This window comes from Arvicanthis niloticus, chromosome 26 (assembly GCF_011762505.2).
Source record: "Arvicanthis niloticus isolate mArvNil1 chromosome 26, mArvNil1.pat.X, whole genome shotgun sequence".
Taxonomy (NCBI): domain Eukaryota; kingdom Metazoa; phylum Chordata; class Mammalia; order Rodentia; family Muridae; genus Arvicanthis; species Arvicanthis niloticus.
This window is the reverse complement of record NC_133434.1, coordinates 6,463,712-6,595,396: the sequence shown is the minus strand read 5'-3', so window position 1 is coordinate 6,595,396 and position 131,685 is coordinate 6,463,712. Positions and strand designations below refer to the sequence as shown.

Here is a 131,685-nt window from a genome sequence, read left to right as displayed (position 1 = left end):
CAAAAATGTTGAGAACCACTCTGCCCCACACTTGGAGGCCAAAATGTCTCGGACCACTCTATCAATATTGGAACCTGCACTGCCAAAAGTCTTGGGGGCTAAATTGTTAGAGCCCGCATTGCCCCAAGCTGCTCCAGTCCTCGGGTTGGGGTTCAACAAGAGAGAGAGTGAGGATGGACTGAAGAATGGAGACCAGACAGAGTGTGATTCAATCCTGTTTATTCTTCAGTCTCTCTTCCTAGTCCAAGTCCCAAGTCTTTCGTTCCTAGTCCCTAGTTCCTGGTCCCTAGTGCTCCAAGTTCCAAGTTACCTGCCTCAAGTCTCAAGTACTCTTCCAAGTACAAGTGTCTAATCTCAAGTGTCAAGTGTCTAATAAACTCTTCTGTCTGCCTCTCGCTTTTTATATGTCTCACTTCTAAGCCACACCTTTAAGTCACTCCTTTAAGTCACGCCTTTAAGTCTTATCTCTAAATTACATCTTTAAGTCACACCTTTAAGTCTCACACACCCAAGGGAAAATCCTGGGTATCTAAAACAAGATGTAGTATGCTCAGCTGTTGTAGACTATTGTAAACAACTCTCTTGTCAGGGTATACGGCTCAAGATGGCTGCAAGGATGATAGCCACCTTCTGTCGGCTCCCCACAAAGGTCTTCATAGATCTTATTATGCTGAACATATTCTTTTTAATTTAGTGTTATTAGAGAAAAAGAAACTCTCTCTGTGTGTGTGTGTGTGTGTGTGTGTGTGTGTGTGTGTGTTCAGACATCCATAAAGTCCAGAAGAGGGTCCCAGATACTCTGAAGCTAGAGTTACAGGTAGTTATGAGCCACCCAAGATGGGTGCTAGGCAACAAAATCTGGTCCTCTGGAAGAGTAGCAAGCTCTCCCAACATCTGAGCCATCTCTTCAGCCCCAGTATACTCTTGAGGTAAAAATTTTCTCATGAACAAACCCCCAAGTAAATAAGCACCTACAGAAAAACACTATTACAGGTCCACATTCAAATGCTTTCCCAGGTCATCAATTCTACAATCAGTCTACAAGTAGATAAGCAGGCGGGGGGGGGGGGGCGGAGGGGATTGACCATCTTCACAAGCTTACCATTCTTTTACTAAAAATACCCAATTTGTTTTAATAAAATCTTTGAGCTTGTTTTCTTAAAACGCTTTAAAGTAATTGTTTCAAAGCTAGCTGATGTTGCACATTCATCATGAATTAGTATTGATGTGCAATAAATCTCAAGGCAGTAAGCACAGGTGATGTAAGTAGTGACATAATGATATTGATGGTGATAATGGTGGTGATAATGACAGAAGTGAAGTAATTCTTGGTAACAAATTATTCCAATACTCACATTAACGTTCTAATTTACAATCAAGATACCTCAACCTCAGAGAGAGAAATTAACACATATGGTAGTGAGGAGTACATACAAGCCAAGACTAATTGTTCCTTTAGAGAGGACGCAGTCCCCATGTGACTCCTCCCAGGAGATGTTCTGTATATATCTATGTAAACAGAACCCTAGCTCCACAATCATAATGATCCCTTTTTCCTAATAGTGCTAAGCCCTTTCAATAAATTTAGCACTAGATATAAAGCCATTTATACTATCTGTTTTTAGCATCTACTAATTGTTGAGATCAAAGGCATCCCTTAAAGTTTCCAGGCAGCTGGTTGTCACTTCCCTTCCACAAAGGTATTTAATTTCACACTTGCATAACTTTTTTTAAAAAAAAATCTTTCTTCAATAATCTCTTTTTTTATACAGTGTGTTTCTAATCATATGTTTGATTTTCTTCTTCTCCAAGTGTCTCGTTCTGTGTGTGCCCTGTTCTTATCAACAAAAATTCGGAGGCTCTGCAAGTTTGATAAATATAGAGGTCATAGCAGTGATAACTTACAGGAAACATATGGTGTGTGATTGTATTTTGATATACTTAAAAGACTACAGAAGTGAGATTTTTAAGCCAGGCTCTGTAGACTTTCCTACTCAAGAGTTCTTTCCTTTTCACCACACTCAGTGAATGACGTCTACTCTATTCTTCAAAGATTAAAACAGTCTAATCCAGGAGAACGTTTGTTCATGGTAGATTTCCTGTATTTCATATTGCTTCTAGAAGCAGGGTTGATTCAAGGGGACTTTGTAGGATTTCCTTAACCATTTGTACCTAAAAAAAAAAAAAAATTGATCTTTAATGATCTTCAATAATAAGTAAAATATCTAAAAGCAGATGCTTCAAATACTTAATATAAAACTAAATTCACTACTAATAATAATTTAATATGAAAAACTTATTTATCTACATATATTTTCCTGTCTTCAGACCACAACCTAAAGACTTAAAAACTTGTTCTTACACCTGAAAATGCCAGATGAAAGGAATTAAATGATGTAACAGTTTTTAAATCCTAAACAAAGGTTTACAAATTGTTTTATTTTGGACACAGTTTGCATAAATTTGACACAATAAACTTGGAGTCAGTAATAATGCACTGGGTACTAATTAAGGAAAGAAAGAAATCAAAACACTTCCCCTTGGTGTCACTTAGACAAAGGTAGCAGACACGCGAATTCTCTACCTTGCTCTCCCTGTGACTCCTGCCAGTTTTGTCTATTGTATGTGTCTGAATTTATGCATGCCTGAAAACTGTCTTATGAAACTGTCCTTGTGTGTCTATGTATAAGTCTCTGTGCTTCTGTCCCGAGCAAAGGGCTTTGCTCTCTCTTTAATTGAACAGCAGAGAAAGTATCACACAGGGAAGGAATGAGCTATACTTTACAGAAATCTTTAACAGTTTTTTAAGGAATCACATCACTGACTCCAACTGAACACAAAGGACTCAGATAACAAACATCATTTTTTTTATCAAGTAATATCCAAGGGTTGTATTCAACATTTGTGGTAGATGTCCATTTTATAAAAGTGCTTTTTGAGAGACAGAACATGAAGTTGGGCAGGTAAGGAGGAAGAAAGGACCTATGAGGAGTTGGGGGAGAATAAAAACATGAGCATAACATTTTATGAAATAAAACTTTTAAATAAGAAACTACACCTATGCATTAGTTTAGATTGTAAAAGTTTATTACATGGAAACAAGTATGGTTGATTCCTACATTGTTTTCTTATAGTCAAGTTAAACAAACAGTCTTAGGTACACAGTAGAATAACAATCTTAAGTGACCTTGAGGTATATTATTAATTCTGGCTGTGTATCATTCAAAAGTTTCCACCTTTTAGAGTGTAAGAAATATTTTATCATAATGCATTGCCATGTAATGCCAATATACAAAAAAATCCAACTAGTATTATATTTTAAATAAGAAATTATATTTATATTTATTTCTTCTGGGGGCTTTTACTTTTTGATATTTTTTTGTTGTTTCATTGATGTTCATCTGAATCTATAATAAGTACAATGCATGTTGGCAACTTTGATTTTTAAAAGCTCAATAAATTTTTCAGTATGCTTCATATAGCTCCAAAATCTAATAAATTATTTTTGAACAAATGATGAAATGATTCACAAAGAAACGCTACAACGAAAAAGCATGGTTTAATAAGTATTGAACAGACCAAAAGTCATAGTTCTTTAATTGTCTCCTAATTGTGTCTCTGAAGACCTGGGTAGCTTCAGATAGCATGTAATCTTGGGCATTTCAATATTCTAAGAAATGGCAAATTGTTACCCAGCATCCCTCTTTTTCTATACACATCCCAAGATGTGGAGAACATATCCTGCCCAAGTCACTCATTTCTTAGAGGGCATGTGTGTGCTCCAAGAGCATCAAAGGAAGAACCAGAGAGAGCAGAAGTGAGTTTGATTCCAAGTCTCTCTGGCACATAAGTTTTCTCTGAAGTCCTTCTTCATACATATTTAACTCAGAACTTCTAGGATTTATAACACTGATCTACAGTAGAAATGTACAACCTATCCAACATTTTGAAACTTTTTAAGAAGGAAATGTATTGTCCAATACAAGAGGGTATTTGTAGAATAATATACACAGTAACAATGACAGATTCTCAGCATTTGCCTTTAAAAACATGAGGATGCCATGTTCTGATATTAATATCTGAAACTAGTAATTACCATAAGTTAGCTGTGGCACACTTACTGAAGATAATATTATGTGCTCCAAACATCTGGATAAAATCCAGTCATCAGTGCTACCTGAATGCTTCAGGTAGTCACACAAAGCATGTGACACTGGGAACTGAAGTGCCTCAGACCACACAGCCGTAGAACCTCAAAGCATTTGAATCACTGAGACACTTTTTCTCATAGAAAGATAGCATTTAAGTAAGATTTGGATTGTTTGTCTTATGACAATAGAGTATCACTCTATAATCCAGGATGTACGAACTTTTAGCAAACTCCTGCCTTCAACTCCTGGATGCCGGGATTCTATGTGATGAGCCACCTTGCTAAACTTTTGAATGAAGCTTTTTAAATGTGAGTTTTCCTATGATTTAATTCATATTTAATTAATAATTTAATGATTGATTTCACAATCAATGTTTAAATTGATGCTACTGTGTCTCAGATAAAGAACTTGACTTGCAACTCAATATGAGAGTTTTAACTACTGTGTCATCCGACAGGGCATGTATTTCAAACGTTAGTATGTTTATTAACTGAATATTTAGAAACTATATAGAGGGAGTTGAGAGATGATGTCTCAGCAGTTAAGTGCACTTAACTGTTCTTGTAAAAGACATGGATTCCATTCCCAATACCTATTCACACTACTGCTCACAAATGTAACCGGTTCCAGAAGACCTTATGCTTCTTGTGACTTCCACAGACTCCTGCTACACACAGTACACAGACATACACTTAGATAAACACACATATACATTTTTGGCAAAACAAATCACAAAAATGACTATTATGAACTATGAAAGTGTCACTAATTAGCTACAGAGTAGGAAAGCATCAGCATCCTTAGAGACACTCTTGAAAAAGACTCCTGACCTCAAACATAAACTTTCTAATTAATGTCTATGAAATGAAACCTGATAGATTGTGTAAGAAGGTAACTGTTGGTCCAGAAACACAGCTCTGGGACATTTGTGAGAAACATATAAGACATTCAGATCTCTCCCCTGTGACTCTCAGCTTCAAGATCTATGAAAAATCTATGAAACTGGTGAAGAAGATGCATCTATCATAATCAGGACAGCTCAGCAAGTTACAGATGCAGAAAACCAGCTGCTCCAAGCAGGTCAAGAACAGCCATTCACAAACTCCTTCTCTCCCACCCCACAGGATTCCCATCCAGACAACAATGGCTGCAGAAAATCACTCAGCAGTGACAGAGTTCATCCTAAGGGGTCTAACTAACAAGCCAGAGCTCCAGCTACCCCTCTTCCTCCTCTTCCTGGGGATCTACATGGTCACCATGGTGGGAAATCTGGGCATGATCACCTTGATTGGACTCAACACACAGCTTCACACCCCCATGTACTTCTTCCTCAGCAACCTGTCACTGGTGGATCTCTGCTACTCCTCTGTCATTACCCCTAAAATGCTCATCAACTTTGTGTCCCAAAGAAACCTCATCTCCTATGTGGGCTGCATGTCTCAGCTATACTTCTTCCTGGTCTTTGTCATTGCTGAGTGTTACATGCTCACTGTGATGGCCTATGACCGCTATGTGGCCATCTGCCACCCTTTGCTTTACAGCATCATCATGTCTCCTGCCCTCTGCTCTCTGCTGGTAGTTTTTGTCTATGCCATGGGACTTGTCGGTTCAACAATAGAGACTGGCCTCATGTTGAAACTAAACTATTGTGAGACCCTCATCAGCCACTACTTCTGTGACATCCTCCCCCTCATGAAGCTCTCCTGCTCTAGTACCTATGATATAGAGATGACTGTCTTCTTTTTAGCTGGGTTCAACATTGTAGTCACAAGTTTAACCGTACTCATCTCCTATGGGTTCATCCTGTCCAGCATCCTTCGCATCAGCTCCACTGAGGGCAGGTCCAAAGCCTTCAGCACCTGCAGCTCCCACTTTGCAGCTGTGGGCTTGTTCTATGGATCCACCGCATTCATGTACTTAAAGCCTTCCACAGCTAGTTCCCTGGCCCAGGAGAATGTAGCTTCTGTGTTCTACACCACGGTGATTCCCATGCTCAACCCCCTGATCTACAGCCTGAGGAACAAGGAAGTGAAGGCTGCACTAGACAAAACACTGAGGAGAAAACTCTTCTGATGTAAATGTTGATCTTTCTTCATGTAGGAGTAAGTGCTTATGAACACCTGGAAAATCCAATCTGCAAACTCATTCAACTGTAAACAGAAGAAAATTACTTCTCTCTTTGGTTGGATACATGTTTTTCCATTTGTCTATTTAGGATTCATTTCCCCTTTCTGAATCCTTTGTTTTAACAGTTACTGTTTTATTATAACTTAAACTAAATGTCAGCATTTCAACTTGAGAGTCGTTTGTGGTCTTACTACTGTCGATATGAAAATATTATTTCACTTCTGACATTTTCACATAAGATTACATACATTGGAGTGATCAGTTTTTAAAATAATGAAGAAGTTGTACATAGTCCCTTTCTCATCAGAATAGTTCCTTTTTCCCTTCTTCTCTCAAGTTATTCTTCCCCATAAACATCAACATGACATTTTATGTCTTTAGCAACTGTTAAGGTTGATATTTGAAATGTCTGCCGTAAACTACATGCTGAAAGCAGTTGGTGGGCTTTGATCAGTGCTCTAACTTCATAACCAAACTAATCTACTGATAGATGCTGGGGACAAATTGGTGACAGGGTGACTGCTAAAACTGAAAAACCCAAACTTCCTAACAAATACCCTATGCCAAATTCAACAGGCTGAGTGTAGGCGAGCAGCTACCACTAAAGGAGGTCTGCATGCTCTGATTGTTGTGAAAAGTACCAGAATCGTGATGAGAACTGCAGGGACCACAGCAGTGCTGGCACCGTAAAATGTCCAGAGCTGCAAGGATTCTCTGATAGGAATAAAAGCCAATAGCACAACTGCAACAGTAGGAAAAGGGGCAGAAAGGGACAAAGCCCCAAGAGTCCAGGTGCTGAAGCATCATCAACACTTCACAGAGATTAGGCAGAGAGTTCTATAGGTATGATTTAAAACTGGTAGTTTCATATAGAACTTGACAACAAAAAAATAATCAAGATGAAATTCCATTTAAAATACTTATAGGACAGCGGAATATTCTTCCTACAAAATATATAAAGCAAGACACAAGAATACACATAAATGACTCTCATACCATTATTCAGAATGACTCAATTTACAAATTAAAAAGACACATGCAGGGATGGAGAGATGGCTCAGTGGATAAGAGCACTGACTGCTTTTCCAGAGGTTCTGAATTCAAATCCCAGCAACCACATGTTAGCTTACAACCATCTGTAATGGGATCCAATGCCCTCTTCTTCTTCTTCTTCTTCTTCTTCTTCTTCTTCTTCTTCTTCTTCTTCTTCTTCTTCTTCTTCTTCTTCTTCTTCTCTTCTGGTGTGTCTGAAGACAGCTACAGTGTACTCATATACAATAAATAAATAAATAAATAAATAAATAAATAAATAAATAAATAAATTTATTGTTTTTTTAAAAAGACATATGCTAACTGAGTGGATATAAAAACAGAACCCATCATTCTGTGGCATACAAGAAACACACTTCAACAACAAAGATATACACTACCTCAGTGTAAAAAGCTATAAAGAAGTTTCCAAGCAAACAGACCCATGAAACAAGTTCTAGTAGCCATTCTAATATCTAATAAAATGCATGCTCAACCAAAAATAATCAAGAGATGGAAAAGAAGCCTTCATACTCATCGAAGGAAAAATCTACCCAGATGACATTTCAATTCTGAACATCAATGTCTCAAATGGAATGGCACCTACGTTCATAAAAGAAATTTTACTAAAGTTTACATCACACATCAAACCTTATGCATTAATATTGGAGGACTTCAGCACCCTACTCTCCAATGAACAGGTCATTAAAACAGGAACTAAACAGAGAAATAATGAAACTAACAGTTGTTATAAACTAAATGGACCTAAAAGATACCTACAGAACCTTTCACCCATACATAAAACCTTCTTCTCATAACCTCATGGATCCTTCTCCAAAACTGACTGTATAATCAAAACCAAGACTAAATAGATACAAGAAGATTGAAATAACCCCCTTGCATCCTATCAGATCACCATGGATTAAAACTGGACTTCGACACAACAGAAAGCCCACTGTTCCGCGCCCTTTTCGAGTCCCCTTCGCCCGCGAAAGAGACACGTGAGGCAGTGTTCGGGTGGTTACTACAGCGAGGCTTTATTCTTGTATCAGCAGAAGCAGAAAAGACCCAAAGCCCGGGAAAAGCACTGCTATAAGTACCCTAGAGTAGCGTGTTCACTTCTGATTGGCTGTTCACTCATCACCCCATATTACGCCCCGGGATGGGCAGTGACTTTGGTGCTTTTGCCTTTTGCATTTACTTGTGGGAGCACAGGATGCCCGTGCCATCTTGTAATGGCGAATGCTGTCATGCTCACTGCGGCTCCTAACAGCCCACAATCTGATAGAAAATGTACAACTCTTTACTATGTGATCACTTGTTCAAGGAAGACAAACAGATATTAAAGACTTTCTAGAATTCAATGTAAATGAAGGCACAACATACCCAAACTTAGGGGACACAATAAAAGCAGTGTTAAGAAGAAAGTTCATAGCATGAAGTCCCTTCATAAAGAAATTAGAGTAATCTCATACTAACAACTTAATAGCATACCTGAAAGCTCTATAACAAAAAGAGGCAAACACACAAGAGGAGTAGATGGCAGAAAACAGTCAAATTCAGGGCTGAGATAAATTCATTAAAAACAAAGAGAACGATAAAAAGAATCAACAAAATCAAAAGCTGGATCTTTGACAAAATGAACAAGATAGACAAAACCTTAGCCAAACTAACCAAAAGACACAGAGGCTTCTTGTTTCCACTGGAGCCCAGAGCTGACCCTGTGCCACAGGTCTCCATACCCAAATACCACCAGGAGAGAGCTGGTCTCCTAGGAGTGCTGACATACCTCTTTGCACAGGCAAGACCACCACTTCTGCTCCAAGGGACCTGCCCAAATGAAAAAGCATTTGACAAAATTCAACATACCTTCATATTAAGTCTTAGAAAGATCAAAAATTCAAGGCCCATACCTAAACATAATAAAAGCAATATATAGCAAACCAGTAGCCAACATCAAACTAAATGGAGACAAACTTGAAGCAATCCCACTAAAATCAGGGAGTAAACAAGGCTGCCCACTATTTCCCTATCTGTTCAATAGAGTCCTCAAAGTACTAGCTGGAGCAATTAGACAACAAAAAGAGTTCAAAGGAATACAAATTGGAAAGGAAGAAGTCAAAATATCGCTATCTGCAGATGATATGATTGTATACATAAGTGACCCCCAAAATTCTACCAAATAACTCCTAAACCTGATAAACAACTTCAGCAAGTGGCTGGATATAAAATTAACTCAAACAAATCAGTAGCCTTCCTCTACTCAAAGAATAAAAGGGATGAGAAAGAAATTGTGACTTCACAATAGTCACAAATAATATGAAATACCTTAGTGTGACTCTAACCAAGCAAGTGAAAGATCTGTATGACAATAACTTCAAGACTCTGAAGAAAGAAATCAGAGAAGATCTCAGAAGATGGAAAGATCTCCCATGCTCATGAATTGGCAAGATTAATATAGTAAACATGGCCATCTTACCAAAAGCAATCTACAAATTCAATGCAAATCCCATCAAAATTTCAGCTCAATTCTTCACAGAATTAGGAAGAGCAATTCTTAAATTCATTTAGAATAACAAAAAATCCAAGATAGGGAAAACTATTCTCAACAATAAAAGAACTAAATCCAAGATAGAGAAAACTATTCTCAACAATAAAAGAACTTCTCAGGGAATCACCATCCCTGACCTGAAGTTGTACTTCAGAGCAATAGTGATAATAAAAAGTATTTTTTAAATAAAAAAAAACTGCAGAGACAGGCAGGTAGATCAATGGAATAGAACTGAAGACCCAGAAATGAACCCACACACATATGGTCACTTGATCTTTGACAAAGGAGCTAAAACTATCCAGTGGAAAAAAGACAGCATTTTCAACAAATGGTGCTGGTTCAACTGGCTCTCAACATTTAGAAGAATGCAAATTGATCCATTCTTATCTCCTTGTACAAACTCAAGTCCAAGTGGATCAAGGACCTCCACACAAAACCATATAAAACTGAATCCAATAGAAGAGAAAGTGCAGAAGAGCCTCAAACACATGGGCACAGGGGAAATTTCTTGAACAGAACACCAATGGCTTATGCTCTAAGATCAAGAATTGACAAATGGGACCTTATAAAATTACAAAGCTTCTGTAAGACAAAAGACACTCTCGATGGGACAAAACATCAACCAACAGATTGGGAAAAGATCTTTACCAATCTTACATCCAATAGAGGGTTTATATCCAATATATGTAAAGAACTTAGGAAGTTAGACTCGAGAGAATCAAATAACTCTATTAAAAAATGGGGAATGGGGTAGGAGAGATGGCTCAGTGGTTAAGAGTACTGACTACTCTTCCAGAGGTTCTGAGTTCAATTCCCAGAAACCACATGGTGGCTCAAAAACATCTGTAGTGAGATGCCCTCTTGTGGTGTATCAGAAGATAACTACAGTGTACTCATACAATAAATAAATAAATCTCTTTTTTTTTTAAATGGGGAATAGAGCTAAACAGAATTCTCAACTGAGGAAACTCAAATGCCTGAGAAGCACCTAAAGAAATGTTCAACATCCTTAGTCATCAGGCAAGAGCAAATCAAAATGACCCTGACATTCCACTTCACACCAGTCAGAATGACTAAGTTCAAAAACTCAAGTGAGAGCAGATGCTGGGGAAGATGTGGAGAAAGAGGAACACTCATCCATTGTTGGTGGGATTGCAAGTTGGTACAACCACTCTGGAAATCAGTCTGGTGGTGCCTCAGAAAAATGGACATAGTATTACCTGAGGATCCAGCTATACCACTCCTGGGCATATACCCAGAAGATGCTCCAACATGTAGTAAGGACACATGCTCCACCATATTCATAGCAGCCATATTTATAATAGCCAGAAGCTGGAAAAAACCCCACATGTCCCTCAACGGAAGAATAGATACATAAAATATTGTATATTTACACAATAGAATACTACTCAGCTATTAAAAGCAATGACTTCATGAAACTCTCAGGCAAATGGAGGGAACTAGAAAATATCATCCTGAGTGAGGTAACCCAGTCACAAAAGAACACACATGGTATGCACTCACTGATAAGTGGATATTAGCCCCAAAAGTTCATAATACCCAAGATACAATTCACAGATCATATGAGGCTCAAGAAGAAGAAAGACCAAAGTATGGATGCTTCAGTGCTTCTTAGAAAGGGGAAAAAAATACTCACAGGAGGAAATATGGGGAAAAAGTGTGGAGCAGAGACTGAAGGAATGGCCATCCAGAGATTGTTCCACCTGGGGATCCAACCCATATACAGTCGCCAAACCCAGATGCTATTGCCTTGCTTGCTGAAGGGATCCTGATATGGCTGTCTCCTGAAAGGCTCTACCAGGTGTCTGACAAATACAGAGGTGGATGCTTGCAGCCAGTCATTGGACTGAGTGTGAAGTCCCTGATGGAGGAGTTGGAGCCAGGACTGAAGGAGCTGGTGAATTTGCAACCCAATGGGTGGAACAACAGTGTCAGTTGGCCAGACCCCCCAGAGCTCCCAGGGACTGAACCACCAACCAAAGAGTACACATAAAGGCAGCCATGGCTCTGGCCTCATATGTGGGAGAGGATGGCCTTGTTGGACGTCAATGGGAGGCCCTTGGGCCTGAGAGTGTTCGATGCCCCAGTGTAGGGGAATGCCAGGGAGGGAAGGAGAGAGTAGGTAGGTTGAGGAGCACCCTCATAGAGGCAGGGAGAAGGGAGATGGAATAGGGGGCTTCTGGAGGGGAGACCTGGAGAGGGGTTAACATTTGAAATGTAAATAAAGAAAATATCCAATAAAAGAAAAAAAGACAGAGAAAAGGTATTCAAATTAACAAATCAGAAATGGAAAGGGAGTCTTAACAACAGTAACTGAGAAAATAAAAAAATATTATTGTGTCTTACTTAGAAAGCCTGTACTCCACAAAACTGGAAAATCTAAATGACACTGATGGTATTCTAGACAGATACTACTTACCAAAGTTAAATCAAGATCAGATAAACTATCTAAACAGTGCTATAACTCTTAAGAAAATAGAAGTCATTAAAAATCTCCCAATCAAAAACAAACAAACCAACCCAGGGGCTCAAGGTTTTAGTGCAGAATTCTACCAAACTTTTGAAACAAAAGGGCTAATATCAATACTCCTCAAACTATTCCACAAAATAGAACCAGAAGAAACACTCCCAAACTCATTCTATGAGGGCACAGTCACCCTAATACCTAAACCACACAAATACTCACCAAAGAAAGAGATTTCAGGGTTGTTTCTCTTATGGATATCAACACAAAAATACTTAATAAAATTCTCTTAATAAAATTACTACAAGAACACAACAAAAACATTATTTACCATGATCAAGCTCCATGATGATTCCAGGGATGCAGGAATGATTCAATTTATGAAAATCCACCAATGTAATCCACCAAATAAATAAACTAAAAGAAAAAAAATCACATCATCATCTCATTAGTTGCTGAAAAAGACTGACAAATCCAACACCTCTTGATGTTAAATACCCCTTGTCAAGATCTGGTATACAAGGAGCATACCCAAACACAATAGAGGTGATATACAGCAAGTCAATAGGCAACATCAAATTAAAAGGAAAGAAACTTAAAGCAATTCCACTAAAATCAGGGAGAAGACAAGGCTTCCCACTCTCTCCCTATCTATTCAACATGATACTTAAAGTTCTAGCTTGAGAAGTAAGACAACAAAAGGAGAGCAAAGAGACACAAATTGGGAAGGAAGAAGGCAATAGATCACTATTTGCAATGACATGGTAGTATGCAAAAACAACCCCAAAAATTCTACCAGAGAATTCCTACAGATGATAAACACCTTCAGCAAAGTGGCTGGACACAAAACTAACTCAAAGTAATCAATAGCCCTCCTTTGTACAAATAATAAACGAGCTGAGAAAGAAATTAGCAAACAACACTTTTTATAATACCCACAAATAATATAAAAATATTTTGGTGTAACTCTAACCAAGCAAGTGAAAGACGTGTATGACAAGAACATCAAGTCCCTGAAGAAAGAAATTAAAGAAGATATCAGAAGATGGAAAGATCTCCCATGCTTATGGGTCAATAGAATTAATACAGTGAAAAGGGACATCTTACCAAAAGCAGTCTACAGGTTCAATGCAATTCTTATCAAAATTCCAAAACAATTCTTTACAGACCTTGAAAGAAAAGTTCTCAACTTCATATGGAAAAACAGAAAACCCAGGATAGCTAAAACAATCTGCAAAAAAAAAGAACTTCTGGGAGAAATGCCATCCCTGATCTCAAGCTGCACTACCGAGAAATAGTAATAAAAACTGAATGGCATTGGTATAGAAACAGACATGTTGATCAATCGAATAGAATCAAACAGAAATAAACCCATACACCTTTGGACACTTGAGTTTTGACAAAGAAGCCAAAACCATACAATGGCAAAAACAAAACATCTTCAACAAATGTTGCTTATCCAACATTTGATGTCTGTACAAACTCAAGTCCAAGGGGGTTAAACATCTCTACACAAAACCAGATACATTAATTCAACCAGAGCATAAAGTGAGAAACAGCCTTGAAAGCATTGGTACAAAAGACAATTTCCTGAACAGAACCCCCAGTGGCTCGGGCTCCAAAATCAACAGTTGATAAATAAGGACCTCATGAAGCTGAAGAGCTTCTGTAGGACAAAGCACGCGATCAATAGGACAAAACAGCAGCCTACAGATTGAAAAAAAAAAAGATCTTCCCTAACCCTACATCCAACAGAGGGATAATATCCAAAATATATAAAGAACTCAAGAAGTTAGACACCAATAACCCAATTTAAAGAGGGGTACAGAGCTAAAGAGAGAATTCTCAACAGAGGAATCTCAAATGACCAAGAAGCTCTTAGGAATACTGTTCAACATCCTTAGTCATTAGGGAACTGCAAATCAAAACAACCATGAGATTCCATCTCACACCCGTCAGAATGGCTAAGTTTAAACACTCAAGAGACGGCTCATGCTGGCAAGGACGTGGAGAAAGGAGAACACTCCTCCATTGCTGGTAGGAGTGCAAACTTGTACAACCACTATGGAAATCAATCTGGTGGCTTCTCAGAAAACTGGAAATCATTCTAACTGAAGACCCAGCTATATCACTCCTGGGCATATACTCAAAAGATGCTCCACCATACCACACAATCACATGCGTTACTATGGTCACAGCAGCTTTATTCGTAATAGCTGGAAACTAGAAACAACCCAAATGTCCCTCAACCAAATGGATACAGAAAATGTGGTTCATTTACACAATAGGATATTATTCAGCTATTAAAAACAAGGACACCACAAATTTTGCAGGCAAATGGATAGAACTAAAAAATGTCATCCTGATTGTGGTAACCCAGACCCAAAATGACATGTATGGTGGGTACTCACTTATAATTAAATATTAGCCATAAAGTATATGATATACTCCACAGAGCCCAAGAAGCTAAACAAGAAAGAAGGACCAAGTGAGGATGCTTAAATCTCACTTAGAAAAGGGAATGAAGTAGTCCTAGGAGGCAGATAAAGGGAGAGAGCTTGGTGGGAGAGGTGATAGGGAGGGGGAGGGGGAGCAGGTCAGGATCAGGTGTGGTTAGAGACAGGAAAGAGAGCCAGAGGGACAAGAGAATGAATGGAAATCTGAAGCTGGCACAGGTTGGAGTAGGGGTCATCTCTAGGATCAGGGAGGCTCCCAGGAGCCAATGTGGGTGATCTTAGCTGAGACCAGTAGCAATGGGAATATGGAACCTGAAAAAGCCACCTCCTATAGCCGGGCAGGAACCCCAGTGGAGGGATAAGGACACCAATGTACCACAAAACTTTTGACCCAAAATTTGTCCTGTCTACAAGAAATGCAGGAACAAAGATGGAGCAGATACTGATGGACTGGCCAACCAATAACTGGCCCAATTTGAGATCTATTCCACAGGCAAGCACCAATCCTTGACACTATTGACTCCATTGTGCTTATAGACAGAAGCCAAGCATAACTATCCTCTGAGAGGCTCCATCCTACAGCTGACTGGAACAGACGCAGAGACCCACAGCAGAACACTGAACTGAGTTTGGGAACTCTTCTGGAAGAGTAAGGGGAAAGATTGAAGGGGACAGTTACTCCATGGAAAGACCAACAGAGTCAACTACACTGCTCCCTTGGGGGACTCTCAGAGACTGAGCCACCAACCAAAGCATACACAGGCTGAACCACAGCCCCCAGCAGATGTGCAGTTTGGTCTCTATGTAAGACCCCCAACAACTGGAGTGGAGGCTGTCCCTATAGCTTTTGCCTGTCTATGGAATCTGTTCTCCAACTGTCTAGCCTCAGTGGGAGAGGATGAACCTTACCCTGCAGAGACTTGATGAGCCAAGGTTGAGGGATAACCAAGGGCACCCCCATCCTCTCAGAAGAGAAGGGGATGGGAGAGGGGCTCTCTCAAGGAGGTCCAGGAAGGGGAAGCAGCTAGAGGGATATAAAATGAATAAACAAATAAATTAATGGGGAAAATATCAAAAAATTGTGATAAGTATGCTGAAGTGTGTAACTCTCGACAATTGATGATTTTTGGTGGGGGTACAGATGGATTTTCTTTAAAGGGCTGGCCACTGGAAGTTTTGACAATGCTTCAGTGAGTATATGGGCAAAACAAATTAAACATTTTTCTTCTTCCTGTTCCTCCTTCTCTTCCTCCTCCTCCTCCTCCTTCTCCTCCTCTTCCTCTTCCTCCTCCTTCTCCTATTTTTCTTCTCCTTCTTCTTCTCTTTCTCCTTCTCCTCCTCATACTCTTCCTTCTCTCCCCTTCTTCCTCTATCTTCTCTTCTTTCTCCTCCTTCCCCTCCTCCTCCCCCTCCTCCTCCCTCTCCCCTACCCCCTTTCCTTTTTCCTCCTTTTCCTCCTCCTTCTTCTTCAAGGAGGCCACAAGTGTGGGGAGCAGACTTGGGAGGACTGGGAAGAGAATGTGATTGGGATGCATGATATGAAGTTCTCAAATAATTTATAAAAGGTATTTTGTTGGAAAAAAAAAGACTAACCAGCACAAATACCAAGTGGTCAATATATGTCCTAAAAACACATATATACTAAATGTATTCATCATGGGGTGTGTGTGTGTGTGTGTGTGTGTGTGTGTGTGTGTGTGTGTGTGTAACAATAATAACTAAGAAGAAAACAAGAAAGATAATACATGAGAGTAGAAGGAAGACTTGGAGACAGGAAGAGAAGTGGGTTCGGTATATGATGATAACGGATACTGAAGATGAGCAAAGTACAGTATATACACATATGCAATGTCATAATGAATCCCACTATTCTCTACAACTAATAAGTGCTATTGAAATGTTTTTAAGAAAAACATAAATAAGACTTCCTCCTCCTAAATCAGTTTGTCAGCACATATATGTCTCACGTCCTTGCTCTGTCTGTGTCCACTCCTGAAATCGGCTCTCCTAACCGTAAACATTCCTTTGGTCTAAAAATATGGTTTGCCCTCAGAACATGATCTTTATAAATAGTGTGGGTATTTAGACAGAGAACACCAGTGTCCCTAGTAGTATAAAGAGAGGCTTTGATTCAGATTGAGCACCTCAATTTTGATCCTGAGGGAGGTGCAAAGGCAGAGGAGGACTGGAGACATGGGTATCTCTCAACAATTCTAAGGTTCTATAGAGAAAGATGGGCTCTGTTTGATTGTCCCATTTATAACTGCTTCTCTTGTCCCCAGGTCTTTCACATCATAGCTTACAGACCCAGGGCTTTACAGATCATCTCCATTCATCTTACAAAGAGAAAAAGAAAGGACTAAGTAACAAAGGCCACCAAATGAGAGTAAGCAGAAGCTTATTTAAAGCTTGCAAAAGAGTCAACTGCTGTCTCTTGTCTTGGTAAAGACTTAAGCAGAAGAGTGTGAAAACTTTAAGATGAATGAAAGGTAGGCTTCAGGACTGTCTTCTTTTTGCTAACACCTCAGACAATGCTTGATTGGAGGTTGTTAATGTGAGCTAACCAGAAGCAGGACATACCATGTGACTGATTTAAGGTGCTCCTCTGGCTTTTCTTGATTGGCCCAAATAGAAAACAAAAGAGAAATTAATGAATGATAATAGTCACTGACCAAACCTTGACCAGTGGGCCAGTTGCTCAGTGGGTTGGTGGGTCGTTATTTGGCCTTCTGGGCTGGTTTCTGTGGAAACTGGAGGTAAGAGATCTATGGGGTGTGTGTGTGTGTGTGTGTGTGTGTGTGTGTGTGTAGTATATAGCATGTGTATTCTATGTGTATACTATGTGTACACTACTATGTAGTAGAATATACTATGAATATTATATAGAGTATATATATTATGTAGAATTGTGGGGCAGTGGACTGTGCCACCAGGCAAAAAAATTGATAAGGTCGAGCAGATTCAGAAACCCCGCTAACTCTCATAACTGAGAACAGTAGGTGTTTAAATCTAGTCCTGACCAGGTTCTTGTCCTGGAACACATGACCATGACACCCCATGAAGAGAACTGTGACAATCAGTCACAACGGGCAACACCTGAAGCCCCTCCACATGCAGATGAAGCATCCCTAATGTCTCAGACCAAGCCAATAGAAAGCATCTGCCTCTAGACTCCAGCCCACCCCAAAGTGTATATAAGACCCTAGCCACAAGGAGTAAAGTGCACTGAGAGTGTTTGTCATTTTTCCCCCTTCCCTTCTCCCTCTTGATCCTGCCCGCTCGCTCTGCTGCTCCTCGCTTCAGGCTCTGGCTTGCTCCAGGCTCTGCTCACTCTTGCCCAAAGTACCACTGTAGCCGTCTTCAGACACCCATATGGGGGCATCAGATCTCACTATGGATGATTGTGAGCCACCATGTGGTTGCTGAGATTTGAACTCATGACAGTCGGTGTTCTTAAACCACTGAGCCTTCTCGCCAGCCCGAGTGTTACAGAGCTGTAATACCTTGGGGAAGAGAATTCTCTCCTGAAGCTTTTGTTGCTGGAAGCTGCTCCAGCCTACCACAGTCACTTCCTGCTCCTAATCACCAGCTGCATCCTGCCCCGCCTGTCACCTGCCACTGACTCCAGGGTGCTGTGTGTGTGTGTGTGTGTGCGTGCGTGTTTAGTGGGGGTCAGCAACCCAGAGGAAGAGGCAGGGCAGCCTGTCTTGCTCTGGGTCCTCCTTCCCACTCAGAGCTCAGAGAGCTGCAACTCTTTGGCTGCTCAGGCCTGGCCAGGCCTTGCAGATCTCCATGGATAGCGTTTGATACACAGACATGCTATCATCTGTCCATCTGTCTGTCTGTCTATCTATCCATTTATCTATCTTCATCATAGATAGATAGATAGATAGATAGATAGATAGATAGATAGATAGATAGATAGATAGATATCTTCATCATATATATATGTATATACATACATACATACATACATACATATACACACATTATTACTTCACCATATAGTTTATGTAAGAAAGAAACAGTAGTAACATGAGGATTGGGAGATAAGCAAACCAAAATCTGAAACTGTAAATAAAGGTTACACCCAGGACTGACCTGGGAGTACATGTCAATCGATGAAAATCTAGAGCCTTGGTTTTCCCATAGGAACCCAGATAGGTGTCGTTGCCCTTGACACCTTGTGAGCCAATAGATAAAAAAAAAAGTAAATTCTGAACTCATTAAAGAAACAAACTTCTCCCCTCTTACCGAGGGTGAAGATACAGGCTGGCCTCCACTTTCGTTCTGGATAGGACAGGATAAGGGAGGAAAAGTCCTACTATCCCTAGAGAAGCCCTGAGCAAATGTAGCACTCACATGTGTACAAGCCTGAAATTTTCCAGGCCAAACATTTATTACAAAGAGGCAATAGAGTTATTTCTAACAATGAAGTATATGTGTGGGAACTACTCCAAAGAGAAGCACAAGTTTGTGTGAAAATACACTCTGGGGGCACCTGGCCTAGGTTTTTGAGGATCAGGAGTAACCTCCCTCAGAAGCAGAATTTAGAGATCTGAAGGATTGGGGGATATGGCTGCCTAGTCATTATACCAGATAATCAGTAGCTAGCAGAGCCTGAGAAAATGTCTCCATGGTCCCTCTGTGAGCAGCGAAGAGGACAATCAGCCTCCATCAATTACATGTTCCCACTTGGAAATGTACTTCTAGGCAAAGCAAAGATGATAATAATAATAGTAAGAATAATAATAATAATAATAATAATAATAATAATATAATCAAGGATAATTTTAAGTCTACAATGCAGAAAGACAAACTGATAGCTAGTGGCATGGACGTCTGTTGCCCAGTGATACCAGATGAATGGGGCAATGGTCATTTGTCGTCACACCTTAAGCTAATACAGCCCTTACGTCACTTATGGTCTCAGCTATGATTCTAGCTGCCTAGGCTCCCAGGACTTAGTCATTTTGCAAATCTGGTTTCTTAACTTTCTCTGCAGTTCTGTAAAATACCCTGTATCTTTCAAAAAGTCCCAACCAGCTGATTTTCCCCAGGGTTATATTCCATATTTTGAGACTAAAAGACTATTTAATAAGAGAATATCCAGATGGGAAACTGGGAGAAGCAGGAGATAATGGGGAAGAGATTGCAGGTGTGCCCAGCTCTCTCACACTCCACATCTGGTTATAATTCTCCACTCTTTTTGTTGTTGTTGTTGTTGTTGTTGTTGTTGTTGTTGTTGTTGTTCCTCTGAAGTACTTTTAAATCCCTTCTCATCATTTGCTGTTTTATTAAGAGCAAAAATGAACCTACTCAGATTCTGTAGTCAGCTGTTTTACAAGTGCTACATTTAAAGAAATAAAACCAAATATTAATCCCTTAATGTCAACAAGCAAAAAGACCAAATCAAATTCTGTGGGAAAACTTCTTAAAACAACTTATTACATCCCAAAATACTTCCCAAGCCCAATAAGTAAAAGGCATCCTTATTACAAGTGTTTAACAAGTGGGATGGTTATAATTTATATTTTAAACTACCACAAGTATGCCTGAGGTCAATCTTTTATGTGATACACAAACGCACACATCCCTTGTCAGTGGAGGTAATATAAAGACTAGTCTGTTGCCTGTTTTATAAAATTCTTTTTACAGTTTTATGCTTTTAAATGACTATAGCTTTGATGCATGGTTTGCCTTTGCTTTCATGACAGGTACGTGGCTGTATCCTTACTTTATGTTGTCTTTGCTTGGAACCCTTTTGTGTATTTTAACATTATTACCGTGGGAATTCATTATCATGATATTGTTAATAGTCTATTACTGACACCCTCAATTCACCATTGGTTGGCAGATAGAAACATTGATAGATAGATAGATAGATAGATAGATAGATAGATAGATAGATAGATAGACAAACAGACAGACAGACATACATACATACATCATATATACATGAATGGATGGATGGATGGATGGATGGATGGATGGATGGATGGATGGATGGAGAGACAGACAGACAGATGATAGCATGTCTGTGTATCAAGCACTATCCATGGGGATCTGCAAGGCCTGGCCAGGCCTGAGCAGCCAAAGAGTTGCAGCTCTCTGAGCTCTGAGTGGGAAGGAGGACCCAGAGCAAGACAGGCTGCCCTGCCTCTTCCTCTGGGTTGCTGACCCCCACTAAACACACACACACACACACACACACACACACACACACACATGCAGCACCCTGGAGTCAGTGGCAGGTGACAGGCGGGGCAGGATGCAGCTGGTGATTAGGAGCAGGAAGTGACTGTGGTAGGCTGGAGCAGCTTCCAGCAACAAAAGCTTCAGGAGAGAATTCTCTTCCCCAAGGTATTACAGCTCTGTAACACTCGGGCTGGCGAGAAGGCTCAGTGGTTTAAGAACACCGACTGTCATGAGTTCAAATCTCAGCAACCACATGGTGGCTCACAATCATCCATAGTGAGATCTGATGCCCCCATATGGGTGTCTGAAGACGGCTACAGTGGTACTTTGGGCAAGAGTGAGCAGAGCCTGGAGCAAGCCAGAGCCTGACTCGAGGGGCGGCAGAGAGAGCAGGCAGGATCAAGAGGAAGAAGGGAAGGGGGAAAAAGACAAACACTCTCAGTGCACTTTACTCCTTGTGGCTAGGGTCTTATATACACTTTGGGGTGGGCTGGAGTCTAGAGGCAGATGCTTTCTATTGGCTTGGCTGAGACATTAGGGATGCTTCATCTGCATGTGGAGGGGCTTCAAGTGCTGCCCTTTATGACTGATTGTCACAGTTCTCTTCATGGGGTGTCTTGGTCATGTGTTCCAGGACAAGAACCTGGTCAGGACTAGATTTAAACACCTGCTTTTCTCAGTTATGAGAGTTAGTGGGGTTTCTGAATCTGCTCGACCTTATCAATTTTTCTGTCTGGTGGCATGGTCCACTGCCCCACACTTCTACATAATATATATACTCTATATAATATTCATAGTATATTCTACTACATAGTAGTGTACACATAGTATACACATAGAATACACATGCTATATACTATATATACTAATCTACTACATATATAGTAGAATGAATGTATATACATACATATATATGTATGTGTGTATATATGTATATATATATATGTATGTGTATATATATACGTGTATATATACATATATATATATATATATATATATATATATATATATATATATATATGTCTTTACCTAACTGAACATGCACTCGGATGCTCTTTCATTATGCCAGGCAGAGCAGAGAGTCACTAGCTCCCAGTCAGCCATAGGATTACAGTTGATGCTCAGGGGTGTTCCAAAGGTTTGGGGATGTTGCATTTTGTGTTTTTTCCATCTCATTGCAACAAAATGGGCTTCTGTACTGGTCTTCCTTCCAAGCACTCTACCACTGAGCTAAATTTCCAACCCCAAATTCCTCCTTTGTTGTTGTTGTTGTTGTTGTTATCGTTGTTGTTGTTGTTGTTGTTGATGGTGGTGGTGGTGGTGGGCTGGGTTTTTTTTTTGTTGGTTTGTTTTGTTTTATTGTTTTTTGCTTTTTGGAGACTAGGTACCACACCAGCTATAACTACTATTGAGAGAAAACTCAAATAATTAACCAGCATGAAGGTAGAAGTCGGTAGTGATCATTACAGATGAGTAAAGGCCTTCACAACTGATATCAGACACAGACGTGTCAAACATGTACATGTCAGACATGCACAGGAAGGGAATCGGTAAGACAGAGAAACCATCAGCATCCATGAAATCCACCTTCATGAAAAAGAAAGCTGGACTCTAGATAACCGTAGAGTACTTTGGAAGGAAAACCAATACTGAAGCCCATACTGCCCGGTTTACTAACAATCCCTGATAGTTAAGAAGTCCTTAAGACATCTAAAAGTATGTTAATTATTTTGTGTGAATGCAAGTGCACACACACACATGCAGCAAGTTATGGGTAGTTTCAATGTTTCAGAGGCATCAGATGCATAATGTTAAAGCTTATGACAAGGCAACAGGGCTGATTCTGACCACGCTGGAGTTTTTTAAGAGAAGCTGCAGAAGATAATTGCAGCTAAGAAATATTTACCGGAACAGATATCTGCCAGGAGCCAAACCCATGAAATTACCTGCTGTTCTGAAAAACCTAGTCAGTTAAAGTACAAGGTTAAGAAAGGGCGTTCACAGGTCTCAGGTCCCAGGAACTTAAAGAACGTCTGGTATTTCCTGGGAGCTGGTTACGACCGTGGGATGGTCTTGGGCAATGAGGATACGATAGTGGGATAGCCTTAAGCAATGACCCTTGCCTAAACTTCCTGTTTTGCTGTGTCTTTATAACCTGCCGCCCGAAATTAAAGTTTGAGAGCTTGATCAAAACCCTCTATTGCTCTCATTCTTTGTGTCTCTTGTCCTATCTTTCGCCCCCTTCCCTAGGGTCTCGTCGAATCCCCTGAAGGCTGGGGCAGAAATCTAATATAAATGAAATATGTTTGTTTGGGAAGCAAAGGCCAGAGTACACATTCATCCAGCAAGAGCCCAAAGCAATGTCAGGCAAAGACTCAGGGCACTAATAAAGTGGCTAAAGTTGCTTTGGGATAAATGTTATGGAGTCAAACCATGGCATTTCCTAAGTAAAGTTTATAAGGTGAGCAATGAGCTCATTATTAATTAATTAATGCACACTAATTCCTTGCATTAATGTGTATATACACCTCACACACATAGGTGCATGTGGGTATCGAATGAGAAACTGACGCTGCCATAACAGTCACAGGTTAAAATCCAAACACTAGCTATATACCACGTGTTAAACATGTAAATTATGCTAATGAACTTAGCCTTACTATGTTTGAGGAATAATTTGAGGGTGCACTAAATTATTTTTTAAAAAACCAAATTGCGGTCTTCCCTAATTAATTGAACCCTAGAGCATACAGCAGTGTGTATGAGCATGTTTGGGTGGCTATCATAACAATTAGGCCTACAGAGCACCAGGATTGTTTGAAAATAGTTTTGAATTGTGTCATTCCTCAGACAAGAGAATACTATAAGTGAAGTGCTATCCCATTCTAGAGTCTCCCAGTACCTGGCAATGCTCTAACAAGACCCAGATGATCTTCTTGCAAATCTGCTGCTGAATCAACACTCAGTAGATAAATCCAGAGACAAGAGTTGCACCCAAAGCATCCTGTTCCTGACAAACATTTATGAAAGGCTGATAAAGGCCCTGAACCTAGCTACACACTCTAAGAGTCATGGAAGAGTTATAACATTCTAAATGCTACCTGGGTCATCACTCCATCTTGGAAAGAAGCCCCACAGTATTATGCGGTGTATACAAGAATCACAGAGGACATACATGAACACCTTCAGGGCTTTACTAAGGATTCTGCTGTGACAAGAGATGAGGGTGTAACTCTGTAGTAGACGGCTTGCCTACAGTGTACAAGGCCCTGAGTTTCAACCCCACCAACACACACATCAAAAAAAGCAAGAAACTAGCCAGTTGTGGTGGCTTCCATCTGTAATTCCAAAACTTGGGAGACTGAGGCAGAAGGAGTACTGAGAGTTCAAGGGTGTCCTAAGCCACATAGTTCTAGACTAGAGTGTACTACAGAGGAATGCAGCTGGAGAAGGACCCTGGTGAAGAGCATAGTGGGAATCAAAGCTTGTTAGCACTGTGCTGAGGGGCTATACAATGAGGAGATAACAGAACTAGAAGGAGGAGGAGGAAGAGAGAGAAGACAGACAGACAGACAGACAGACAGACAGACAGACAGAACACGAGACCAAGAGAACGTGAAAAAGAGAAAGAAAAGTCGTGACAGAGAAAGATCCTATACCCAAAGAACCAAGAAAATTCACTGCCAAAGATAAATTCAACAGTCTCAAGCAGATTCTAGAAGACATGGAAATTAATTATGAAAGATACCAGATGAACATTCGAGATGTTCTTGTTTACTGTACAGACCGTATAATGAAGAACAAACTTTGATATCTTCCTGAAGAACACTAGGCCTGCATGTCAATGCCCAGTGTCTTCTACAGGCTGCCCTGGAGCCTCTTCAAATGGCATCTCAGCAGTTAATTTTAGCCCAATGCTTCAAACACTTCTCAAGCCAAGTGCAGGTTGGAGCGTATGCGTTAACAATGAATATTCACACAGTTATTCTGGTTTTTAATATAAAATACATTTTATTATAATATACATATACTTTAATATAAAATACATCAGCAATTAATACTTTATTACAAAATAATTTTATATTTACTGATGCAATAGTCTATTTTCATTGTTACAACAAAGCACAGGAATCTGGATACTTCTAAAGAAAAGAGGTATAGTTTGCTTACAGGTTTGGAAGCTGGAAATCAGAGATCAGGTGGCTCTGTCTGTTTTGACTCTGGTGAGGGCCTCATGGCAGATGACATTCACAACAGGGGAAGCGTGTAGAAGAATTCACATAGCAAGACATGAAGTCGGAGAGACTCAGGGACACCTCGTTCACAAGAACTAACTACTCCACAAGACCATTGCTAATCCCTTCTAAGATGGAGGCCCTAACACATGATTAATTTCCAATTTTAAATACTCCACCGCCGTCTCAATACTACCAGACCAAGGGGAGGGGCAAGCCCCTATCCCATGAACCTCCAGGGAACATTCTCAAATATTAGGCAAACAGTAGACAACATTACCCAACCCAATTGTAGGATAAAGCAAATATTCTGAACAAGTTTAAGGTGTGCTGAGTTTGTGTTTAGTAGGTTAATATAGTAATATATTATTAATATATTATATAGTAATATATAGTAATATAATATAGTAATCATTTCTATCTAATGACATTTTCAATTTGTGTGTTTATTGTGAGATAGCTCCATCCTAAGTTAAGGTGGCATTTTTTCTATGATTCCTTAGTGGGTAAGGAGAATCCTAAATGACCAGAAGAGAATGAGAGTTTTCCAGGCAGCAAAAATAGCATAATTTCTAGGGAGCCACAGAAAATTCCACTATGTTTAGAAAAGGATGGGTGAAGTAATGAATAAATCATTGCACATCTAACAGAGTGAAATGGTAAATGTCCTCCAAAGCCCATGTACCGCAGGCTTGGCCAGCAGGAAGGTGTCTTTGTGTAGGCCTTGTTGTCATAGGCCAATTGGGGAGACCCTGGACTCTTCCTTTTCTGTTGTCCCCTCCTTGACTGTGAGATGAGAGACTTTGCTCCACCCTTCCCTCACCACAGATCCCAAACAGCAAGGCCGAAATCCATGGCCCGAAAACTCTCACGGTGGCCAGGATAAATATTTCTCTTCATAAATATTCCGCACAGATTTGTTCCAGTGACTGAAAGCAAACACTTCCCCTGGGTGTACTCAGCCCCGGTAATCGGAGTCATCGTTCCGAGCACTTCCAAGTTCCATGGGAGACAAAAAGGAGGTGTTCTCAAGTTAGTTGCCCTCCCAGGGCACAGAAGGAGCAAGCTACTCGATGACCAGGATGACCAGGACCCAGCCATTTTGGGCTGATTCACGGAGGGACAATCATCTGTCTGCAGCCTGTTTTCGTCTTGCCTCACGTTAGATTCTTGTTCAGTAAATGGAATTCAGAACTATGCTACCCTGAGATACATGGTTTCAAGAAATACCCCAGGAGTTAATTAGGAGACTTAACACACATTTTAAAAGGATGATTTTCCCTTTTAACTCAGACAGACATCCCTACTGATCTGTCCCTGGGATGTCACAGGCGGTTTGGGTGTAAATGTAACGTGGGTCTCATTTTGAGAGCAGCCAGAGAACTAAGAGTTGAAGTTGATTTTATAGATGAATACTACACAAGGGCCTATGTAGAAATCCAGAGATTTCTGTCTCTCCCAAAATTCTTGTAGAAGGTAAGAGGGCGTGGCCACAGTAGTAGTCCCTGCTCACTTTCGCTTCTACACAGAAACCAGTGGAAGAAAATACCTTCTAGCTCCCCTCCCCATTACGGATTGGGGCACTGGGTCGATGTCATGCCCTCTATAAAACAGTATGTAACACCCTTGCACCATTGGGGAGGGCTTCAACTTTCTCCACAAGGCAAAGCTATTGTTCCAAGCATCACATTCAGCTAAATTCCATAGAACTATTCACACCCACTGAGATGTTTGTTTCGTTAAACAGCTGCCGTCTTGAAGAAAATAAATAAATACATATTTACTCCGCGTTTGTTTCTGAAGAGCAGTGCTATGCCTGTTACAGCTGAGAGAAAAGACTTGTAACATAACCATGGTGATAATCTTTCTCCGCAGAGGCACACGCTGGAACGCGTGCTCCACTGCTTTCAGGGAGACACAAGTACACCAGCCACGCTTTCCCACTCAGCAATTGTAAACAGAATGAGAAATAAAGATGGAATAATATTGTTTTAATTTTTCTCTGGTTACCTTTTGAGCTTTCCCTCTAAATGTAATTGTCTTTAGTGCTTGCTAAAATTTATTTTTTTAAAATATGTGTGTGTTTCTGTATAAGTTTATGAACAATCTGTGCATTAAAAACAAGGGATTAAGTCAGGACAGATCTGAACACCATCTGCGGTCCGAGAACGATGACCCCCCCCCTCTCATACTGCCACCTGGTGGTGACATACCTAAAGTTCAAAGACAAGAATGAAATTCACTCAGAAACTCCCTTCAGTCCAGGAAAAAAAAAAAAACTAAAAATAGCAATTTCTAAAATGCATAGGAAAGCCAGAGTTTTCATATAAGATTATATTCAAGAGAGTCATACTGTGAGGTGAGATGCGAATACAAATAAGCAAATCTGGGACGAACTATTTAAAAGTTAGCGTCATCCCTTGAAGGTAGACAAGGGAAGGTTAACAAAAGCAAAGGACATATGCAAAAGCCATGTAGGAACCTACTACTTTAAAATCTAAATATGTGCAAGAGAGAGAGACAGAGAGAGAAAGAGAGAGGGGGAGAGAGAGAGAGAGAGAGAGAGAGAGAGAGAGAGAGAGAGATATCTTGGAATAAAGGTAGCCCATGTGGGTGCTGAGAAGTTATAGGTTTTTAGGTTTTTAATAAAAATCCCAGTGGCAGGTTCAGGATAGTTTCATATGAGATTTTTTTTTTCTAGTGGTGCATAAATTGGTGGGCGGGGAGAGCTGAGGCAGGGGACTTTCTGTGAGCTCAAAGGCAGCCTCAGACAACAAAGCAATGACCAAGCAGGACTACTGAGCAAGAATGATCTGTCTCAACAAACCAGCTAGAAACTGACGTTTTAGCCAAATCAAATAATCTCACCTTAAAGGAATTCAAAGCCCAGTCAGCAAATGAACTGGAGTTTGGGGACAGTTAAAAGCTGGAACTTCTTCTCTTGGAGAAGAAATGAGAATCACAACTCAAAAACCCAAGGTCCACATTCTTTCCAGGGAGACCTGTTTATATTCTGAAGTACACGGACACACTGATCATCACGCTTCTATTCCTCTGTCTTACAGACTCAGCCCAAGCTGCAGTAACTGCCTTATTTGCAGGGGTTTTTTTTTTTTTTTAAGGTCTCTGTCTGTCTCTGTCTCTTTGTCTGCCTCTCTCTCTTTCTCTCTCTCTTTCTCTCTTTCTCTCTCTCTTTCTCTCTCTCTGTCTCTCTTTCTCTCTCTCTGTCTCTCTCTCTCTGCTGTGTGTGTGTGTGTGTGTGTGTGTGTGTGTGTGTGTGTGTGTGTGTGTTGCCTGCATTTATATCTGTGCACCATGTGAATACAGTGCCTGCGGAGACCAGAAGAAGGCACTGGATCCGCTGATCGGAGATAGCCAGTAGTGAGGCACCATGTGCGTAGGAACGCAACCTTGATCCTCTGCAAGAACAGCAAGGGCTCTTAACCTCTGGGCCATCTTTCCAGTCCCATCATTTGCAGGTTGTTTTACATAGAATGTGGCTCGGCTTTTTTCCAGAGTCGTTAATAAATCCTAATCCCTGTTCTCCAGCTCACTGCGCAAAAGTTAACACATAGAGAAAAACAAATCATTACGACAAAGTTCAAACAAGCCCCACAAGGCTGACTGTCCTCGTAACTAAAGAGAAAACCCTCCGGGATTCATTAAAAGTTGATTTTTCTCTAACAACCTTGGAGGATTTGGTGCTGAATGATGCAACACCAGGGAAAGCTCCTGAGTTGATGTTACCACAGAGACTGTTGCTATGGAGACTTTACTTTCAAATGTGTTTCAAATTCATTAGAACATAAGTTAGTGTTGTTTTTCAATTATTTTATTCTTCTTCAGATAAAAGTCATATAACATAAAAGTCACTATTTTAAGCATTTTAGAGTTTTCATCCGTGGGCTTTTAGTACATCTATAATGCTGTATGATGGTAAACATTATTCACTTCCAAAACATTCTACCATTCTCACCCCCAAACTATCTGGGCCTATAACACAGGCATTCTCTGCTGCCTGTTACCTCCAGCCCATGGAAACTAGTGGCCCAAACCTACTATGTATGTTTCATCTAAACAAACTCAAAGTGTCTGTGGGCTTCATGCTGGCATCAGTTAGCACGAAATCTTCAGAGTTTATCCATATCAGACCATGCCTCACATCTTCATTGCTTTTTTTGTCATTTTTAATAAAATGTCATGTAGACCAGGCTGGCCTCGAACTCACTATGTAAAAAGGTTGACCTTGAACTCCTGATCCTCTTGACTCCGCTAGCCAAGAGCGGCAATTATAGGTTTGTACCACCAGGTTTGGCTTCATTCCTCTTTATAGCTGAATCATATCTCATTGTGGAGATACTGCATCTTATTTGTCCATCTATTAGTTTATGGTCAAGTGTGCCTGAGGCCTTCTAGGCAGCAACATGACTAAGCTAGTAAAAGTACCTGCTAGGCAAGCCTAAAGACCAGAGTTCAATCCCCAGGACCCACTTAAAAGGTAAAAGGAGAGAACCGACTCACAAACTTATCCTTTGGCCTCCATATTCTCATGTACATGAGTATGTGCGCGCACACACACACACACATACACACACGCACACACTCAAATAAAATAAACATTCAATAATAATGAAAATAACAATGGCATGCAACCTTCTAGTTTCTCATGATCACATGAAGCTTTGTGAAGTCTTGATTTACCTGCGTATCTTAGCTCCATTCTCTCTTCCCATGCCTTCTAGTTAATGTATCATTTACCCAAGTTGCTATGCCTTGCTTCAGGCTACAACTAATATAATATAATATAATATATAGTATAATATAATCCCTTTCAAGTCCTACCCCCCCAATCCCATTCTACAAGGTCATCTCAGCCCTTCGAGCGACTCTCATACATACACAACAGAATACTACTCATCTCTGAACATGAACCTCGAAGATACTACATTAAGTAAAAATAAGTCATGTGCAGAGAAGCAACCATTCCCTTAGCTTCTCTTATATGTGGAATTAAGGATAAATTAACTGTATAGAAACAGAGCAGAATGGAACGGAGTAGCGGTCACTTCAGGTGGGAGAGGGCTGCAAAAGGGACACATGAGTCAAGAGGTACAAAAAATTTCAGTGCTATAAATGAACAAATATAAAGAAATAATGTATAGCAGAAAGACTACAATTTTTTTAAAAGCCAAAAAATGATGCCATGTGCTTTTAATCCCAGCGTTTGGAAGACAGAGGCAGGCAGATCTCTGAGTTCCAGGCAAGCCTGTTCTACAGAGTTCCAGGAAAGTCAGGGATATGTAGAGAAACCCTGTCTTGGAAAAGAAGGAGGGGGAAGAAGAGGGGAGAGGAGGAGGAAGGAGAGGGAAGAGAAGGAGAAGAGGAGGAGGAAGAGGAGGAAGAGGAAGAAGAGGAAGAAGAAGGAGAAGGAGAAGAAGAGGAGGAGGAGACTACCAATAATAATTGCATGTTGTACATTGGAAAGTCCACTTGAGGTAAGAGTTAAGGTGTTCTTCACCAATGACTTATGCTCTAAGATCAACAATTGATAATGGAGCCTCATGAAACTGCAAAGCTTCTGTAAGGTAAAGGACACTATCAAGAGGACAAAATGGCAGCCTACAGATTGGGAAAAGATCTTCTCTAACCCTACACCTGACATAGGGATAATATCCAAATTTTATTTTAAAAAAACTAAAGAAGTTAAAATATCAACACTTTAAATAACCCAATTTTAAAAATGGGGCACAGATCTAAACAGAGAATTCTCAACAGAGGAATCTTGAATGTCCAAGAAGCACTTAAAGAAATGTTCAAAGTTCTAAATCATCAGGGAAATGCAAATCAAAACAACTGTGAGGTTCCCTCTTACACCCATCAGAACGGCTGAGATCAAAAAGTCAAGAGATAGCACATGCTGGGAAGAATGTGGAACAAGCTGAACACTCCTCCATTGCTGGTGGGAGGGCAAACTTGTACAACCACTTTGGAAATCAATTTGGTTGTTTCTCAGAAAACTGGAAATAGTTCTACCTCACAACCCAGCTATACTACTCCTGGGCATATACCCAAAAGATGTTCTAACATCCCACAAAGATCTTTTGCTCAACTATGTTTATGACAGCTTTATTTGTAAAAGCCAGAAAGTGGAAACAATCTAGATGTCCCTCAACTGAAGAATGGATAAAGAAAATGTGGTACATCTACACAATGGAATACTATTCAGCTATGAAAAACAAGGACATTATGAATTTTGCAGGCAAATGGATGAATCTTGAGAATATCATCCTGAGTGAGGTAACCCAGTCCCCAAACAACATGCACAGTATGTACTTACTTATAAATGGATATTGGCCATAAAATACAGGATGTTCATGCTACACTCCACAGATCTAAGGAGGCTGGACAGGAAGGAGGGCACAAGCAGGGATACTTGAGTCTCACTTGGAAGGGGAAATAAAATGGTCATAAAAGACAGATAGAGGGAGAGAACTGGGTGGGAGAGAGGATGGAGAAGGGAATGAGGGTGCTTGAGGAAGTGGGGAGGGGCAGGGGATGGCTACACAGTCATGAGAATGAATTGAAATCTGCAACTGACTGGGGGGAGAGATAGGGGCATCTCCAGGAAAAGATGGAGACTGAGATAAGAAATATGCCCAAGAATCAATGGAGGTATCCTTAGCTGTGACTCACAGCCTTGGGAATACGGAACTTGGAGAGGTTGCCTCCTGCAGCCAGCCAAGAACCCCACTGGAGTGATAGGGACACCTATCACAACCATACCCACAACCCACCCACAAAACTTTTGACCCAAAACTTATCCTGACTACAATAAATGCAGGGATTGGGAATGGAGCAGAGACTAAAGGAACAACCAACCAATAAGCGGCCCAAACCGAGACCCATCTATAGACAAGCACCAATCCCTGACACTATTAATGATACTCTGTTATGCCTGCAAACAGAAGTCTAACATGGCTGTCCTCTGAGAGACTCCACCTACCAACTGATTCACACATATGCAGACACACACAGCCAAACAGTGGGTGGAGCTTGGCGACTCTTATGGAAGACTGGGAGGAAGAATTGCTGCACCTAAGGGGTTAGGAAACCCACAGGAAGACCAACAGAATCAACTAACCTTGGGGCTCTCAGAGACTGAACCACCAGCCAAAGAACATACACAGGCTAGACCTAGGCCTCCCTGCACATATGTAGCAGATGTGCAGCTTGGTCTTCACATGGGTCCTGAACAACTGAAGCAGGGGCTATCCCAAAAGCTATTGCCTGCGAGTAAGATACGTTCCTCTAGCTGGGATGCCTTATCTGGCCTTATCCAGTGGGAAAGGAAACAGATAGCCTGAAGAGACTTGAAGTGTTAGGGTGTAGAAATACCCAGGGGGCTCCACTCAGAGGAGAGAGGGGAGGGGCAAGATTGTGGGAGTGGGTGACCAGAAGGAGGGTAGCAGGTCGAATATAAAGCAAATAAGTAAAAAGTAAATTTAAAAATAAGAATGTAAATTAAAAAAAAAAAGAGTTTAGGTGTTCTTACAATATACACAAAAAAATTAACTACATGAGATGACAACTGTCTTAATTGCTTACTCTAGCAAGCATTTCACAATGTGTAGATATTTATCTTCTTAATGGGCATAAAGATGCAGTTGGATAAAAGTAATGTGCAATGTCCTATAACACAGTGGTATCAATATAGTTATCAATAACCAAGTGCATGTTTTAAGATCACTGAGGGCATACTCAATGTTTCCAACACAGGGCCATGCTGTGTCTGAAGTGATAAACACATCAACCTCCCAGATCCAGCCATCACATTGTTGCATGTACTGAGACAGCCACAGTACTCCAACAATTCATGAAACTACCGAGTGCCTGCTTAAATATATATTTTATCTGGAGGTTTGTGCATACATGTGTACGCTCATGTGTGCAGGTGCCTACACGTTACCACATGCATGTGAAGGTTGAAGGACAACCTTGGGTATCCATCCTCATGACCCAATGAATCGTGATCATTGTTTGATGATGCATATGCCAGGCCAGCTAGTCGGAGATCTTCTGGATATTCTGCAGTCTCCACCCGCTGCCATCTCATAATGGGAATACCAGGATTACAGACAGGCAGGCATTATCTTGACCAGCTTTAACACAGGTTCTAAGCTGTCAAACTCAGGTCCCTTCATTTGTGGAGTGAGCCACATTGAATCACCTCTCCATTCCTAAACATACATTTTTAAAAGATTCTGATTGAATCAAGGAGAGGAACAAAAATCCGTAAGAGTCAGTTGAAGAAGGAATTGTAAATATTCCAAAACAAACGCCATCCCCTTGAATGGAAGAAAACATGCTGTTCACCTTGAATTTCTATAATTAAAAGACTTCGACCTTCTTTAGACAGTCTGTTGTGCTCTCTGCTAGATACTTGTGCCAGGAATGTGGGCTGCTGTCTCCAAGACTGTTGCCAACAGGCTGGTTTAGGGGAGACATCCAGGATAAGTTAAAAGCTATAATGCTCTCTTGCTGAGAAATTATGTGAGTCCTGTTTGCCACAGGGTCTGTATTAGTACTCAGAGTTCTGCAATGTTGGTTCTGAAAGATTTTCAGTTTCCCTGTTGCTTTGTGGATGGAGGGAGGCCTTCCATGTCCCCTCTGCTGCCCTGTTTGCCGCGATTGCTCTAGAAGCAACTATCTTCCCTCCTAGTTCTCAAGTATATATCAGCTGGAGGGCAAGTAGAGTTGTCTGAGCCAGTGCTAGCATATACTTGGGAACCAGAATGATGTCAGTCCAACATTGGCTCTGACACTGTCAATGATTAATCTGTATAACCTCTTCTGGATGTCAAGTCTTTTATCTAAGAAGAAAAGTCACATGCCAAAAGTCACAAATAATGCCATTTCTGATGCCCTAATTTAAGGCATAAAGCTCCGGTTACAATGTGGACTTCCTATCTTCGCCACTTTAAATAGAAACCTAAAGAGTCTTTCTAGGACATGAAGGGTACAAGTGAAATCAGACAAAATAATGTCTTCTATTTCGTGTGTGTGTGTGTGTGTGTGTGTGTGTGTGTGTGTTCTCGTGTCTATGTGTGAGAGAGATAAGAGTGTGTGCTCATGTCTATGTGTAAGAGAGATAAGAGTGTGTGCTCCGTGTGTGTGTGGTCCTATGTGTGTGAGAGAGTGTGTGTGTGCTCCTATGTGTGTGAGATAGTGTGTATGTATGTGTGTATGTGTGTATGAGTATGTGTGTATGTGTGTGTATGAGTATGTGTGTGTGCTCGTGTCTGTGTGTGAGAGAGATAAGAGTGTGTGCTCCTATGTGTGTATGAGTGTGTGTGTGTGTGTGTGTGTGTGTGTGTGTGTGTGCCATTGTCCTTGAAAGCCAGAAGAGAGCATCAGATCCCCTGGAGCTAGAGTTCCAGGCAGTTGTGAGCTGCCCCACATGAGTGCTGGAAATCTAACCAAAGTTCTCTAAAAGAACTATACATGGAGACTCTTTGCTGAGCCATTTCTGCAGCCCTGCCCATTTCTCTTTAATTATATGCATCTTACTGGATGTAAAGTGGCATCGCAATGTTAGTTTGCTTTATAACTTCCTAATAGCTAATGGTGTTTAGAATCTTTTCACATGCTTGTTTGAAAATATGAATCCTTTCCTTGGAGAAATGTCTAAGTTTGTAGGTCTTCAGTTCTGTTATTTTTAGTATCAGATTGTGTATGGGGAGAAAGAGAGAGAGGGGGGAGGGAGGGGATGGAGGGAGGGAGGGGGGAGAGAGAGAGAGAGAGAGAGAGAGAGAGAGAGAGAGAGAGAGAGAGAATTCACTGCCAAATCCAAGGTCATAAAAATATCTTCTGATGTTATCTTCAGAGTTTCATACCTTCAAAATGATTTCTTTTAAAATAAAACTTCAACATATTTGTTTTAAGTGGCTCGAGATTTCTTGACAATCCTCTTGGCGTCAACATATAATTACCATCAACAGTAAGCCTGAGACATTGAAAAAACAGTGGCCAGCCAATATAGCACATTGAAAATGAAAGTTTAGCACATAAAAGTGGTGAGGCATAGAAGAGTGGTTGACATTTTTCAGGAGGAAAGGGGAGCCATGACAAGGAAGTAAGGAACAGCCCGACTTCTTGAGACCACAATACAAAAGACACGGAGAGGAGGGAACCCAGTTCCCTAACTGTCAGTTTTCTTTGGGTTTGAGAATGTCGTGTTCTATATCTAGTTACACATTTTAATCCTGCCCTCGTCTGAACTTTTCTGAGCTCCTCTGAACACAGGAGTACTGTGGCTCTCATCTTCTTTTCTTAGCACCTTGTCTTATGAGGACATACTGTATTCCAAGCGGAATTCACCCAATTTTTTTAAAGTATGAAATTCATGATTGATAATATCTGGTTCTTCTCCAGAAGGATGCTATGCCCAGCCTAGTCACAGATGCTGGCGTTTTCAAGAATCCTGGGGTTTGAGCCCAACTCCCAATTTGTTGGATCCAATTTCATACGCATAGTAAACTCAGCTATTGGCATAGACATGCAAAGTGCTGAATCTCACTTGCCTTCATATTTTCCTCCATTTTCAATGTATATATACCCACAAATATAAATACAGTTCTCATAAATACATAATTGGGAAAACATACATGTGTTATGGGTGTGTACAATTCCTTGTTCTTTATTCGTTTTCTTCTTTGGTGACATGTGACCAGATGAAGCACCTGTAACAGTTTCTTTATGGCCTTCTAATGTTTACGTCTGTGTGACAGAAATTAAAGTCGCCAAGTTCCACCAATATTTCTATGCACAGCCTGTCCGTGTGTTTATGTGCACACTATTCTCTCTCTTCCTCTCTCTCTCTCTCTCTCTCTCTCTCTCTCTCTCTCTCTCTCTCTCCTCTCATTGGTGTACGCCTGTGCATGAGTGCATGTGTACGTGCATGGATCAAGCCCGATTACCATCCTGTATTGATCACTCAGGATGTCTGCTCTGGTACTGTGCCTAAAATGCTGTTACACTGTGTTGGAGACCACGATTTTAAACTGAGGATAGCATGTCACATTGCACACTTCTTCTCTATGTCCACTGGACCAAAGATTAAGTGCTGACTGACAACCAATGTCATCACATACTAGCTGGTCAGCTTTCTAATTAACTGGAGTATTCGGGGTTTTTTTGTCTGTTTGTTTTATTTCTTTTTATTATATGGTTGTTTTACCTGCATGTATATCTGTGTACCATGGTATGCCTGGTATCCTTGGAGTCCAGAAGAGAACATTGGATTACCTAAGACTGGAGTTACAGGCAATTGTGAACTACCATGTGGGTACTGGGGATTGAACTTGGGTCTTCTAGAAGGGTGGCCACTGTTCTTAACCACTGAGCCATTTCTCCAGCCTGAGTAATGGCGTGTGTGATGAGGATGATTGAATCAACATTAAACATTGCACCTCAGACTCAAGCTATTCTATTTTTAGATAGTCATCATTAATGCATTCTAATGTGTACATTAGCTTGTATGATATCTGTATGTTCTTTGGGGGTTGGTTTAACAGTAGTCACTAAATCAATAGTCCTTATGCCCTGTTACTTGTCTTTCCAACCTCTTCATCGGCCTCACTGAGAGCAAATGCAGAGTCTTTGGCAGCAGCGCTGGGGGTTTTTTTTTCTGTGAATCTGATACATCTATGCTTCTATGATTGCTCGGTACAGAAAACGTCGTGAACCACTTAGTAAGATAATCAGTCCTCTGGAAAGGGCCACATGTAAGGAAGTGAGGCCTTGTGTCAGCCACAAAGGCCTTCTGCCAAAAGCCATATGAGTAAGGCAACTGGGATAGACTCTCTCAACTCCAATTCAGCCCTCAGGTGAGCAAAGACAATGCCTTGAATGTAGCTAGTGAGCACTCTAAGTAAGCTGCTCCCGTACTCCTGCCCCACGAAAAGAGGAAATGATGCATTCACTGTTTAAATCTATTAAGAAATTTATTTCACAGAAATAATTAATTCACATATAAATAAAAAAGTAATGTAAACTAAAATAATAAAATAGTACTGTAACCCAGTGACCTTATGAGACATAGAAATTACAGAAATTTAGTATCCTAACTAAATCCTTTTTTTAAGACCATATGGGGAAGTATATGTATCACCAGGAATTTTTACTCTGGGTGAAGCGCCTGCTTCTGGGCAGCAATTCTCCATCGGCTTTGGTCCAAGTAGAAGGCCTCTGTCTGGGAGAAAATGAGCCATCACAGCCTTAAATTGTTACAGGGGTGGAACGACATATGGAGCCTGGAGGATCCTCTAACACACAGCCACGTTTTCCCACAGGACATTTGCTGGGTGCTGGGAACACATGACTTGTTGTTATCCACACAGAATCCCATGCAAAGTGAAAGCTCCTCCACCCTGCAGTGCTGCCAAAGCAAAGGTGGTCCTGAAGGAAGGGCCAGCTCTACGCTCACTCCTGAAAACTCACCATCCTTAAACGCATGGACCATATTTTGAAGCTACCTATAACTGGAGGCTGAGGAGCTAAATGACAATAATCTCAAGAGAGTTAAGGAAGTTCTCAGTCTTTCAAGGTTGAAAGACTTTCAGTCAAAAGCCTGGAGACAGACTTCAGAGTGTGGAAAACTAACGCAAAAATGCATCTTAGTGTCTGTTCCTGATTAGGTAGTGATCAGCTTCTCTCCCTCTGTGTGCCTAACAGAAGAAACAAGGCCCACCTTTGGTGACAGACTAGCTAGAGTAACTGCACTCCAATGGAGTTTTTATACACAATGTTTGGATTATAATGCATACAGAAAATATACAGACATGCAAAGAGTTAATTAAGGTCATGTGACAGACAATCTCGTTCACAGCAGAGTTCTGTCTGTTTCCTCTCTTAGATCATCTGCTCCAGGAAAACCAGCTGCCACGTCACCCACCCACTGAAGAGACTGATTCCAGGTAAATAACCCAGGTAAATAACCACCAAACACATCTGATGCTGATGGTAAACTAACCAGAGGCCAGAACACCCAACAAAACTGCTCTCCAGCCTCTTATCTATAGAATCTTCATAATGATGAGAAGCTTCTGTTGTTATTTTAAGCCCTAAGTTTTTGTGAAACGTATGTAGCAGTAGAAAACTAGTAACATAAGTCACTCAAGGAAAACTACAAATTCTAAATAGTCACGTGTTCGCTAAAAAAAATTATACCCATCAGTATAACTTCCACACAAAGAAAACTCCAAAACTTCATGTTTTCACCTATAAATTTTTCTAAATACTTACTGGGGGGAAAATCGTACTAGTACTGTATACTCAGATTGAAAATAGCTTTCTTTTTAAAAAAAAAAAAAAAAACTTGCTAATTTTTTTAGTGTGACCAGCATAAATTGTCAACAGCATTACAAGTTGCTTAAGTGTAATATTTTAAAAAGTACTTAAGGAAATTTTATTAAGCTGAAAGTAATAAATATCAAGATGGTTGAACGCTAGAGGCAAGTGAGTTCTATTTCACAATATTCAGCATTTTCGTGTCTTACATTTTAGCGTGCAAACATCAACCAATGTATTTCATGATAATAACAGATATAAAAAATTATATGAATATTTCAGTGTGTACAAGAAAAATATTTTTTTAAAAAAAAATCAGGATCGCCTTGTTGGACATCAGTGGGAGGAGCAGCCCTTGGGCCTGAGGGTGTTCCATGCCCCAGTGTAGGGGAATACCAGGGCAGGAAGATGGAAGTGGGTGGGTGGTGGATGGGGAGCACCGTCATAGAGGCAGAGAGAGGGGGGATAGAATAGAGGGGTTCTGAAGGGGAGACCTGGAAAGAGGAAAACAATTAAAATGTAAATAAAGAAAATATCCAATAAAAATAAAAATAAATCAACGTCTACTCTTGATAAACATACTCACCAAACTAGCAATAAATAAATAAAGTCCTTTAATGTGAAAAAAAGGTGACCTAGCACATGGAGAGAGAGAGAGAGAGAGGCAAAGAAAGAAAGCAAGAGAGAAAGAAAGAAAGAAAAAGAAAGAAAGAAAGAAAGAAAGAAAGAAAGAAAGAAAGAAAGAAGCCGGGCGGTGGTGGCGCACGCCTTTAATCCCAGCACTTGGGAGGCAGAGGCAAGTGGATTTCTGAGTTCGAGGCCAGCCTGGTCTACAGAATGAGTTCCAGGACAGCCAGGGCTACACAGAGAAACCCTGTCTCGAAAAAAAGAAAGAAAGAAAGAAAGAAAGAAAGAAAGAAAGAAAGAAAGGAAGGAAGGAAGGAAGGAAGGAAGGAAGAAATCTACAGTGAGCACCCTACACAAACGTTGAACATTGAAATATTTCCCCATAAGACAAAGAAATAAGATAAGGAGGTACTTATATTCAGTGCTGTACTAGAGGCCCCGAGCAATCAAATTAATGCAAACGGGCAGATAAAAGGTATAAAGACTAGAAATAACCACACACATGAATCTCAAAGGTGCCTTGAACTGTGACTCCCAAGCTGCCTCCCCCAAAATATACTTTCACGTCTATAGAATACAAAACCAAAAAACTGGATAGTTTTCATAAACACAGGAGTCAGGTTTGGCAGCAACTGTCTTTTCCCATTAAGCCATCTCTCTAGTCCATATAAGAAAAGGGGAAAAAGATAAATGTTCCGAAGATTGGTTGACTCAAGGGCCTCGCAAACGCTAGACAACTCTTTTACCACTGAGATATAGTATGGCCCTCCATCTATGTAAGGTGTTAAAGCTGCAAAACCAACCTATGTACTAGAAGTTAGGGTGGCAGCTACCTTTAGGAAAGTATATCATAGCTATTAGAGGGAGCACATTGCAATGTCTGAAGAGTCAACTGTTCTGCTTCTGGATCAGATGGAGCAGTACTGAGCTACCCAAATAAGCATATTAAATACACTACGTATGTATGATTTACTTCAAAAACATAAATACTTTTAAGAAGCAAAAGACTATATATGCATAAAAAAACTGACCATAAATGTTGACCAAAAATGCATGTAATTAAAAGATATGGAGATGAGACTCCAGAAAGGGGGATGGAGGAGTCAAAAGAAAGCATCCCTTTTGTGGTCCAGATGCCTAAACCATGGCAAGCAGCACACACTGGGCAGCTATAAATTAGGATGGGCCTTTAGCCAATGAGATGAGGGAAAGGCAAGCCCAGCCTAAACATTCATGGCCACAGAATAAAAGTGTTTATAGAGATACATACACCATAAGTAGACCTTAAAACTGAAAAATTATCAACCGAGAAAACAAATCGTTGTATATGTTCTGCCTGCCTAGCTTCAGAGAGAGAGAGAGAGAGAGAGAGAGAGAGAGAGAGAGAGAGAGAGAGACATACTTCATAAGGATCAACAATGCTAGGTTCAATTTAGAATCATTGCATCATCCCGGGTCTCTATTCCAATATAGCTAAGCCCCACACTGAAGGGGGGAAAATGTCACAGTTGCATGTGTGGACACATCAGGACTTTTAAACTCCACCCATACACTGTAACTGTTCCTTAAACCTTGAGCAAACACCCACACAGTCATTCCTTCAGAGGTTGTACGTGTACCTGAGCAAAAGGCCCACACAGGCCCTGGAAGCAGGCCACAGACCTTGGGTAAGAAGTTGCAGAGGCAAGAGTACTGTAATAGTGGCTTGAGTGGCACAGAGGTTTTGCATAGCTCATGATGGGTATAGCACATCAGCCCACGGACTCCTTGCTCCACTGGAATAACACAGCCAAGAAAGGCCAAAAGGAGACTAGTTTAAAGGCCTTCATTTCCAAGTTTAAGGGCAATACTAAAGACAAGACTGTCTTGTTCTCCAACTCAACCACATGAAATCAACTTGAACTGATTCTTGCAATGCCGGTCCACTTTCTGTTATTGTAACAAAATACCAGACATAATCAACTTAAAGGGAAGAAAGGTTGGGTTCGGAATAGAGATCATCATGCCTGAGGCCTCTGCACTACAGAGGGGAAAATACGAAAGGAGAAAATCTTTATTTAGTTCACAGTTCCAGAATCTGTCACTTGGCTCTGAGGTATTGAGCCTGTGGTAGCAAAGTGACTCATGGCAGAAGTACAGAGGAAAAAAAAATCTGTTCATTTCACGGTGGAAGAGTATGACAAAGAGCATGAGGGTTCTAAAATGGGCATGAGTTCCATCAAGGGCATGCCCTAGTAACCAAAGCCCAACCTTTTAAGCATTCCACCACTTCCTCAGAGTGTCAGGGGCAGGCAGGCAATCATTTAACACCTGGGCCCAGTGTACACTTACCAAAACTTAGGACATGCCTGTGTTTTACAATCTAGCAAGAGTGTTCTCATATACACATCCATTCCCGTGGTTTCTAACGGACTGAACCTTGAGAGAAGAGAAAACAATTCATGCGATTGAAATATAAGCACTGTTGGAGCTCCAGGGACAACGTTTCCTCTCAAAGTTCAAAAGTCGTGATCTTTCCACTCTAGCACACCGTCACCCCTCCCCCAGCTTCCCAGAGAAAGGGCAGGCTGAACACAACTGAAAATTGTAAGTATACTGCTGAAAGACGAGAGTCAGGGAAGGAAAATTAACATCAAATACAGGGCAGTTTCAGGGAAGAAGTCTGGACCTTAAGCAAAACACATCACTGGGACAAAGCTTGCTCTATTGAGGTAACCATCCTCGATGAACACTCGGGGCTCCGTTCCCACCCCAAACCACAAAATAAGAGCCTTCGACACATTTAAGCAATCTCCACCCAAATTCCACACCAATTACATGAGGGGCTGAACCCACGGCCCTCCTTCTCTCCACCACTGCTGAAAATACTGTATTAATCAGAGGACAGCATAAAGCCGCAACGCTTCGTCTGTTGGGAGACAATCTAGGCGAGCAGCCTGGCACCAGCCACACGTAAAGCCTGACCCTCCTCCAATGAGGACCCACCAAGGCTATGCCTTCCTCTAATTGCCAGGGTGTCTGGCTCAGAGCCTGGGCAATTATGTAGAGAACCGTTGCCTGGTCCTAGGACAGACATGTGAAGCTGGTGCTGCAACACTGTCCGCTGGAAACTAGCTGCCTGAAGCTGTCACCACATCACCCCACTGTACCTAGATTGCTAAGGGTAGCAGTTTCCTCTGTATCCCTCAAGGCCCCATTCTCGGCAGCATCATGTCGCTCGCACACACCGCTGCAGAGTACATGCTCTCTGATGCCCTGCTGCCCGACCGCAGGGGCTCTCGGCTCAAAGGACTGCGCCTGGAACTGCCCCTGGATAAGGTGGTCAAGTTCGTTACCGTGGGTTTCCCCTTGCTGCTGATGTCTCTGGCTTTCGCCCAGGAGTTCTCATCAGGTAAGCTGCTGATGGACGGACGGTAAGAGACCTGACTTCATTTTCCCCTACGACAGCTATAAAATGAGCTAGCTCCTGTCTTAAGATTTCCTGGCTTTGGGCTGGACTGGCTTCCCAAGGGGCAGGTGCTGCGTGAGTATGAGGCACCAACGAAGCAGATGCACCGAACAGTTGCAAAAGTCAACTTGGAAATAAATCTTACATTAAAAAATAATTCATTTATTCTTCGGAGAGGCTTCATCCAGCAACTGATGCAGAGACCCACCCACACACAGCCAAATATTAGGCGGGGGCTCAGGGAGTCTTATGGAAGAGGGAGGAGGAAGACTGAGGATGCCAGAGGGCTCAAAGACACCACAAGATGAAATACAGAGTCAAGTAACCTGGCCCGGTGGGGGATCACACAGACTAAACCACCAACCGAAGAGCATTCAGGGGCTGGACCTAGCCTCCCTACACATTTGTAGCAGATGTGCAGCTTGGTCTTCATTTAGGGGGCCTTAACAATTGGAGGGGGATGCTGTCTCAGACTCTGTTGCCTGCCTTTGGATCCTCTTCCTCTACCGGGCTTCCTTGTCTGGCCTCAGTGAGAGAGGATGTGTTTAGCCCTCCTGGGACTTGATGTACCAGGGTAGGTTGGTACCCATGGGGGGTCTTCCTCCTCTCAGAGAAGGGTAGGGAAGGGTAGGAGTGTGGGGAGGGGCGTGGGAGAGTGAGTCTGGGAGGAGAAGAGGGAGGGAGGGAGGGAAGCTGCAATTGGGATGTGAAATGAATCAATTTAGTTATTTATTAAAATAAAGAATAACTGCAAAATAATTCATTGGAGAAGAGGAGCAGACAAAGCAAGGGGAGGATGGGGAGGATGAAGGAGGGAACATGGAGAGAACGTGCTCACCATGCAGTATCTGTTTAAAATAACAATTAGCTACCACTTTAGTCGGCGTATCTTTTATGTCTAAATAATGATTAAAAACCATTATTTTGGCTTCTATAGATAGAGGTTGGGACTCTGTAATCTCCTCAGAACTTGGAATCCTTTCCTCTTAGCCCACTGTGAACAAACCTTCTCCCCTGCACTCTCTTCCCACCTCTTGCAGAGTTCGTACAACCTTGTTCAGGGGTGCTGAACAAACCCCTGGCCCTTCTCCATGCCCCTAGCCATAAACAGACATGCGCATGTTTGCGATGCTGTAAGCACTGGGTTAACTCGGAAAGCCTGTTCCCTCTGTGGCAGTCACGGGGACCCTAGTTTTCTTTTCTGTCTGTGCCCCATTAGCTTAAAGCTTTTGCTGAGAAAGTGTTCCATCTCTCTCTTTGCTGCTACACACTGAGAGTAGCAACAGGATTGGTTCCCAGTCCTGCCTCTGTCTAATAAGAAACAGGAAAGCTGGAGCCTCTCACCCAAGCCCATTTGTTTCCCATGCAGATAAGTTTGAAGTCAGCCTGAGCCATACAGTCAGACTCTGTCTCAAAACAAAACAAGGCTGACAGGATGCCTCATTAGGTGCACTTGCTGCCAAGCCTGATGACCTGAATTCAGTCCCAGTGCACACATGGTAGAATACCGAACTGGTGGAAGAAGAGAAGCCATTTCCACAAGGTCATCTTCTGACCTCCATGAGTGTGCCAGGACACATGCACACACATGACAAACACATACAATCAACTCAAAAACATTTTTTAAAGGCTGCCATCTCTCTCGAGTGGATACGTCACTATCAAAGCCTTTTGGTGGCAGACTGCTGACTCCAAGGCATCTCTGGTAGCTTCCTGTACGGGAGTCTGAAGGAACTTTGAGAGCAATGGCCCATCAGACCTAAAAGATCAAGTCAGCTCATTGGTAGCATGGGCCAAACTTTGAGTTCTACTGCATCACGACCTATCCTCCCGTGACACAGCAGTACAGGGCCCAGAAAGCTGAGGCTGGGGAAGAACTCGAGGCCTGCCCTCCACAGAAAACTTCCAACTTATAAGGATGTCTCCTCTCCCAGAAAACTCTTGAATGACTGACTTTCATCCCTCTGCTGCACCTAAGGCTGCCTCAAAGCTCTGCTCCTTTTGCAGGGTCTCCCATCAGCTGCTTCTCTCCCGGCAACTTCAGTGTCAGGCAGGCTGCGTACGTGGACAGCTCGTGCTGGGACTCACTGGCTCACCATAAGCAGGACGAGGCTGGCCAATACAAGGTGAAATCTCTCTGGCCTCACAAGGTAATGCAGACAGGGGCCCTTGCAGGATGGCTACCAGGCTTGGGCATTGGGGGTAGATTGACACTCTCGAGTGACACTCCACCCTTGGCCATTACACTCACTTCCACCTCACCCTGCCCCTGCTCGTTCCTTTTGGCAGCTGGCTTTCATATTCCAGGGGTCCTTCAAATGCCGGCTGGCCTCTGGTGTGCACATTAGTCTGCAGTTTAAAGTTGCCCACTTCTATCTGATTGGAAGCTTTGTGCCCGTGAGTGACATGTTGACAAGCAGGATTAGGTGAAAGGAATCCCTCTGGTGTGCTTGGTTGTAAAGAATCTCAGGTATGAGTATCTAGTCCTAGCTCAGTATTGTCCGCTGTCTCTGAGAAGAGTCATTCGGTCCTTCATTTAAGAAGAATGCAGCTGGTATCAAGCCTGGCTGCTAGCCCTCGGCAAACTCGGCCACGGATGTTAAATACTCATTCACCTGGCTTCAGCCCTCAACCCCTCAGGCTAGTTCTGCCTCAGTGGATTTGAGCATAGTGTTTACTATGATTTAGTCTCTCCAGAGACAAACCTTCAAACCTTCCATCTGGAACATGAAAGGCTGGTTGATTGAATGTTGTACATTATGGAGAGTCGTCACTCGGTGACCCTGTTCAGTGTTCTGTTTCAGACCGACTCATACTCTTGCTTTTTGGTTTCACCCACATCCCTAGTTCCTGAGTCTTTCTGGTTCTGAGTTGCAGAGTGTTTGTTCTTGCCTGGACCTCCACCTTTCCCCACACCAGTGTCTTGTGTCAGGCAGCTGATGCTGAGCTTTCGACCATCTGCTGCTCTTGTCTGCTCTTCACCTTTTCACTCTTGTCATCCTAGAAGACAGCAAAACCAGAGACTTGAGGGAGAAAGTACACGAACCCTCTGTCACTGGCAGGTCAGCCGGCCAAGAGAGGGACAAGTCTACAGATTTCGGAGTCAACTCGTGTTAAGAAAAGGCAAAACACTATCAGTGTCACCAGGGAGTTCTCTGAACGCAGACTCTTTGGCTCCTCCTCACTGGAAGTGAAGGGCTTATTTTCAGGGACGTTATTTCTTGAATAAGAGTAAAATGCTTATAATTTTACATGAGGCCCTATTCCAGGCTTTCATTTTTGCAGCTCAGAAAACACAGAGACAGACAGACAGACAGACAGACACACACACACACACACACACACACACACACAGACACACAACCCAGATGCACCCTCCATCTTTTCCTGTAAACTTGCCACTACAAAGACAGAGCAGTTTGGAAGAAGCTGTGGGTGGAGGAGTAATTAGGACAAAAAGCATCTAAACCTCCAGTCCTGGCTCCAGATCTTCACTCTTCCACCTGCTGAGTGTGTGATGCTGTGCGGATACCTGACCTGGCCCTGCTGCAGCTTCCTTCACTGTAAAAATAGATCCCGGTGATGACGTCCCACCAATAGCATCCTTGTGGGAAGCAAATGAGATAGTGCCCAGTAACTGCCTAGCAACAGATGTAGATTTGAAAATTCTTCACAAGGAGAGACTACACTATGAATAAAAAGACAGCCCTCCCTCTGTTAGATGCCTAAGTGTAATAAAGAAACTTAGAGGAAAATCCTACTACACTCAGCCAGAGCCACAGTAACAAAGGGCGGCCTAAACAGCAGAAATGGAAGGTGTCAGCAGGTTGGCTCCTCTGAGGGCTGCATAGGGAGTGGTGGGGAGTCTTTGAAAACACCAGAGCCGCTGAGAAGAGAAGAGCTACACATTCCTAAAGTTCCAGCGTATTGTCTGCATAACTGAAATGACCCCCACACACACACAAGGAATTCCAAGAGTATCTGTTAGTGTCCTCCGACAACACTGAGGACCCAGAGACTACAAAAGACAAGCATAGGACAGGACACACAGAAGAAATAAAGTTCTCTCCTCTAGGATGTCGGGGGGGCCCCCATTGATCATAATCTCTGTCTAGATACTCAGTCTGCAGTGTTCGGGCAGCGAAGGCAGAGATCTCCCCTTACCAGACACTTTTTATCCTCTATCCCTGGTTTGCTTTCATTCTCTCTCTTCTTGGAATCCCAGACAGACCATAGGTCAGAAACCCATAGATGATGGATCTGGGTAACAGAGATATAATGTCCCTTCTCTTACCAGTTTCACTATATTATTCCATACGGACAGAGAGCTTTTCGTGGTCAACAATATACATTTTCTCCCTTCTAAAATGAGACCAGGAGAGCAGTTAAGCCCCCACTTAGCTGTGATTCAAGCCCTAGCACCCTGGGCTCCCTCCTCAGCCTTCTCTTTCTTGCAGGCTCTCCCCTACTCTCTACTGGCCCTGGCTGTGGCCATGTATCTGCCAGTGCTGCTGTGGCAATATGCAGCAGTGCCAGCCCTCAGCTCAGACCTGCTGTTCATCATCAGTGAGCTGGACAAGTCTTACAACCGTTCCATCCGCCTGGTGCAGCACATGTTGAAGATCCGGCAGAAGAGCTCTGACCCCCATGTCTTCTGGGATGAGCTAGAGAAGTAAGTTGCTCCTTCTAAAGGACTTCGTGGAGCATTAAATTGATACCCATGCAAAATCATATTTATGTTTTCTCAATGCCATCCTTCTCAAGACAGCAAAGTACTTCATTCTTCCCTGCATTCTTGGAGGAGCAGGGATGGTCTCTCTCTCTCTCTCTCTCTCTCTCTCTCTCTCTCTCTCTCTCTCTCTCTCTGTTTTTCAAGACAGGGTTTCTCTGTGTAGCCCTGGCTGTCCCGGAACTCACTCTGTAGACCAGGCTGGCCTCGAACTCAGAAATCCGCCTGCCTCTGCCTCCCAAGTGCTGGGATCAAAGGCGTGCACTACCACTGCCCCGCGAACTTTCTCATTGTTGTAGAAAGAAGAGGATCTGTCTCTAGTTGACAAATGAACACACTGAACCACAGGGATTAATAGCTCTAAAATATTACTTTGTATGCTCAGAAACCTGTTAACTCCATTCATGCTTAGGAAAAAAAAAATCTTGAAATTCTCAAATACCTGTCCAAGACCTCAAGAAAAATGTGAACTACTTTTCAAATTTCTAGTTACACTTTCAGTATTCCTGATATCCAAATTGCCCAGTACTCCAAAATCAATTTTTTAAAAAAGTATCATTGTTTAAAATTCTTTCAATTATTCTAAAACAAACAAACAAATAAATAAATAAATAAATCTCACCCAAATCTGAAACACTTCCAGGCCCACGGGGATTGGAGATATGGAATACTTAAGACAGTCTGCACAACAAGTCTCCTCCTTATCCCTGAGCAAATCACTGATTAGTCATTCATCTATCTAAGAACCAGGCAGTACATCAGATACACACACACATACACACACACACACATACACACACACACACACATACGCACACACACACCACATACACTCTCTTTTTGTCTCGTGTCCGTGTGTGTCCGTGTGTGTCCGTGTGTGTCTGTGTGTGTGTGTGTGTGTGTGTGTGTGTGTGTGTGTGTGTGTGTGTTCAGGACAGGGGATAAAGGCAGCAACAAGGTTGTACCTACCAGTGAAAGGCTAGGATTCTATTGAAGGAAAGCAAACAAACAAACCCCACTAACATGTCTTAGTGGGTGACTAGCAGTATGAAGAAAGGAAAAGTATCAGATGGGGCAGGAGCTGAAAAGCTAAGAGACAAGGATGGTGCAGTTTTAAATGGGTCTGGCATGGGCAGCAGGCACCAGTAAGAGGTGAGTTGAGCTAAGATTTGTGACCATCTTCTGTGTATGCTGTGTCCCTTTTAACAAGTTCCCCTGTCCCATTCTGAAGCCTGGATTTAAGCCAGTATGATGGAGACATCGTGGTTTCTGAACCCTCTAACTTATACTGTTACCCCATCTCCTAATATTCACAACCACTATGGCTCATATGCACTTAGCAATAAGTATTAATGCTATTGAATATGGTGTATCTTATCTGCCCTTCCCTTCAAAGCAGAGACAGGCTTACCTGTACCTTGCCTGCATGGTTCTCAACGATGACATATTGTTAACATATTAATCTGTACAAAATGAATGAACTGGCCTCAAAATCACACTCAGAACACAGAACTCCATTGTCTACATTACCGGTCATAAGCTTATTGTTTTGCAAGTCCTACTTCCGCTTTGAACTTCGTTTAACCTTGCTGGGCAGAAACTCATTGGGATTTCGATCCTTCAGAATTCATTGATCATCCACGGGTTTAAGACACTGCATTCAGTGTTTGGAGAACTGAGGGGGTACTCGTACCTCCTCTGGCAGAAGAATTGTGGCTGTGATTATGGAGAGAATACGGATTCTCTCCAATACTAATGTCATGTTTGGAGCGAGAGAGATAGATCAGTAGTTAAAAGCACAGGCTGTTCTTGCAGAGGACTGGGTGAGATTTTTATACTCACATATAAAAGTATACATGCCGCAACATCTGTAACCCTAGTCCCAGGGGCTCCAATGCCTTCTTGTGGCTTCCGTAGGCACTGTACACATGTAGTGGACCAACATACGTACAGACTAACCATCCATACACACAAAATCAAAGTAACGGTTAAAAAATGTAATGTGTTAGATACCCAGACTTGCTAGTCTTCCACGTGACTTTTGGGGTGTGGTTCTACATGGTCCTTTCTAACAATGCCTTCTTTCCTGCCCAGGGCCCGGAAGGAACGGTATTTTGAATTCCCCTTGCTAGAGCGGTACCTGGCATGCAAGCAGCGTTCCCATTGGCTAGTGGCCACCTACCTCCTGAGGAATGCCCTCCTTCTGCTCTTCACCTCAGCCACTTACCTGTACCTTGGCCACTTCCATTTAGAGGTCTTCTTTCAAGAAGAATTCAGCTGCTCCATCAAGACAGGGCTACTCCATGAGGAGACCCATGTGCCGGAGCTGATCACATGCAGACTGACCTCCCTGTCTGTATTCCAGATCGTGAGTGTCTCCAGTGCAACAATATACACCATACTGGTCCCAGTGATCATATACAACCTCACACGGCTCTGTCGGTGGGACAAACGTCTACTCTCCATCTATGAGATGCTCCCAGCTTTTGATCTGCTCAGTAGAAAGATGCTAGGTTGCCCGATCAATGACCTCAACGTGATCCTTCTTTTCCTCCGAGCTAATATCTCTGAGCTCATCTCTTTTAGCTGGCTGAATGTCTTATGTGTGTTGAAGGACACAACCACCCAGAAACACAACATTGACACCGTGGTAGATTTTATGACCTTACTGGCTGGCTTAGAACCCTCAAAACCTAAACACCTCACCCAACATGCGTATGACGAGCACCCCTAGTTTAAAAAGAAAAGAAACAGAGAGAGGTAAGTTTTATAGAAACTAATTCTCCTTCACAAGCTATACAGAGTAAAAGACAGAAAAAATAATAATGGTGTCCACATACAGTTGTTAAGATTGGATTCACCTGAAATATCCTGTATTTATAAGAAGATAAAAATCAATGCATGATAATTCAATATGGGGCCCGGAAGTAAGGAGTCAAAGAGCTGAACATTTCGGTCTAGAGCATTCTGAGGACAGTAACGCTAAACGAACAAGTCGAAGTGAAGCGCAGACATCGAACACAGAAAGATTCTAAAGGCCATTTATGGAGGGAAATTCTCACAAGATCCACCTACTCGAGAAGTCACGCTTGCCTCCCCACAATGGGCAGGTAAAGCAATTCAGTAAGAGGTTAAGTAAGGACACGAGCCCCTGAAACACTTTGATTTGGCTTGCCCATCCTGCTTTGTGGACATCTGCAGCCTTGCCACACACACTCCATGGCCTGCTAATGGGACGAGAAATAATGATGACTTTAACTTGGAATCTGCTCTTGGGACGTAAGGACAGAGGCAAAGGCCATGAGTTGAATCTTTAAGAGCCCGATATGCTTTTTATGATATAAACTGAGGATTCTTTTCCACGAGGGCTCAGATTATGCACTATCAATACCTTCTAAGGTCTTAACGAGTCTAGGTATGTTCTTAATAGTCCAAGGGATGCTATACCTTCACTGACAGCCAATCAGTGAAGGCCAGTAGGTTAAGAGGCTTGTTGTGAACCCTGATGACCTGTTTTCAATGCCTGGGACCCAAATGGTGAAAGGAGAGAACTGATTCTCCATGTTAGCCTCTGATCTCCATTATAAAAAAAAAATAAAGTAAACAAGTAAATAAGTGCTAAGCAAGATGAACATGAAAGTCCTATCAATACACTTCTGTACACTCTCCACTCACTGCTTCTTCCCTGCATCTAATTGTCAAAGCTTTGCTCTGGTTCAAAAGACAGCACTCCACCCCTGGTGCCACAATTACCCTTAATAAATATTTTTAAACTGTATATTTTGCATTTCTTGAGAGAATTTTTTTACACAAGCCATTTAGATCCCTCTTCATACAGATAATAGAGAAGCCATGTTGCTTCTGACAAATTCATGTGAATTCACCTACTAAAGCGAGAGACAAGAGCTTATAGATGCTCGCCAATGACATGAATAAAAGTCTCATGTCACTAATAAAAGTCCAGTTTTTCAGGGAGTACAGAAGCCCTATCGCAGGCCACACACTGGCCACTTCTTCCGTCTCCCCCTTTGCTTTCCCATTAGGTGAAAGATGGACATGAGTAATGGAGTGAGGACAAAGGAAGTCTATGAGAGAGCCCAAGCCCTGTTCCTATTTGTACAACTTAACAGCCTGCTTTAAAGCTCTGTCCCCAGCTTTGGATTTTAAAATTAATAGAATGGCTGTATTATGGAATGATATAACCTTCTTAACTGACAGACAGTCGTGAGATGAGTCATGACACGGTGCAAAGCCTCAAGAAAAAAAAATTAGATTGGGAGGGGGGGCAAAACCAACCAACCAATAAACAAACAAGCCACCGCTGTATCTTTGTAGCTGTGTCTCCTGACTACCAGAATGTGTCTATGCAGTTAGACATTCTTGAACCTACAGATGAGTAGTTCCTGCTATATCAAAAACAAAGACACCAGGCCACTTCGCCCCACGTGCACACTAAGGATCTCTGTCCCCAAAAGATCTCAGCTTCATTATCATAGCATTTATATTGTGGCTCTGATTACACACCACCTCTACCATCACATCCTCCTCCTTTCTCTCCTCCTTCACCTCCACCTGTCTCCAGCTCTCCAATCCAGCCCTGTCCTGGATCTTTCTAGAGGATCATGGGAAGAAATAGCATAAAAAGAAAATCCGATGTACCATTATTTGGGAGGAAAACAAGTCCCATTACTACCCAAAGAGGCTGCTCACCTTTAGCTTCCTTCAAATCCGCAACATAGAACTCTCTGGACTTCTGGCCGCATACACTCACCCTCGGACAGCCCGATTCAATCTATCTTTGGAGTGCTTGCTTTGCATTGATAAATAAACTCCTGTCTAAATTCTGTCTCTAGAGGGAAGGCTTCCATTCCACAAGACAAAGAGCTAGAAGACAACTCCATAACACCTGCACACAGCTTTCAATGTAATCAGCTACTTGGAGCACCCTTACTTCTCAGGATGCTGAGTATCTGGACATGCAGTCTCTGCCTCCAGGGTGCCCATCTCTGTCCTTTACTGTACCAACAAAGGGTGCCCAGGAGTAGTTCCTTCACAAATTCTTTCTATTTTTCTCCCTCCTTCCCTAGAGGGTTGTTGCCATACCAAGCAAAATCCACCACAGAAATAAATGTATATATTAATTATGTCATATTGCTGATTTGCTGTTTTCCTTCCTGAATTAAGTTTTCTAACAGTTGTGTCCTAGGCACTAATCTTCATAAATTAGTCAAAGAACAAGTTGGTCAGGAGCATCCATACCATTGAACACACAAGTTGGTTTACATAGTCAATATCAAACGACTTGACCACAAAGATGTGTGTGGTACATGAACTGACCAAAAAAAAAAAAAAAAAAAAAAAAAAAAAGTCAAACAACATGGAAATAATTGTGTAAAAGATAATATGGCCATAGCTGAAACAGTTATGAAACATTTTAATTCTGCCTACAGGACTAAGGCTGACAGGCTCCAGCTGTATGTAGTGGAGGATGGCCTTGTCAGGCACTGGTGGGATAGGAGGTTCTTGGTCTTGTGAAGGCCGGAGGCCCCAATGTGCGGGGGGGGGGGGGGGGGGGGGGGGGGGGGGGGGGGGGGGGGGGGGGGGGGGGGGGGGGGGGGGGGAGAATTCGAGGGCGGGGGATTGGGGGGAGTGGTCGATTGGTGGGGACACACCCTCATAGAAGTAACAGGAGGGGAGACTGGATAAGGGGTTTTGTGGGGGGAATGGGGAAAGGGGATAGCATCTGAAATGTAAATAAATAAAATAACCAATAAAAAAAAATTTCCCCAAGGTGGGCATGGTTGCCTAAGCCTGCAGTCCCAGCGTTTGAGAGGTAGAAACAGGAGGATGTGAAGTTCAGGGTTATCTTCCCCTACACAGAGAGTTTGGCGCCGGTAAACGTCTAGATTTTGAGAATTTAACAGTAATTATTTTTGTATCAGTACACTAGTTTGGAAATGCCAGCCATCTCATTATTTACTTTGTTTTGAGAGAAAGAAAACAACAACAAAAAAAAAAAAACAACAACAACTGTGACCAAGAGGCTCAGTTAACTGGTTTGTGACACTACAGCAAGAATTATAAGCTTGCTGTCCAGTCTAGGGCAATCTTGTACCTTAAAGATTTGTCTGTCCTTCAGCTGACCTTAGTTATAAAGATTAAACTATTAAAAATAGGGGGGTATAGCCAGGGAATGGTGTGACATTCGCCTGATCCCACACTCGGGAGGCAGAGGCAGGAGGAACTCTGGGAGTTAGAAGTCACACAGGTCTATGGCGCAAGTTCCAGGATAGCCCGGGCTACACCGAGAAACCCTGCCTCGAAAAACCAAAAAATAAATAAATAAATAGGAGGTATGTGTTCTTGAAACACTCTTGGTTTCATTTCAAAACCACTGGACGCCGATCTTGTGCTACCATTTTATTAAAACTGTTTGCTAACTAGATGCCAAGCTTGGGGGGGGGGGGCGATCAAGGTCTTGTTTTTCTATCTCCGAAGTTGACAGCCTAAGAACCACTTGCGCGACTGCATCCACGGGAAGCTGAGTTCCCGCATTTCGTATTTAAGTCTTGCTAAAACCCCAGGCAGGCCTGCTCAGAGCAACCGAGGAAAGCAGCCGTGGACGCGCACTCCCCCGAGGGCACCGAGACCTGGATAAGGACTTTGGCCTCTTCCCTACTTAGCAGCTGACCAGGCCGGGTAGGACCGGTTCTTTCCGGCTCCAGCTCCCTGCAGCCCTGAACCACACCCTTGCTCCCAGCCCACCGCTAAGCCCGAACCACCGCAACTTCCAAACCCGGAAGTTACACGTGGCCGTGCTTTTGCGCAACTTCCGGCGGGTCTTCCCTGGGAACTCGACTCGGGAGTGCGGAGGATCGCCGTCTGCTTCTGCCTCGGCTCCATCCCCCCCACTCCGCGGCCCGAAGCCCCCTGAGCAGGAGCCGGATCATGAGCGTGTTGAGCGGCCTGGCCTCCGAGCCGCGCACCCCGCTATCCAGCAAGGCCAGGATGAAAAGGCTCCCGAGGAAGAGCCAGAACGAGAAGTACCGGCTCAAGTACCTGCGGCTGCGCAGAGCAGCCAAGGCCACGGTGTTTGTGAGTCTGGGTTTGGCCGCTCCCTTCCTTGGGACTGTTTGCCCCACCTCGGCTCCTTCAGAGATAGAGGATCCGTGCAGCGCTCGGGATATTAGACTCATATCCTTGCATACCTTCTTCCTCTAAATCCTGTCTACTCTAAAAATGAGGGCTGAAAACTGCTCCGCCAGTAAACTTTACTCATTACCTCTTTGCTACGTTTCCTTTTCCGAGAGAAGCTAAGTAGTGTCTTTTAAGGCGAGCACAGGGAAGGATGATTTGCCCTGATACCCGATTCCAGTTTATTATTTAATCTACACAGCCTGTTTCCCAAGTACACCCAAGCCCTAACGCCATGGCTGACGCTTTCGTAAACAGGCACCTCAGTCTTTCAAAATTATCCCGATCGTAGCTCCCTTTGACGAGGCTTCTAGGTGTTTCTGCCTTCCCTCCACCCGAAACTGAAAATGGAACCCACAGGAGGAAGCAGACTAACCTCCTGCTGCCGAGGTGTACAGCCACTTCCTGCTTCACTTGGAGGGATTTAGGATTTGATGTATGAACTTCTTACCAGCCAAGAAACATCAGGGTCTAATAAATCTGGTAATAACCTATTATCAGATAATAGAATAACTATTCTAGCTTAACCGGAGTCACCTCAATGCTTGGAAATAGGTATGCATGCGGTTCAAATACCCTCACATCTGAACCAGTAGTTTAACACTAACTTCTACACAATTTCAGTTAAACATTGGGTCTTTGTAGATATATCAGGAAAAGTTTTGACTTTAGTCAATTTGTTGTTCCTAAAACATTTAACACTTGTTTACGGGTCGGGGAAAATACGGGTAAATCAAGAAGTCAACACCTTATTTACTGTTCTCTGTTGTCACCTCATGTCAGAGCCACCTGATGCTTAAACTCAACACTTAAGGATGTTGGTTTCGTTAAGTTCCCGAAAATCTTATGAAACCAAAGGATGGTCTGAACACGGATTTAAGGTTCCACCTGTCAAACACCCAAATAGGCATTTCCCTTCAGGATTGGTTTCAAGATAGACCGAGTCACCAGTAAAGAATAATGCTTGGGTGTGTGCGAATAAATATGATTAATTAAGAAATTTACACACAAAACTTCTTTTCATCCTCCCCCCCCCCCCCCGCCCCCCTCTCTCTAAGGAATCGTTCTGTAAGACACTCTGGGTCAGATTGTCTTTGCAAGGTCAAAGATAGTGTGTGGATAGTCCTTAGAATTCTGTAGTGGGAAACAAAAAAAGAATTTTGTGGTGGTATGGATTAAGTCCAAGTGGTACATCCTTTCTCTGCCAAAGGCCACAGTAATTGGAGTGACCACACCCTTTGATTTGCCCAAAGGATGCAGGTCCTGGTGTGTACCATGTTGTTCTGGCCTAAGCTAGAAGACTGCACTTCTTCATCCAAAGGTGTCCCTGCCTGTAGTCGAACCCAAACACTTCACCCTACAGATTTTTTTTTTTGTTTAGCAGAGATTTCTTTCTCTTTACGACTATTAATATATGTGTACCACCTAGCACATGTAGAAGTTATCAGATAACCGTCGTTCATTCTTGTTCCAATACAGGTTCTGGGGCACAAACTCAAGTTGTGCTTGCATAGCAGGGGCCTCGCGGGCAGAGTAGAGCGTCACCACTTCCCTCTTAAACGCTGCAGCACAGAGGGTTCTTTCAGTCTGAGATCTAGATCTTGTCGCCAGAAAAGAGCCTCGATTTTTAAATTCGTTTTTTGTGATTTTAGCTCTTTTTTTTTTTTTTTTTTTTCTTCCTTGAAGGAAAATGCTTCTATCTGTGATGAGATTGCTCGTCTTGAGGAAAAATTTCTTAAAGCAAAAGAAGAGAGAAGGTGAGCCAGCTTCATTTTGCTGTTGCTGTTGTTATCATCATCATTATTATTGGTGCTGGTGATGGGTGTGGATGAATATTATTATTAGGGTGACTGATTTTTTTTTTCTTCCTCTGGATTCGTTCACATTGCAAAGCCCCTTGATCGCTTGAAGCAATACAGAGGAACTCTGAACCTGTGTGGTATTTCCCACCCAAATAACTTCCCAGTTATGAAAACATAGGGATTTGAAAAAAAAAAAGTTTCTCATTCTACAAATATTCCGTCAGTTCTTCCCTATGCAAACTACAGTGGGTATATGGATACCTCTGATTCTATTCATATGAATACCCTTCAGACACCTCAGGCCTTCCACCATGAAGGAAGAAGATCCCTGCAGGTGCAAGCGAAGCTCCAGCCATTATCTTGGTTTCTTCAAGTATTGATTATCCCATAGGGCTTCATTGCCTCCAGCCTCCAATAAGAACCTTATTGTTTGAGTGTTATAATCTTTGCACATAAGTCTGTAATGGCCAGTACTTAGGTAAAATATTGAGTCGAGAGAAAAACAGAACTTCATGCCTGTCCTCCCATCCCTCTCCAACCTCAGATACTTGCTGAAGAAACTCCTCCAGATTCATGCCCTGACTGAAGGGGAACCACAGGCTGCCGCTCCTTCCCACAGCGCCAGTTTGCCCCTGGCTTATGGTGCCGCCGGCTCTGCAGGAACTGTCCAGGGAGCTGGGCCCAGCAGTGGGGCCGAGGAGCCATTTGCGAAGAAATCCAAGAAGGAGAAGAAAGAAAAGGGCAAAGAGAGCGGCAAACTGGAAGGTATCTTAAGACGATGGTGTAACGATCGCCTCAGCGGCTCTACCAACCGCAGAGACCTGGTAGAGCTAGCTGGTCCTGACTGGGTAACAAGTGGCCACTTGTGTTGCCTAGCATTCCCTGAAGTCCCTTGAGCAGCAAGTGTCTTGCTGGAGCTGCTTTGGAGAGAGTCTGATGAGACCTGACAGATGAGGATGAGCAGGCTGAGGCCTCTGCGCCCTCGTCTTGTGCCCCCGCTCTCTGGGCTGCATCCACTTCAGCCTTTCCTATGGGGCAGGGAAATGGGCAAGGCAGCCTTCTGAACACACTGCTAGCTCAGGAGCTCCTGCTCGTACAGCTGACGAGCACTTACAAGTGGAAGATTTTTAGGCATCACATTAACACTGGTTTGTAAGGCAAGTTAGATACTTGGGCTTCGGGAAAAGGCCCATATGGCGGTTCCTTGAATACAGATGGCACCTCACCTACAGCGAGCATCTCAACTTAATGGTTTTTCTCACCTTTACAATGTTATAAAAGCAGGGTGCATTCAGTAAAAATTGGACTTTGGGTTTTGTTCTTTTCTTAGGACAGTGATACACAGTGTAATATTAGTAATATTAGCTAGTGGCATGAAGCCACAGCTCCCAGACAGACCCACATCCATGGGGACACTTGGCATTCTGTACTGTACTCTGTTGCCATGACATTTGCTAAGTTAGGTATATCACATATATTAACATACCATATTTTCAACTTACCTTGGGCTTACGGTATAAAATCCCATCAGAAAGAGCATCCGTATAAATCACCGACTTCCTGCCCTTGCTGTTCATGTATAAATTTCCCCTCCCCTTGGCACTGGAAGGGCCCTAAGTGGTTGACCCCAGATTTTTGTTTCAGTTCTGAAGAAAACATCCAAGAAAAAGAAAATGGAGGGAGGGGCTCGCAAGCTGGAACGGCCCATTGCCCTGGATCCTTCAGGACAGCCTGTGTTCCCCATCGGACTAGGGGGCCTGACAGTGTATAGTCTGGGGGAGGTGAGTGAGACCAGCACGTGGCCAGGCTAATGAGAACCATGGAGTGGGGTTGAGCCTTCCCTGTTCCCACTGGCAGCACCCCCTTGTTGATCCATACCAACTCCAGAAAATGTCCCATCCCTACCAGACGAGGTCCGTTTTCTCTGCTCACAGCCAATGCCTTCCCTGTTGATGTGTGTCACTTTTTGTCAGCCCGAAAGTGACTCTAAAGGTGACCATAGTACACTGGGCTCTAAAGCCTTAAGTACCCTCAGTTCCAGATTGAGGACTCTTTTGTAGATCGTCACCAACCGGCCTGGCTTCCACGATGAGAATGCCATCTATCCTGTGGGCTACTGCAGCACCCGAGTGTATACCAGCATGAAGTGCCCAGACCAGAAGTGTCTGTACACCTGTCAGATCAAGGATGGCGGTGTGCAGCCTCAGGTACTCACTGCCTTGTGATTATTATTTTCCTTTCTTTGTTCTCTTTTCTGTTTTGAGAGCCTCCTTTTTCCTTGGCTTTTTAGCTATGTTGCTGACTCTGACACACTCTTAAGATGCTCTAGTCACCATTTGTACAACACAAAGATGCAGAAAAACACCTGTACTTTTCTGGGTGTTTGAGCTAGGGTACAAATCTGTGTTTAATTCTCTAGGTGTTGTCTTCTCCTTAAACCATAGTATTTCTTTGGCACATAACCGTAACCGTGGGGCTTAGGTTATGCGCGTGTTCATACAGGAAAGATTATTTGGTATATTGTTGCTTCACCTTAAGATACAAGGATCCTCAGGCAAAAACAGCAATTTCAGACTTTCTTGGCTCACTTTCTGATAAAGCTACCCATCAAGAAATCTGAGCTGGAAGCAAGGTAAGGACCTTGGGTAGGAGGAGAGATCCTCCGCTGCCTGTGTGGGATATTGCGTCACTGTTGGAGCTCTGGCGGGTGGAGCTGGTGACCGACATCATCTCAGCCACACAGCAGTGCTCCACAGAAAGCAAGCTGATAGCAAAACTTAGCATTGTCCAGTGCACCATGTTTCCAGCATCTGTAAGTACAGTGCGTATCCAATCAGGGTCTCAGAATTTTAAGGAAAATTCACAACTCTTAGTTTCTTCTTAGGGACAAAAAAGTAAAACTGAACTAAAGTAAAATGATAATAATGTTCTTAAGTCACCAAATGAGATTCTGTTCTTAAGTATTAATACGATTTATGATAAAAGTTCAGCTTGGTTCCCCCCCACACACACACACACACACGGAGTAACAGTTTACTAATATACAGTATTGGCAAAGATAAAGAAAAACAAATGCATTGCTGTTTGTAAGTTGGTGAAGTGTCCTTTGGCCCAGAGCATTTCTAAGTACTCTTGTGTTTCCCAGAGAAAAAGAGGCTAACAGAACAGTGTGTCTCATTCCTTTAAAGTACCATTTGCATCTGGACTTAGGGCTGTGAGTGGAAAGAATGATACAGAGCAAGGTCAGTGCTGACCGCTGGCCAGCAGTCAAAGGAGATGTAGAGAACCAGAAGTCCTGGAAAGTCTCTTTGCGTTTGGGTTTTTACAGCATCATCAGGAAGGCCTGTGCCCAGCTCCTAGCAGGCTGTGCTGCAGCTTCAGCTCTGGAGACTGGGAATCTATAGGAGTCGATGTGACTCTGCTTCTCCTCCCTTGCAAACTGACCTGATCGTTCCTCTGTCTTCACTTCAGTTTGAAATTGTTCCTGAAGACGACCCCCAGAACAGCATCGTTGGCTCCTCTGCCGATGCCTGTTACGAAGAACTGCTCAGGGCCATCAGTGCCACAACGTAAGTTGGCCACCAGCTTTTCAGGGACACGCTGAAAGGATCAGCCGTTGGTACAATTGAGACCTTTTCTCTCAGTGCCTGGAGATCTGCTTTATAGAAACCTAAGCTGTATCCTTCAGACTCTGTAGTATCTCTCCTCCTGGTAGAACAGGAAAGCCTACGGGTAATGTCTGTTCATGCCCCCATTCCAGTCCTAAGCCTATCTTCATCTCCTCCTAAGCTCTCAAGTTAAAGCTCTCTCTCTCTCTCTCTTTTTTGCATAGGGGGAAACTGATGCCTGATCCACTTTCATGCGGTGCCGACTTCTTTGGGTTTTCTCATCCAACCATACACAACCTGATTCAGAATTGTCCAGAAGCTCAAAACTGTGTCAAGTAAGTATGAGCAAACCTGTTTCATTTTTAGGCCCTCAATTGCCAACCAGCCAGTGCCCAAAACTGGCAGTTACTGCTTCATTGGCATATGCGTTCCTTTGTCAAAGGTGTGCTTGCTTCTTAACCAGTACGCTGCAGGCAGCATTGACCCACTTCCCCATCTAGACAGGTGAGCAGGAGCCACTTATCTGGTGGGCTGCCCGTAGGCTGATTGCTCCTTACCCAGAATGCTTGAGATGAGAAGTGCTCCAGGTGTGGTCTGCTGGTTGTGGGTTTCTAAATACTTTCTATGGTGGCCCAAGCATGGTAGTGCATACCTTAAATTCCCACCTTAAATGCAGAGGCAGTTGGATCTCTGAATTCAGGGCCAGCCTGGTCTTCAGATAAAAATTCCAAGAAATCCAGGTGTACACATTACACATATACCCTGGATATAGTTTTTATACAGTATTTTTAGTGTACTTGCATTTTAACTGTGACCATGATCTGTGAGGTGTAGAATTTCACACCTATTGCTTTTCATAGTTGCTAAGAATGTTTTAGGGGTATTTTGACTTCTTAAGTTAAGGCTGCTCAACTTATGCCATTTTCTGTGTGTCCTGTGGAACACTGTCATCTGTCACCAGAGGCTTGCCTGCTCAAGTTTGCTTGGATTATTTTTCTTAGGTGATGTTTCTTGGGTATATAGCAGAGAAGACCTAATTAAAAATAATAATAATAATAACTCAATCCCTTTGATAGAAAGGATTATTATGGACTAACAAACAGCTGTCAAGAATGATGCCTTTTGGTCTACAGTTACCAGTGGGAGAAATTTGATGCCTGCAAACCCAGGAAGGGGCAGCTCTCTCAGGAACTCCCAGAGAGCGATGCATCTATGAGCCTTGAAGCCTTTCAGACACAGACGTTTGGTGACGACCATGATGGTTCCATTCTGCCAGGTATCTTTGCCTCTCTGTTTTGAAAACAGGCCGTCTTTAGCCACCTGTATCCTCAGCACACATTGCCGGGTAGTGACTGAGCCTGCCATAGACTGGAGTAAGGGAGACCTGAAGCCAGCCTGGAGCCCCCATGTCACTCACGGAACAGGCTGAGAAACTTCAGTGCCTCCTTCCATAGCTTAAGTGAGACTGAGTGGAATCTGGGAGGGTTTGACTTAAGGTGAAGTCAGAGGTCAGTGGTGGCTTTGGCCCTACCTGCGGTGTCTGCAGTATCTCTTACAAATGGAAAGTGACCGGGGCTCAGGAATATTCGGGTCATGCAGGATTTGTGTCTATGACAAATCACCACAGCTCTTTGTTTTTCCATTGTTAAAGTAAATAGCTGTTTGCTTATTTTACCAACCAAGGGCAAAACACAGTTGGCTTTTACAAGTGTAAGGAATTAAGAGGTTGTGTATGCATCCCAGCAAAACAGGCCTGAGATTCCCAGACAACAGTTCAGTTAAAGAATCGTTTCTTCCAGGCTCCCTGGACCTGCCTGAGCTTCAGCATGAAGCCTTTGTGTCGTCTTACCAGCCAGAGTTCCTGACACACGAGCCCTTGGTTGACACTGACCTGCAGGACCTGAAGTCTCCATCCCAGTGTAGCCCAATGCAGTCCTCAGATTAAACAGGAAAGGGGTGGAGCCCACTTCCTTCTCCTCATTATGAGTTTTACTAAAACTCACTCTGTGGAAGAAGGAAGCAGCTGAGAAACAGGGAAGAGGGAAGATCCGAGTTTCATCATGGATGTTTCTGTGCTGACCGTGTGCCCCGGGGAAACCTCAGTTGCTTTTGTTTTTAGTAATAAATATATATATCTTGGCAGTTCCACTTACTTGTATCTTCTTGTAGTTGGGATATGATCATTTTTGTTTGGCTCTCCCTGAGATGAACTTAAGTCTTTATAAAGGCACTTAATCTGTTGGGCTGGTATAACATAATACAGTAAACTAGGTAGATTATAAACAGCGAATTTATCTCTCACAGTTTGGGGGCCCAGGAAGTCAAAGTCAAGATGTCTGGTGATAGCTTGGCCCCTGGTTCTCAGATAGCTGTCTTGCTATGACTGTATGGTGGAAGGGAGTTCTTGGGTCCCTTTTATAAGGGAAGTGATTCTATGCAGAGCCATTCTGACCTACTCTCCTCCCTGAGGCTATAACTGTAACATCACAGAGGGGTTAGGATCAACAAATTGAGTCTGTGGCAGCTGCTGATTCATGACGTACACAGGTGCTGAAAATTCAATATGTTTGATTCTGATCCCAGTTAGGACTATCCGGTCATCAGCCTAGCAACCCAGGCCCCAGCTTTCTTGTCAGTATCAGTAGAACAAGTTCTCTGCTTATTCCCAAATTAGGAACTCATATATTTATCTTTTTTGTCAAACTTGGCGCCCTTTTAAAGAGAGAAAGTCTTTACCCGATTCCTTATTAAAGAATGCCCTGTCATCCAGTGTTAGCACACATTCAGATAGGACATATTTGAGGATTGTTCTCTTCCTCCCTATAGACTCATTGTCACTTTAGTTTGACACAATTGGACTTTCTGGACCCTACATGTGCCATTAAAGGGTGGGGGTGGGGTGGGAGGGCTTGTAAAAAATGTCTTTGGAAACAGGTTCTCACTTCTAGTCTCAGCTCGCTTTGAACTCCCAGATCTACCTGCCGTTCTATTGCTTGGATTAAAGGTGTGCAACACCTGTAGGCCTGGCCTACAACAAAACTTTCAGTTGATCCTTTATTCAGGCTGTGTAGTCCAGTGGGCAGGTATTTTTATAAGATAAAAGGAGCTTTAGTAAACTGACACAAACCCACAACAAGTTTGGAGCACCAATCTTCTGCGTCCTCTCCATCTCCAGTCTGGTAGCTGTGCAGCTGTTAACATCCAAGTGATGTTGTGCACAGATGTACAACCCAGGGGATTGTAGCAGGGTCACAGCTTTTGAACCACAAAACCTTAGTCCACAAACTGCATACATTTATGAAGTTCCTGGGTGCAGTGGCCCATGACTTCAATCTGAGTACTTTGGACGTAGAGGAAGCTGAGTTCCTGGCCAGCCTGGCCCACATAGTGAGTTCCAGGACAGTCAGAGCTATGTAGTCTCAGAAAAAAAAAATTAAAAAAAAAAAAAATTAAGGAGTCAACGCCTACATCTTTTCAAAGTAAAATAATTTGAGAAAGTTCACATCCTACTAAAGTAGATCAGATATGGAAAGGTTGCTTTGAACTATAGTATGTATATTATTTACATATGCCACAAGAAAACAGAACAAGCCATGACAAAGTTCAGCACGGCAGTCTCTCCAGTGATGATTCGGGGCCGGTTCTTACCCTCTTGCTAGTCAGTGGTTAATTTTCAAACAGTTAACAATTCTCTCCATTTGGAGAAGCACACAATCCCCACACAAGGTTTTAAACTATTCAACCTCTAAAAATTTGACTCATACATGACTTCATGACACATGTACTACATAACACAAGGTATCTTCTGTATGTGTCCATTATTGTGTGTGAAAAGACCTTGGGCTTGCGGTTCTTCACTACTCTGGTTTATCGTGACTAACACCAGGGCTTGGCATGACAGGCAGGTAGATTTTTGTTTTTCTGGGGAACTGATGGTTACTAGATTTGTGTTCTCAGGGGGACAGACACAGAGCGAGAGCATTAGACAGTAAATGCAGGCTAGAAATCCTCAGAGGTCAAAGTCCCCTCTGCAGAATATTTTGGTTTTGGTTTCTTTCTTTGTTTTTAACCAAATAAACTCCTGACGGATCTCTCTTGCTGTTTCTAGTGGCCCCAGAGCCCCAGAGCCCCAGAGAATGGTGGGAAATCCTCACTGCTGCAGTTCTCACTTTCTTACATCAGAGAACAAAAGAGCCGTGCATAGGTGACAGTCAGACTCCTTCCCCATGCCTCAAGGGCACGGTGTAAATCTGTCCCCAACAACTGACTGGATATGTGGACACATCACTAGTTAGCAATACTTTTATTCCCTGTTTCTTTTTATGTGGGGGTGGGGGAGAGGATCAAGACAGTGTTTCTCTAGGTAACTGGCTGTCCTAGAACTCATCCTGCAGACCAGCTCACCCCCGCCTCCTGAGTGCTGGGATCAGTATGTGCCACCACGCTGGACTTATTTCCAATTTCTAATAGGTGCACTTTTCAGAGTTGGCGGCTGTCTTTAACCAAACAGTAAACTGCAGCACGACCTTTGGCTCGCCTGCACTGTTGCTCTAGACTCGTATCCTGTAACTTTGCGTTCAGCCTGACTTCTTCCTTCTGTGGGGATTAGCCTGAGTTGAACTTTTACCTCAGGGACCTAAGACTTACATTTAAGGATGTTATTTGCCCCAAGCGCATCTACTTCCTGCCCCTGATTTCCCCACCCTTTGCCTGAGAACCTGCCGTGGGCCCTCTCTTCCTTAGGGCCACTCCTTAGCACTTGCCAGTATGCAGATTCCCTTTGAGTAAGTCTTAGGCTGAAAACAGTTTTGGAGACCCTAATGCAGATGCAAATACATGGTCTGTCTAAGGTGACCTGAAAGACTTGTCGTGGTGTAGTGAGGTTTGTTAGAGAAATATTTCAGCTCCACAGAAGGAAACATGGAAACTTCCACAGCTGTTTTCAGGGGGTTGTAAAGAAAACACAAAGCACCAGCCTCTAACAGCCTTTAAAGTCTCTTGCTGGTCTAAGAGTCCACAATTCTGAAAGATGGGCAAGAATAGGGCATTTCACTCCCACTCATACCAAAGAAGTGAACGCTAGCAAGGTCCAGTGATAGAGTTCAGAATTAGACCAGCACAGCAGCCTAGGCTAACTCGGGGACAGAGGCGAGCATTTCAAATGTCTGCCAGCCAGTGCTTATGTCAGAATGCAGGAGCAGTCATCATTTGAAGTCCTGCATACCCAATCTAAAGGACTTGCGCTCGTTTAGAAGAGCGATCACTACTCCAAATGTCCTCAGATACCCTCTGTGGAATGTGAGCAACAAAGGGAGGAGCTGGCAAGATCCCGCTGGCGTGGTAAACAGCACATTGCTTATATTCACAGGGCCATGTGGTCCAGGCATAGCGAACAGCAACCACAGTGCCAAGACAAGCATCAAGACCCAAGATCAGGGTCTGGGTGGAGAAGGTGTCCATCGGAGCTGGAAGCCATGTGCACTGATAGTCACTGCAACAGGAGATCTAATAAGAAAAACAAAGGCCAAGCAAGTTAGACAGTACCAAAAATCTGGAAACTGCTCTTTCGGATATTCCAGAGAGGGGAGAAAGACCAGTTTCCTAATTAGAGTAGAACCTGTACCAACTGTGGGTCTAGTTGACAGAGCCACAAGTTAATAATAAATGTTGATGTAGGCTGAAGATAGCGCTTGGAAGAGCACATGCCTAGCATGTATAAGGTCCTGGGTTTGATCCCAGCACCAAAAAGGAATTGTTATGTTCAAGTGGCTAAATAATTAAAATCAATTAAATCAAATACTAACTTATGGAAGGAGACAAGGAAAGATAGTGAAGTATTCAGAGATGGGACTCCTGAACATTTCTCTAGTGGTCCCTCCCTCTAGACAGCAAAGCCAGCAGAAACACATGAGGTAGGAGCCCAGCTGTGGTCCTCTACCACTCCCAGAGGGGGTGGGTACTCAGTAAGGGAAGGACACAAAGCAGCCATGGCCACTGAACTCTTAGAGTTAGAAAGCAAGCAATCCAGAGAAGACACATTATCCAGATCACAAAGACTAAATTCTGTCCTAACCTCAACTGTGGCCCAGGGCCAGGTAAAAGAACCATCAGCTAACAAAGGAGAGAGTATAGTAAATAGACCCTTCTTGACGGTCTCTAAATTCACCTTAAGCCTATGTAGAAGGAACCAGAGGACAGACACTGACCAGGCGTCTGGGTTGTGTGAACTCCTCAGCCCTAAACGCCTGCATGAAGATTGTCTGTCACTATTGTGGCATCTGCTAGTGTCCTCTTTCCACACATCATCTAGCCTGGTGGCCTCAGGTTTCCCAAAGACACTCCCATTTAGGAATGTCTCTACCTTCAACTATAAAAGATTCTAACTCATCTCTTTAAAAAATGGCCCCAGAACCAGAGTCGTGATCCCTGCTGGATAGTGGCAGAAAACAGACTTACTACATTAACTATACTAATCACCAAACTTAAGATTTTCAAAGGAGATGCTAAACTCTTAAGAATCTCTGGGTTTGGACTGGAGAAATGGCTCAGAGGTTAAGAGCACTGTCTGTTCTTCCTGAGGTTCTGAGTTCAATTCCCAGCAACTACATGGTGGCTCACAACCATCTATAAATGAGATCTTCTGGCCTGCAGGATACATGAACGCTGTATATATAATAAATAAATCTTTAAAAGAATGTTCTTTAAGAATTTCTGGTGCAACAAAAGAGACAACCAAGGTTTAGGAGATTAGAGCAATGATAGTTTAACAGATAAAGTATGAATGAATGAGGCCATTCTCTGTACCAAGGTGGCTGCCCAGAGAAAGGAAATAGAAAAGGAATATAGTTTATTAGGGGTTAATAATAAATAAAACAATAATTTTCCCATCCTTGGTTGCACTGTCAAACTTGTGTGCAAACAAATGATCGGTAGCTGTGCATTTGGCCCTCGGAGATGAGCTTACCACCACCCCAGCCAACCAGCTTCTCACTGAAGTGACTGAAAGAGCCTCAGTACCACAGAGATGAACCCTTCTTTTCCCCCTGCTATTCTCACCTCAAATGTCTGGTTATCTTGCCTTCGCACCTGGATTTCCCGGTCATACGTGAGGTTGAGCAGGCCACTGTGAGCCAAGAGTTCTATCTTCTCAGGTAGTGGTCCTTGAAAGGTCAAATTCTTCTCACCATATGCCACAGCTCGAGCACCCAAGTGCAGGCGGTAGGCCACAGTCTGTTTGTCTCGAGGGTGGATGCTACAGGGTAAAAAAACAAGTGGATGGTGGCTCTGAGCTAACAACAACCACAAAGGAGAGCATCCGGGGCACTCAAGGACAGAATAAGTAATTTGTCAAAGATGTACTTATTTGTATGTGTATCAGAGTTCTTCCTACATGTATGTCTGTGCAGCACACACATATGTGGTGGCCAAGAGAGGGTGTCAGATCTCCTGGAAGTAGAGAGACAGACAGTTAGAAGCCACCATCCAAGTTCTGGGAACCAAGCTGAGAGCCTCTGGAACAATGGCAAATGTTCCTAGCCACTGAGACATCTCTCCAGCCCCTAAAATCTTTCATTTATTTTTTTTTTTTAAGGAGGAGGGGGAGGAAGGAGAGGAAAGAATTTCTGGGTGTGGTGGCACATGCCTGTAATCACAGCACTTGTGAGGCAGAGGCAGAAAGATCACAAGTTCAAGGCCAGTCTGGTCAACACAGTGGGACCCTGTCTCAAAATGCTAAAGGAAAAAGGGGGTTGGGGTGTGGGGGGTGCAAAAAAAAAGAAGAGGAAGGAGGAGAAAGAAAAGAGGAAACAAAGGATGAAGTTGGCTGAGATCAATGATCAGTGGCTAGTGACCCTAAGAACGGTAGTAAGTGCTAAACAGATGAAGCTCTGGCCTTCCGTGGGTCTAGAACCTTACAGCAACAGAGGGCTAGACGGAAAAAGCGCCAGAAGGACGGAGTATAAGGGCGTGGACTGGACTGTTAGGCATACTGTGTATGCCATCTCTGATGGGATGTTCTTCATTTGGGTCTGTCTGTCTTTATTTGTTCAATAAATATTATCAAGCTCCTTTAATAATCTAATGGTAATGTATGAGGCTCCCTTTCACATTTGAAATCTTGCATCCTACAGCAGTGTTCATTGGAACAGACAACAAAAATGCCACCCTTCCTGAGTCCAGGTTATAATCCCATGACCTACTACTGGAGGTGCTTATATTCAGAAGCTTAGCTTAGTGATGCATTAACTTATATTCATGTTTAGCTTAGTGATGCAGCATAAGCAAGTGACTCGTGTGGCATGCTGGCTAGTTTTATGTTGTCTTGACTCTTTCCTTTTAGAAAAGAGAACCTCAATTGGGAAAATGCTCCTACCAGATTGGCCTGTGGGAAAGCCAGTAATGAATTTTCTTGGTTAATGATAAATGTGGGAGGGCCCAACCCATTGTGGGCGGAGCCACCCCTGGGCTGGTAGCCCTGGGTTCTATAAAAAAAATCGTAAGCAAGCCATGGGGCGCAAACCATTAAGCAGCAAGTTCCTCCATGGACTCTGCATCAGCTTCTGCCCCTAGGCTCCTGTCCTGCCTAAGTTTCCGCCCTAACTCCCTTTGATGATGGAGTGTGTGATGTAGAACTGTATGCTGGGGCTGGAGAGACAGACAGCTCAGCCATTCAAGGCTGGGCTCACACCAAAAATATAAGAACTGTATGCTGAAATAAACTCTTCCTTTTCCAAGTAGCTTTTGGTCATGGTGTTTTGTAACAACATAGAAACCTTCACTAATATATGTAGCTTCTGGATGACAGCATTTATTTGCCAATATAAGACTTGGAAGTTATGAAAGAAGGAAGATAAACTCGGAGACTTGGAGACTCGCTTCTTAGTGTTGGAACTCGGGCTTGAACTAGGAGCTAATGAGCTACTGACCTGCTTTGATGGAGTGTAAACATGACTGGTTTTGTTGTATCAAAGCTCTAAGGGAAGTGCAAAGGGGGCTTTGTTTGGTTGACTGGTCAGAGTTCCTGTGAGGAGGGATGGGGTAGGAGAGTTATGCTTTGATTTGGGTTATTGCAGCATATCCCAGCATAGATGACACCTAAGCTCCAACCCATAGTCTAATCCATCCCATTACAAGTGAACATCGTAGGGAAAGACTCCAGGCAAGAGCATTCACAGGTAACCCGAAGCTGAAGAGCAACCATACCTCCCAAAAGGTGAGTCTCTATCACAGAGATCCATAGCGACAGCCATGAAAGTATTGGGCATCTTCAGGTTGGGGACAAAACCAAAGTCTGCTGTTTGATGCCAGCGGATCTCTGGAAATCCAGGATCTGATGAGTTCTTTAACACGTATGAAGACAGCTAAAAAGAAGAAAGATGCTGTCGTTTTTATTGCCTTGGACCCCTGGATGCTTCTCATAGACACTTCGCTTCTGCCTCACTGCGAGTGCAAACATTTATTCAGGTATTTTCTGAGCATCTCACATTATTCAGACTCCAACAACCACATGGCTTTTTACAATGTACTCTGAGGCTTATTTTTTCTCCCACTCAGTCCAGGCTGGCCCTGAGGTTTGCTGAATGTGGCAGGGCTTTTATGCAGCTTCAAATCTTTTCCCAGAGACCTTTGCTTGTGGCTTCATGCTCTTGAAATCATGTATTGACCATGAGAGGGGAAAAAAAATGTCCAGCTACTCTGTCGGAGAAATTGTAATGAGAGGAAACCTTGGACAGCTTGTGGAGATAGCGAGAAATGCCAGCTAAGGGGCCAATCGTGTTCATTCTAGATCCTATAGTCAAATTATGGCCACACAGCCAGGCAGTGGTGGCACATGCCTTTAATCTAGGATTTAGGAGGCAGAGGCAATCAGACCTCTGAGATTGAGGCCAGCCTGGTCTTCAGAGTGAGTTCTGGGATAGCCATGGCTACACAAAGAAAACCAGTCTCAAAAAAAAAAAAAAAAAAAAAAAAAAAAAAAAGACAAGACAAAAGAAGAATTATGGACAAACAAGCAAGTCTCACAACACACAGGGCAGATGAGCCAGCCATGGAATATAAGTAGATTACATTTTAAGGCACTGATCTAGGGTAATTTGCTACAAAGCAATGGGGAACTGATAGATGGGTGTGCAGCAGAGGGCTAGGCACTACAGAGAAGCAAAAAAGTCCGCACTGTACGTGGCAAGTCGCAAAAAGACTCATATTACTCAAGCTCTGGTCTCAAGAGGTCTTCTAATATCCCAGCAAGACCAGACTCCAGTGCACACCTGCCCCACCCCTTCCCTACGGTTGTGAGAGGAAATGCCAGCCACATCCATGGTTGGTTGGACCCTATCTTCACTCCTTATATCCACACCTCTTGAATGTGACTGCAGTTCTTCCTATTATCCACCCACTGATTCTGAGTTCAACCACGGGGCTTGCTTTGGCCTTTTTGGAAGCTGAACATTTAATATGTCTGTGCCTAGCCTGTGCTGGTTCTACTTGTGTCTTATACGTCTGTCAGCCCCAGCAGAGGAAGGTGACTGGGCTAGACTACTCTCTAGACAAGGATGAAAACTGTTGTACTAGCTGGTTTTGTGTGTCAACCTGAGACAAGCTGTCATCTTCAGAGGAAGGAGCCTCGGTTGAGGAAATGCCTCCATGAGATCCAGCTGTAAGGCATTTTCTCAATTAGGGATCAATGGAGGAGGGCCCAGCTCATGGTGGGTGGTGCCATCCCTGGGCCAGTGGCCCTGGGTTCTATGAGAAAACAGGTCGTGCAAGCCAGTAAGCAGCACCCCTCCATAGACTCCGTATCAGTGCCTGTCCTGACTTCCTCCAATGATGGACTATGATCTAGAAGTCTGGAAGTGTAAACCAGATAAACCTTTACCTCACCAACTTGCTTCTTTTTTTTCATGGTGTTTCATCACAGCAATAGAAACCCTAATTAGGACAGCTGTAGAACGGAACTGTCCATCTAAGAAGCCCAGTTCTGCTTCATCTGGAGCTGAGCTCCGACTAAGCCCCAGGGCTCTTAAGGAGCCCTGGCAGGTCTAAACAAGATCACCCAACCCTCAGTTGCTCTGGTATGTAAACTATAACATAAAGATTATTCTGAGCCATGGAATTTGGAAGTGGTTTGTGTCAAAGCAGCTGCGACGGGTGCTTACAAAGCCGTACCGCTCAGCTGGAGGGGCAGATCTGAGCATAACAAAATCAGTTTGTAAGCACATAAAATGGTATGGATAGAAAGCTGAATTGGTGGTACAGCAATTTGAGTATGCATTTCAAATAGACAGCGCTCACTATTGTACATAATACAATACTCATAATGTATTTAGAAATGTTAAAAACAAACAAACAAACAAACAAACAAAAAAAAAAAAAAAAAACAGGCAAAAAACCACACGAGAAGCTATCCAAGGAGCCCTGCTTGGACAAAGAACTGTTTGAGAAGCAATTCTTGAAGAAGAACTGCTGTTTTGAGAGAGGGTGCAGTCTACCTGGGGGTGGGGGTGGGGGTTGTGACAGAAGTGCGAAATTGGAAGGACAGCTGGCCAAGTGTGTGAACTCTGTTGCTGTTTGATTCTGTGAATGGTGGGAGCCACTGAGAATGTCAGTGGCCTTCAGAGCCCTGTGGCTCAGCAGAGAACTTTTAAATGGTCAGCCTTAAAGGAATCTCAGTTCAATGGGTGCCACTGAAACTGCTGACATAGTAAAGGTAAGTTGTAAGGATAGCATGGTGACTGGACAGAGAAACTGACTGCCCCTGAAGCGTTGTGATGTTGTTACCAGGCTTAGAACGTGAATATCCACAGAAATGCACAGATTGAAGAACTGGTCTCCAGTCCGCGGCGCCGGTAAGGAGGTGAAAGAATGTTTAAGAAATGGGGCCTACTAGGAGGAAGTTAGGTCACCGGGAAGTTGATTTCAAGGTGGATACTAAGGTGCCAGTCTCTTTCCCCAACCTCAGGTACCATAAAGTGAAGAGGCTTCTCTGACACATACCCCACAGTGATGACATCACATCACAGTGATGATCTAGTGGGACCAACTAGATGCAGACTACAAGCTGAGCAAAAACAAGCCATTCTCCTGTTTAGTTGACTTGTCTCAGGATCTCATTATGGTGCCAAAAGGCTTAGTGTTGCTAGACACAGACAGACAGACAGATGCAAGCACCCAAGCCAGACCTTTCTAGTGAGGTGATAATGGGAATGAGATGCTCAGAAATGAAACAAACCAACAGGACCAGACAGCAACTGGACAAAGGGCTCAAGAGAAGGCATTAAGTACACAGAATCGGTGACATTTGGATTAACTTTTTGGGATCCACGGCAACTCACCAAAGACAACCAGAATGTGGGGAAAATATCGTTCCAGAAAGAGCCTGTGAAGGACCAACAGCTGATGTAGCATCAGTCGGTCCATTCCTTCATTCTCTTAACAAATGTTTATGTCATTCAGGCACCAACCTCACCAAGAAGGTAGAGGAGGGGACGGAACAAAACAAAACAAAAATTGCAAATTTTTTACAAGATCACATTCCAGAGGAGAGGCATGACTAATGAACAAAATAAGAAAAATGTGGTAATTCACGTTATCATCAAGAAAATAATAGGTAGATACTGAAAAAATATGTTATATATATTTTAATATATATAAACATATAGAAAAGAGAGAGTTCCAGGGCTGAACAAAAACAACAACAAAGAGAGAGCAAGCTATGTGGATACTAAGATGATATACTCTGACTCTTATATGACCCTTATATCCACATATGATATTATATCCTTTGTGGTGGAGACCTGTAGCTTGCTTCTCACCAACAGACTATGGGATGTCACTCTTATGATTACATCCTGTCACATGGCAAAGAATGCATTTGCAGATGTAACATTGCTGACCAGTTGGCTTCAAGATCACCAAAAGGGAGGGAAGCTTGGTGAGCCTGACCAAATCAGGGGTGTCCTTCAGAGACAGTCTGGAGCCATGGAGTGGCCCTGCTGCCCTTCAGAAATCTGACTGCCATAGGCCCTATAGCAGCTTCGAGAAAACTAACTTTGCCAACAACCATGGGATCTAGACAAGAGCCCCAAGTCTCAGAGGAGGCTCTAACTCTGCCAGACTCCATTTCTGTAACCACAAGCAGAGAATGTAGCTAAGCCATCTGTGTCCCAGATCACACGACACTCATGGGAATTGAGAGATAATAAATAAATATATGCCGGATGGTTTTAAGCTGTTAAATATAGTATTGTGTGGCAATAGAAAATAAACACTTTGCAGGTAGGAGAGAAAGAATTAAGGAACTCAAAAGTGCAGAATTTGAATATCCACAGAAATGCACATATTGAAGAACTGGTCCCAGTCCGAAGTGCCAGTAAGGAGGTAAAAGAATCTTTAAGAAATGGGGCCTACTAGGAGGACTTAAGGAAAGTGTACTTAAGGAAAAAAAAAATCAGGCAGCCAGTACGAGTTAAATGGAACAGGCAGATAGTGTTGAGAAGTAAGGTCAGAGGGTGACGGGGGCAAAGCCTTGTTAGCATCAGTTACTACTCAGTGGGGGTGGGGCACACTGGAACCTTGACCGATACATTGATAATGTCCTAAAGACGAAGAGTCAGGGTAGAAGCAAGAAGGAAGGCTCTGATAGGAAACAGTAAGTCAAGGGGGAGTCTTTGGCTAGTGAAGCAGCACTCGGGGTAAGTACTCTAGACTCTACAGTGAGCAGTTGGGACTACTTACGCTGAAAGTTGATATGCCCCTCAACCTGCAAAAAACAGAAGCTCTTGGAAGATTCTTTACCTAGTCAAAGTACTGAGCACAAATGACTGTTGAAGGCCAAGCGTAAATTCAATGCCTCTATGAATCCCTCCAAAGGGGTTCATTGAGGAAGAAGCAGAGAAAAGAATGTGAGAGTAAAAGGAAGGGCATGCCTTTAGAGGAATGAACCACTAACTTCTGATTCTAGCACAGACAAAACAAGAAAATTGCAAGGTTTTTACAAGATCACATTCCAGAGGGGAGACATAACCAATGAACAAAATAAGACAAATATGATAACTCACTTTATCATCAAGAAAATAATATGTGTGTGTGAGTGTGTATTCTAAAGCTGAACAAAGACAACAACATAGAGAAAGTAAGCTATGTGTATACTGAAGCATGTTAGAAAGAATTCTAAGATGATACACTCTATATGTGTATCTAAGGATACACACACCCTTACATTATATGTGAGTTACACTGGAACTCACAACATCTGTGATTACCTGCACAAGAGCTGGAAAAGACTCTGCTTGTCAAAACTATCATGAAATGGGAGGAGCTCATGGAGCCCTTAGTCCCACCCCTCCCCTGAGGATTTATATGTAGTTAACAGTTGCTAAGGAGAGACATTTCCTCCAGTGATGTAGCTACTGGTAAGGCACCATGCACCTGTAAACAAACCTTCACCCATGATTCCCCATGGACGGACACACACATACACACTCACATACTCACACATATATACTCACACACATACACACTCATACACACACAAGACATGAAAATAGAAGAGAAGCTACCTGGAAAGAAGCAGGATTAGCAGGAGGGGGAGGGGAACAAGAGAGAGCAATGGGATGAATGTGACCAAACTGCTTAGATACAGGAAGAAAATGTTCTGATGAAACCTATCAATATGTATAACTAGTATACCATAATAAAAGACCAAATAAAACGGAAGAAAAGTCCTTACCACTATGGTGACACAGTATTTCCTGCTATTTCTTTCTTTCTTAGTTCTCTGGTACTTACAAGCATCCTGTTCTTTGAGTTAGACAGCATCTTCCTCCCCGTCCTAGTTCCAGCCAATGAAAGACATCCACCTACTCTCTGTCTCTCTTACAAACACGATCTAACAATAAGTCAGACAGCAGTCTGGCCAGCACCCAAACTGTCATTTCACACTATTTCAAAACGTCTGACCCCATCAGAGAAGTTACGTTCTACACAGACTGTTCTACCCAGTCTTACTCATCATGCTGCTGCCCAGAAAATAACTCCCATCATCACGTGGCCAGATGAAACTTTAAGGATGTTTTCTGCTTCGTGAGTAACGAGTGTGACATCAGGAAAACAGAAAGCTTGGAACAGTGGCAAGCAGGAGCCTTGACTGTGGCACAGAATTAAAGGAACATTCCAGTGCTCTTGTTAAGATTCTGCCATGCAAATCTGTCTTAACATAGGAAATGACAAACTGTGCTTCACACCAGAATCTCGTAAAAACTAAAAAAAAAAAAAAAAAAGGCTTAGGAGACTTCTCAGCCAATACAGGGTTTGCATGGAAAGTTTGATCACCGGAAATCACATTCTAGCAGTGTGGAAGCTGAGACAGCATTCTAGGCTGATGAGCGACTTGATCTCAAAAAATGATGGACAGTACCTGACAAACCATACCCCAAAGTTTTCCTCTGAGAGAGAGAGAGAGAGAGAGAGAGAGAGAGAGAGAGAGAGAGAGAGAGATCTAATGAATCATCCATCTTCTTTCAATCCAAGGATTGCAAATGAATCAGCCCTCCAGGTCAAAGTCCTTTCCTCAAAATGGCAGTTGGCTGAGAAGTCCCTTAATTGTCCACCAATGGCACTACTGCACCCTGGCCACGTGGGGGCACCAGCATACTCCACACCCAAATGAAATGCTTGTTGGTTTTGTTTTTTGTTTTTTGTTTTTTGTTTTTTTGTTTTTCCTAATCTGAAGTACAGCAAAGCTTGGTTCAACCTCCCGTGGTGCTTCTTACAAATACAAAGGCTAATGAAGATATGTGACTGCCAAAGGAAAAAAAAAAATACCCATAAAACTGGTCACATTCAAAAGATGTTACAAATAACAGAAAAGTTTCAATCTGTTCCTCCAAGGTCCCTTTTAAACCCAGCCTCCAGATCTTCCTTCCCTTGTGCTTCCAGCCACCTGTCTATCAGTAACTCTTGAGTGCCCCACCAGCCCTGGTCTCTTCCATGGGCTCCAGTCCTGATTTCTAACTGTGTTCTGACTCCCGCATTACTCAAACACCACATGTCATCTTTCCTAACAAGACAGCTATCCCTGCAGATGTCCTAACTTCTTGCAACAATAATAAATGCTAACACCAGCATGTTCTCACACAGGTTAAGTCATGCAATACTTAAAGTAAGAAAGATGTTTGTTCAAAGTCGCATAGCTCAAAGAGCAGGAATTCCAGATGTCTAACTCCAAACGCAGGCCTTGAACCACTCTCTTCAGCTGTCACATTGGGTATTCTCCCTTTGAATCCACAAGCTTATATAAATACATATGATAATATTAAAGATAACTAGCACATTTTTGTTGGTGATAAAAGTTAAGGCTAAAGGGTAAGAGGCTTCTACAAACTGTAAAATTAAAATAAATTTAAAAAAAAAGACCAGATGTCATGTTTATAAGTATTCAAGTGCATATTCTTCATTCGAACTATATAATCACCTTCAAATAACCAGTACATATAAAAAAGAATGTAATCATTAATTCATGCTTCGTGAAAGAAAGGCAATAAAAATCCTTTCTGGAAAACAGGGCACAGTGGCCGGGGAAATGGGTCAGTAAGCATTTACCACAAAAGCATTAAGACTTGAGTTCAGATCAACCCAACCTACATAAGGCCAGGATGGGTAGCACACATCAGTGATCCCAGCATTTCTCCAACAAAATAAGAAGCCCACACAAGAAAGCCTGTAAACCTGTAGACCAGCTTGCCTGGTGTTTGCAGCGGTAAGCAATGAGACCCTTTCTTAAACAAGGACGAAGGGGAGGACTGACACCTGTCCTCTGACTTCTGTATGGACACTGTGATATACACACAGATGCACACCACACAAACACAAGCAAACACACAGCATACACAAACACACCATACATACACAATTACACATAAGCACACACCACATAAACACACATACACAGAAGCCTTCTTGAGGAGGAGTATGGTTTTTTAAAAAAGATGAGGTAGAAGAGACAAAGAGAATTGAAAAGAAAGTATCTACAAGGTTCACAGGGTAATATCTAAACATGACAGTGGCCATTCAGTGGCCACTGAAGGTTGGGCCTTCTTTTCCTAACACCTTAATTGTATAATTTCCTATTCCATAAAAGCCAGAACTACCACTTGGCTAGAAAGTCTAGGCATTAGGTAAGTCATGAATATAATTTTGAACTTGGCCCATGTATTTATTCCTTTTGTCTAAGAATGAACATACAATCCTTCTGACTAGCTTCCTCTAACCAGAAGCAGGGCTTCCTCTCTTGACAGTGCTCTTTTATTTTGTATTATAAGTCATCATTTGTGCTAACCAACTATATACTTGGAATGCAAACCTAACCTCAAAAAACATAGCCACCTCTACAACTCACACGTTAACAAAACGAGAGCATACGAGATTACTAAGAAATGCGTTATCTGAGGAAAGGGCATCTAACCCAGACTGAATAATCACTCATAGTTTCCTACAATCCAAGCAGAGATCTAGGAAAGTGTAAGAAAGAAAAGTTGTTTCGAACAAAGGACATGTATGATCCCTGGAAGACAGAGAGTATGGTCAATTCTAGAGGGTTCGGGGAGAACAGCAAGTCAGGGGAACGTGGGGAAATGAACGTGATTGTTTGGTTGATCAGTTGGTTAGTAGGTCTAATGATACAGCAGAGCCAGCCTGAGCCAGCCTGAGCCAGCCTGAGCCAGCCTGAGCCAGCCTGAGCCAGCCTGAGCCAGCCTGAGCCAGCCTGAGCCAGCCTAGGAAATGCATAACCCTACACAGCACAGGACAGTCCACATTCTTACATACAGTTGCTAAAGGTACAGTTATACAGATTCATAATTTTAACAAAAAATGGGGACTGGACAAAGCCTTTGAGGGAGTTTTAATCTTTTGACCCAGCAATTTCATTTCTGGGAATTTATCTTATGGCAATAGTCAAACTACAAGAAATCTGCTGTCAGGAAAATAACATGCCACGGTTTGTAAAAAGCAAAATAACAAAAACCACTTAGTTCCCGTCCATTAAGAAGTCATTTAAATATGTTACAATGCATCCACAGTTCAGACTACTTGGTAATCATGACAAATCATGTTGAAGGATAATATTTATCGGCATGAAAACGGCTTACAATACGGTAGGAAGAGAAAAAACAACTATGCACAAACAAAAAGTCTTTTTTTTTTCTTGAGTTCTCAATGGACTTAGCTTTGTGGTGGTCATAGTTGGGACTGTTTTTTTGATTTGGTTTTTGTTTGGGTGTTGGTTTTACCTTTTAAAAGTTTTTTTCAAGTGAAACTGGGGTGCTTTTATAATAGGAAAGATTCATTGTTTATTAACATTTTTGAAGATGTAATCATCTCATCAGTCATGAATTAATATACAGCTCGGAGCCAGCACATGCTGTGTGGGCAAACGTGGGGCTATAGATCCTTGTACAGGCATGAACACAACCCACACCAGCCACATGTGTCCATAAGCTCCCTTCCTCTGAACACATACCTGGACAAACCCAAAGGGAAAGAAACGTTCTGTCTGACCCTGGGAGCCATAATGGAAGGTCTGGCGCCAGTCTGCAATGAGTGCAGGAAACACACAGGAGTACAGGTCCCTGTTATAATTTGCATTGGCCTCTCCTAAAAATAAAATAAAACAAAACAAAATAACAAAACAGAATACCAATATTTGGAGAGGAGTTTGTATGGATTTTTAAAATATTCTACATTTTTTTTCTTCTCCCACATCCATGCCCAGAGGTAGTTGGCCTTGCATGCTCTCAGGTTGATGGACAGAGGCATCAGCTAGCATCGTGCAAGTGGAGACTTTTAAAGAGCCTGGGTTTGGAGGCTTGGCTCTCTCTATATGTTCCTGGAACTCTTTTACCGCAATGGAAATGAACTACAAGTGTGAGCCAATCTGCTAAAAGGCCAGGCCACCTGAGAATCACAATGTCCAGCACACTGTTCCCAGTCAATGAATATGAGAGACAGGCCATCCTATGGACCCCCATCCCCCAGACACTAGATAACTTAGCAGGTAGCCAAGGACAAAGCGGAAACCCCAGCAGAGAGGCAGCACAGACGGGAGAATCACCCTACTCACCCAGAGGAAAGAGGGCTAAAGAAAATGATAAACTCACTGGGTTTTGAAACCATTAACACTTTGGGGTTCTTTGTTACACAGCAAAAGCTAACTGACGCCAAAGGAGAAAGGGCAAGCTTACCCTGGTACCACACCACCCCTTTCAAAGTCATGTTTTGCAGTGGATGGATCATGGCATTCCAGAGGACGGAGTGTGTGACCGGTCCAGCCACAGGATCAGATGGAACCACCCTGAAATCAACAAGATGAACAAAGCCAGCAGCCATATGACAGCCTCCCCATGTTCACTTGGACAAACCTCACACTGAAACAGCCCAAGGCAATCCCCGTCTGTTGCATTACACTTGAAAACGTGGAAGCAGTCTTGTAATTCCACCAGGCTCTTCTCAGGGAGAGTGTAGCAATCGGTTCTGTGTGAGTCCACAGTGGGCCGCGCCAGTTTCCAGATAAGGCCATTAAAGTCAGAGGGAGGGCTTATTTACAAGCAATAAATCCAGCTAACTACCACTCAGTAGGCAGACTAGCTTAAGTGTGCTGCTTTGGGGAGTCATGACATAATGATTTTCCATATAGCTAAACCATTGTATACATGCTTAATCTTTTGGCAAGATAAATTCCCAGCAATGGCATTACGGAGTCAAAAACAATTTTGTTTTAGCTTTGGATACGGTCCCAGACTTCTCTGTGGAATACATATACGCATTTATCTTTGCAGTAGCTATAGGTGAGAATTCCCACTTTCCCACTTGGTTAGTTTCAGTCCCCTCCGTGGAGATCCAAAGGATCTGGCTTCCCAACCCTCACCACATGCTGGATATGACCTCCCCTCACCACATACTGGATATGACCTCCCCTCCTACTCCACTAAAACCATTTCTTTTCTCCAAACTTAATATCGCCATCCTACCTACACTCAGGCAAACCTTTATCCAAATACCCAAACTGTACTCAGGAAAAAAACTCTTCCTCCTCCCAGAAGCTTTCCCAGAGTGAGAGAGACAGTGCTCACATGCATACCTGCTCATCTCCATCTGCATACAGTATTGGGTTTTTGTTCGTTGTTTCTAACTAGTTCTTTCTCTTCTGAAATATACTTCCCAACCAGCTTTTTCCAAGCAGGCTTTCATACTCAGTACACTACTAACATATTTTTAAATATATATTTATACATTCTTTCTTCCTGTCTGGCAGTTTACTCTTGAGGAAAGATAGCACAGTGGTTAGGAGGAGCCCAGGCGTTAGAGCCAGACTGGCCTATACTTCCTAGTCCCATCCACAAGCCAGGTCCCGATCTTCTCTAGGACGTGGTGTCTTTAATTGTGGTATAGTAGCAGTATCTGCACTTTAGGGAGATGTTTAAAAACCATAGGAACCAGTGCAGACAAAGAGCCTAGAACAGTATCCTCCATAGAAAGCTGTCAGCAAGTACTTAGCTATTGCTGTCACTGAATTAAATAAGTATAATCCCTTCTTGACTTGTTCCCAGATGACTGTAGTTGTCCATGACAACACTTGCCCTGTGCATGAATGAACTCCATACACTCAGGACACACATGGACACTCAGCATGCACTTACCTCCTAAGGGGACATGAGGACCCCTCGCTTTTACATTCATTCCTCATGGGCTTTATGGTGGGCTGATGGACTCTCTCATCCCTTGTACTAGGGACTCCACAGGCTTTCAGTGTCCTTCTAGATGACCAGACTTCAATGGGTGTCCCACCCCAACTGGAGGAGACCAGCCCAATGGGATATTGCAGAGTATCATACAGATAACGCCCAAAGAGCCAGCACACTGCAGACATGTAAGTGAAATTACCGTGGCCCAGGTTTCCTGTGCAGAGAGCATTAGAGGGAAAGTCAGGAGAAAGGCAGAGGAATACGAACTGGAGCTGTAACGTGAGCGGAGCCAGCAGTGGGCTCCTCTCTAAGGTGAGGGCTAAGGACAAGATAGAGCGCAGAATGAAGCATGACTTCCAAAGCTCCCCTAAGGAGAAGGATCTTTTCCACAGGGGAAAATTACAGTGTTCGTGGCAGTTTCCCTTGATTGCTCTTCAGTTTGCTTGTTTGTTTGTTTGTTTGGTTTTTTTTTTTTTTTTTCAGTTGCTCAAACTGCTTTTTCCCATAATGAGGAAACAAGAGCTCTCAGTCTGGCATGAAGGCAAACGGAAACAACTGTGTGGTAGCCTGAACATAAATAATCCCCTTACATAATCAGGGATCTGAAACTCTAAGCAGGTTCTGCGAAAGCCCAGCCCCTCAGGCACACCGGAATCCAGGAACATTAAATCTTCCTCAGGAGATACGTGGGACAAAACCTGTAAGGTCCCTTTTCTACCTTGCAGCCCCTCCCCCTCACCTAAGGCAAGCAGCCAGTGTAGGTAGAGAGAAGTGTTTCCTTCTGGGTGATGTATGATCAATTCCGTAGCTGAAGTAATGAAATTGTAGGCTCGTGGGTGCTGAGGAATCCAGCAAAAAGGGAGACACAGCAACCATAACCAGTTTTGCTTTCGCCAGTCTAATTTATTTCAACTGTTCATATTGCCCAGGAACCAACACAAGCTGGTGTGTGTGAGTTCCATTCTAGAGGAAGCTGAAGAAGGGAGGGGAAGACGGGGAAGATGGAAATCCACACAGAGACAGGATCGATGCAAACCAGTACTTAGTAAAAGCCTACTACTACATATGAGGCACTTGGTTTAGTCCTATAAAGGACCCAAACCCAAGAAGTGCAATAGGAGAAAATCAAATCAATGTCTGACAAATTAGAATTGATTGAGTACCTACTATGTGTCCAGAACTACACAGCGGTTGAGATACAACAATGAAAGAGACACAAAGAATCTCTCCTCATAAATTCTAAAGCTTACTGACCAGGTCAAGGGATTAGCTAAATAAATGGCAAAGTGTGCTGTCTTAAGAGATACAAACAAGTTTTAGCTGGAGTTAGTTAACAACAAAGAAAAGCTACGTCTCCAGTACCATGCCTACCTGGGGCCACATTCCCTGCCAAGATGATAACGGACTAACCCTCTGAAGCTGTAAGCAAGCCCCCAATTAAAAGTCATTTGGAGGGACTTCATCTCGTTCATAACTGTGTCTCTAATGCCTAGGATATAATCATGGGATATCTGTGCTTGCTAGTGTTAGGTGTGAGGAGCCAGTTAAAGGCAGATCTACTGATGAATAGGTACAGGAGAAAGGCAACTAAAAAGGATAAAAAGAGGTAAGGAGACCAGAAGAGAGACAAGAATTTGTTTACTTATTTGTATGTAAAGTGTGTGTCTGTGTGCACACGTGCACGTGTGTGTCAAGGTGTGTAAGTATGTATGTGCACATATGTAGAAGCCAGAGGTCAGTGTCAGGTATCTTCCTCAATCATCCTCTAACTCTTCATTCATTCATTCATTCATTCATTCATTCGTTTGTCTTAAATTACCTCTCACTATTTATTCAGCTGGGCTGGCTGGCCAGTAACCCCCAGAGATCACGTTGTCTCTGCCTCCCTGTGATGAAATTACAGATAGGCGCTGCCACATCTGCCTTTAAAATGAGTGCTGGGGTTCTGAATTCAGGTCCTGGTGCTTACATTGCCTCCAGGTGGTGGTCATGGTGGTGCCTGCCTTTAATCCCCTCTAATCCCCTTTATTCCCAGCACTCTGCAGCCAAAGGCAGGAAGATGGATCTCTGAGTTTGAGGCCAGCCTAGTCTACAGAGCAAGTCCCTGGACATCCAGGGCAACACAGAGAAACTGTGTCTAGGGAAAGAAAAGAAAAGAAAAGAAGGAAAGAAGACCAAATGGAAACAAAAAGAGTGAACCCTGCAGAGGCAGTAGAAGAATGAAACAAAAGACACTCCACAAACTGTGAAGTCAGTGATGGTGCTTGCTGAGAAAGAGGCTGGTTCTATTTGCCTTTGTCTTGTTTTGTGGAAATAAAGAGCAAGGCTGAACCCTCGCAGGAGGCACTGTGTATCTGCCGTACTTGCTGTTATGTCCTTGGACAGCCTGCTGCAGAGGAGGCTGAGCCATGAAATACAGATTCTGTGTTTCTCTCATAGAGAGAAATGGAGAATAAATAACGGAGGGGTGACAGAAGGCTGTGAGTGGAGCTGGAACAGATCGGAGTTCACTCTGAGAGGACAGTGAGATGTCCTCAGACACAGGCAGGGATTAAGGAAACACAGAGGCTTACCATGATGGAGGAAGACCCCAACCCATCTCATGTTGAACAGCATGGGTACTGTTCTCAAGAAAAGGGAAGAGCCATTTCCTGAACTCAGTGGGGAAGATTCAGGGTGGCTTCTTGGGAAGAAACACGGTACCATGATCACCAGGAATGGGATGGAAACCCAATAGGTATAAAAGGAAACTTCTGGAATAATAGGTAGAGCCAAATTCAGGGGCTACTGGTTCTACTTAAGTCACTAAACCATTGCCTAGAGGAGGGCATGCTGAGGCACTCACGTACCTGCAGTGGGCTTGGACCATGACAAGTCAACCTCATCAAGGTCAGCCAGCTCCTCCTCCGCCTGGGTGAGGGAGACAGAGAAGATGCGCACAGACTGGTAGGCGGCAGTGTCAGACAACTCCTTTGAGGTGTTAAAGATCTAGAGAAGAAATCGGAGGGTCAGATAATCCGATAGAGGACAAACTGGCTTGCAACTTCTCAATAAACACATCTTCTAATCCATGGAATTCCTTCTGACCCTTGGATATGCTGAGAATAAGTGAATAACCAAAATCAGTAAACGGGCTGTACCGAATCACCTGGATCCAGGTGTTTCTGTCCAACAGAGACAATGAGATGAATCACATTCGAGAAGACAGTTCACAAACAATGAGACCTGTGGGCCTCCACAGCAGGTCTGTCCTGGACAAGAACAGCTGTAGAAGGGTAAGGCTAAAGAACACAATGATTTGCATCATTCTTTTTTGCCCATGGTTCTGGGGACTGAACCTAAGGTCTAGTGAATGCCAGGTAAACCCTTAACCACTACACTATGTCTCGCAACCCATAGATTACTTTAACTTAAAACTAAAAGGCTTGTTCCTCTCCTAACTGATATCTGATAACACAAAGTGTTTGAATTAACAACGGTACTTAGGGAATCTCTGTGGAGACAACATAAAAGACGCCATGACTTTTATATACCACACACACACACAAAAACAGATCCCAAAGAAATACACCAAAGAAATGTGGCAATTAGGTTATTCCCACCTCGGTCCTGGAGTGTAGTTACCAAGGAAAAGGCTGGTAACTGAGGTAATCTGAAAAGTGGTGTGCAGGAGGCAGCCTCTATCAGAGAGAAATGTGTCTGTCCAAAGAAACCACGTTTCCCCAAGCCACATCACGAACCCTCATGACACAGTGGTCTGGGGTTATTCTGAGCAAGAATGTATGCACCATATTGAGTGACTTACTTATCAGGTCTTAAGCCCCATTCCACTGCAACCCTTGGGTACCACTATTTCCTTTCCTCTTGCATTGTTGTTGGTTTCTTGCATTGTTGTTGGGTTATTATTGTTGGGTTGTTGGGTTGTTTTGGGTTATTGTTGTTGGGTTGTTGGGTGGTTGGGTTATTGTGTCATAGTTGATGTTGATTTTAAAAAAAAAAAGAATAGATGGGCAGTATCTCCATTTGCCTTTGTATTTGTGTACACGTGTTTCTCTTGAGTCTTCTCTATTCCCCACTGCAGTCCAGTTTCTCTAAACAAAGGACCAACAGGATCATCAGGAAGCCCAGTTACAATTCGCCTCAGGGAACAGGCTCCCCAGCTGAGTCCGGCTGCCACTGCAAGGCTCAGGAGGCAAGTATACTTTCCATTGGCCTCCAGCCACAGAAACTGCAGCTGCTTTGCTTTCCCTCCCACCCACCACAGAGAATACAGCTGGCCTTCCAACCCACGGCACAAGAGAAAGGGTAAAGGATGCCCCACAACATTTCACTGAAATATGCTGCCCCTACAATTGCCTCTGACTTGACCACTGTGCTGGCTGCAGCCAACTGCATGACCAGATGCAAATGAAATTGCTTTTGGGTCACTGTGGGAGCCACAGCCTGATGTGCCTCTTGGGTGGCAGCAACTCCAGCTGGTCAAGTTCTACCTACTCAGGACAGAGATGACACAGGGTCTCGGGAAAATTCCATTGGAAATCCTGATCTGTCTTCAGGATCTTATCTGGAAGGTTTAATGGAAAATAGATGGTGAAGAGAAACAAGCTGATGTGCTCACAGTGTACTCTGGCAGGGAAATTATTTTTCAGCAGTAAGTACCTGTAAAAAGTCACCTCCTTTGAAATTCAGCTCTGCACTGAGCACGAAGCATCGTATGTTGCTTCCATGGAAACGGTGGATGAAGCTGCTCTCATTCTCTCCACCCACACCGGCTTCCGCACTGCCTGAGCAAGCAGCTCATAGCAATGAGACGCCAGCTTGGGGAGGCAGGATGGGAGAGCATGCCCCATTCCTAAGTGTGACTGAGTACTGCCAGGGCAGTGAAGTCAAGGTGGCTGGCATTCTCCTGTATTGTTACCAGCTCGTGGCGCTGGATCCAAAACATTAGCTGGAGGACTTCCATCTCTTTTCACATTCGCCAGGACCGGAAAAGCTGGGTGTTAACAAAAATGGGGGCAGGGAAAATTCCTGCTCTACCAGATGACAATTGCGGCTGAAATCAGTCCTCTTTCCCAATACCACTGCCTTTTTGATGGAAGCATTTCCTCTGGGATATTGGCAGCAAATTTAGGAATAAAGAGATTTCAGGAAGATTTTCATTTAAATGACACTTGGTTTCCCTGCTGATGAAAGGGAAGCCTTACTCCATCTGCTGAGATCAGATTTCATCTCATCAAACACCTCAGTGTAATTATTTCCCTACCAAGTATTTAAATGAGGATGTAAATGAATACCAAGGTATTTGAAGTCATTAGCGCTGCCTGGGCTGAGGGAGAGCACCAGGGTCTCTCAAGGGAGCAGACCATTCCCCATCAAAGCAGCTGCGCACCAGTGTTCATTTTGTAACCTTTATACCACATTCTTGAATTAATGAAGACACGTCAAGAATCTATTTCCCTCAGAGGATCTTAGCATGGTGCCTGTAAGAGGGAAACAAGATGTGTGTGTGTGTGTCTGTGTGTCTGTGTGTGTGTGTGTGTGTGTGTGCATGCCCACACATACACATGTGATGGACAGACATCTAGTAATTTAGTAATTAACCTGGAAGAGTTGGGAGACTTTGTACCTTGTTTCACCTCTGACTATGTCAGTTCTAAGGTTGAGGTGACAACTGCAAATAAGCTACCCACCACACTTCTAAAAGCCTGCCATTGGGATGCTGCACCCATGCCTCTCTTCTGTATACCAGTCTCTCCAGATGTAAAATAAGAAAGACGGGAGGGCCAAGAGATTGAAAATTTGGGCTTCTTGTCTGATATTGGCCATCTTTTCCTGAGCCTCACTAGAAATATCTGAGACCTACCCTGAGGTGGCAGATGAACATTTAGACTTTCCTCCATTTATAAACATCTCACTTTGTGTTATAAATAACACTCGGCTTTAAAATTCCATCTTACCCTAACAACAAGATGGGCATACAATCTGCCATTTCCTTCTTTGAATGTGAAGACGGGTAGGTTATAGTGAGAATCTTACCTCCTCAAAATGGCACACGGAGGGAGAGAAGGAAAAAGAGACAAACACTGTGCTCCTGTGCTTATGTGTGCTGGGAATCTGTACAGGGAAAGGAGCAAACCCAAGGGGGTGGGGAGTGTAATGCAGGTTCTGCAAACTGGAAAATGTGGCTTTTGGTACTATCAGCACCTAAAACACTGTGCCTTGCAAACTAAGTGACAGAGAGAGAGAGAGAGAGAGAGAGAGAGAGAGAGAGAGAGAGAGAGAGGTAACACATATATTTCAGATGGAATCTCTTTTCTGTTCCCCTCCATCTCAGAGCTCTCAGCCCTCACTTAATTCAGAAGATGCACAAGATAAAATTCCAGGCAGAAAGACTCTGTTTACGCTCAGCAATCAAGATCTGATTTAGTGTGACAGAAAGTGGGATCCTTGGCATAGCCTGCTATTGAGAAAGTTACTATATAGATACAAACAGATCTGGTCCATGCCTTTCTGTGAAAACACACAAGTACAATTAAAGCATGAAGGGAAGCACTGCTTTCTCCAGTGAGTTGACAGCAATTCCACTTCTGTACAAAGCCATGCTTTCTCCCATGGTAAAACCTCACATCCATGTCTGGTCAAAGATGCCACAAGTCCACTTGGTCCAGGCCAAGTCCAGCTCAATAGGCATTTCAGTTCAAAATACTTCCGTATATTTAAGACCGGAAGTAAGAGTCCACAAATTTGGAAAGATTTATATACAGAAATTTGGATTTTTGAATTAGAAAACATGGATAAGATGAAATACATATACGTCAAATCTTTTAAAAGGCATTGTTTAATAATAGGTTTTCTTAAAGGAAATAATGAAACTACAAAGAATAAAAGCTATAGAAACAATAGAATAAGCCTTAGCATATAAAGGTACTCTATACTTTCTTAAATGATTTCTTTCTGTTTTATTTTACGTGCATTGATGTTTTGCCTACATGTCTTTGGATCCCCTGGAACTGTAGTTACAGACAGGTTTGAGCTGCCATGTGGGTGCTGACAATTGAACCTGGGTCTTCTGGAAGAACCGCCAGTGAATACTCTTTACCACTGAGCCATCTCTCCAGCCCATCTAATTCATATCTTTATTAAAAAGAGAAATGGAAGGAAACCATGGCCTGGTTGTACAGATTCCTCAACCTCAAATATTTCTCAAAAACAGAGAAATAGTCAAGAAAGGCAAGCAGAGATAAGCCAGCTTGGATGATGGAGCTAGGGATAGCAGTGACCTTTAACCTCTTCATGGAGAAACCCCGGTATATAAGCACACTTAGGGCCAAACAACAGCTTTCTTCTTTAGGATGTGAAATCGAATGCTTTAGTATGAAAGTGCTCAGACTGGATTCTGCACCTGATGAGCTCTTAGTAAACAAAAGACACTCCCTTACCTGTAAGACAGTCATCTGCATGTTACTCTGCCCGCTGCAAAGCCACACATCTCCAAATAAGACATCATGGACTCTCAGGGTGAAATCCGTTATCCCCAAAGTCTGTTGTGCCATCACTTCAAAAGGTCCCCCAGGCTTCATAGGATCCAGTACCACCATCCAGGTGTTGGAGGGTGCTGAAACAAGAACAGACTCCAAGGGGATGATTAACCAACCCCCTAAAGTTAAATCAAATACCAACCGCACCTCAGCTGTGGCTAAGCCCAGGCTCCGTGACAAAGTGTATGCAATGTTGCTGTGAAGACTGGCCAAATTCCAGGCAAGGGGGATGGAGCTGTTGAGAACATCAGCCTTTTTATTCTTAATCTGTACCAATCCCTTCTTATTTTTAACTAAGGCGTTTAACAAGAAAAATTAGTTACCCAGTTATAATCCTAAATTAGGAGATACAAAAATACACATGGAATACACATGGATTAAAACTCAAGGACGGTTAGTTGACAAGGGAAAAAAAAAAAAAAAACATAAAACAGAAATTCTCATTACACCATCCAACTGTCAATATTACCATAATCTAATCTTCCTGATTTACACAGCATCCCCAAACTAACTTGCAATTATCCAATCGAATGTGAGCACAGGTTCAGAAGAGGATTTCTAAATTGAATCTTCCCTTGACTAAGCAGGGACACCCTTGCCATCCATGGCTACCTCCTTCCGTGTTGTTAACAAGTATTATCCCTGCCAGCGGCACTGGGTTCTCCCATCAACGAACAGGTGCATGGAGAAATTGGCTTATCAACAAGTAGTAGGAAGCACATAAATTGATCTCAGTAAAAAGGGCCTTTTAACTGACCCAACCGAATATTTCAGAGTGACAGACAAGACCCAAGGCCCTTCGACTCCACTAAAGAAATAAGAAGCCGTGGAAGACCCTATTTTAGACATTCATAGCTTGCTTGCTAGAAACCCCACCTCCTGTTGCCCTTTTTCTCAGCCACCGGATCACTGCTGTCAACATCAGAATGCAGAGTTTTAAGAGAAAAAAGAACCAGAAAACATGAAAACACTGGAGCAGTGAAATAGTGGATGGCTTGTATATGCTTGGACCAAGGAATGGCACTAGAAGAGGCCCTGCTGGAATAGGTGTGTCACTGTGGGCATGGGCTTTGACCTAGCTGCCTGGAAGCAAGTATTCTGCTAGCAGCCTTCAGATGAAGATGTAGAACTCTCAGCTCCTCCTGCACCATGCCTGCCTGAACGCTGCCATGTTCCCGCCTTAACGATAATGGACTGAACCTATGAACCTGTAAGCCAGCCCCAATTAAATGTTTTCCTTCTAAGAGTTGCCTTGGTCATGGTGTCTGTACACAGCAGTAAAACCCTAAAACAAAAGAAACCTAGAAAAGGCAGAGAAAGCAACATTTTAACATAAAAAAAAAAAAAGTCAAATGTAAACTGTCTTATCAGTTGCCATCAGATCAATGTAAATTCAAAGGCAAAGAAGGAGGAGACCAGGAAATAGAACATTGTAATGTTATTGCCCTAACCTATGAGAAGAAATAATTATGAAATACCATCTGAGTGCCTACTTCATGCTGGACACTGTCCAAGGTTCCTCCTAGCTCCAATAACGGAGCAGAAGCAAGAAATGTCCAGATGTGCACTTTCAAATTAGTAAAAACCGAAGCTTTAAAGATAGCTCGGAGAGCTAGAGGAAATGTCTAAAATGTGTGGTCCTCTGAAGAGTGGTACTAGCAGCGGAGCCTGGAGCCTCCAGGAGGTCATCGAAACCCAGGACCACGTGTGCTCACTATTGTATTTCTCTGACCAATAGCCAGGCATCAGCATATAAAATACAAAACTCAGCCCAAACCAGAAAAGTCACTGTTTTGGAAACAGTGGGCAGCTAGTACAGATTGTGTGGCACAGGTGTGATGTGCACCGTATGGCTCACACTTATGAACAGGCAGACGTTCCAATCTGTCCTAATACAGGCTTGCCAAGGTCTTTCCAGGCTTCCTGCACTGATACACCTTACTGAGGCTCTGTCCTTCCGCCACCAGTGCTGTTCATGTGTGCTGATGGGGTCAACTGCCAGAGAACCTAAGAACGGGGCTTAGTTCTTAGCCTTCTGTATTCATCCAGTGCATTCAGAGCTATTAATTAGGTGTTTTCCCTTAGCTTTTTCAACACATATGGCTAGTGACAAAAACTCTCCCCAACAATTCCAACAAGTGTGCATGTCTATGGTGGTTTGAATAAGACTGGCCCTCAAAGGCTCATATATTTGAATGCTTAAGGAGAATCATTAGGAGGTGTGGCCTTGTTAGAAGAGGTGGAGCCTTGGAGGAATTGTGTCACTGGGGTTGGGTTTGGGGGGTTTCAATGTTCAAGGACGCTCACAGTCTCTCTTCCTTCTGCCTGCCAACCCAGATGTAGACCTCTCAGTTCCTTCTTCAGCACCATGGCTGCCTGTGTGCCACCATGTAACCCGCTGTGACAATAATGGACTAAACCTCTAACCTTGTAAGCCAGTCACAAGTAAATGTTTTCCTTTATAGAGTTGCCATGGCCACGGGATCTCTTCAAAGCAACAAAACCCTAACTAAGACAATGTCCAACAACAAAAAGACCAGAAAAGAAAATTGGTAAAAACAGTGCCACCATTTCACTACAAGCCAGAAAATAAATGAGCTCCCAGTAGGGCCTAGAACCTGAGGAAAACTGGACCTAGAGAATGAGGCTTGATTCCCAACATCTTTTGTACCAGAGAAATATGCCTTCAACTTCTCAAAAAGCTTCCTTCTTGGCTAGCTAGCCTAAGGGCTTTTAGTTTCTAGCGTTTTCCTCTTGCATTTAAGAAAAAGAAAAATACGCCCTGACACAATGCCTTAAAGCAGGAGAAACTTGCACTGCAGAGAATTCACTGATGGGCACACGAGCTCAAGAGATAACTCATACAAACTATAGGATCATGTCACTGTTTGGCAACATCCAGTGGGCTTTCTGCTGGTTCTTGGCCTTCTGAGCCACAGATGCTCTGGTCCTGCCTCATGAACAGTGGTCATCTGCTACCTGTTACCACCTCTTTTGCTAGTGCAGACCCAGGTTTCTCTAAGTTTTCATTTTCACTGTATCGAAACCTCTGCGTTCTTACATTCTTTCTTCTACCATCTAGGATGATCAATCTCCTGTCATCATTTTACCGATACTCAGCCTACAAACATTTTGCCAAGCCCTCCATCAAGTAAATGACAAAAATGAACTCCAACCCTGGGTTATGCTGATAAGAAAACCATGCAAACTGACCAGGGCTTCATGTTTTCTCAGGTAACAGCGTGTCTGGTGGTTTGCCTCTGACAACTGATCTGCATATTACAGCTAAGGGCATACATAAACAAATAGCTATCTCTCTTTCCTCTCCATCTTCCCCAGTTAACTCCAGCCTCAAGATGGAAACCGCAATCCCAAGGATGAAATGAAAATAATTTGTTCCGAGACATGATTAGTCATAAAGTATTTTCTTGCTTTTCTTCATATTAATCTAATCAAATGTTAAGTATTTTTTTTTCAGGTTATTATGATGAATACCAAGAAGGGGAGTGTGTACCCATGGCCTTTATCTTCCTAAAAGGAAAACCTAGGGCTTACAAGAAACAGCTCTCTTCACTTCTCCACACAGAACACTGACTTTTCTTCATCTGCTGAAACACTATCCTGCAGCTTTTAAACATGGCTGGAAGATGAAGGATGCCTTACTGCCTAAACCATCCCTTACAACCTACACTTATTCTATAGCTTTCATTCAAATCTACCACCAACAAATAAGAATGAAATAAAAACTAAACGCCTGATGGGAGTAAAACTGTTCATGAAAATTATAGAAGCCATAGCGTGTTGTGGCAGATACACCGTAGGGTGGGTTCTCCAGTTACTGCCTTGTGTTATCCTTGCCCCTCTGGAACAAACAGAATCTGTGACTTGCATTCAATAGTTCCACATCAGAGGAGAGCGGAAATATCCCTCTTGAGACTTGGTTATGTTATATGGCAGAGAAGTAAAACCTATGGCATCTCAGTCACAATGACTATCATTAAGAAAACGAATGACATCTGCTGCTGGTGAGGATGTGGGGAAGGGGAACCTTTATTTACTACCAACAGGAATATAAATTGACTAAGCATCTATGAAAATTAATATGCAGCTAGCCTGATCTACAGAGCAAGTTCCAGGAGAGCCAGAGCTACACAGAGAAATCTTGTCTCAAAAACAACAGTGACAAAGGATGAGTCAGGCAGGGGATGGAGGAAGGGCAGGGGAGTGAATATGAGCAAAATACAATGATACATATTGTAAAATGCTGATAATTAAACCCAGTGTTTCATATGCTTTCAAAAGTAGACTAGGGATGTAGCTTAGCAGTTAGCATGTATAATGCCCTAGATTCAGTCCCCAGCGCTAACTAACCTGAGCTAAAAACAAAAAACAAGAACAAAAACAACCCTAGGCACTAAGCATAAGCAGTTTTGGAATTCTTCTCTTTCAGTACATCTCACAGATCACAAGGAGGGGCTGGAGAGATGGCTCTCAGCAACAGGCAGCTCCCGCAGGGGACCTGAGTTCAGTTCCCAGCACCTCTCTTCCACTCGTTATCCCTTCCCCAGAGAGATTCCTTTATCCTCATCTTGAACCTTCATCCTCGTAGTCTCAGTCCCAGGCCAAGGCCTCACCATGTGTCTCTGTATATCACAAGAGCCTCCTAACAGCTCTACCAACCCTCGCTGACGACCGCCAAACCCTATCAGTCTGCTCGTGTGCTTCTATTGCTTAAAATCTACAGGTCCAGGATGTAAATGCTTTGGCAGGGATAAACAAGCCGCCATATTGTCCCATCTCCTGGTACCCACCATCAATCACTTAACCCAGGGTCCCAGACCAACCCATCTCCATGGGATTTCTCACTGTTCCGGATGTACTCTAATCCCTGTGTCTATATCCACGATGTTCCCTCTACTGATTTTGTGCCTCTTTTTTCAAGACCAGCCTTAAACTAAGTCTATTACTTTACTATCATGCTAAGCTCGCTTGTGTTCTCTCTCTCTCTCTCTCTCTCTCTCTCTCTCTCTCTCTCTCTCTCTCTCACACACACACACACACACACACACACACACACACACACACACAGAGTCCTTCCTTACTGTGGCATATCTCACAGAACTACGAGTGTTCTTTGTTTTTCTACCTCCTCCTCCAACCCTCAGGCTTCGTTAAGGGAGAGGCTACATCTGTTTTATTCAACACTTTATCATCAGTACCTAGCACAGTATCTGGCACATAGTAGGTACTCAATAAATATTTGAATAACTGAATAAATAATAGTAGCAGTAGTGGTAACAATAATGACCACTCAAGTTATTGTGCCAAGCACTGCTCCAACTACTTTATATGCATTTTATCCGCATAATAATCCATTAAATATTAGTACCACCTCCACTTTATACATAGAAAACAAACTGTCACAGGGATATTTAATATATTATGAAATTACGTACCTAGAAATGACAGTCAGAATCAGAACTCAGACAGTAAACTAAAAATTCAAGTTCTTCACGAGATCACCAAATTGACTCTTTTTACAAATGCTAGTAGGACGTATTTCAACTTTATTTTCTGAGCAAGTGTGTATGTGCGCGTGCATGTACGTGCGCGTCTATGTGCTCAGAGTAGCCAGTAAAGGGCGTCAGATCCCCTGGAGCTGGAGTTACAAGGAGTTATGAGTCATCCTATGTGGGTGCTGGGAACTGAACCCAGGTTCTCTGCAAGAGCAGCAAGAGCTCTTAGCCTCCACGCCACCTTCTCACCTCTAGACTACCTGCCTCTCTTGCATGTATGGTTCACCCCAACTATCGTCTTCTGTGACAACTTCCCATAGCAACCAGACTTAGGTGAATGTCTTCTCTATCTCTTAGAATTCCACAGATATTATATGTGTTCATCCAACAACTACATAATTTGTTCTGTTCAATGAGCTCCTTGGCGAAGGGGACTCGGAGCCTTGTTACCATTTGTGGTATCTTCAGTGCCTACCCACACAAGTAAATATTCTGATAACTCGGATGGATGGATGAATGGATGGATGGATGGATGGATGGATGGATGGATGGATGGATAGATGGGTAGGTGAATAGATGGATGGATGAATGGATAAATAGATGGATGGATGGATGAATAGATGAAATAAATGGATAGATGAATAGATGGATGGATGGATACATGGAATGGATGGATGGATGAATGGATGGATGAATAGATGGAATATATGTATGTATGGATGGATGAAAGGATGATGGATGGATGGATGAAAGGATGATGGATGGATGGATGGATGAATAGATGAATGGATGAATAGATGGGATGGATGGATGGATGGATGGATGGATGGATGAAAAGATGATGGATGGATGGATGATGGATGGATGGATGGATGGATGGATGGATGGATGGATGGATTGACAACCTGAGCTGGAGCCATAAGCGTTCATTTTCAGATAATCCAGCAGGTGGCAGAAGAGGACAATAACTGAGCAGAGAATGGGCTACCTTACCGTTGACACTGGTCACTTTCTTCATGATGGTTTCCTGACCTTGAAACAAGGTCACTGTCACTGTGGCCCCAGGTGTACCAAAGCCCCAGATCACTGCCCCTGAAGGCTCCTTCTGCAGCACCATGTAATTATCGATGTATGAAGCGAAGCGAAAACCAATACCTAAAAATGTCAACAAACACTTTGGAGAACATAGCCAGGGAGGGAGATTCAGCATCACGTGGATCTAGTAAAAGAGGAAGTAACATACAGCCCCTATACAAAATAATGTGAGTGCACTTAAGCCTTTTAATCTTCCAAAACCAGGTCTTGTTGCTCCAGATTAAATAAACAACATAGTAAGAACAGTTTCCAACAATATGCATCCCAGCAGACCACTAAGAGAAACTTAGAACCCAGGATAACAACTAACGTACATACTCTCCTTCCCCTTCATACTTCTTGGCCAACCCCTGACCCTTGCTCTAAAACTTGTCTCTAGAATTTAACATTCCTCCCTCAAATCACTAAAATGAACCTGCCATGCACCTCACAGATGGTCGTTATAAGAAAAATAAACCACTTCCTTCCCTAACTGGCCATCCCCGTGCCCACTCCTCGTAGCTCACAGCTCCGCTAATGTGGCTATGCCCATCTTTAGCTCCTTCTGTCCTCCTATCAATGCCAAACCCCTTCAAGTCTTTTCTCTTGAGGGTTGCTGTTTATTTTGTGGTGGTTGATGATGATGATGTCATTTGGTTGATTGGTTTTGTTTGTTTGTTTGTTTGTTGGTTGGTTGATCTTTGTCTTTGATGACCTGGTACACCACACTTATGACTGTGACAATCCTTCCTTTCCAGTAAGCTCGAAAAAATCAGGAGACAAAAAAAAAAAAAAAAAAAAAAAAAAAATGAGATCATCTTTTGCTGCAGACCTAAAGACGGAAGGTTAAAAATCTCTGAGAAAAGGTCTTTGTCACCATTTCACGAGCAAAGAAAAGAGGAGGCACACTTGCATATTGGATTCTGTGCTAGGAGTCACTAGCAAGACTGAATAAGAATTCGCTCTAACGAGATCGTTTCTATTTTTAACTCATAGCCTATATCGGAGTACTTTTTAAATAACGAGCATTGATCCAAATGATCCCAGTGAGCTCATAGAAATTTAAGTAGGAAAATCACAAAACTTACATCCCAATTTGTCTCAGCAGGGGAGAGATTTTAAAATCCTCCAAAGAAAATAATTTACAAAATTAAGGGCTTTTTATTTTGTTTTTTGTTTTTTTGTTTTTTTTAAATAAAAGTGATAGACAGGGAAGAGAATTAGAATTAACAAAGCTGACATTTTCCTCCCTGGAAGCTACAAAAGATGGCAGGCCCCTTAGGCTATATTTAACAGGGCAGTAGAACTGATGGGACTTTTTAAGTAACAGGCTAACCCTAAGAACCCTCAGCTCTCTTTCTCACTCTGCAACTAGTTTGATCAGGAAGCCTGCATGACAATCAAAGATTATCCAGAAGGCTTAACAAGCTCAAGATGCATGTACCATGAGCAAAATACTCTGAGACCACAACATCCCAGAATTGCATAAGCAGGTTGGCAGCCTGCTGGGGAAACCGGGAGGCATATGTGTGGGAGGGCCCTGTCTTGGGTAGATACAGAACAAAAGCTGAAAAGCAAATGCATAAATAAGGGCTAAGTAGAGAGAGGACTGGAGTCAGAAGAATGGAGTGAAGAAAATATTGCTTACATAGGCAACAACGTTACAGTCCATAGGATGGGGACCGCCTTTTCAAGCCAGTCTGCCTTTGCCAACGTTCATTTATAGAACTTCTTTGTGAATGGATTTGTGGTGAGCAAAAAAAAAAAAAAAATTTTAGAGGTGGAAAATATCTTTATAATAATAGTATAATTGTGTTACTGACTGGACTAAAACCCAAATAGATCAAGTAATTTTTTAAGAATAATTAGAACAGCTATGAATTGAACAAATATCCCTTTATGGATACCTACTACTTTACACATTGAGACTGTAACGCTGGAAGGAAAAATAATACCAATAATAGGTAAAAATTCTTGCCACCAAGGGTCTTACAATCTACTAGGCGCTTGGTGTGGCAGAGTGCCTAAGATACAGAAGACAGTAATGCTCTCGCCTGGCCTCAGAAGGTGGCTTATGACAGAATTAGAATCCATGTCATCTAATCCCAAAAGGATGGCAATTTCCTTTTTGCTCCAGTTACATTGTGATGGTAATGCAAAGAAGAAGTATATACCGTATCCTGATGAAGCTCACATTCTAAGCGGAAAAGACAGAAACACACACTGAGGAACTGAACGATAAACAAAAGAACCACACCTTACAAGCACCAGGCAGATCCAAACACCGGTATTTATATATATATATATATATACATGTATATACATATATATATATATATACATATACATATATATGTGTATATGTATATACGTATATATACACATATACATATATACATATACACATACATACATATACATATACACATATACACATATACACACATACACACATACACACATACACACATACACACATACACACATACACACATACACACATACACACATACATATATACACACATACACACATACATATATACATATATACATATATACATATATATATTGGAGGTTTTTTTCGAGACAGGGTTTCTCTGTGTAGCCCTGGCTGTCCTGGAACTCACTCTGTAGACCAGGCTGGCCTCGAACTCAGAAATCCACCTGCCTCTGCCTCCCAAGTGCTGGGATTAAAGGCGTGCGCCACCACCACAACACCGGTATTTTTAAGGTGTTGGATTTTTCCCTTCATTTTGGGACTTGAAGTGGAAAACAATCATGAGTGCTGTGGGGAAGACACCATCATAAGTAGACTAAGAAAAAGCTTTAGGCTAGTGGTTACTTCCAATAGGAACCCAGCAGAGGGACTTTACTGGCAGTCTCGATAAAAAAATCACCGTGTTAGAGTTCTCAAGCTGGGTGGTTAATTTATAAGTCCTTCCGTTGTTAAATGTGACTTTTTTATTGCCTTCAACACATGAGCAAGAGGGGAGCGTTAAAGTAAAGATGGTAGGAAGGCAAGGAAGAGCTAAGGGAGATAGATAGGGGGCAAAAAAAAAAATGAATGAATACTGTCAAGGTAATCAAGGTCACCCAAAGGAAATAAAGCAGTGGTATTAAATTTGACAGCCCTTAAAAGGAAAACTAAGAAAACAATGGCTCTACTGCCTTTGGCTCTCCCCACCTCCTGTGACAGGTCCCCCAAATCATGAGAGGGTTGAGAGACAAGGAACAACCAGTACGGGGTACTAGCTTTGAAACTGAAAGCCCACTGACAGGCTGCTGTCTGCCTGGTGCCTGAGTAGAACGCGATCATGCCAACTTCTTCTCACTCCAGCTTTCATTTTATTTGCTGTAGCGATGGAAGCCCAAGGTCCTAGCATGCTAGCCAAGAACGTTACCCCTGAGCTATATTTCCAATCCCTCAAATTCCATTTATTGACAGTCTTTGGGGTCGACTCTTTCAGTGATCCAAAGAAAAAAAAGGGGTGAGTGGACCCAGCATTAACACTTTGAGTTGAACAGATTCCGATCTTTTGGTATCTCCATGCTGAGGGCAATGTCCAGCCCAGGTTAGTCAGATGACAAGCTCTGACCTGCACAATGGCCACTGTGAACCAGCTACCTCCCCAGTATGATGAGTCTTACCCCTCCACTCATATCGCTTAAGCGGCATCAAAAAAATCAGAGCTGAACCTTAAATTATTCTGAGCTAGTGAGGGGGTTGTATTTCTTAGCCCTAATAACCACTTAAACTAGTAAAATTTAATTCCCTCAAGGCACCCATCCCGATAGAAGCCCTCCCCAAGGGCACCACTGAGGAGGCAGATGTTGAAGTATTTTGAGTGACTCAGTCACCTGTTTCCAAATATTATCTAACTAGCTTCGCCCCCTTCTCTTTGAGTTCTCCTAAAGGCTTCGGTCTGAGGACATTGGAGCCTGCTCCAATGGGTAAACCGAAGTCTCCCTCTGCCTCCTAGGCTGCAAGTGAGGTACCCTGCTTGAAAAAAAGGCAGTAGACAGGCCCAGCAGTACCTAGGTGGGAAAAGACCAGTTCTGACTTCAAACCAGACCTTTAGAGGGGACGCATGCCAAGATCCTGCAGAGGATCTGAAAGGCAAAGGTCCGGCAGAGCTGTGACACCTCACCTGCACTTCTGCTGACCCGCGCGATTATGAGAAGCACTAGCCCAAACACAGGCCCAGGGGAAACCATGTTTGAGAAGATCTTCATTAACCCGCAGGACTCAGGAAGAGCCCTTAGGCGAGGGGCGGGGATAGGGTCAGAGGCGTGGTCTTGCGCGGTGGGCGGGGCCTGGGAGGGGTCTACCTAGAGGGCCCCACCCTCCAGTCTTCAGTACGCGAAACATCCGCGGCGCAGCGCAGGGCGCTCCTCTCTCCTCCCGGCCTCCGTAGTTTAAAAAAAAAGAAAAAAGAAAAAAAAAAACGGTTACCCAGCAACGAGATAAAACACTGGAACCATCCGCACCAGCTTGAAGAGAAAGAAGAGGTGAGGCAGTTTCCCTCACTCCCTCTCCAACGTGGAGGCTTCGCCTTTTTCCTTCGTGTCGTAGTCTCTCCTCATCTCCAACACTCCCTCAACTCCTGGACCAGATAGGAAGTCTGGCAAGGCCTTTCTCGGAGAATCTGGAACGCTAGGTCATCGACGTCCTGCCCACGGTTTGACCTGCCTTCCCCCTCGACCGCCTGTCCTCCCCCGCCCGGTTCAGGGCTTTTCACAACTCTCAAGATTCGATATCTAACCTCCTGTTTGTGCCCAAAAGAGAGAAAGGGAAGAGTCTCCACAGGTTAGGCCTTGTTAAACCTCTAGTTCTCCAGCCTCGACCCCAACCAGCTTCTCGGGGTAACACAAGCCCAGGCCCGAAGCTGTCTTTTTTTTTCTCGGTGACCAAAGCAGCCACTTTTAAGCCAGTCCTCGAATAATAATAATAGAAGAAGGCCTGACCAAATCAGAAAATAAGAATCCCCAAACTTCAAAAGCTGGATCCCAAAACCACGACCTCCCTTTCTTAATCCCTTATCAGAAGGCAGAGGAGCTTGAGAACATTATAGGCCATGCTTCAGAAGATGGGACTGAAAAACAAGTGAAACTATTCAACAAATTATAATAATTTCTAGAATGACTAGTTTTTGTTTGCTTCTTTTTCCAGGACAGTTTCTTTGTGTAGCCCCTGGATGTCCTGGAATTCACCCTGTATACCAGGCTGACCTTGAACTCACAAAGATCCACCTTCTCTTGCCTCCCAAGTGCTGGACTTTAAACAGTTTCTTCTCAGCAGTGTAAAGGGGATTATAACAGCTTCTCAGTAATCATTGTCTCCTCAATATTGTGGGCTAGCAAAATCTACCCTCACCTTTTATGACAAAGTACTTGATATCTAGTGAAAACTGTGGTTCTCTAACTTTAAAAAAAAATATGTATTTGTCCAATTTAATGTATCTGCATTTATAATATTATAATTCATCGAGCATGGTGTTTATTTACCCGACTGGCTATAATCCCAGCACTTGGGAGGCAGAGGCAGGTAGATCTCTGAATTAGAGGGCAGCCTGGTCTACATAGTTCCAGAACAGCCAAAGCTATCTAGAGAGACTCTGTCTCAGAAAACAAACAAAAAGGTTCAGTGGTAGAATTCAAAACTCTAGGAGACATGGGTAGACATGGTGAGGTGACTTTTGTGTTCATTTATTTAGTGTGTATGTGTGTATGGGCACAGCCTTAGTGATGTAGCCTGCCTGTGGAAGTCAGAGGACAGTCTGTGAGAGTCAGTTTTCTCCTTCCACAATATGGTTTACATGGACTTAATTCAGGTCTACTGAGATCACCAGGGCCTGGATTGTATGACTTTTTTTCTTTTTAAAGTCGAAAATATGGTATGTGCGTTTGAGAAATGATTTGAGTCGTGACAATGAGTTGGTTTGTGGTAGTTGTGATTATATAATTTAAATTAGGCACTTTTTACTGAATCTTTAGGTACCATAGACAATTCTTTCCGAGGAGATGTCGATTCCTTTCTCCAACACCCACTACCGAATTCCACAAGGATTTGGAAATCTTCTTGAAGGGCTGACACGGGAGATTCTGAGGGAGCAACCGGACAATATACCAGCTTTTGCCGCAGCGTATTTTGAGAACCTTCTAGAGAAAAGAGAGAGTAAGCTCTTTTTAAAAAAATAGGAATTTTAAAATAAACTAAGCATTTCATTATGGTAAAAGTTAAGATTGAGGAATATACATGTCTTCAGCCTGTGACTTCCATATACATGTAAACACATATCTAGTACTCCCAACACACACACACACATGTGAACCCACATACATGGGAACATGAAAACATACACACAAAAAAAAAATCCTAAAAAATTATGGTCATTGTGCAGAAAGCCTTTATGAGGCAAGTGGTTTCAAATACAGCTCTTAATATTTGCAACAGGATGTGACAGTTCAGTCCCGAGAGCATTCTCCTGGTATTTCTCACGTATGCAGTATGGAAGGAGGTAGACCTATTCTCATGCATTCCTGCTAGCTGACTGCCTGTTCTTCCTGAGAGGAGAATGTGCAGTTTTCTTTAAATTTTGATTCTTCTCATTTGAAAGTATTATAAGTGTTATAAAAATAATTCAACACTCCTTAGATTAAATAGATTGGGTTTCGCTGGGGTATATGAAACTGTTCTTCAACGAAGGCACAGAAACAAACTGCTTTGGCAAGTGACTTGCCAGCTGGGGAAGGTAATTTACATTCTGTCTACTTTCCAGGTCCCATCCTGCATAAAGACTAAGGTTCACGCTAGCAGAGACTTTGATTCCAAGCCAAAGTGAAGTTCCTATGCTTCCTTCAATAAGTACAGTTTCCAAATTCCTGCCGTGACGACTCAGAGGTCAAAAGGGGAATGATTACCATGCTTGCTGAAATCCTTCTCTTGCCTAGAACAATCATGGTAGATGGTTTGTAACCATTACTTTAGGCAAAGTAGACAGGAAATACCCCTAAGCAAACAGATGTTCCTTCATAAATCATTTTACAGAGAGGAAACCCAGAACAAGACTAGAATCAAAACAACTCACACACCCTAAACAGCTCCACCCCCTGTCCCTTGTGATCCTGCCTTTGAAGAACTCAAACTTTCCACGAGTTTGCTGACTCCTGCTGGTCTGTCTCATATCCAATCAGGGTGAATACTTGCTGCACAATCTACAGTATTCGTGGGGGAAAGTTAATAAAATTAATTGTTTGATTAAAAGTAACGTTTTGGCGAACATGAATTTGGTTATTGTAACATTAATTTTTACAAATTCATGCAGTAAAAACTTTAGTCATTTGCTTAATTTTAGAACTCAGGAACATACCATTTAAAAAAATATTTGAGTCATTGTTACCAGGTCACAGTAATAAAAACAATTGGTGACTAATGGCCTTGGAATACTAGTTCTCTGATAAACAAATGGCTAAAACCATTTGAAAAAAAAATGACCACCACACCCACTTCCACTTACGTCAACTCAAGGTGAATTACCAACTGATCCGGTATAAAAACTTAGCCTTCACAAGTAAAGGCGAAAGAAGGGAGTGTGGACTTCTAAACCAGCAATGTCCAGTCTCCCACCTGGCAAGAATTCCCTTGCCACTTTTCACGGGTGGTTAGTAGTCTTCATTTTTGTGACAGGGAACCTGTTAATTCACAGTATAGGTGGTAGCTCAAGTCATTAAGAGAATTTGGGCCTCTTAAATAGTGAGATCAAAATGAGAAAGCAAAATTGCATCAATTCTTTATATCATACACCCAGATAAATAATAAATTGACTCCATAGTTAAACACTAAGAAAGAATCCATAGAAGTGCTTGGGAGGAAACACACTTCATCCCTTAAGAAAAGCATCTTGCTTGCCAAGTCGCTTCAAACTCAAATGCAGCAAGGTTGATGGAACAGATTGATGGAACTGACAGCATTGAAAGTCATCTTGTTTGTGACAAAGCAGCATGAAGAAAACAAAATAACAGACAGAGAAAAATGCTTGCAGTTTACATCCCAGCAGCCCAGTGAGTTAATAAGCCTAGTAAATAGCTTGTAAAAATCACATATTTAACACATTTATATCAAGAGATATCAAGCCGTTCACACAAAGGTAAACACAAACAGTGCTTAACCTGAAAAGCTACCCAGACTGACCCATAACAACAACGATTCCAATGAGAATTACACAAAACTGGGCATCTAGAGATGGCTTAGGGGCTAAGAGCACTTCTGCTCTTCCAGAAGACCCAAGTTCAGACAGCAGCAGCCACCCAGGGGACTCCAGCTCCAGGGGATCTGATCTCTGGTTTCCATTGGCGCACACACAAATACAGTAATGAAACACAGAAGAGACTACACTCAACTACCAACCACCACATGCTCTCAGCCAAAAGTGACAGTATGACTTGTAGACCAGGCTAAGAGAACTAAGCCTTCATACTCACTCCTACACGAGATGGACCATATATCCACAGGAAAGGGATTCTGTAGTATCTGTCAACCTCGAAGTTCCTCCTCTACACACTTCATTAATCCATCATTTGTGAAAACAACCCAAACATACATATTGGGTGGTTTTTTTTTTTTAATTTTTGCACTGGCCCAAATAACAAAGCAAATCAGTCTTTAACCTCTAAAATTGTAGACCAAAATATAACTTTTCTCTTTTAACTTGATTTATCTGAGGTATTTGTGACAATGATGAAAGAGTAGAGTTACTCTGGAAACTTTGTAACTGTGTAAAAGAATAAATCAAGTAAGTATGCTAGTATTGGGAATACATTTGGAGTGTAAAAATAATTTTTAAAATAGTTTAATAAAAGTCTGTAATTTTGAACTTGAACTTTAAAATATCAGTATAATCTTTTCTCTTTTCAAATGTAACTCAGAGAGTGAAGGCACCTGCTTTAAAACCCAAAGACCTGAGTTCAGCTTCCAAGACCCACATGGTAGAAGGACAGCACAGACTCCTGCAAGTTGTCCTCTGACTTCCAATCATGTGCCAAAGCATGCTTGTGTAAAACATGCAAGCAAGCATACATACATACATACATACATACATACACATGCACACACTTTTAAATTTTTTAATGCAAGCAATTTCTGGCTCCATACGTTTTTAAAACCTCAAAATTGTGATCAACCAATGTTAGTGGACATCTAGCCCCTAAGTTATCTCTCAATACCATTTCCCTTGACCCAGACCTGCAGTTTTATACACAAGGGGCAAATATGTAAGTCTAAGCTGACCATCTTTGGATCTCACGAAACAAACACCTACTGATTTCTAGGCGCATCCAAGCACCTGAATAAGCTACCTCTGACCAAATTATGAACAAATAGAAAATCAAGAAAAATAATAAAAGTCAGTGGATGGGAATTCACTCAAGTTTCTAAGTATTTGTGAGTTCATAATGCTAAAACCAGACACACAGAACCCTTCATTGTCAGGTCACCATGAGACGGTGCTGGGAGCCACCTGGTTATTTTGAAAGCTGGTAAAGGAATCAAGTTTTTGACCTTTGTTTTATTTAAGGGCCATATTTCAGGGTAACGAAATAGTTGGCTGTTTCCTTAATCGAGTCCACCTCAAAATTCATACTGATTGGTTTAGAACATTGCCATTTGATCCCCTAAATAAGTTAAGGGACAACCATCAGCCCATAACAATTATTTAAAATAGAACAGGATACGATCTGTCTTCTGAGAAGATTAAGTAGCACTGCCAATCAAGTATTCTTGCCAGAGCAATCAAACCTAAATCATATGAAACCTGCAGCTCCAGCTACCAAACTACAGGGAGGGAATTCAACGGCAAATGACCCTGGAACAATCCCCTGTGGAGACAGTCAGAAATATCTGCCCTGGAAAATTCCAAAGGAAAACTGGCCCAATTTCATCAACAAATAAACTGCACAGGAAAATAAAGTGGTGGTGAATTTTCCACTAAATATTATGTAAAAGACATAACAAACGGCATTTTGTGTCTGTTTGGAGGCTCTGGTGTGATGAAGATAGATAACTGTAGCAGACAAAGGAGAAGTTTTGTATGGTTGGCCAGATAGAGGATGACTGTAAGGAACTGTTAACGTTTTAAGAGGTGGCAATGGTATACGCTTATATTTTAAAGGTAGATATTTAAGTGTAGATTTTGTGTATGTAGATAATATATAGATTAATATAATGTTTGGGGGTGGCTTGAAAATAATCAGAAAATACGTCAATAAAATGATAAACAGCAGGTTGATAATTGTCTCTACGAATGTGCGCATGGGACTTGTTAGAGCATCTTATTTTTGGAGTTCATAATTTTTTGTGGTGGAAAGTTAAAGAAAACTATCTTTGCCTAGAAATACTACTTGTCTATATGACCTGTTTACATAATGTGTCTCTTTCGAAAACTCTCCCTCGTTTTCCACTTTTCCAAACTTCCTGATCCCTTAGTATATGTTTCATATACTTTTTTGCATTTGCTAATGCATGTGTAAGTCCATTCATTTAAAATACTGAGGTTTGTTCTGTGTCTCTCACTTTCTTACGAGTTTTATGAAGACAGAAGTTAGGAAGGTATTCGGGGCTTTTGTAACTGAACCTAAGGGCTCAGTCGTGTTAGACGGGTCATCATATTTTAATAATTATTTATGTCTACAGCACTAGGCTGTTCAGTGTCAGCAAGATTTTTCAACTGTCAGTAAAGAACCTCTGGTTTTAAACAAGAGACTTGTGTTTCTGCATTGTTCTTGGTTCACTTTAATGAACACAAAATAAGTATAAAATTATTTTTGTTATGTAGAAACCAGCTTTGATCCAGCAGAATGGGGGGCCAAGGTAGAGGACCGCTTCTATAACAACCACGCATTCAAGGTATAGTCTGATGATTTGCCTACCAGATTTGCCTATGTTTTTCTATACTATTAAAAAAAATGTATGGTTTTCCCCAATTTTGAGAAGTGTGTCAAACATTAAATAACTTATTAAAATTTATGATGAGAAATACTCTTCTAAGACATCTGAATTGAGTACCACTACTTAACATTAATGTAAGGATGACAGCGGGAGAAAGGGCTTGGTCGTCACACGTCACACCCAGCTCATATTCTTTAACCTTATTGAGCATCACAAGTCATGAGTTATATCTCATAAAATAAAACGTTATTAGTCCAACTGTGTTCATTTACATATTACAAAAAGACTAATTCAAATAGAAGATAATGATAGGGTTTTTTCTTCAAATTTAATCTCTTCAGTAACTGAACCCATTTTTATCATTAATAGTATTCGCAAAAATAGCCTTTCTTAACCAAAACTGTCCTGAGTTCTTGAGGACATATTACAGGCAAGAAGTCAGTGTCTTGCTTTCGAATTTCATTGGACTCTGGGTTTGTGCCATCCTTGGCAGTAAGTATAGTATCTGTTCTGTGTTTGAGATGAGGAAGATTGGTTAAGACAGGTTATGTGGCATCAACTGGAAACCTGATAAAATTAAGTCTCACACTAGACCCCATATATCCAAATTAAAGGTTACATTTTAACAGGATCCCCCAAAGTAACTTGCAGATACTTTAAAAAAAAAAAAAACTTTTTAATTAAAAACAAAAACCCAGCAACAGTAACAAAAAGCAGGGCTCAATGGCCTGGCCCTGTAATTCCAGCTACTGAGGAGGCTGAGGCAGGAGGATCACCTGGGCCCAAAGGCTCAGTGCCAACACGAGTAACAGTAAAACCTATCTAAAAATAATAAAGATTATAATCACTACATAGACCAAGAGTACATGACTTTAATCCCAGCACTTGGGAGATAGCAGCAGGCAGATCTCTGAGTTCTAAGCCAGCCTGATCTACAGAGTGAGTTCCAGGACAGCCAGGGATACACAGAGGAAGACTGTCTTGGAAAATCAAGAAAAAGAAAAAAAGAAAAGAGAACATTCTGTCCTGTGTTACATAGAAAATTCAAGGTGTTTGTTTTACTTTTGGTTCCCAGGGTTTTATCTTATTCACATCTGTACGCTCAGATTTCCATTTTATGTGTTAAAGGCTCTTCCTGAAGGCAGTGAGCTAGCAGTGCCTCTGTTTGGTGGAAGACTGAGCTAGCCATGTCAGAACTGATTGAGTTGTCTCCTTTATACATATCTTTCTTCAAAAAGTGAAGCTCGCTTTCCTGATTTTAATATAGTATTGGACCTTAATTGCGTAAAACAACGATTGACATTTTCATGCATTCATATAAGGCAGTTTGATCTTCGTCCCCTATTACTCTGTCCTCCCCAAATTCCTTTCTCTTCTGGATTATTGACTTAGTATTTAATCTATAATTATCATTTAAAAGTCAACTTGGCTTCATACTATGAAATACAACAACTTTTATTGCTATTGTAGAAACTATCAATACTTTTTTTAAAAACTGTCTTCAAGATTTATTACCAAACTTTATCAGCTATTAGTGTGGGACAGTGGTTTATCCCATGCTTTTGTTCCGTGGTTTCTTTCCAAGACAAATTCTTGTTAAAAAACATATCTTTAATTCCCCTGCTGCTCAGTAGTTTAACTTCCAGTCTCTCTTAAGCAGCATGGTCCAAGAGTTAGCTACCTTCAAAAAATGCCCTCGTGACACACTTCTCTCATTCTAGGAACAAGAACAAACTGAGAAATGTGAACAAGAAATAGCCAAGTCATCTGGGAGAGAAGAAACACCAGTTACTCCCTTCGTACGTAATAGTTTTCATTTACTTTTGTATTCCTACACACACTAACCTTAAAGGTGTTGAGTATAATATATATATATATATATGTATATATATATATATATATATACATATATATATATCAACATAATAGTTATATTATTGAAATTAGAATTTTTCTTCTAGATGATTAATTAGATGTTAATCAGTGATAAACTGGAAGATTATTTTCAAAAACTCATTCTTCCCTTTAAAGGTCTAGATCAGAAAATCTTTCCATAGGAAATAGACAGACGGATGAACTTGGAAGCTCCTCTCATCTCTTAGATTCATATTCCACTTAGGGAATTTCTGTACTACGTACGTTACCACCACACAAAGACAAAGGTTGGAGATAACAAAAAGAAAACAATTACATACCACCAAATGAAATAGCTTTACACAGTATGGCTTGTGTGCCATGCAAGGTCTTCTATAGAAACGCTTGCCTGCCTTGATATTGTACATCAAAGCCACCCAGAAAGAGGGAAGTCCACCCTCAAAGATATAGCCTGTCTCTATTGAGTGGTGTGCTAAGGCTATCACTTGGAGATAATTGTTCACAACGCAACATCATATTGATAACTTAAAGTCAGCCACCTAAGAGTATTGAGACTAAGGTAATACTATAAACCAGAGCCTTGGTGGTATTTTAGGAGTGCAGTGTTGTTTTATTCTGTTATTTCTCTGTAGAGCCAGTTAAACATTTACTAACACAACACATTATGTTAAAACAAACAAATACAGCACATGATTGCCTGTATTCTTTGTAGTTGAAACTAAGAAAGACTGGGCTTTGTGTAAAAGAGTACATTCTATACAATATCACGATGCAAACCTTTGAGCTCCTGTTCAGGTCCTAGTATCTCAGCTAGCAACATTTGACATCAAGGAGAACTTTACTTCCCACCCTCTGAGACATACTTTTTCTTACATTATTTATTTAATCTAGAATAGTATCAATACAATCCAGTTACCACTGGCATCAGATGTAATAGGAATTCAGGAATGTGAGTTTGTGCTAAAGTCTCATTGATTTTTAACTTAAGAACAATTCACTTGATTGGAGAATCATCTCAAAGAATGTTATGCCAGTCTATTTGTATTTAAAAGCTTAAGAGTTAAATTTACCCCACTGTTTGTAATGAAGCTGTTTGAACAGCTCAAAGGTTCATCTATAGGTGACTGAGTGAGTAAATCACCAGAGTGACATCAGTACAGTGAAGCACAGTGGCCGTGTCTCTCCCATTAAAACTGAGCAAAATTACAAAGTAATAGCACAGAAACGAGTGCACAGAGTTATTGTTCCAGGGAAATGTAGTTGAAGAGCATTGTGATTAGCATGGTCTTGTTTTAAAATAAAAAAACATATGTCTCCCAGGCAGTGGTGTCGCACGCCTTTAATCCCAGCACTTGGGAGGCAGAGGCAGGTGGATTTCTGAGTTCAAGGCCAAGCCTGGTCTACAGAGTGAGTTCCAGGACAGCCAGGGCTATACAGAAAAACCCGGTCTCGAAAAACCAAGGAGAGAGAGAGAGAGAGAGAGAGAGAAAGAGAGAGAGAGAGAGAGAGAGAGAGATATGCATCATTATGTACATGTACTCATATGTAGAGAAAATTTGGAAGGATTCATAAACACAAATATAGACACACACACAACTACAATTAATGGCTACTTCATAGGAGCAAGATTTGGGAAAGCGAAAATGTTTCAACTTTTCACAAGTGATGACTTGGGGATTCTTAAATGTATGTTTAACATCTTTTTAGCTTAAAAAAACTATATTAAGGAATATATATATATTCAGTTCTACACTTAGGATCCATGAATTTTGCCATCTGTCAATTAGACCTAAATCTAAAAGAAACTGTATGTCACTGTTCTGCCAACCCAGATGATAAGCTCAGGAGCAGTGGAGTAACTGACTTCCTGTTTGATGCTCAACTTCTAAATGTATGACTTTCATTGTCTAAACATCTAGAGATTAGCATTTATCATTTAGTCTACCTTATTAATCATGATTATTTCAAAGTAGCACATGTACTGATGTTAACACTGACTGTGCTTTAAGGATTCTTTCTTGCTTCCCCGTCCTAACATAATTTCTCAGGAAACTTAAAATAGGTGCTATCTGGGAACAACAAGAGAGAAGATGTAGACAATGCTCTTGTATTAAGACATATTGAAGAGTAGCAAGCTGAATCCCTCCCTGTTCCTTTGGCATTCAGCCCTTGGTACACATACAGTTTGTACCAGAATCCCCTCAGGAAGCAACAGACCTCAAACAGTTGCATCTGTAAGCTGGCATTTCTGTGGCATCAAAATACAGCATTCTGGAAGTCTCTCACTTTCTCTTTTTTCAATGAAGGAGGAGATGACTGAGGAAGAAAGAGAACAGGAGGAGGCGGCTGCTCTCAAAATCCAGTCCGTCTTCCGAGGACACGTGGCTAGAGAAGAGGTAAAGAAGATGAAGTCAGATAAGAGTGAAGATCCGAAAGCAGAGGAGAACAATTGAGACCACAGGTTTTACTCCCCCCCACCCCCCCCCCCCCAGGAAACATGAAAAGTAATCCAAATCCATCAGTGTTGTGATTGTCTTTTTTTCTTCAGTGAGGGAGACGTGATGTTGTGGAATAACATTTGTTGCTGTTGTGAAAATCTGTCATGAGTATTTGTTTAATAAACATGCCATTGAAACACACCCCTTGAAGATTTCCCTGGGAACAAGAGGACTGGCTATACTTGTCCCAAGCCTGTATATAAATGCCTCTGAATCCAGCATCTGAGCAGAGGTGTCTAAGGCTTCAGAGACCTTGGGTCAAGTGGTCTAACACCCGACAAGTAAAGCCTGTCTAACTCACCCTGGAGACGGAGCTTTAAGCCTGTGGTCTCTTCTGCTCGTAACATTTGAAGCCTTTCAGGTAGTCTTCTATTTTTCTTGGTGATGGTGGCAGTGGCAAACCCCAGGGCTCTGACTGAGCTATATACTGTGCCCTAAGTTTTTTTAATAATTTAAATTATTATAAAAATAAGCACAGATCCTGCCTTCCTGTAAAGTGTGCCCACCAGTGTTCACTTGTCATAAGCAAGCAGTCATTCATTGAAGATGTGCCGAACCCCATTCATGTGCTGAACTAGTACCAAGTATTTGGTGCTTTGATCACACAGCTTACTGTTGTTGTCTTGAGAGTGAAGTATCTTTGCTCTGACTGTTCCTCTCTAACTATTAGATACAGTAAACCCAATAACTGGACTCCTTTTTAGCATTTACCTGCCCATGTCATCCAGTCTCATGACTTCATAAATGATCTCCACATGATTGCCAGACCTTGCTTCTCTCCAGCTCTAACCTGGAATAGCCAGCTGCCTACTTAACATTCCCAATGGGATGTTTATTGGTTTCTCAAAATGAAATTGCCCAAACAAATCCTGATATTGCCCTTACCGTCTGCAGTTGTCTTGGTGTCTCCCATCTCAGAAATAAAATAGTGTTCTATGTGGTCCAGAGAGTGATCCAGGCTAGCTGTACTTTCAGTTTTGAATGAGTGAATTTATTGAGTGTGCCTAAAGTAAAAAAAAAAAAAAAAATAGTGTGATGACAGATGGGTGGATGAGTGGGTGGGTGCATGGGTGGGTGGTTGGACAGACAGACAGACAGATAGATAGCAGACAGAGATAGATAGATAGATAGATAGATAGATAGATAGATAGATAGATAGATAGATAGATAGATAGATAGTAGACAGACAGACAGACAGACAGACAGGAATTTGAATGCTTAAAACACTCAGCAGAAATCAACTGGTAAAGCCCATTAAGTCAGCCAGCTGGAGTTCCTGGTAGAGTCCAGGCAAGAGCAGTGTCCCTTCTGGTGAATCTTCTAAATAAAAGAACAAGTAGCAACATATATAGATGACATCATCAAATCAGACATTCACCCTATCCAGCAAAAACTGACTAGAGAAATTGAGGCTGACAGTTGGCGTTTCCAGTTTGGATCTTTGTTCATGGATGACATTCCCATGGCTGAACCTCCAGCTTCTCCTTAAGTGGTAAGACAAACAGTAAGCAGCAGTAGCATCCGTGGCGATCCGTGGCCTTCCAGCTAGCTAGCTCCAAGGGAAAGGTCTTGCTCCTGGGTGGTTTTGAGGTTTTCTTCTCTCTCTGTCACAGGGTTATGGGGCAGCCTGTCCTCAGACAAGTGGCCTAGGAAGGAAACTTTTTTCTGTTTTTGTTTGTTTGTTTATTTGTCTGTTTGTTTGTTTTGGAGGTCTTACTATGTAGCTCTAGCTGACCTTGAAACTCACAGAATCTGCCTGCTTCTGCCTCTGGTGTGCTAAGAACAAAAGTATGTGCCACTACACCCAGTTTGGAGGACACGTAAAAAGAATTTTTTGATTCTGAATTTCACATCATGCCCCCCAGTCCCACTCATCTCCCTGTCCTTCTGTATCTGCCCTCTGCCCTTGTAACCTCCATTCTCCCCGCCAAAAAAAATTTAATTAAAAAAAAAAACAATAAAAACAGATCTCTCCATGGAAACTGCAGCATGTCCCAGTATGTCATACAGCACACCCTTTTGTTCAAACGTCTTCAATTGCAAATGTCCATGGTAATGTGTCATTGGCCTGGTCGGAGGTCTCTTGCTTTTGCTACAATATCAATATGGGATCCTCGCCAGGACTCCTCTCCATATCATGTTGTTGCCATGTGTCATGGAGATCCTGCTGCTTTAGATCTGCAGGACTGGCCCCTTCACAAGCTCCAGAAGTTCTTAGAGGGGGTAGATGTTGGGGTAGGCCAATTCGAAGCCCTGGATCTGGGCCTGGGTGGTAGCTGAGTTGGTCAGTCTGCCAGCTCTCTCACACCTACACCATCAGGACCACCTCTCCAGCATTGCCCCGGCTAACTTGCCCAAGTGCCTCAATCAACAAGGGGCAGAGCCGCCATCCTGCTCTTGTGATGTCAGGGCAGCTCACCTTCTCCCACCACCAGGGTCAGTTCTACATGTTGTCTAGATGAGGTGCGGGGATGGGGGAAGTGGCGGGGACTAGCGGGTGGGCTGATCTCTGGATGTTGCAGCTGGTGAGGGACAGGACCAGCTGTCCAGCCTGCCAAAGAGGGAGGGTACATCTCTTCCACACCCATACTACCTCACAGCAAATGATGGGTGGGGCCAGCTCTCCCAGTACCACAAGCAGTGAGAGGTAGGGATAGCTCTACACAGCCCTAGAACCTCAACCTGATCCCAGGCAGCAGCCCTAACTGGGGATGTCTGCCTGGCCTTTGGTGGTAATATGAGCCATGGACATCAACACAGACCCCTGTATCTGCATGGCCATGGACCCAGACATGGCTCCCAGCTGGCAGCACAGACCAGGACTTTATCATGCCCTCGGGTGGTAGGGCAGCTACTCACATGAGGCATTCACCTCTCGTCTTAGAGATGAAATTTTAAGACAAATATCTCTGAAAATGAAGGGTTGGCAACTCAGCTTCCAGTGCCAGCTACTCCGTGACTTTAAACAGCACATGATAACTTACTAATAAAACCTACTTTGCAAATGACCACTCCGATCTTCCATTTTTTCCAGACCCAAATCTCCAGCGTCATCCTTATCTTATTCATCACTTTCTCTCCCATCAACTATATCCTCTACCTATAAAGTCTACCCAGGAACTCACAATCTCAGCACTCCTGTGGTAGCACAGCAACCCTAGTTCCCATCATCTTTCTTGTGAAATACTGCAGGAGCCTCAACATGGAGGCATACTGTGTGATCTAATCTCAGAGTCACCTGCAGTGCCTCTGCTGAAAAAACACAACCGCACATACACCCTTCCCATGGTGGCCACAGAAGCAAAAGCAGGAAGAATGACAGGCACTTGTCACTTGTGCTCATCCATTGATCAAAAACCATTTGGCCAAATCTAAAGTCCAAAGGACTTACCTACTTGCAGCCATAGCGAAGGATTCTATATGCAAAATAAGACTTTAGGATAGAGAGTAATGGGGACCAGCCTATAGTCTACTCTCAGTTATAATTACATCATTCTCATACTCAAAATACATTCACTCTTGACCCTAACCCTCTAAAAGTCCCGTCAAATCTCTGAAGTCTAGGAACTCATGATCTCATGATCTCTAGCTGGTCCAGATGTATCTTTTCCTGATGTAGAAACCTTTGAATTCAGAAGGCAAGTAACAGTCACAAGGCTGAGTCCCAGTGAGTACTCAGGTTTCTGTGTAAAGTAAAAGGTGGAAAGTTTCATGAACAGGTGCCTGCTCTGTTCTCTGCTTGGGTCTCATGTTTTCCTTAGGCATTTGCAAAGGGCAGTGGGCTTTCTCAACCTGCTTCCTATTTGTAGGAAGTTGAGGGCCCGGGAGGCTATTAACAACTCATATGGGATTTTCTGTCTTTTAGTTGATGGTAATACTTATTTTTTAAGTGACTTCTGAGATGGATTATTTTATTGAGTGTTTTGCCTGCCTGTGTGTTAGTGTCCCATGTGTGTGCCTAATGTCTCTAAAAGTCAAAAAGGGCATCAGATGCCCTGGAACTGGAAGTACAGATTGTGAGTTGCCATGTAAGTGCTGGGAATAGAACCCGTGTCCTCTGCAAGAGCAGCAAGTTTCTTAACTGTTGTGACATCGCTCCAGCACTGGTGGTAATATTTGTTGCTAATAAAGTCACCTTTAAAATTAGTGAAGTTTCTTTGTATATGTATATTGTATGTATAGCTGTAGTCAACTCTGTGTGCTAAAAACTAGAACATCTTTTTTTTCCTTCGAAGATTTTCAAGAATGAAACCAAATTTGGATAGATCCCTTTACTGTAATATCTAACTAATCTCTCTGCTTGTGCTCTGTCTTAGAATTCTTAAAAAACAAACAAACAAACAAACAAAATTCACACACACACACCTACAGGCACACATACCTGTACACACACACACACACACACACACACACACAATTTAGTTATGGAGGCCAGAACAGTATGCCATCAGTAAGCAGGATAATCAGGAAATTGAGTCATGTAATTCAGTCTCAATCTGAAGGCTCATAAGAACCAGATGCCAAAGTGTAATTCTCAGACCAAGGCCAAAGGCCTGAGAAGGAGAAGGTGCTTGTGGCATAAGTCTTGGAGTTCAAGAGGTCTGAGCCCAAGAGCTATGAAATCTTAAAGCTAAAAGAAGATGGTTTACCCCAGCTCAAAAAAAAAAAAAACAAAAAAAACAAAAAAAAAAAAAAAAACAAAAAACACTCTCAGCTGTTCATTTCATTCTGTTGAAGCCCCCTGGTGAAGGGAACCTACCTTCCTTAGTATACTGACTTAAATGCATCGTTATAGGAGACCTGAGTTTAGTTCCTAGCATCTACATCAAGCAGGTCACAACCAACTGTAACTCTAGCTAGCTCTAGCTCTAGCTCTAGCTCTGAGGGATCTCATGACCTCTTTTGGCCTTTGTGGGCACTTGTACTCATGTACACATTCCCACACAAAAACTCACATATCTAAGTGTAATTTAAAAACAAACGTTAAAATTTTTTAAGACTGCAGAAGGAGCTGAGTATACACAACGCATCCCCTGTGCTCTTGAGTGTGGTTGAGATGTGACAGGCTGTTTCTGCCATCTTCCTGCTATGATGGACTGAAACCTGGAACTGGGAGTCAAAATAAGCCCTCTCTTTGCTAAGTAGCTTTCTGTCAGCATTTTACCCTGGCAGCAGAAATGAAGGCAGGATGCCTGCTACATAAGTTGTGCTGCTAACGGTTCTTGTCACAAACAGGAAAGAGGACCAACAATCCTTGGAGTTAGAAGAAAATGAAAAACCATGTAAAAGGGACTCAAACTATTTAGAAACACACTGTGGTGGTTTGGATGAAGATGGCCTCTATAGTCTCATAGAGAGTGGCATTATGTGAAACCATTAGAACATGTGGCCTTGTTGGATTGGTGTGGCCTTATTGGAAGAAATGTGTCAGTGGGAGTGGGCTTTGGGGTTTCAGAATCCCAAACCAGGTCCAGCATCACTCTCTGTCACTGCTGCCACCTGATCCGGATGTAGAATTCTCAGCTACCGTCTCCAGCACCATGACTGCCTGGATGCCACCATGCTTCCCACCATGATGACAATGGACTAAGCCTTTGAAACTGTAAGCCAACCCTAATTAAATGTTTTATAAGAGTTGCCATGGTCATGGTGTCTCTTCACCACAATAAAACCCTAGCTAAGACACACACACACACACAAAAGTGCGCTCTGTAGAAAGGAAAGTTCAGTATGGGTCAACATGAGCTCTTCATTAAATATTACTTCTAGTGTATCCAAACAAAAGGAGTTGCTATTATGGTCATGGATCAATCCTTTCTTATAAGTAAAAGCAAGAATACCCTGGAGGGTCTTGTTTGTAGTGCTTTATACAGCTTAGTCAACCGGTGTGTCTCTGACTCAGAAATGAACCAGGGTAAGTTCTAAACTGTTGCTACCATTCTGTTTCTATTAATATTACAGCATGCACGTTTTGTCTTAAAGAAAACTGAGCAAGGATCTGCTGCTTCACTTCTCTAAGTCAATGTCTAGCAAAGCAACTTGAGTAGTAACATATTTTTTTTAAGTTTTGATTTTTTTTCTCTCCATGAAATTATTCCCTTGTTTTGGGGGAGAATGTGATTGGTTGGTTAGATGAAATGGTTTGTTGAAAATCCCAAATAGATATGCTATAGAATAAACTACACCTAACTCCTATTGATCCATTGAAACCCTGATGGCCTGGATCATATAGTATTTGGACGTGAAATCTTTGGGAAATAATTAGAATTAATACATCCACGAGGGCAGGGCCTTCTTTTCTCCTTTGTTCCACTTGATACCAGCTTCCAGACTATGAGCTACACACACTCCTTTATTAGCCCATATTAGAGGTTTTAAAGATAGTAAGTGAACTAAGATAGTTGGGCTTAAACAGGGGTGATTTCCGACCTCAGGAGACATCTGTCAATGTCTAGAGACACTTTCTGTTAAAACAGCTCAGGGCAGGGAGGAAGAGGGTTATAAATATCTGTAGCTAGGTGCTAGGCGTACTATCACAACAAAAAAATTATCCAGGCCAAATGGTTTTAGTATAAAGGTGGAAACCCCTGAATTATTTTTTTTTTTAAATGTCATATAGTTCCAAGGAAGAACAAGATTTAGGATAAAACTGACTGAGCAGGGAGTAAGGATAAAAGACACATACCATCTCTGTTTGTTTAATGATTCTGTCAAAAACATACTAAAATAAAGCTAGAAATCTTTGGTTTTTGATTTGTAGGTGCCAATCTGTTTATTTTAATCATTTACAGTAATTTATAACAGACTGAAAACGCCTGTGCTGTAGGTCCTAGGCAAAGGAACAGAAAGGAAAGCCGAAGATAAGACGGTAAAAGGAACGGGGGAAGATAGGCGCTATCAGCTAGACTCGGCCGCTGGATCTGCATGTGCAGAGAAACGCAGCCAGCCGCAGCCCGCGGAGATCTACCGATCGATCGGGAGACACTAGACGGATGGAGAGATACTTTAAGTCAGGACTTCTCCTCAGGGGAACGTAGACGTTCCCTAAAAGGTGGGACATACATTCTCAAAATGAGCACAGAGAAAAGAGGCAGGGGCGAGGAAGACAGGAAAAAAAAAATCACAAGCCATCCAAACATTTGACGCGATCACATTAAAATTTGACTTTCATCCATTTAAAAAAAAGAAAAAAGAAAAGACCACAAGCAAGGTAGAAACAACAACAGAACGAGAGGAGATATTTTCAATTCAAACTGCATAAAATTAACAAAGAGCTGGTATACAAAATACAGGCTCATGCTCAGTTATAAAGACTCTGTGGAAAGAGTGGATACTAAAATCGTGGGGTACTGATTATGATAAGAGAGCAACAAGAAAGAGCAGGATGGGGACAGAACACACGTGCACGCGCGCGCACACACAGTATGTACGCTGAGGGGTATGTGAACTTGAGTGTCGGTATGTGCCTACATGAGATAGAGGCATCAGACCCTGAACCATAGGAGTATGTGAGCAACGCGAACTGGGAGCCGGGAACCCAACTCTGACCTTCAGCAAGAGCAGGACTGGCTCTTACAGGCAGAGCTACCTCTCTAGCCCCTGTTTTATTTCTTTGGGAAAAAAAAAAAATGAGAGAAGCCTAGCACGGTGGCAAACCCCGGCAGTCCCCGCACTCACGAAGGCCGAGGCAGGCAGACTGTGTATTAGAGGACAACCCGATTAACTAAAATAGTGTTGGGAGTCAATGAGGCTGGCTGGGGAGAATATGAATTGTTCATTTCCATTCTTAACTGTATACTTCCCATATGTGTTAGAAAGAAACGAAGAATTCTTACAAGTCAATAAGAAATAAAAATAGAAACCTGGGCAAAATACAAGCACAGAAAAAGAAGACCTAAATCTAGTGAGCTTATGGAAAAATGATGTTAAGTCTCCCTAACAAAGAAATTTATCAATTCAAGCAAGGCGTGTCGCCGCTAATCCAGAACTGGGGAGGCTAAGGCCTGATGGCTAGGAGATCAAAGTCATCCTTGGCAGTATAGTCAGGTCAAGGCCAGCCTCAGCTAAATGAAACTCGATCTTGAGGATCTCAGTGGTCAATAGAACTTCCTGCTCTTGCAAAGATTTGGTTCCAAGCACACATATGGCAGCTCACAACCATTTATAACTCTAGTTTGAGGGTCTCTTATAGTCTGTTCTGGTTTCCATGAACACCAGGCATGATCATGAGCAGGAAAACAAAAGTCATAAATATAAAAACAACCCTTTTTGTTTTGGTTTGTTTCGGTTTTTCAAGACAGGGTTTCTCTGTGTATCCCTTGATTGTCCTGAAACTAACTCTGGAGACTAGGCAGGCTGCAAACTCAGAGATCTGACTGCCTCCGCCTCCTGAGTGCTGGAACTAAAGACATACAACAAACTTTTAAAAAAGAAACTCACACTCAAAAAGAGGGAGATGTGGCCTCAGCTCCCTTGTAACACACTGGATAAACTGTGCTTCCAAGGAAGATGGAAAGGTGGAGAAGAGAGAGTGTTATACAACGTTTCGTGTACAGTCTGGAATTTTTTTTTTTTTTTTTATATTTTCCATAAATGGATGTCGTGAACCAGAATGCACTTATCCTGCTCTCGGGAATGAGAATTGGTGCACTTCTAATAACATCTATGACAAGCATCCTTTAGGTGACTGAAGAACACCAACTGCAGCCAGATGCCGCTGGAGGAGGTATTTCATTGGGAACAGGCTTTGAGGTTTCAAAAGCCCATGGCATTCTCAGCTAGCTCTTTCTACCTCACACTTGTGGATGAAGATGTAAACTCTCAGCTACTGCTCCAAAACCACGCCTGCCTGCCTGCCTCTGGCGTGCTCCCCACCATGATGGTCACGGATTCTAACCCTCTGGAACTGTGAGTCCCAAATTAAGTTGCCTTGGTCATGGCATTTTGTCATAGAAATAGAAATGTGACTAAGACAAGCTCTTTTTTTTTTCCTTTCACTTTTTAAAAACCGAGTGTATGTGTGTGTGTGTGTGTGTGTGTGTGTGTGTCTGTGTCTGTGTCTGTATCTGTATCTGTGTCTGTGTCTGTGTGTCTGTGTGTTTTAAAGTCAGTTATGTCCCTCAGTTCCTTCTCCTGTGTTCGTGCCTTGCCCTAACAGATAGCTAAGACTTACAGTCCTGAGAGTAGCACGATCTCTGAACTGGGAGATGCAGAGTTTATAAAGATGAAACGCCATGCCCGGGGTCTTAATTAGGGCCTCATTGCTGTGAAGAGACACCATGACCAGGGCAGCTCTTATAAAGGAAAACATTTAATTGGCAGCTGGCTTGCAGTTCAGAGGTTTAGTCCATTGTCGTCATAGTGGGAAACACAGCAGCACGCAGGCAGACTGGAGAGGCAGCTGAGAGTTCCACATCTGGACGGCAGACATCAGGAAGAGAGAGTGACACAGGATCTGGCTTGTGCTACACCCTGTGACACAGTTCCTTCAACAAGGTCACACTTACTTCCAACACAGGCTCATGTTCAAATCTTTTGAAATAATGCGACACTCCCGGTGAGCCTATGGGGGCCATCTTCATTCTAGCCACCACATCCAGAATATTACATCATGAGAACAGAGGCTTCCCAACTCCTTTCTTCCCCAGAGAGAAACAGTGTCTTTGGGGCTAGAGAGATGGCCCAGACAAGCATTCATTTACTCTTCTTGTATCAGGCCAGAGTTTGGTTCCCAGCACTTACATTAAGTGACTTACAACCACGTGTAATTCCAGCTCCAGAAGATGCAATGCCCTTTTCTAGGTACCACAGATACCAATAGGTACATGATATCTCTCTCTCTCTCTCTCTCTCTCTCTCTCTCTCTCTCTCTGTCTCTCTCTCTCTTCTCTCTCTCTCTCTCTTCTCTCTCTCTCTGTCTCTCTCTCTCTCATCTTCCTCTCTCCCCTGCTCTCTCTCCCTCCCTTCATCCCTCTCTCTTTCTCTCTCTCTCTCTCTCCCCTTCTCACACACAGATACATAAGTAAAAAATAAATTAATATTACAAGGTGCTTTCCTGAAAAGTTGACCTAAGGCTAAGAGATATTGGAGGTCTTGGCAAATACACCATCAAATCAGTTAGAAATTCATGTGCTCAAGGCCATCATCCGGGGCTGGAGAGACGGCTCAGCAGTTAAGAGCACTGACTGTTCTTCTAGAGGTCACAAGTTCAATTCCCAGCAACCACATGGTGGCTCACAACCATCTATAATGGGATTTGATGCCCTCTTCTGGTGTGTCTGAAGACAGCTACAGTATAGTCATATACATTATATCTAGATAGATATAGATATATAGATAAATATAGATAGATGATATAGATTAGATATAGATATATAGATATAGATATGGATATATAGATTTAGATATAGATAATATAGATAGATGATATAGATATATAGATAAATATAGGTATAGATATAGATATATAGTATATGACATCATTTAGGTGGCTTTCTGATTCTGCACTGTTCAATAAAATAACTACTAAGCAACCAAGAACTACAAGGTATGTCAGGGTAGATGGGGGGTTGTTATATTTACAATCCAAGGGTGGGGAGAGAATTGTTGTTGTTTTAGTGATGTTGTTGTTCCTCTTCCTCCTCCTCCTCTTCTTTCCTCTTTTTTCTTCTTCTTTTTCCTTTTCTTTCTTATTCTTGTTTTTCACCTCTTATGCCATGAACTCGGGGACCCAACATCTCAGGCTCCTTCTCTGGTTTCAGAGCGATTTTCACACAGCGTCTATGGGCCTAGCAAGCTGGCACCTTTCTTGAACCAAGGTGCCCTCCTCCTTTTGCTTCTCTCCTTTGCTGACTCTATTCCTGAACACTTTTCCAGTGTGCTCTCAGTACATAGGCCAGACATCTTGAAAGAAGCATCCTCAGAGGATCATGTGACCCCCTAGAAGTTTCACATTAGAGTGGGTAACCCAAGACCCTATTTCCAACAGAGAGAAAGGAGAAAGAGGAAGTGCAGAGCATGGGAAGAGAGATGGGAGAGGAGAAAAAGAAAATATAGGAGAAAATCTGTAAAAAATAAAATAAAATAAATAAGAGACCAGGAGCTGAGAGTTAGTTTAATGGCCAGGAGTGGGCTGCTTCTCTTCCAGGGGATCCTAGTTCAGTTCTCAACACCCAAATTAGGTGGCTCATCACCACCTGCAACTCCAGCTGCAAGGGATCCAACGCTTCTGACCTCCATGGGCACCTGCACTCAAGAGCACACCACACACACACACACACACAAACTTAAAAACAAATCATTAAGTTTTTAACAACAACAAAGAAAATTTTTAAAAAGAGCAGAGAAACAGAAGGAGATCATTTGTGAAGGTCTGGTGAGATGGTTCAGTGGGTACAGGCACACGCCACCAAACCTCACAACCTGAGTTCTATCCCTAACCCGTTTGGTGGAAGAAGAGCTGACTCTCGTGTTGTTTTCTGACCGCCACACACATATCATGAAATGCACATGCCACATTTACCATCATACCAAGAGAAGCATAGTCTTTAAATTACTATTTTAAAATTATGAATAATTCAAGAAATAGTTGCAGAACTGAGATAGACTATAAATTATCTAGAATGGTAGACAAAAGCAGATCCGCTTCAAGGAGCATGCTATCAGTTAGTGGGATCTGATTGAGGCAAAAAGAAAAATCCTACTCATTCTCGGGGATGGAGAGAAATTAATGGTACACACACACACACACACACACACACACACACACACGCACGCACGCACGCACGCACATGGGTTAAGAGTGCTGGAGAATTGCCAACCTCTCACTAGTGCACTGGAAACTCCTTCACAGTTCTGTGGAGAATTATCTCAAGCCAAGAATCCTGCTCCCCACCAAACCACCATCATCACGAGAGCAAAACAGAGATGTTTTTAAAAATGCAAAGTGTGCCCAATATTTTCTATTTTCTCCTCCAAACTTTCATACCGCTTCAGTTGCCATGAAAAAGTGAGCTGTTCTCATGGTGTCCTTGGAAAGAGGGTATAGAAAGGTGATGCTTGTTAACCCTCTTGGCTACCACTCTAGTTTCCATGGATTCCTGCATCCACCACCAAAGACCACAGCTCTAGCCAAGCATCCTTTCCTGCAGCTACTTTCCCTAGGTCTTAGTCACTTCTTCCCCTCTGCCCCTTAAGCTCAGTCTGTACCATGTGTCCCATCTCTTTGTTTACTCTGGAGCATCAGGTTACTGTGACACTAACTCTGCAAAGCTACTGTATATTTCTATAATCTCCAGGCCCACGAGAGCTTGCTTGAGGCAGGATGAGCTCATCTAGACATCATTATTTCAAGCTTTAGCTCCTGGAACAACAGTGCTTCACAGTGTACACAATGTGTGGTTGCAGCTACTCTCTCCCAATGTCTTTCATCTTTCTTAGTGGCTATTTTTCTCTAATGGATGTGTCAGAGGCTACAAACAAGAGTAAGTACAAACAAGAGTACAGATGTCCCCTTACTTAAAATGGCTTACATCCAATCGATCCATCAAAGTTGAAAGTACCATAAATGGAAAGACCTGGATACCCCTAGACTAGTGAACATCATAGTTCAATCTTAAATGCGCTTAGAACACTCTTATTAACCTAAAGTTGGGCAAAATTATCTGCAAAAAGCGTGTAACACAATCAAAGGTTAGATATCTCACACGACTTAGTGAATTGCTATTATTATAAAGAAATTAAAATGCAGTCAAGTGGTAATGGTACACACTTTTAATTCCAGCACTCTGGAAGCAGAGGCAGGAAGATCTCTGTAAGGTGTAAGCCAGTCTGATCTAAAGAGCTAGTTCCAGAAAATCCAGGGTTACAAAGAGAAATACAAAGAAATACAAAGAGAAATAGATAGATAGATAGATAGATAGATAGATAGATAGATAGATAGATAGATAGACAGACAGACAAACAGATAGATTAGATTAAAAGCAAGCAACACAGTACACTACAGTGATTCAGTTGATCACCCTACCAGCATGAGACCAACCAGGAGCTGCATCTGACTGCTGTGTCATACCACAGACAGCTAGCCTGGGGAAACAGGAATTTCTGCTGGATCAGTGTCCCTTTCATACCATCGTACACGGCTGAAAATTTGTAAGCCAAACCATCATAAAGCAGGAACTATGTTAGTTTACTTTCTCATTGCTGTGATCAAATTACTCAATGAAAGGGTTATCTTGGCTCACAGTTTCAGACTCCAGTGTTCCAAAGCAGAGAAAGCATGGTAGAGTTCATGACATCACAGGTCACTCATTTCATGGCCGACCAGGCAAGAGAACAGTCAGAATCAGGTATTTGTCTATAATCTTCAGAAGCCTGACCCTACTAACCTACCTCACCAGCTTGGCACCACTTCTTAAGAGTTCCACAGCTTCCCAAGGTAGGACCACAAGCTGAGAAACAAGGATTCAAATAAGAGCCAGTGGTGAGGCACTCTATCTTCAAATTTGAACAGGAACTGTTTACCTATGGTATCTCTTAGGCTTAAAATTAGAAATGGCATAATCTCACATCCCACCCCTTGCCATTCGCATCAACAAGTCCTATGGCCCATCCACTGTGGACACGAAAGGCCATGCACACCGATGGAGCTGAAGAATTAAAGTCCATTGCTCTGGAGCTGCAGAGAGATGGCTCAACAGTTACGAGAGCTTGCTGTTCTTCTAGAGGACCAGTTTGCTTCCCAGCATCTACATCAGATAGCTTACAATCATCTGTAACTTCAGCTCCAAGGGATCCAATGCCCTCTTCTGGCCTCCACAGCCACTCTCCCACACATGTATATATATATATATATATATATATATATATATATATATATATATGACATAAAAATATTTTCAATTAAGTTAGGATTAGAGAGATGGCTTAGTGGTTAAGACCATTTATTGTTCTTGAAGCAGACCCAGATTTATTTCCCACAGAGTGGCTTATAACTGTCTATAATTCCTATTCAAAGAAATATGGTGTCTTCTTCTGGCCTCCAAGGGCAGCAGGCACATATACATACATACATACATACATACATACATACATACATACATACCAGCAAAAACACCTATATACATAAAATAAATCTTAAAAAAATAAAGCCCATTACTCAACCTGACACCCCTGCTTACATCTTTATAAATATTTCCTTTATTAAATCCATCTCAATTACCTCCATTTGAGTGTGCCATATGTTGCCTTCCTGGCTGCAGATAGATGCAAGAATAGGTACCAGGAGGGGCTCAAGAAAACACATTCCCAAAATAGTAGTCTGATATTTTGTTGCTCTCATGTAGTTGAGAAGCACACAACCACTCTCCCCATTAGGAGAAAGTAGAACGCTGGCAACCCAAGGTACTCAGTGAAATAACAGTGGCAACCTGTCACTGGTGGCAGCATGGAGTGAATTCAGGTGGAGGGCAACAGATATAAACTGACTGTGGCACTTAGTTGCCATGGTAACAATAGCGATTGTAAAGACTCTAATCAGATGATGGCTGCTGAATGCTCTAAGGACGGTAAACAGAAAGAAAATATATCAAGTGCCTTAAATACCCAACTCAGAATCTGATGAGAAGTCAGAAGTCTCTATGGCATCTCTAACAGAGTCCGTCTCCTTTGGTCATTGGACTGATATAAATAAGGACCGATTTAATGGTTGCAGAGTTAAAATCCTCTGAAAGCTTGTGGCATAGCCAGTCTAACAGAAAGAATGTTGTTAAGAGACACTTGTGTCCATTGCTTTGGCACTCAGACTACAAAAGCGATGGTCCCTGAAAAATTGCAGTTTTCCCAGGCATCTCATGCCAGAGGAAGAAATTGTCAGCAAGAATGGAAAAAGCTTTCAAACAGTTTGGACATACTGTGGCTGGGACTACTTAGCTATTCACACCTTGGCCCCACTACTTAAACCTAAACCTCATACCAGGACCCTGAAGACAGACTGGGAGGGCTGCCAGTCTTCTATATCCCCCTTCTCCATGTATAAATTCTATATGTCTCCTTTTTCTGTGTTTCTCTAATTTTTGTTTGCTTAATTGACCTATTGAGGACAGAGGACGAAGCCTGGCTTATTTATAAGGTCTGACAGCCTCGGACTTGAGCCTCATAACTTTGCTAACAGTATAGCAGTGATTGGGCACTTGACTAGCATACAGATGGTTCTGTATTAGAGCCCCACCATTGAGGGGAGATACCTTAAAATCTCCAGCTTCAGTCTCCCACAATAAGCTAACTGTGCTAACGGGAAAGTAATGAGACCCTGACATGTGGAAAAGAGATATACAGATACAAGTGAGACCAGAATCTGAGCTGAAGCCCTCCTCCAACAAGAGGGTTATAGCTGCTCAATGGAAGTAAATTAAAACATTCCAAGGACCATACCTTGAGAAGGCGCCACTTAATGAAATGTGATTTTCTTAAATATCTGCTTCCATGGTCTTCAGTTGTTTCCAGACCCACAAGGAGAATCAAATGCCAACATAGTCCAGATGACAAAGTGTAAAATATAAGCCTAAAAGAAGATAGAGTTTCTACCAAAAGAGTAGTAGAAGGTCAAAGTCTTAAATCAGGAGTCTGGGGAGCATGTGTTCGATGAGATTTTATGGTTGTTAGACCAAGAAGAATATAACAAGATTTTATTAAGATGACGGTGCTGAGGTGGATGCACTATGGGGAACTGGGGTTTACTGACATGATTTGAGGAAGTAACATTTGTCAGTTAAGCTGTCCAAAAGTAAGCTACAGGTACCAAAGCTGAGAAGACATCAGAAGTTCCTTGGAACATAGCAGGTGTGGGTAAATAGTTAAAATACTAAGGGACAGTGCAAAGGTGAACTTGATACGCTTTATGGGTTTTGATCTATAGCTGCCTGGCCATATTCTTCTTAACTGAAGCTCCTACAGCTGATAAACACTTTCAGAAAGTAGCTAGATACGAAATTAACTCACAAAAATCAGTAGCCCTCATATATACAAATGACAAATGGACTGAGAAAGAACCCAGGGAAACAACTTCTTCCAGAATAGCCTCAAATAATGTAAGATATTTTGGTGTAACTCTAACCAAGCAAGTGAAAGTCTTGTATGATGAAAAACTTCAAGTCACTGAAGAAAGATATTGAAGAAGATATCACAAGATGGAAAGATCTCCCATGATCATGGAGTGGTAGGGTTAGCATAGTAAAAATGGCCATCTTCTGAAAAGCAATTTACAGATTCAACACAATCCCCATCAAAATTCCAACATGATTCTTCATAAAATACATACAAATATAAAGGTGATCTAAATGAAATCGCTCCAACTGGCCATCTCTTGTCACCATATGAAGCTTCCAGTCTCAGGACTGGGTTACATCTAATTGAGTTTCTAGTCAAAGGGGTCCCATGAGAATCCCTAATCAACTCAAGCTATTGTTGCCAAGACTATAGGTTGCTCTCCACAAACTGACAGCAAGGACCCTTTGCTAAAGACAACATCTACACAACTCATTAAAAATGGTGAAGTCAAACTGGTGCCTACATAGAACCTTTGTCCCTACATTCTAGCATCTTTGATGCAGGATGTTACTCTGCAGGCTACCAAAAGAGAAACATGAACACCAACCCAGCCACAAATGCTTTGACCTACAATGGTGCCCTGCCTGCCAGATATGCTAGAGCAAAGATAGCACAAAGGTGGTAGGAGTGTAAGGCCCCCACGAAGGGAGGACCTCACCCAAGCCTCGGGAATTCACGGCCACCCATTAACTCACAAGACACCGAACTTGATGTAATCAGCAAGAGGTATATTTCAATCGGTATACTAAGGTCAAGACCCATTACCCACTCAGGGGCAGTGGGGTCTGACCCCAGGGCTATGGAGACAGAGAGAATTTAAAGCCCAAAACCGCAACTCAGGGGGGAAACCACAACCCAGGGGGAGTAAAAGAGGGTTATTGGAAAGCACCTGTGGAAAGTCCCAGCCCATTATTCAGTTTGTGACAGGGAAGAGTCATGGGGGAACATTTTGTATAGGCTATTCTCTAAGAGCCTATTCATAATCAACCATCTATCTTGTGGTCAGCCAAATTCCTGAAACACGGAGCTCACAACCAAGCTGACCTGCACTCTTGGTTCTGCTTAGGCTGCTAGGAGTTTTTGAAAATTTTTAACCCTTTCAGGAGTAACCAGCCAATATCTGATTTGACTGAAGGCCTTGACTTAAGGCCCACTCCACGTGATAGAATCCATATCCGACACTGCTTGGATAGTCAACAACATGAGACTAGATAGCCCATGATCCTAAGGTAAAACCACATACACTGCTGTTCTAAAACAAAACAAACAGACTTCTAGTGACGTTCTGATATACCCACAGATTGTTGCCTTGCTCACCCCATCACCAGCGAAGCTTCTTCCTGCGGGTGGACACTTGGACCCAGCTATCCAAAGAAAGGAAGTAGAAACCAGAGGGCGGGGCAGTCTCTGCAGACTCTGGAAAGCGATGTGGTGTGCCACATTCGACTATGTTGCTTTCACCCTTTGCTCTGGAAACTCCCATGACGCTGTCAGTTTCAAGGGGAGTCTAGAATAATAAATTTCTTTGCAAAAGATCTAGGCGCCATCATCTCCTGCCACTCTTAAATGTGGCCGACAAGTCCAGGCAGTCAGAGAACAGGGCAGGTAGGGCGGTCTCTTCCGTGCATCTCTGCATGGTTGTTTTGCACAGCTGTAGGGAAGGAAGGATGCTTAGTGAAGGAAGAGGTATAGGAAGGAAATCAGGGCTAAAATGACAATAGCCTGAGATGAAGAAAAGGGACTTAATGTCCCCATCGAAACATTTGCATAGTGTGGTAGCTGTGACCCGTTTTTCATGATGTATCTGAGGATCCTTTATTTTATTGTATGTTTTAAAAACTCATTTTGGTTTTTCAAGACAGGGTCTCACTGTATATAGCACAGGCTAGCCTTGAACTAACGGCAAGTCTCCCAATTTTAAGTGTAAGCTACATTGTCCAGTTATTTAATTTATGTTTAATTATCCCTAGAAACATAAAGTTGGACATATTTATGGGCAATAGTGTAACTTTTCAATACATTTAAAACAAAAAATATTTTATAACTTTTTCTATTCTGAAACAACTACAGTTCCCTTGAAAAATGCCCCCCCCCCCCTTATTTTTTGTTAGAGCAGAACTTTGCTGTCTAGAGCTGGCTTCTGAGAATTTTTATTTTAATATTTATTTATTATTTGTTTATTCATTTATCTCATGTAAATGTGTGTGTGCCTGAATATACATGTGTCCACAGAGGCCAGAAGAGGGTTTCAGATGGGTCCCCCCTGGAACTGGAGTTACAGATGGTTGTGAGTCAGTGTCTGGGTTCTGAGAATCAAACCTGGGTCCTCTGGAAGAGCAGCCAGTTCTCTTAACCACTGAGTCACCTCTCCAGGCCTCTGAGATTCTTTTTTATTGGTTCCTAAATCAGCACTGAGAGGCCAGAGAAAGCAGAGGATAGACAAGTGGCATCATTCACACAACCACATCCTGACATGTTTGAACACATGGAGCCTATGTTTGACCCTACCTCAGTACCGAACCTGATTCTTTAATGAGATGTTATTTTAAGATGGGGTCTTAGAGACAGTTCAGCCCTGAGGGTGATTCCCTCATGGTGACATCAGTGACCTTATAAGAAGAAAGGACTAATGACCCATGCTTACAGTCCCAACACTGGGAAGCAGAAGCGTTAGGATCGTTCACAAGTTTTAGGCCAGCATGGGCTACATAATTAGTTTTAGGCCAATGTGGGTTTTATAATGAGACCTTGTCTCAAACAAAACAAAACAAAACAAAACAACAAAACAAAAACAAAAGCAAATAGAGCTGGCCTCCATCTATCCTCCCTTCACCATGGGAAGATACACAGAGAAAACTGCTTTGTCTGTAGACCAGGAACACAGCCCTCCCCAGGGATGCTGGGTTAGCCAGCAGCTGGACCTTGGTCTTCCAGCTTCTAGAACTAGGAGACATAAACACTTGTCATACAAGCCACCAGTCTCCAGTGTATCAGTTATAGCCATGGGAAGCACTAGCTAGTAGCCAACAGATTGCGAATGTGCTTTCTTGAGTTGCAAATGTCCATTTTGTTTTGTTTTGATTTCCCTGGTTTTTAAAATTGTTTATTTTTTTTATGTGTGTGAGTGTTTCCCCTGTATGTATGCATTTATACCACATGTGCGCAGTGCCTGAGGAAGTTGCATACACTGGAACTGCAGTTACAGGTGGTTGTGCACCATCATGTGGGTCCAAACTGAGGCCCTCAGCAAGTGCTGTTAACCACTGAGCCATTTCTCACCCCCACTTCTCTGGTTTTTAAAGTAAATAAATCTTTTTTGTTTTTAAAAAAAAAATAGAAAAATTTTGAGACTTTCCTACATGCATGTGCTGTATTTCCTGGATATCTCTCCTTTCCAACACTCTCCCTACCTCCTGCCTCCTGCCTCCTGCCTCCTGCATGTCTTCTGTTTTTTTAATAGACCACTGATTGCAATCTGTGTTACTCAGATACTCGTGAATGTAGGGCCACGCCCGGGACCACAGTTGACCTACCAAAGACCACAACACGGAATAAAATGTACTGTCCCTCAGACAGAAGCCATCAACTGTCAATAGCTTCTCGGCCAAGAGGAGACATTTATCGGTCCTTAGCCCCTTCAGGCTGAAGTGTTGACTGGCTTGATTTTGATGGGTCTTGTGCAGGTGATTCCAGCAGCTATGAGTTCATGAGTGTAGCAGTCCTATCATGTCCACAAGGCTCCATTTCACTCGATAACTCCCTCTAATCCTCCTGCCGCCTCCTCTTTCACCATGGTCCCTGAGCCTTTCGAGGAAAGGGATGAGTTAGCGGTCTCACTTGCGGGTGACCACTCCACTGTTCTCTACGTTTCAGACAGTTATGGAATTTTTGCACTAAGAGGTATTCACTGCACAAACAAACTTCCCTGATAAGATTTGAGCTGCACTAGTCAATCTATTGATATAGAGATACACATAGAGAGGGGGGGTTGACGCTATGTTCACTCAGCAAAATAACAGTGGTAGTTTTACCCCTGGCTTCCGGACAGACTTAGAGTGCAGGGCACACATTTCTCCTGAAAAGCAGGCCTGAAATCCAATCAGTTGGTGTTCGTGCACTGCTGCACTCGGGAGCATATTTTGCCATGCTTGTCGCTCTTATAAGTCACAACTGGGTTAAGATTTTTGATGACCTTTGTATGCCAGCAGCCTGCATTGCTGCTTCAAGGTGTTAGCCGATAGGTAGAAAGTTTCCTGGTCAGTATCACCTTGATTTCTCATTGTCCTGTAGCCATATTGTGTGCTGTCCTCAGTGGCAAGGTCTTACCACCTGAGCAGTGGCTCAGGTGGCCAAACAAAAGCAATACCAGTAGCTTGTATTATTTTGAGGTTCTCCAGGACACCCCTCACCAACCCCTGAAGGTGGGCTGATCTACATATGACACTGGTCTTTTCATTTGCCATCCTGTGAGTTGACGCACAGGCTTAGTCACGTGCAGGTACCCTGTGGCTTCACCCATTGTGTCCATCTCTTCAAGAAATGCATAAACAGTGATTCTGACCAGCTGAGCCTACGGCGGCTGAGGAGCAAAGAACACAGTAAAATGATGAAACAGCAGCCTTTGGTGTCGGAAAGCAAGAAGAAGTTTGATCTGGGTGCAAATGTAGAGGACCAGGCAGTAATTGCATGGTGTTTATACCATTTCCCAAGGAAGAGAGAGCAGGCAACCATGCTCCTTCTGAAGCTGCTCCCAGACCCTCCTGACAGAGCTGCTGTGTGGACAGAATGGAGTGCAGACAGCACGAGAAGAGGGCAGCTGCAGCAGGAGCATCGTCAGTCAAGCAGTCCCAGAGCCAGGGTAGCAGAGGAGCCCACATGTGCATGCACACCCTTCTGGGATCATGATGATGCCCCAGGGAGTTCTAGGCAGCATAATGATTTGTTGCTCCCTAACCACACAGTTGTCAGTGGTGGCGGTGGTGGTGATGTTGTTGTTGTGGTTTAGTGCTTGGCAGCCTCCAGGCACTGTGCTAGCTGGCTCTCAACAGCGTTTCTCAGCAGCTTTCTGCCAACCCCTGGGCACAGCCTCCTCAGCACCTAAGTCCTAGTCAGGCTGGCCTCCTCCTCTCCGTCCTCCTACTCTCCCTCCTCCAGGACCCAGGCAGTGTGCAGCTAGGGAGGGAGCAGACAGATGCTGAGGTACTAATTGTATTAATGGAAATGGCAAACACACATCCTTTCCATCTGGCAGCACAAAGGAGAGGCTGTTGGGGATGCAATTACCCTCTACAGGAGAGAGTAAAATATTTGTCAGGTTTAGCAATAAAATTAATATCCCCCAATTACTAGAGCCTTACTAATGAGATGAATATAAATTGCCTTCCTTAGTTGCAAGAGGAAGAACCTGTCACATG

General features: G+C 42.5%; 5 protein-coding genes across 9 annotated transcripts; 4 read left to right on the top strand and 1 right to left on the bottom strand.

The window, feature by feature from the left end:
* Positions 1 to 1,555: 1,555 nt before the first annotated feature.
* On the top strand, positions 1,556 to 6,450 carry LOC143438789 (olfactory receptor 8A1-like). 2 transcript variants are annotated; one of them, XM_076924477.1, is made up of 2 exons: positions 1,556 to 1,700; positions 5,276 to 6,450. In XM_076924477.1, the coding sequence occupies exon 2, from the start codon at positions 5,295 to 5,297 to the stop codon at positions 6,222 to 6,224; it is 930 nt and encodes a 309-aa protein (XP_076780592.1). In that variant the 5' UTR covers positions 1,556 to 1,700; positions 5,276 to 5,294; the 3' UTR covers positions 6,225 to 6,450. The 2 variants fall into 2 exon arrangements, with proteins under 2 accessions (XP_076780592.1, XP_076780591.1); XM_076924476.1 differs by having other exon boundaries at positions 5,126 to 6,450.
* A 35,669-nt stretch (positions 6,451 to 42,119) lies between these two features.
* Panx3 (pannexin 3) lies at positions 42,120 to 51,161 on the top strand. Its single transcript, XM_076924685.1, has 4 exons — positions 42,120 to 42,597; positions 44,662 to 44,804; positions 47,112 to 47,326; positions 49,478 to 51,161. The coding sequence occupies exons 1-4, from the start codon at positions 42,417 to 42,419 to the stop codon at positions 50,115 to 50,117; spliced, it is 1,179 nt and encodes a 392-aa protein (XP_076780800.1). The 5' UTR covers positions 42,120 to 42,416; the 3' UTR covers positions 50,118 to 51,161.
* Positions 51,162 to 54,203: 3,042 nt separating this feature from the next.
* On the top strand, positions 54,204 to 62,135 carry Tbrg1 (transforming growth factor beta regulator 1). Its single transcript, XM_076924681.1, has 9 exons — positions 54,204 to 54,478; positions 56,264 to 56,334; positions 56,924 to 57,144; positions 58,024 to 58,160; positions 58,440 to 58,586; positions 59,851 to 59,948; positions 60,212 to 60,322; positions 61,121 to 61,263; positions 61,787 to 62,135. The coding sequence occupies exons 1-9, from the start codon at positions 54,332 to 54,334 to the stop codon at positions 61,930 to 61,932; spliced, it is 1,221 nt and encodes a 406-aa protein (XP_076780796.1). The 5' UTR covers positions 54,204 to 54,331; the 3' UTR covers positions 61,933 to 62,135.
* A 1,385-nt stretch (positions 62,136 to 63,520) lies between these two features.
* Positions 63,521 to 99,256, bottom strand: Siae (sialic acid acetylesterase). Of its 2 annotated transcripts, XM_076924680.1 has the most exons (11): positions 99,001 to 99,061; positions 96,499 to 96,581; positions 94,770 to 94,931; positions 88,162 to 88,337; positions 83,572 to 83,710; positions 80,678 to 80,936; positions 79,223 to 79,332; positions 78,502 to 78,635; positions 69,189 to 69,346; positions 67,044 to 67,239; positions 63,521 to 65,492 (listed from the first exon to the last, which is right to left on the bottom strand). In XM_076924680.1, the coding sequence occupies exons 3-11, from the start codon at positions 94,891 to 94,893 to the stop codon at positions 65,217 to 65,219; spliced, it is 1,572 nt and encodes a 523-aa protein (XP_076780795.1). In that variant the 5' UTR covers positions 94,894 to 94,931; positions 96,499 to 96,581; positions 99,001 to 99,061; the 3' UTR covers positions 63,521 to 65,216. The 2 variants fall into 2 exon arrangements, with proteins under 2 accessions (XP_076780795.1, XP_076780794.1); XM_076924679.1 differs by lacking the exon at positions 96,499 to 96,581 and having other exon boundaries at positions 99,001 to 99,256.
* Positions 99,208 to 110,187, top strand: Spa17 (sperm autoantigenic protein 17). Of its 3 annotated transcripts, none has more exons than XM_076924682.1 (5): positions 99,208 to 99,361; positions 100,847 to 101,027; positions 105,682 to 105,752; positions 107,516 to 107,593; positions 109,976 to 110,187. In XM_076924682.1, the coding sequence occupies exons 2-5, from the start codon at positions 100,874 to 100,876 to the stop codon at positions 110,120 to 110,122; spliced, it is 450 nt and encodes a 149-aa protein (XP_076780797.1). In that variant the 5' UTR covers positions 99,208 to 99,361; positions 100,847 to 100,873; the 3' UTR covers positions 110,123 to 110,187. The 3 variants fall into 3 exon arrangements, with proteins under 3 accessions (XP_076780797.1, XP_076780798.1, XP_076780799.1); XM_076924683.1 differs by having other exon boundaries at positions 99,314 to 99,531; XM_076924684.1 differs by having other exon boundaries at positions 99,314 to 99,659.
* Positions 110,188 to 131,685: the final 21,498 nt, after the last annotated feature.

What these genes read in the sequence shown, in the direction of transcription:
- LOC143438789 (XM_076924476.1), top strand. Translation starts at nt 5,205, where the DNA reads ATGCAGAAAACCAGCTGCTCCAAGCAGGTCAAGAACAGCCATTCACAA.
- Panx3 (XM_076924685.1), top strand. Translation starts at nt 42,417, where the DNA reads ATGTCGCTCGCACACACCGCTGCAGAGTACATGCTCTCTGATGCCCTG. An exon ending in CGCCCAGGAGTTCTCATCAG is followed by an intron (nt 42,598 to 44,661) that starts GTAAGCTGCTGA and finishes CTCCTTTTGCAG; the next exon opens with GGTCTCCCATCAGCTGCTTC. An exon ending in TTCTGGGATGAGCTAGAGAA is followed by an intron (nt 47,327 to 49,477) that starts GTAAGTTGCTCC and finishes TTTCCTGCCCAG; the next exon opens with GGCCCGGAAGGAACGGTATT.
- Tbrg1 (XM_076924681.1), top strand. Translation starts at nt 54,332, where the DNA reads ATGAGCGTGTTGAGCGGCCTGGCCTCCGAGCCGCGCACCCCGCTATCC. An exon ending in CAGCCAAGGCCACGGTGTTT is followed by an intron (nt 54,479 to 56,263) that starts GTGAGTCTGGGT and finishes TCTTCCTTGAAG; the next exon opens with GAAAATGCTTCTATCTGTGA. An exon ending in AGGGCCATCAGTGCCACAAC is followed by an intron (nt 59,949 to 60,211) that starts GTAAGTTGGCCA and finishes TTTTTTGCATAG; the next exon opens with GGGGAAACTGATGCCTGATC.
- Siae (XM_076924679.1), bottom strand. Translation starts at nt 99,085, where the DNA reads ATGAAGATCTTCTCAAACATGGTTTCCCCTGGGCCTGTGTTTGGGCTA. An exon ending in ATGGTCCAAGCCCACTGCAG is followed by an intron (nt 80,937 to 83,571) that starts GTACGTGAGTGC and finishes CTCTCTGCACAG; the next exon opens with GAAACCTGGGCCACGGTAAT. An exon ending in AGAGACTCACCTTTTGGGAG is followed by an intron (nt 67,240 to 69,188) that starts GTATGGTTGCTC and finishes TTTACCCTGTAG; the next exon opens with CATCCACCCTCGAGACAAAC.
- Spa17 (XM_076924682.1), top strand. Translation starts at nt 100,874, where the DNA reads ATGTCGATTCCTTTCTCCAACACCCACTACCGAATTCCACAAGGATTT. An exon ending in ATAACAACCACGCATTCAAG is followed by an intron (nt 105,753 to 107,515) that starts GTATAGTCTGAT and finishes CTCTCATTCTAG; the next exon opens with GAACAAGAACAAACTGAGAA. An exon ending in AAACACCAGTTACTCCCTTC is followed by an intron (nt 107,594 to 109,975) that starts GTACGTAATAGT and finishes TTTTCAATGAAG; the next exon opens with GAGGAGATGACTGAGGAAGA.